This window comes from Excalfactoria chinensis, chromosome Z, assembly GCF_039878825.1.
Source record: "Excalfactoria chinensis isolate bCotChi1 chromosome Z, bCotChi1.hap2, whole genome shotgun sequence".
NCBI classification, from domain to species: domain Eukaryota; kingdom Metazoa; phylum Chordata; class Aves; order Galliformes; family Phasianidae; genus Excalfactoria; species Excalfactoria chinensis.
Window position 1 is genome coordinate 73579026 of NC_092857.1, and position 116355 is coordinate 73695380.

General features: G+C 43.7%; 2 protein-coding genes across 3 annotated transcripts; one reads left to right on the forward strand and one right to left on the reverse strand.

Annotated features, from left to right (window-relative positions):
* Window positions 1–9554: 9554 nt before the first annotated feature.
* Window positions 9555–19870, forward strand: LOX (lysyl oxidase). Of its 2 annotated transcripts, XM_072359922.1 has the most exons (7): window positions 9555–10562; window positions 10692–10800; window positions 11832–11969; window positions 14170–14326; window positions 16608–16703; window positions 16856–16971; window positions 18356–19870. In XM_072359922.1, the coding sequence occupies exons 1-7, from the start codon at window positions 9908–9910 to the stop codon at window positions 18360–18362; spliced, it is 1278 nt and encodes a 425-aa protein (XP_072216023.1). In that variant the 5' UTR covers window positions 9555–9907; the 3' UTR covers window positions 18363–19870. The 2 variants fall into 2 exon arrangements, with proteins under 2 accessions (XP_072216023.1, XP_072216024.1); XM_072359923.1 differs by lacking the exon at window positions 18356–19870 and having other exon boundaries at window positions 16856–16975.
* Window positions 19871–24150: 4280 nt separating this feature from the next.
* SRFBP1 (serum response factor binding protein 1) lies at window positions 24151–110444 on the reverse strand. Its single transcript, XM_072360346.1, has 8 exons — window positions 110277–110444; window positions 57021–57109; window positions 55999–56071; window positions 43393–43464; window positions 29963–30044; window positions 28425–29148; window positions 27970–28007; window positions 24151–27086 (listed from the first exon to the last, which is right to left on the reverse strand). The coding sequence occupies exons 1-8, from the start codon at window positions 110304–110306 to the stop codon at window positions 26899–26901; spliced, it is 1296 nt and encodes a 431-aa protein (XP_072216447.1). The 5' UTR covers window positions 110307–110444; the 3' UTR covers window positions 24151–26898.
* Between the last annotated feature and the right edge of the window lie 5911 nt (window positions 110445–116355).

The window sequence follows — 116355 nt, forward strand, 5'->3', positions numbered from 1 at the left end:
GGGGAGGAGGATGCTCAGTGGGGCAGCACAGGATGCTGAGAGATCGAGACAGGGCTGGATGGGTTGTGTTCACTGTTTGGACACTTCTCCTTAGCTCCCAGCCTCTTTCAGTGCCTAGGAGAGCAACCTGGCCTGCAGATACCAGATACATTTTTCCTGAGGTATTTCATACTATGGCAGAAATCACCAATTGTGATGCAGGACTGAATAAGTGCAGCTCTGTGTTTCCCCATTCCAGGCTTACATTGGAATGCAGATGTTGAATCAGTAAAACAAGACAGAAACTTTAAGAAAGAGCTGTGATAACTTGACCTGAATACATAAATTTTGAGTGGTTTAAAAAAAAAAACAGTTTTTTTTAGGCTGTGTTGTAATATTTCTGCTCTCGCTGTTTAGAGAGCAAAAACCTGTAAAAGGAGGGAAAATGTAACAACCTGTTTGGTCACCCCAGCAGAAGAAGGGCTCACACTGTCATCAGGTGCTCATGTATCAGATATCCTGATCTAGGAAATGATTCTGGGAGTGTGTGGATCCCTGATGGCCCCCAGCTGACACTCAACAATGGCTCTCTTAGCCTGATAGCACTCATGGAATCATAGAATGGCCTGGGTTGCAAAGGCCCACAGTGCTCATCCAATTCCAATGCCCTGCTATGTGCAGGGTTGCCAACCAGCAGACCAGGCTGCCTAGAGCTGCATCCAGCCTGGCCTTGAATGCTTCCAGGGATGGGGCATCAACAGCCTCCTTGGGCAACCTGTTCCAGTGCGTCACCACCCTCTGGGTGAAAAACTTCCTCCTAAACTTCACCCCATCATTTGAAACGAAGGCTGCATGCACAACAGGCATCAGGTCCAACACCATCTCTCTACAACAGTGTGCTCCTTCCTCACTGGTAGCAAACCACTGAAGAATGAGAAAAGCAACTCCAGAAATCAAGATAATGGTAAAGATCCTTCTTAAAAAGAGCTGCAGAGCTGCACAACCCTGCCATTCCCTTGTGGAGCAAGGGAACATTCAAAGGTGTGTGAAGAGAGACAGAGAACAGAATGTTGCTTCAATTTTTTGGTCTTCCATTCACCAGTTTTTATGCTTAAAACACGCTCTTGTGTGTGTGGCAGGTGTGCTGTTCCCTGTGGATGCTGTCTTCAAGATGACTACCTCAACAGAAGAGTTCTGTTCAATACATAAAAGACACAGTTATGTTTTGCTTTGAGGGGAAGGGAAAAAACTGCCTGACTTTGAGATGTGGTATGTTCTCTATCATTTGAAATCTTTAATCCAAGACAGTCTTTCTAAAAAAGCTACCTTAGCTCAGCTACTAATTATAATCATTATGCAGAAATTACTGGGTGAAATTCTATGGCCTGTGTTATACAGATTAGACTATATAGATCATCTTGTCTTTGAAACTCTGCAAATCCAAATTCCGATCCAAATTCTAAGACATATAATCTTCCATATATCTTTCCCTGGAGGTTTCTATAAAAGAATATTTCATTTACTTCCTATCCAACACTGCTCAGTAAAAACACTGCAACTCAGATGACACGCTCCATAAAGTGCAAAGAACAGCAGTGAATGAGTTTTCCATAATGCGCTTTAGAATCTTCCATGATGTAATGCAAACTAAGGTTACTACTTGTTACTAGTGCATCTTTAGGAAATAAAACAGGAGAGTACCAGTGAAAAGACACACGGTAGTGAAGAGAGAATGAGAAAGACAGCACCTTCCTCTTGCTAAGTAGCTCAGATGTTTTATGTCGTGCTCTGCTTCTACTTCCCACCATCGGTACGATTCAAAATGTAATTGCTCCAAGTTCTACAGAGGTAGAGTGGTGCTGGAAATCATTCCAATCTTAATACAAAATATAACACAAAGTGTGAGCTACAATAAAAAAATCTGCTACAATTGAGTGTTGTCCACAAAAATTTAAACAGGAATCCAGACACTCTGAGTCTCCTGTTTATCTGTGGGGGGAACTCCTGCTTCTAGCACCAGACGTTCAGTAAGATTCATCCTCCTGAAGTAGCACCATTTCTCCTTCTACTTGTCCAAACTTCTCCAGGTTCTCTCTTCCTACAGTCTCTTCCATTGATGTGATTCCTAAGGAAGCCCTGCAGGAGTTTCCTATAGACTCTGTCCTTTTTGCCTTGAGAGACCCAGGATGGTAAGATAATTCCACCACATCAAGAAAACCTTTTATTCCTCACTGATTTTCTGGCTTCCTCAATGAAGCTTGATTCGAGTGGAGGAGTCCGATGACCTTCTGTGAGGAAAAGAAGAACATCTAGGGGATGGTATGCCTTCCTACCCTAGGAAAGGTAGAAGGGTAGCTCCCTTCTACAGCTGAGTTCCCCTCCAAAACAGTGTGGATGGGGCCCAGAAATATAAGATTTCCTAAAGTTTAGGACTGTATAATCCTACACAGTATTATGTACCTCGACACAAGAAATGTTGTTAAATGAGAAGTACAGAAGGAAAACAGCACAGTGAAACTATACTGGAAGAAATGTGGTTTCAGCCGTAGATTTACTGTTAGGATAAGTAAGAGGTTTAATTGTTTCCATTTGTTCCATTTTCATGTCCTCATGTCCCATGCCACCACACAGATAATTCATACAAAGCCAGTAACTATGAAACCACAGCCGTAAATTGGTGCCTCCAAAGATACACTTGCTCAAGAGTGAAGAGTGTTGTGCTCTGTTCTCTCTCTCACCCCATCTCCTATCCCCATGTAGACCTTCAGGTTAATACTGTCCCATCACTTGACCTGATTATATCACAGGGGACAATCTAATTCAGGTGAGGAGCTGGTGAAGGGGCTCCAATTATATAAAGGAAAGGAGCTATCAGCTTTCCCACTATAGTATTCAACTGAAATTAGCACGAAAGCATAACTCTCTGAAAATGCGTGTCCTTGGATGGTTTGATTAAATGACGCCACGTGTTGAGATAACTTTAAATACTTCAGACTCACACAAATGCAATGCAGTTTAAACCAATTGCTGTTAGGCTTCAAAACAGGTAAAATGAATCCCACCAAAAAACAATTCGGTATACTATGAGAATTTCTGTGCTTTCTCTCAGAGACTGTTATTCAGTTGGTATCTGCTTCAGTTTGCACACAGTGAAGAGAATACAGCACTTCCCAACTTTTCTACCAACACATTAAAGCTGAAAAAGCACTGTGCGCCTCTTTTCAATGACCTCCCACATCTTTTTACAAGCATTTCCAACTAACTGTGTGAGTGAATGCTTTATTTCTTCAATCATCTCAGCAATGCGAAGACCCAAAGTGAAATCTGATAATTACCTGTGGATGAAAATAGGAATTAGATTAGGAATGTGTTTCAAAAAGGATCTACTATTCCCCTACAGAGCAGAATAGCAAGAGTTCATAATATTGGTATGTGAGACAAAATATTATGATGAGAATTGGACCAAAGGGAAAACCACCGTGCGTGTTTTATTTGAGTCAGGATTGCTGAGTGTCAGCCTTGCTCAATAATACACACAGCTGCATGAGGGCTTTCACGTGTTCTAAATGTAGCATCTGTTCAATACAGCATTCTGTACTCAGCGCTGCTATTCATAATGCAGCAGTAGCCAAAAGTAACAGACAGTCTCAGTGCCCTACTGCGAGCATCACTGAGCACACACATATGACACTGTGGTCCCTGTCCTGGGGAGCTTGCAGTTTGGCTTGAGAAGACACAACAACTTGGTGTTGCTGAAGAGGTGCTTCAGCATATCAGAATATGGACGACAATTTCTCAGTGGGCTTAGTGCTCTCTTGTTTTTACAAGGAAAGTGAACAAATACCCAGCTTTTACCAAGACTCATTAAACTAGACACCATCTGTTTCAATCTTCTTATGGAAGTTATAGCTAGTTATAACTAAGGAAAGAAACACACAGCAAACAAGAATAGTCACTAGTCTCAGTTTAGGCAGACTGGAATATCTATTCCATGGTATGCAAGGTGATTTGTTCTAGGGGTGGAAATGTTCATATTTTGTAACATATCTGATCACTAAATCTGCTCAGAAACTTCTTTTTGAAGATATAAACTACCACACAAGCAAAATAGGGCTAATACATCTTAGTAATATCAAATGTTTGTTTGACACTACCAAGCTAGGAGCTATGACTGAGCTGATAATGTAAGGGCATTTATTTTAGATGCACCTTGCCTCCCACAGTACATACTTACATTTTGACAACTGCAGATGGAGTGGAGTCTGCTACAGGCATCCAGCAGGGATTACCTGCTGATAGATGCCTAAATTATACTGTTTTCCTGTGGGAACTCAGCTACTACAATATATCTCAAAAGCCTTAACCTGCATCTCTATTACAAGAAGACCCTCTGTCAGATAAGTTTCTTCGTGCTGCTGGAAATAGATCTCACTGTGGAGAAGTTGGCCCTTAACACTGGTTTGTTTTCTTCTTTGCCTCTATTTGAATACAACCTGCAAACTAAATTTGTATTCTCCCTGCTGCCTCTAAGAACATTGCATACCATGCCAAGGTAACATTCTCTCTGCTAAAACAAAGGTATATTTCTGTGGTGTATTGGGTAAAAAATCCTCAGTGAAGACGACAGTGGAAGACAATTAATGCATGTCCAGCTTTAACATGATGCTGGACTTCACAAGGGCTTCTCTCCCACTGAACAGCTAATTTGGAACGTCATCCATTCCTCTCTCTTCATGCTTGATGTTCTTGATCACAGAACGGGCTGCTGAATGCCTCAATTTCAGACTCATTGTTTTCTTAAGTTCTTCATAGCTTGGACTTACTACATGTGTTTGTTTTTTTGTTTTTTTCTTAGGGAAAAAGTCCATTGGCAGAGCGGAAGACTCACTCTGTCGCCCTGTAACAAACAAGAAGTGCCTGCATGCAGAACTGTTTAGCCAAACATTTGCTTTTTCTGAATTTAGCTAAGTTTTTCAGTTGTGGATTTCTTGTTTTTTTTCTCCCTCACTGCGTTATAGTAAATGGAGTTACATCATCCACGTCTGAGATAGCAGGCAGTTGTTGAGGACATGGCTTTGCTTATGAAGACCCCTGAGAACTAATCAGGAATATACAGCTTACACATGCACCGCTCAAACCCAGTTTTAGTTTCTAAACCTTGCCAAGATAAACTAACTTGTACCCCTCACTTGTACCTCTGCTTTGGTGGCAGGCACTTTGAGCATCTTGAATTACTATGCCTTTCAATTAATTAACAGGTAATCTCCTGAAAACAGAATGAACACACTTGGCTTTATTACTGATGATAAATCTGGTGTACTGCTGCAATGAATACCTCAAAGACAACCATTAGGGAAGTTTCCATTGCTGATGCTGACATCAGGAAGGAAACAACCTGGTTGGATTTTATGCACTGGAAGTAGATATGTGCAATTCAATGGGTCTACTCAATGTGTAAAAACTGTGATACAAGTTTTGTCATACAAAAAAGATTAACCCAAAGTATTAGAGGCTAGGCAACAATCTGCCGCCTAGTTTGAATTGAGGAGACCACCTACTAGTAAAATTCTGCACTTTCTTCTCATTTGACAAATGGACAAGATCATTAAAGTCAGAAAAATATATGTGTTCCCTTATAAATTCAGGGCAGAAAAAAGGTCTGAAAGTTTACCTTTTCATTTTACTTGTGGTCATAGGAAGCTGCCTGATGAGAGACTTCAAAATCAAACAGCAGCTAAATTTAACTAGAAAATTAGGTTTTGTGAAAAGCAAATTCCCATAGAGTCTTCTCCAAAGCCTACTGATGTCAGGGAAATGGAATGATCCTGGTCTCTAATTAAGCTGGTTTGTTAAAAAAAAAATCTCATCACAAACCTGAATCTTAGTGTCCTAAAGTTTCCAGTTAAGGTCATGTACTACGAAGAATATCTTACCCCAATAACTCAAGCTGTTGAGGGGAACTCTTCACCATTAGTAACTTTCACACAGTGCACTAGCAGTTAAGTTTCTAATTAAAGATACGTGGACCTGCTGACAGATGGGATTAGGGGAAAACCAGTGTTCTGATGTGCAACAAAACTGCCCAGTTTTGAGTTCCTGAACACAAAAGTGAGAAAGTTATAAAACAGGATCAATAAGATCTGCGGAAGAAGATAAGATTGAATAATCTCTTTGCAATCCATTGCTTATGCAGATAGAAAAAAGCCCACAGTAAGTGCTTTGCCTGCTCAAGCATAACTCACAGATGAGTAAATCAAACTTTACTCAAATACAGGAAGCTGAAGGCAGCCACCACTCTTCAAGCCCTTCCTCATAGTAACTCCTCAGCAACCAACCTCTCAGTAACACATAAATACCAGCCTCGAGAAAATGCACTTCATGTATTTTAAGGCTGTCTAGTCTTGTGTTAAGATTTTATTAAAGAATTTGTGTTTCTGGCTTCGTGTATGTGCTTGTAGGTAAGAACCCAATCTTACGTTAGACAAGGACACAAGTCAGTCGATAATCTTTTAGAGATAAAACAAACATAGCAGTGTATTTAAACCACCCCAGACTGCTTTCATCAGCACACCAGACAAAATGAGCATGAGGAACATTAAAGTCTCTTTCTTAGGACATGTGTGAAGGCATGACAAATACAAATGGCTTCGAGGCATTCTTTTTTTCTTTTAAATACAAAACCTTTTCATACTCACAACTGCTGTTCAGTAGCGCTGTGTATGCAAGGAGGGCTCTGGTGTCACCCAATGGATAAAAACTTTTTCCCACTTCTAACCTTTGAGTGCGGAGCGCAACGATTTATGGATGAAGTTTGAATGTAAAACACATAATCGCGTTAGGTTTTAAGGAATTACTTGGGTTTGCATACTAATACCTGCTTCTGTTAGTGTAATTTTCTGAGGAGGGAGAATTAGATTTCACAGGTATAAATGCTCTCTTTATTTCTGTGGGCAGCAGAAATGAAAATCCCCAGGGCAAGATGCACCAAGGCATTCCAGTCACAGTAGCTCAAACAAGCAGGCAGATGCTTACATCATTAAGAGAACTGCAACCCAGCATTAGAACCGGTCTTTGCACAGCAGCTGCTTTAAACTCATGAGAAAACATAGTAGCAGAGCACTTGGCAATTTTTAGGGCATTTTCTAAAGCGATCCCTTTATCTGGCTTGTTTATAAGGATTTTAAAGTCTTATAAAGAGATTCTCACCATGCTACATCTGGTTGCAGCTGCTGCTGGGCTCTACCAAGGTGAAATAGGGACCAAGGTAAAAAAGCAGCTAGGCAACCTGTGGGGAGAGGACAGCTGCTGAATGGCCATGAGCATCTAACAACAAATGAAGGATGAGACTCTTTAGTGCTGGTTGTGATTTATAAAATGCAGATTCCTTAGCAAATGATGGTAGTGCTGTGGAAGAAAATGGCAAACAGAGTGAATGGCTGATAAATGGGCAGGACTACCATCAACTCTGCTGTATCCCTGTATCCAGTTTCATGAAAAATAATTACTTAATCAGGCAAAGAAAAAAAAAAAAAGATGGCTGGAAGAGCACGGCATGGAAACATTTTCTAGTATCACAGACTGGGCAACAACCTGCTGTTTGTAACATCAGTAAGATTTAGAGGAAGATTAGAAAGGCAGAGACCTCATTTCTTCAGCGTTGTATTTTCCCTGTCTTCAACCTTTCCATTTTACTCAGTCTTAGTCACTGACTGTTCCAGGCAGAGCCTTGAACAGAGAAGAATACTATCAAAACCACAACTGGAATGATCTGAGGGGACAAACTGTGATGATTAAGAAAATCCAGCCCCAGCCCCAGTAAGCTGCTCATCTGATCCCAGTATGGACTGTCAGACACATCCCACATGTGGAGAAACACCAGCAGCTGGTTGTGGCAGAGGATCTGCCCCAGGGGTTGCTCCCCACCAGCTGGCCAGCAGTGAGAAGCAACACTCAAGTTTCATGCTGGGGTACTCCAAACAAGCATCATAGAATCACAGAATGGTTTGTGTTGGAAGGGACCTTAAAGCCCATTCAGTTCCAACCCGCACACAGTGGGTTGGTTGCCATCCACCAGATCAGGATGCCCAGGGCCCCATCCAACCTTGGGCACCTCTAGGGATGGAGCATCCACAGCTTCTGTGGGCAGCTGTGCCAGGGCTTCATCACCCTCTGGGTGGAATATTTTCTCCTAGTATCAAACTCAAATCTCCTCTCTTTTAATTTAAAGCCATTACCCCATGTCCTACAACTAACTGGCCTTGCAAAAAGCCTGTCCCTATCCTGCTTATAATCTCTTTTCAAGGACTGGAAGGATGCATTGAGGTCACTCCAAAGCATTCTCCAGGATGAAGAAACCCACCTCTCTCAGTCTTTCCCCACAGGAGAGGGTGCTCAGCTCTCTGATCATCTTTGACCACTGATTTCATAGAGAATCCCACCCTGCTACCTGTTTGACTACAAGGAAGGAGCTGTGCATATGGCTGCCCATTTGCTGGAAGCACCGCATTCCTAGTATCAGCAATGGGGAGCTGCCTGGCCTTATGGACAGTGCCGGCCTGCTGGGATGAGTGCAGTGCCCAGGACGCACCCCATGCTCTTCACGGGCTGTAGAGGGCTACCGGGAAGCCAGGGGCTGCTGCTGCTACTGAGTGGACACATCAGCCCTCACGACCCCTCACCACTGTGATGCAGGGCTGCATCTGGCAGGATTTCAGACACAGCCTGGGAACCATTTCAAGCACCATGCACATAAAACAAACTGCAGCGAGACAGCGTGCAGGAGAGCTGACCCAAGGCGACCACCTGCCCACAGCAGCCTCCCAGCCCGGGGAGCACCGAGCTCTGCCAGGCATTGGGCGTTGTGCGGGGTCACCGCGCGATGTACCTCCGCACGGGCCGGCCCCGCTGCCTCTCCGGGCTCCGCTGCACCGGGGGCTCTGTGCACTGGTTGTCTGCCAGGAGAAATTTCGCTTTTCAATGGGAACCCCCTCGGGAGGAGCGGCTCTTGTCTATTTCTCGCGTGACTCGCACGCAGAAAACCAAGCTCGTAGTGGAAGGTTTGATTGACGAGGGCTTTTTCCTAATTAAGGGGTCGTTACGGGGCGCGGTGGTTCGGCTCCGGGATGGAGGTCCCCGGCTCCGGGATGGAGGTCCCCGGCTCCGGGATGGAGGTCCCCGGCTCCGGGATGGAGGTCCCCAGCCCCGCTCCCCAGCAGCACATTTTCCATAAATATGTTTCCTCTCTCTCTCGCGGCCCCTTCCCCCTCCCGCCGCCCCGCTCCGTCTCCCAGCGCTGATGAGCTAATAGCATTTTTCCTTTGCATACTTTGGCTCTGCCGCACGGCATACTCTGGCGCGCCCCTCGCCTGGCAGCCTACGTGTGTCTGGGCGCGCTCGCCCGCCGCAAGCCCGGCCCGGCCCGGCCCGGCTCCGCCCGGGGCCCCGCGGCCGCCCCTGCCCTGTCTCCCTGCGGCCGCCCCCGCGCGGGCGGGGGGCGGCGGAGGGGAACCGTCCGGGCCGCACGTTTCAGCCGCATTACGTGCACGAATAGCGGGGGCGCAGCCAGCGGGGCTTGTGTAACTTTGCGAGCGTGCCAGCGAGTTTAAAGTCCCTGCTCCGCCGCTGCTCCTCCTTCCTCGCTGCAGACGCCGGAGCTGGACGGCGAGAGGCTGACTGCTCGCTGCTCGCTGCCGCTTCGCACCCTTCGTCTATAAATACCGAGGAGAAGGACAGTCGCTCCCGGGCCGGTTCCCCGCCGTCGGCCCGAGCAGCCCGATGGCACCGCCCGGCTGCCGCCGCGCCTGAGCTCCGCACTTCGCTCCGCTCCGCTCGGCCGCCCCGCGCCCGCCGCCCCCCCCTTCCCCTCCCCCCTTAGTCCCCGTCCTCGCCCGGTTCTCTCCCCACCCGCGGGGCCCGGACAGACGAGACGATGCGCTGCGCTCCGCCGGGGCTGCTGCTCGCCCAGCTGCACGCCTGCATCTTCTGGAGCGGGCTGTGGCCCGCCGGCTGCCAGCCGCCCCCCGCCGCCTGGAGGCAGCGCATCCAGTGGGAGAACAACGGACAGGTGTACAGCCTGCTCAGCCAGGGTGCTCAGTACCAGCCCCCGCGACGCCGGCAGGCGGCCGAGCCGGCGAGCAGCCCCGTGCTGCTGCTCCGCGGGAACGGCTCTGTGCCGCGGACCGCCGCCGCCGCCGCCGCCCGGCCCCAGCCCGAGCCCCAGCCCCAAACCCAGCCCCAGCCCCGGCCACGGGCCCAGCCCGGCGGCAGCCGGGGCTCGGGGGCCCGGCATTGGTTCCAGGCCGGCTATCAGGCTCCCTCCGGCAGCCGCGCCGCCGCCAGCCCATCCGCGGCGGCCCCGCGGTCCGGCGGCCCCGGCGACGAGAGCGAGCGGAGCGCCGGCGGGCTACCCGCGCCCAGCGGTCTGCGGGCCGGGAGGGAGGACATGATGGTGGGCGACGACCCCTACAATGTCCCCTACAAGTACACGGACGATAATCCCTACTACAACTACTACGACACCTACGAGCGGCCGCGCCAGGGCAGCAGGTACCGGCCCGGCTACGGCACCGGCTACTTCCAGTACGGTAAGAACCCGCGCCCCTTCTGCCGCCGCGGGCGGGGGGTCCGGGCCGGGGGAGACGGCGGTCGGCGGGGCTGAGCCGTGAGCCGCGTCCCGGCTGACGGCTGCTCTGTGGTTCTCTGACGAACTGCAGGTCTGCCCGACCTCGTCCCGGACCCCTACTACATCCAGGCGTCCACGTACGTGCAGAGGATGTCCATGTACAACCTGCGCTGCGCCGCCGAGGAGAACTGCCTGGCCAGGTACAGACCGCAATACGGGCGGGGCGGAGCGGACGGGTCACCCGCACGGCTCTGCCATCACACCGAGCTGGGCAGGGCGGGGGCAGCCGCAAACCCCCTCGGGTCCGAAGGCGCGCATCCGCTGCTCCCCTTGCCCAGCCTTGAGCTGCTCTGCTCCTGCAAGCCCATTCCCAACCAGCACCAGCTTCTGCCCAAGTCGGAACGCGCTGACCGTTCCCGTGCCTGTCTATCACGGCTTGTCTTAAGACCGCGTTTTAAGACTAGAATCTCTTCGAAAAGTACCCCCAGGCTCTTTAAGGGTCGCAGATAACAGCTTTGCGGAACGAGCCGGGTCCTCCACACTTGGCAGTGAGGGATTTTCCTGTTTTGTTTGGAGCAAAACCAAGACGGCTGGCTGTAACCGTTTAACTGGCTTCATACCTTCTCATGCAGAACAGATTTATTTATTTAGCAGCATCATTAACTGATGTCAGGCCGTTTCCACGGCCATGCTCTTTCTTCAGTTGCCGAAATAGAAGAACATGGTGTAGTCAGAACTGGTGTTTTTCGTGCACAATTCACAACGAAGACTACTTGAAATGTTCTTGACTAGCAGCTGGTTGCAGTATTCCAATATTAAGAAAAATACAAACGACATATGTCACAGCTGTATAAAATAGGACGAGCACAGGGCATGTGCTCAGTAATTCTTTCTAACAGCGGAAGCAAGCATCTGTTCCGTGACCTTACGCTCACATGGTGTTGTCTCGGTCAGCAACAGTCAGACTGTGCTGTTGGTACCCGGGCACTTCCACAACCAAGCAGTGATTTGATAGAGACAGAGCCAGAGCTGGTGATCAGACCCAGGATTAGGAGCAGGTCTGAATCTTACTCTGTCTGATAGCAGGAGGAACTTCTGAGCACACCGTGTAGAGTTCTTGTGCATGAGCTTAAAGCAGGCTTCCAAGATCTGTGCCATTCAGTTACCTCTGAAACAATCCGAAGTACTTTGAAGTTGATGGCTCTTTTCTTTTTCCCCTGCATTATTATAGTTCAGCTTACCGAGCGGATGTTAGAGACTATGATAACCGAGTGCTCCTGAGATTCCCTCAAAGAGTGAAAAACCAAGGAACTTCAGATTTCCTACCAAGCAGACCTCGTTATTCCTGGGAGTGGCACAGCTGTCACCAGTGAGTGAAGTGCCTCAGTATGGTATCTTCTCATTGTCTTTTTGTGATGTTTGGTAAAACTGGGTTGGAATGAGTGGGAGCTGTGGGAATGCTTTGGCATTTGGTCATTTTGTGGTAGTCACACTTTGTAGAGCCACATGAAAACGAAATGGGTATCAAGCTTGGATATCTGCAAGTATAAAACTCTTAGTATAAATATGTTACAAGTATAAGCCTCAAATCACTTCTGACAGTGGCACCTTCTCCTTTATATATCCATGTTTTTATGTAGGTTACTAGCTAGTTTCAAGTTAAATCAACCATTGAAAATCTGAAATGTGCATTCAGTACCATGTTCCTTCTACTTCTCATTCTAAACATCCACCCATATTCTGTGACCTGAACTTCTTGGGTTAGCTTGGTGAGGAGTGTTCAGGTCGATGGGCAATAGACGAGCTACTGAGCTGAATGACCTCCTTATCAATATCCATGTCACACCTTGATCATCTCAATCTTTCCACAAAGCTGTTTTGCTCTTGAATATCTCTTGTTCCCATTTTAACTCTTTTCTGGCAGGACCAGTTGTAAACTACCAAACCAAGTTTACCTTGCTTCAAGTATAATCCTAAGTTATGGGTGCATCTGTGTTAGCTTAATATTATACCATTAGAAATAATATGTGAAGAGGGCTTGACCTTTAATCCACTGAAGTCAGTGGAATATTTCTCTTAGGTTACAGGGGGATTAACCTCAACTGCCTGTGGTCAGACTTGAATGGAAAAAAAAACCCCACAACTATATTGAAACCAATTCTTTCAAAGACAGACTGATGCCACTGGGTTATAAAGCTTAGAAAAATATTGCAAAAAAGCTAAAACCAAACGAAGAAAACAAAGCAAGCTTCCCTCAGTGCAGTACTTAACCCACAACTGTGGGGAAAAAAAAACAACAACAGACACCAAAATCCCCTCACCTTGGTGATAACTTGGTTGATAAATGGATGAAATGAATGGAGATAACTTGAAATCTTCCACTGGTAGAAAAGCTGTTTCTTACGGTGCCACTGTAGCCTAGATATCATTATCCAGATGCAGAATGTCTCTGATATTAATTCCAAGAAGCAGAAGATACGCTGCCAATGAGAACAAAAGAAGGCATTTCTCATGATCATCTTTTTGACAGTGAAACAAGCCCATTTGGAAATGATCTACCACTACCAGTGACTTTGGCAAGCCACTAGCATTAGTCATCATCTGTGGACTGGTTTTAGTGCTCTTGGTTGTGCATGCTCCGGACTTGTGGGCTTCTTTTCACTTTAACAACGTGTTCGAAACCTTTTTAATGATCTTTTGTTTTTTGTATACCTGATGATCTGGAAGTGTTTGAAAGGAACAGCAGCCAAATGCTGCAGAGACAAAGTGTGGACGGGTACTATGTGTTCAGGTTGCGGCCTTTTATGAACCCTAACCCTAACCCTTCTGTAGCACTGGGTGTTTTGAGTCAGCAGTGTAAGCTAGAGCTCACTACACATGAGAGCAAGAGAAGTGAATCAGTGTGCCACGATGAGAAGCATACACATGGTTTTGGAATAGAGACCACATCAAGTGCAGCCTACAAAGATGTTGGCGTCCTGACTCTTGTTTCTGCTAGCTCTTAATAACTGAGATAGTGAGATCAGTGCACAAATGGTAGTCCCTCTAGGCAGGCTTTGTCTTTTGTTTTTTGCTAATCTTATGAATGGGAGGAGTGTGGGAACAGGAAAGTAAATTCCTGCTTTTTGTTTTTGTAAGAAGTAGGAAACTTCTCTGGTATGTATAGCATGTAAGGTAAGCATTCCTAGCCAGACTCTACCTAAAGGCAGAGTTATGAGATTTATGATTCAAGCATGAGCAACTTAGTACTTGCTATTGTTATTCTGATAATAACGGTTTATCCGTGATATAACTGGAATTGTTGGAAAAACAGCACTGTTAGAACATTTTTCCCTCAATGAGTTGCAACCTGGCTTAAAGGATGTGGCATTCTCATGGTCACTGAAAACGGGAATGACAAAAACAACACTTAACTGAGTGGCTTGTAGCAGGAAAGTATACTGACTCAGGAGTTCCAGTAACGAGAAGGAAATTGCTCAGGTTGAACAGAAGATAATGACATAGCAATATATTAAAACTACATTGACTCAGTCTGATCCATCTTTAACAACTTATCCGTGGTCTAACAGGCATTACCACAGCATGGATGAATTCAGTCACTATGACCTGCTAGATGCAAGCTCGCACAGAAAAGTTGCTGAAGGACACAAAGCAAGTTTCTGCCTTGAAGATACCTCCTGTGATTACGGGTATTACAGACGGTATGCGTGTACAGCACACACACAGGTAAGAATTGGTTCACATACGACAAAGAGTTTTTCCCACCTAATTTATCTTTCCTTCTTTGCCCTCTGTCACCTTGGGCTGTGTCATCTTATGTGTTAGCTGGCTTGGAAATTCTCTACCACTCTGGGGATGATGGCAACTTGGAGTCTAATGGTGTACCCTGTTGCTGCCAAATGTGGGTGTCACTGAAGTGAAGGGACATTACCCTTTTGGTGTTGGTAAAATGTAGGTTAAAACACATGTTATACAAGTCAGTGACAATAAGACTGTTAGAGTCAAGTGGGCAGACCAGCTGACACCAGGACAGTGAGGAGGATGACCAGGAGTGTAGCATGGCAACCATGCTGTGCCACTTGGAAAGCCAGAAATAGTGTCTCACAATAGGTGAGTGGTCCCGGATGGCAATAGGAAACTGCTGATGCTGGCTGATTTTTGCGGTGCAATAGTTGAGGATATCCAGAAGAACTTCTGGACAACAGCTTTAAAACGGAGAGAGGTGCTCTTTTAACATGGGAATGAGTAAATGACAAAACTCCTTGGCGTTGGGAGTTGCAGGGACCAAAAGTATCTATGTAAGTTGATAAAAAAGTTTTAGGCAAAATAATGGAGGGCGTTAAACATGATAATCTGTGTCTCAGGTATTGTTAAATGCCTGCTGGAGGGACTTGAGCTGGGTAAAGGACCCTACAGCTCTCACTTCTTACATTGCCTTTTGCTCAGTCCTGTGCTGCTGACGACTGTCACGGACATGGCATTGAGCTTGACTGACCAGTGGTTTAACTCATTGTGGCCATCCTGTAAATTTGAATCCCTCGTTCTGCAGTTTTTAATTTAGGAGGTAATTATGTTATTACAGAGAAATGACAGCCATACTTGACTGGCTGACAAGGCTGCGTTTGAATGTTAAATATAATGAATGATCTACGCTACACACAGGCTTTGAAGAGGTTTTTTTTCAGTATCTTTTCTCCTTCTGTAGACTATGACATCTAGCTGAGCAATGTGCATATTTTGCAGCTGGAGTATTTGTGTCACTAGAATAATGCCTGTGTCAGCATTTCCACTGGAAGCCTATATTTCAGAGATTTGCAATTGGACTGTAAAATTTTCCTCCAGCCTCAGACTTGGCACATAGATGAGAGAGTCTGAGCTGATCACCAGCTGGGTCAAGAGGGAATTCTTGCAAGGCTTGGATTTTGTGTAGTCTGTGTGTTACTAGGATGTATCAGTTTTCCCTAAGGCAATCTGTATCAGCCGTGGTGAAAGATGCCAAGTTTGAATCGCTGATAAATTCATATGCGGAGATTGCTATTGAAGTTCCTCGACAGCAAAAAAGTTTTCAAAAGAGACATGTCAGGAAGAAAGCATTTTCAGCTCTATGAGAGCTCTTACATCTCTGTCTTGGCCTGAAGATAAGTCCCTCCAGGCTACCCCCCTGCTAAACTAGATGTGAAAGTAGCCTTTTCTGTATCCAGAGGCAGCACTTAGGCACGGTAGCAAAAAGGTGCCTTCTTCCTAAGGGAAGTGACAATTTCCAACACAGGTGAGCAAACTCATCCTCAGGAACCTCAGCAGTGACCTACTTGAGGTTTGTGGATATTTAGGTCCAGGTTTTGGTCAAGGTTGATTTTATTCTTATTTTGTAAATACGTGTGAGTAGTTGCATCAGGGTTATTTGTGTAGAAACAGTAGCGTAACATAAAAGGCAATACAATACAGATAAGACCTTATTTGTATTTGGGCAGGTGTGACTGTTAGGGAACGGTGAGGAGGCAGTGCCAGCATTCTGCCTTGCAGAGGTGGGCAGTGCCATGCAGATCAGTGCCTTCTGCTCAGGACCCCCTGGTGGCCGACCATCCTTGTAGCACCATGGTCGCACTCATTGGAAGCACAGCTAGAGGAAAATGGTAACTGGACATGGCCAAGCACCACTTCACAGAGTGCTTTCCAAAATGAATACTTCCACATCATCGCTGAGTTTAGACAACAGATAAAATGCAGGTGTCTCACAGATCAACACCTACCAACAGTATAGCAGTTTCTTACACAACAGCAGTAGTACAGTGCTCACTATAGAAGTGGCAGGTTAGACTTACGTGTTCTAGGTTAGGTATTCAAATAAAATGCCTGGAAAAGACAAAACTCATTCCCTTTAGTAATTTTAATTTTCCCTGTTGAGACACTGTGATGGTTAAGTGTACTTTGGTCTCAGTGTTACCAATGCATGGAATGTTAGTCCTCCTTAAAGGATTTTTGACACCTCTCTCACTCTGTTTTTAAGGGATTGAGTCCTGGCTGTTACGACACTTACAATGCTGACATAGATTGCCAGTGGATTGATATCACAGATGTGAAACCTGGAAACTACATTCTGAAGGTAAGGACTTAGGGAACTTAGCAGAGTTGCTTCTTTTTTTCTCTCTCTTCTTTCCCCCTCTCCTGCCCCCCTGAAATGCAAATCATATGTGTATGTCCTTCTGAATGTAAAGTTACCAACCAAGATACAACGCTCTACTTTCTTCCCTTAAGGTCAGTGTAAACCCCAGTTATTTGGTACCTGAATCTGATTACTCCAACAACATAGTACGCTGTGATATACGCTATACTGGCCACCATGCATATGCCTCTGGCTGTACAATTTCACCGTAAGTATATTCTCTTTTTGACTGTTTTGTGCTCACAGCACAGAAGTTGACACTCAGATTTATGGAGGTTAGAATCTTCATCGCTTCATGGATCTGGTGTGTTAATTTGAAGTTCAGATGGTGCGTTTCAAAGGTGTGTTTTTTTTGGAGAGAAGGTTCAGAATCATTACTTTGCTGTTGATAACTGCATAACCTGAGAATTCTGACCTGTTGTAAATAAATGATTTGCATTACATAGCATTAGCTTTTAAAGAGATAGTATTTAGGCTTGAAGGCAATCCTAGGAAGTGAGAACTTTGCTTCTGAAGTCTTGTTACTGGGATATGTGACACTTGACGGTAGCTACTACTGCCTGTGCAGTCACTGTGCCTGGTTCAAGTCCTTCTTTGTATTTGCACAGCAGTCCTTCTATGCTCATTCGGTACCCACTCAGAGCATCCAAACAGAGCTGTGGAGCAGTGAAATACCTCTTAAAGCACTTTGTAAAATCCCACACAGCTTTGCGGCTGTGGGTGCAATGACTGTCTTTCCTGGAACAGCCATCCCAGATATGCTGCACTGATGGCTGTTCAAAAGTTTAAACACTGATGCAACTCTGCTGGTATCGTTTTAACTCTGAGAAGGCAAATTCACATTTCATTAGTGTTCTTACTAGTAGATCCGCTGTAGGTTGGTAGCTATGGAAGATGCACACGAAACACAATTGTTCTGTAACACAACAAAGAGCAGTTCCCAGGTGCTGCAGTAGTTTACACGTACACAACATTTATCAGTTGGATTGGCTTGCGTGGCAAAAGAAATGGTGTGCTAACAATGCATAGAGATTCATCTAAGATAAATTCCAGAGCAATAATGAAGAATAAATGGCAGCACAGTTTACCATCAAGGAAACGGCATCAAGGAAAGAAACATAGTGAGAATATTGAACTGTTACCCTTATGAATGTAAGGAAGTGGGTAATGAAGGGAGACTAAAACGAGAAACATTTTTTTCAGCCCAGCAGGGAGATCTGTATTTATAATCACACGTAGGTTAAATGGCCATCAGCCCCATTCTTTCTTTGTTCTCACCGTGTGCTGGTAAGGCTTGCAGGAAACCAGCAGAGCAGGTATCCTACAGGGCAGAGAAATCAATGATGGACCAGTGGAAGGAGCTATTTAAAAGCATTTATGTGTAGCAGAGCTGACTAACGGGTACTTCAGCAAAGGCAGCTTCTTTCTATTCTTTCACATTCAAACAGAAGAGATATTAATGCTTTATTCCTTAACTCAGTAGGTTCCTTGTCTTATCAGTAAATGCAATCAAATAGATGTATGGAAGCATATTTAGCAGATTTTTGGTTTTTTTGGCCACGTGCGTAACGCTGTTTCTTTTCCTCTGACAGATACTGAGAGAGATGCGAGAAAATGGATGAGACGGTGCCAAATGTTTTGACCTGAAGTATCACTATATAAAATTTTCCATAGGATGTAAACAGTATAGAAGTGAAACTACAGAACACAACACACGTACACCCACACACACCACGTGATTTTTGAAGCACGTCGGCTGCTTCTCAGCAAAATCCGGAGCTGGGTTTTAAGCATTTGAATTGGCGTTATGTTTTATGACCATTGAAACGTGTGGATCTGGTGACTGATATTCTAAATTTTGAAAGATTAACTCATTTGCACAAAAAAAAAAACCCAAACCGAACCAAAACAGAAAAAACCAAAACCAAAAAGAAACAAAACCTAAAAAAGAGCATTTTTTGGAGTTCAGGTGATGATAGATAGACTTCAGTCAGAATATTACTGGTGAACGAGTTGAGCATATTCTAAAAGGTAGCGAATCTTTCTGTAAAATGAATTAGGTAAAATGCAATAGGAAGTACTAACGCCAGCATCTCAGAAAGCACCAGGATGAAAAACTGCTTGAGAGTGATTCCTTTGTAACCATTCAAGCAAAACTTGCTGGGACATGTTGATAACGAATGAGAAAAGCGTGTTCAGTTTTCAAGGGATATTAACATATAGCAGAGAAATACATATATCTATATCTATCTGTCAGTTATACCCCTGCAAGGAAAGTTATGTTTACATTTTTAATACGTTAGAAGTTTTACCATTTTCTTAAGTCGAAAGCAGATGGGGTTTTGAAAGAAGCCTTTCATCCATAGGAACGAATTAAAGAACTTATCCACCTTTGTACGTTGAAGAGATCTTTCAAGGTGGGGCTTTTAAAAGACTTCCGCACGCAGAATGTGGATAGAAATGATTACCTGACAAGAAGAGGGCTCAGGGAGATGATGGAGAGTCCCTGGCGTAGTCATCTGTGAGGAACAGTCCATTTGAACAGGTTAGCCATCAGTGCAGGCAGTTAACTAACTCGGATGGCGCCACAAAATAAAAGCAGGTCAGAATCTCTAACGTGGTATTTTCCTTGTGAGAAAGCCTAATGCCTACTTCCCCCTTAAGTACTGCATTTGGCTGTTAAAATTTCTATCTATCTATCTCAGAATTCAACCGTCGAAATTGAAAATACAGAGGGAGAACAAAAGCAAATACATTAAGCATCCTAACTTAGGCTGTCCAGGACCCAAACATTGTTAAGGGGAAAAACTTCCAGCCCACATCAAATTGTTTTTCACTGATCTTCTTACTGGTGCTGGGTACACCACCCCTCCTCCCATCCCCAAATCATTTTGCTTTTGCAGTGCACCCTGCTGTAAGCTACAGTAGCTGTGATTTTGTTTTTAAACTGTGAAATAACGTTAATCACAAGGGGATCTCGTGCTTCCTTTCGGAAGATTTCAGATCATGTAAAATGAAGGATCTACTTTTGAAACCATGACCTGGAAGTACTGATTGGTATTGGTTATGTTTAAGCAGCAGTTCCAAATATCTAACGAAACGTGAAACCTCGGTATCACATATATGTGTATATATATATACATTTATATATATATATATATATATAAAATACATGTGTTGTTCAGTATAGGTGAAGGAGGGAAAAAATCTGAGGAATCTGTAAGGTTTTTGATCACTGCTGAGAATACTTCAGGTAGTATTTGGAAGTATTTTATGCAATAGAATCCTATGAAGTCTATTTGGAAGTTTTATCCATTGTCATGATAACTGTTAAGGATCTTTACTGCATATATTTATTTCAGGACGATGAAGTATTTCCACCTTAATCATGACTAGGTTATGCTTGTACAGCTAGTTGGTATGCTGAAAAAGCATCCAAGAACCAACAGCCCCCTTCTCACTACCCAGTGTTTGAAGCGTGTCCTGAATGCAGTTTAGACTGCAGGTCCCTTTTTGTTGGTTCAGAGATCCATTTTAGCAATCGGTTACCACTGTGGGCCCCAAACAGGAGCGAAATTGGGAAACCAGATTTCTTAGGAAGCCATTTGTTACACGTGTCTGCAAAGCCTGGCTCAAGTTTAGGCTTCTGAAATCTCAGCTCGAAGAGTCTTTAAGAGATGCAATTGCATTCACCTTTCTAGAAACTTAGGTCAGAATTGGGGTGAAAGTCCTGGCAGCAGCTTGTGAAATAGACACACAAGCTACTACTGTAAGGGAAGCTAAGCTGTGGTGGGCACAGTCTGCTTCCTGGTAAGAGGTGGTGTGCTCTTACTTCATGGTGCTTGACACTGAATGTGGGATAAGAGAGTGCTAACTGGACACAGAGCAGCTGAGGAGTCTCTCCCTCAGTTTTCAAGGCAGTACCCTGCTTGCATATCTATATCCAAACTGCTTGCAGAGCTCCACCGAGATCAGCAAGAAGCCAGAGGAGCTTAAGCATCCTGTGTAGGTGGAGCATGTTGTAGTACTGGACTTGGACCTTTCAGTGAGAACGGCCTGGTTCGGAAAGGTGCTGAACACCATAACTGAGTATTGGGGATATTGTGGTTACAGAGATGTAGCTCTTTTCCGTAGCAAAATGTTCTTATTTGTTTTAAAGTGTATGTTAAGGGACGTGACAGTAATGTACAATAGCACAAACGTTGCCTAAGATAACACGAACAATCTATCTAGAAAAGCAAGAGATTTTAGGATTAAAAAAAAATGAAGAAATGTGACTTTAATTTACCCTATTTAACTATAGTTAATCACAATGCAGTAGAAGAGTTGATCATATAGCAAGTGTAGAAGCATTTCTAAATAGGGGAGTGCCAGCCAGTATCTTCAGTATCTTGGCTTTTTGCAGTTTTGACCCAGATATCTTAACTATTTTCATACTGGAATATATTTAAGAAATTACATGCGTTTTCTTTTGTTGTTGTTGTTGAAAACCATTTATAAAAACCAGTTTTGATAACATCTATTTTACAAAGCAGATTCTGTTTCGGAACCCTTTCTAGCAGGTGTTTGAGAAGGAGTCACGCTGGGAGCAATACCAGGCAAACTGCAGTACAAAATCGCTGCCGTTGTAGTCTCAGGTTTTCTTTGAAACATGAGAACGTTGAATACGTGTGTGAAGCAATTGCCTCCCACGTTTCAGGTCTTCAGATAGAAACTGCACATCAGGAAGGCACCGTGTACCAGGCTCACAGCAGAAAGGGTTCGTTAAATGTTTGTTTTTTTTTTTTAAATCCTGAAATATATTCAGTGATTCGAATACTGCTAGACAAAAACGGGACAGAAATGACAGATTGGTCACCATCTGAACCAGCATATTGTGTAGATGTTTTTGTGTTGGTGAAAAGTCTACTCGTTTTCTCTCTGCTCCGAAGTTTACGATGCAGCGTTGAATGGGTGCAAACACCAAACGTACCGTAGTCATTTATGCGTTGTTTGTACTGTACCCATTCAAACCAGCAGGGTGAATGTCATAAATGAGACAACTAAAGGTGGTTTTATCCTGTGTCTCACATTTATGCTGACATGGCATTTTTTCATTTTCTCCAAATCCTAGAAGGTGCTGAAAGGTTTTAACTTGAATTAAAACCAAAGAATATGTTATGGGGAGGTTTCTATTATGCAACTAACTGCTACAGATTCAGTGAAATGCCACTTGTTTTTGCAGCTTTTTTTGAAGTTTTCATTATTTCCTTCACTTTTCTTCCAAGAGTCTTGACTTCGGAAAAACTTTGCATCTTTATCTGATGAGTTCTTATTTATAATATTCAGACACTAGCTTTGTATTCTTTATTGCACTTTCATATTCTTGTGTTACATGCCCGTATTATGGTTGCAAGTTTATGTGAAAATGACTTGAATAAAATTTTTCAAGCGTTTCTACTTGTCTGAGTGTGGCACTTAATACAGGATGTCACCTTAGGCCACATCCAGCTTTGATGAGAAAGCCTCAATCAAAGCTGTGCGTGCCTACATGAACAAGAACATGGGGAAGATGCCATTGCCTGGAGGAAGAGTCATGCCAAGGCAAAACAAGAAAGGAAAAGATGCGATGATGTTGACTACCTCTCGTACTACACAAACGCTTAATAAGTGAAGGCATAATAGGATAAGATGCAGCTCGTTTGGACATAGCCCTTGTTGATGAAGTTTTCCTTTACCAATCAGCTGTCTCTACAGGAGCTCAGAAGCCACTGTCAGAATTTCTGCATCAAAAACTTTACTCACGTGGAAGAAATGTTTCTGCCGTAGAGAGTCAATGCAGTGTGAGACAGTAGACTTAACACACTGAACACTCACTTACTCCAAAAACGTGTAATCCATTATTTGCATTTTCTGGATGCAAATCAGCACCCTGCTGCCTCTGCAATCTGTACGCTAAACTGATGAAATATAATGAATTATGAAGCATCTCTATTCCCTTCACTGAGGGTTTAATGCAGAATACGACAAAAAACATTGAAACGTTCTTTCTAGTGTTCTTGCCTTTGGGCAAATGCAGAGAAAAATGATGAAATATGGAGTTCATAAAGCAAATGCAGAATTATTTAAGACAGAAATGTGGTGTTGTTTCTAAAATGTAGCAAAGTGATTACAGTTAGAGCTAAAATCTTCAAAGCAGAAATTCCTTCAAGTGAATTCCTTCTGCAGAGTGCAGAACTTGGTGTGGATCTGACTCCATGTGAAAATGCAGTCATCGCAATGACACATCCAATTGCTGTGGCTGTCTTGGAAATAAATCTGAGCTTGTTTGAAGTGAAAACACTGTGCACCTAAAAGCACTCTACGAGTGTTTGACTGCACATACACAGAGTGAGCACACCTCTCCTACAGCACGGTAATGGAGTGGAAAGCATGATTCTCCAGGATTCAGTCATAGAGTGAAATATCTTCCCACCTCATTAGAAAAATAAACTGGCAATACTTCATGAGAGGTCACTGACTAAACGATGCTACAAGCCAGGTTAACATCATATACATGTTGCAAATCTTGCCATCATGAAGAAAAAATGTCTTGGGCTTTTATCAACAAGCGTGTTCATCAGGTTTATCAGTTCACAAAGATCACCCAGCTGCATGTAAAAAACATCAAGCCTCAGCCATCAGCACTCGCCTGTACATTGCTCAGCACAATGAGGCTGCGATCCAGGTGAGTCACCAAGCACCAGCTACAAGTGGTAACGGCCTATTAAAATCTGAAGCAACGCCAACAATGTAATCTCCCTCCTCTCATTCATGTTCAGCTTATCTTTATTTATTTATTTTTTTTATTTGGATAGGAGCTCAGAAGTTCAGTCCTGTTTCTGAAGAAGAAAAAGAGATGTTTTGATAAACTAGGTTTGCATCAGGAAGAATTCTATGGGCACAAATTACAGCTGCAAGAATGTAGTAAGAAACTTGCTCAAATGCCAAGACAAACTAACGCTCTTAGATCTCTTAGCACATGCAAAAAAGCACTTTAGAACATATGCTCCTTAAAGACATTTTGTTTCAAACTGTTTGCACTCTTTAACTTCTTAGCCTTCAAAGTGAGTCAACTCTTAAAATACGACGCTCATCTACTCAAAGAAAGATAATCTGTCCATGAAAAACTGCATTAGAACTGATGACAGCAAACAAAAGAAATTCTTTTGGCCCTTTGCTGGAACCAGAGAAGTCACATGTCAAACATTTGTTTGGGAATAGCGTTAAACTAGGATTACTCGTTCATTTATTTAATTTAGGCATTAAGGATCAGCACTTGCATCTGGAAAACCAGAGGACTTTGCATGCGGCAAGTCTTTTTCTACAAAAGATGATCCTTCTCTACGAAAGAACAACAAAAATGTTTTCTCGTGTTCATGTTTTATTGTGATGCTTCTGGCTTTGTGTTTGGCGCCATTCAAGGTGGTACATTAAATATAAGAGCGACAAAAAGCACTGGGAGATGGAAGGATACATGAACTTCCAGTTATCTCAGCATCAGTGCAGTTCAGGAAGATAATACCACACTTACTGACATTTAGTTAAAGTACAGAAAAAAAAGCATGAGTGGCAAAGACATACCCAGATAACAATAATCCAACTGTAATATTTAGCCTACAACAACTGAACAGAGTAAGAGGATGGGCAGAAATACTGGGATTTAAGTACTAAGATACAAAGTCTACAGCAGGGAGCGAGACAGAGTGGTGGACAAACTATGTTAAAAAAAAAATCCCTAAGCTCGTTCCTCCCATTTGGCTGCAACATCATCACAAATAGAATATGCTGAGGAATTACACAGCGACTGCATTTTTACACGTATCCAGTAACTGCTTTAACCAACAGATGGTAGTCAGTAAGTCACTGCTTGACTCACTCCTCTGAGTGTTACCAAATCACAAGGAGTTGATGAAGTTGGCAGGGTCCTCTGGAGGTCACCTGGCTCAACAACCCTGGTTCAAGCAGGGCCACCTAGAGCTGCTTGCAGAGCACCATGTCCAGATGGCTTCTGAGTATCTCTGAGGATGGAGACTCACATCTTCTCTGGGCGATTTGTGCCTGCATTGGACCCTTTTACAGTGACAAAGTTTGTTGTTTCTTCTGTACTGAGTCTGGTTTGATCTTCCCCTCCCAGCAATTACAAACACTGTTAAGATCCTCCAGGCCTTCTGAACTGTCCCAGCTCTCAGCCACTCCTTGTATGTCAGATACTCCATTTCCTTTATTATCTTGGAGACCTTTTGCTGGACTTAGTCCAGTGTGTCCACATTCTTTGTACTGTGAAGTCCACAACTCCCAGGGACTGGACCCACTTCAGGTACAGCCTCACCCGTGCTGAACAGAGAAGAAAGATCACCTTTCCAAACTTGCTGCTCCTCCAAAAAAGGAGTTGGACATCTCTGCCATTAGGATGCATTGCTGGCTCATGGTTTGCTGGTATTCACCAGAAACCCATGTCCTTTCCTGCAAGCAGCTTTCCCTCCCATCTGCATCCAGCACAGTCTACTGTACAGAGCCACTGCTCTCCAGGCGCAGCACTTTCCATTTTCCTTAACTAAGCTTTTTAACTAACTTTCCCTCTGACCACTTCTCTAGCCTGTCCATGTCTGCTTGAATGGCAGCACAACCGTCTGGCTTTTAAGCCACTCCTCCCAGTTCTGTATATGCACTCAGTCCTGTGATCCAGTTTGTTAATGAAGATGTTTAATACTATCGAGCCCAGCACTGAACCACCAGTTACCTCTTCAGTTATGTTGTCTTTCTGCTATTCAAAACCTTTGGAGCTCAGCAGGTCAGCCAGTTCCTGATTCACCTGTCAATTTATGTAGTCCATATTAATGCAAGATACTATGGGAAAGAGCAACAAAAGCTTTATTAAAGTTGAGATAAACAACATCCACTGTTCTTCCCAACATCCCCTCCCCTATCCTATGTGACATTCAAAGGGTTAATAAAAATTCTTTGCTCGCTGTTATGAGCACTTACTAAACCTAACAGGTTGTGGCTTAACACACAGGAAAAGAGATTGCTTTTTCACAGAGTTCGACACATAGGATAGACTTATATATATCTCATAGCAAGATATATCTCATAGCAAGAGATGAGAGGCTGCACAACTTGACGTGGATTTCACAGCAGATAAATCTGCAGAAGAGATATCTACTGAGGTTTATTAAACACTGTAAACTACCACATCACAATAATTCCCTGAGCTACAACACTAGGAGACAGGTGAATCTTAGAATGGCGTACTGCTGCCTGCTCCCACTATCCCCATACATAAAGCATCCCTCCTTTTGACTTGTTTCAACTAAGCTGAGGAAAAAGTCCCTGAAGAGAAATACTAAAATAACTAAAGAATTTTGTCCGACAGTACCTTTTTGTATGCATCCTATTTGCTTAACTATCAACAATTTCAAATAAGAAAGATGACTTCTAATTGTACAAGTGCATGAAAAACAGACCACCCCGATCCAATCTCCAGGGCACGAGTATTAAAGATGCATTTTCAGTAACTCACAGCAGCAATATGGCCAAAGAACAGCAGAGATCACAATTTAACAGGCCAGTATTTTATTGCTTCCCAGAATGTTGACAATATGTGCATCACTAATTGGCTTTCATTGCTACCTGACTCACTCATGGATTTGTAAAGTCTGTGCAAGTTTAAGAGATTTCTTTTCCTGTAGATAACTGTAGATGTTATTTGATAACACAGACCTAGGATTATCACTTCCGTAGTGGTATTCTTACCTACTACCTTAGATCCATCCCCTCAAGCACTTAAAAAGTATATTTGTACAAAAATAAAAATCCAGAGAATCTGTACCACTCCTGTATAGCACAGATGATGTGCTTAAAACCCATTCAGTCATGTTAGGGCTTATCCCATAAACAGTGGCATTATGAAATTGGAATTATCAAGACACACAAACACGGCTTAATGGTCATAAATTCTTGAGAGATGTAAAATGTTGTCTTGGTGAAGATTTCCACATTGTTTTCTGTCCTTATCATCAAGAATTGTCCAAACTCCCATTTTCACCACCTACAAATACATCTTAAGAGGCAAATCTGTAGAAAACCTATTTTAAAATCTCAGTTTATAAACAGTCTAGTCATCAAATTTAATCTTTTTGCCCTGGAATGCTGTAATTTGTGACATTTGTTCCCGACGTCTCCTGCTTGCTTCCCACGAAGGATGAAGAGGCTGCTCCAAAGGTGGGTTCTTACCGTCACGTTTAAGAATGGAAGTTTTAGCAAACGACTGTTTCTTGAGCTGTGGTTCCTTTTTAAGAAGAGCTGTGTAAGAAGCACAACATGGAACTTTAAGTACATCAGGAACCTTCATAAACATACATTAAAACAACCTTAAATTTGTAGACGTTTTCAGTAATTTATTAATTAGCCATGAGGTACGTATCCGTTTGAATGTTCACAGTGGGATCTTCTCATCTTGCAGCCCCATCAACTGTCACTTGGTAAGCTACAGAGCACTCTATGATTGACTGTGACAGATCATTCTGAAACTCCATGCAGACAAATATTCACCACAGTCTTAACTTTTTTCTTCACTGTAAGTCAGCTGGGGACTATGCAACATAATTCAATACGACTGAAAAGACCCCCTTGATTTAACAAACTGCTCTGTGGAATGAGATATGATCTACTACCACAGCTGATACAGTGGTGACCGTGTTGAAAAAGAGTGTTTGTGCAGCTGAGAATTTGCTCAATTAAACAGTCTTGTCATGATTTTTCTATCTGTGGTAATTGCCATGGAAATAAATAAGAGACATTACTTTCAGAGCAACGTACATACAAAGAAATATGGAGAAATGAAATATACTACTCACAAAACATAATATATGCTAAATACTGTAATCTGTTCACCCTCACCTGTGTACAGGTAACATTAGCTGCTCAATGTAAAGACAGACAGAAAAGCATTTTCCTGTATGTATCTGTCTTTATCCATTAACATGCAAAAATAGGAAATAGCAAGCAAAATCCACGGATCAAAGTGAAACCAGAAAACCCGATAATTTTAACAAGTTGTTGAAATACATGCCACAGAACTGAAGCAAACAAACAAAAAAAGAACCTAGCAGTATTACATAGGAGAGGTAAGAAAATCTCAAGTTATCTTTGTTCCTACTGCTGTTCCAGGTAAAGCAATACATACCTGCTGGTCTGTTTGTGAGAGGTTGGTCTCCTGCATTTCTAAAAATGAAAATATAATTTGGTATTAGTCAAGAAATTTCTAAGACGATACGCAAGTGAAGAACTGCCTTCACTAAAACACTTGAGCAATGAATTTTCAAGCGTAACAGGTAAAAATCGCATATAGTTTTTACTCTTTGTTAATAAAGGAATAAAAAAAAGAAGTGCTTCAGACTGATTTAATTTGGATAGAGTACTGGGAATCCTATGCTAGAGATAATGTATCTCCATAATAATGTGACAAATCTCAAGTAGTATCAAGAAAACACAAGGAGACTGCAGAGTGGTTTCCATGAAGGCATCCTGAGCTACGACTGAAATTCTCCTTGTTTGGTAACTGCTACTAAAAATTGCAACAATTGTCATTACTGGAAAGGAGGGAGAGACTGGAGAACAAAGCAAGAGGAAAGGGTTTACCTTCTGTTTTGGGATTTCTGATTGGAGCTAGACAAAGAAGTGCAGAACACCGATTCCAGCTTCCTTGCTTTTCCATGTGGCTTTCCTTCCGTGATCAATTTTTGCACTGTCCCAGATACTGTTCTCTTTTCTTCCTTCAATACGTTTTTCTGAAGTGCATTCTTCTCTTTTACTGAAGAAGGATCATTAACTGCTGCTGTTTTCTTCTTCCTTTTTACTTTGCCGATGAAGAAATCATCATCGCTATCGCTATCAGAATTTGACGTCTGGTTATAAAACCTCTCTTCAGTACTATCATCAAAGTACTCCTCTTCACTACGTTGTTCCAGGTCACTATCATCCCTATTTATTTGTTTCGTTGTAGTTAATTTATTCATGCTCACATTTTCTTTTCTGTTTTTACAGCCAGGGTTCTCTCCTGTCTGAGTGACTGCTTGCATTTCTATCGAATGAGATGAAAACTCTTTTGGGTTTCTCTCAGTTTCCATCATTTCCTGTTCAGGTTCACTCCCACTGTGTTTATCAACTCCTCCTACAGTTTCCATTTTCACACTCATTTTTGTTTTGCCTTCAAATCTTTGCTGCTTTTGAACTAGTTTAGGAACTTGTTCATTCAAATCGCTGTTAGGATTTTGTGCTGGTTTAGGCTGAGCTTCTGACTTCTTTTCTGAAGGATTGGCTTTGGCTGGGTTCCGTCTTGCATCCTTAAAAGCTTTTACAGCAGCTACAAGAGGGGCAGAAGAAAAGCCATTTGTTACTGCTACACTTGAATTAAGTACACAAGCTATTTTAATGAAACAAAACACTTTCTAAGTTAAATTAATTGTGCTGAGTAAACATGTTTTGAATGTCATTACCAACCTTTCACTGAATAGGTGGGGCAAATCATGTCTTACAGTACAGCGTCAACAAGTGAGGAAAACAATCTGAAATCATTACCACCTAGACATGCCATTTTTTGAACCGTGTTTAACTAGGGAAGCTTAAGAAATTGACTTGGAAATCTGGTACAACAAGGGAGAATGGCTTCAAACTAGAAGAGGGGATACTTAGGTTAGATATTAGGGACCCAGAGGGTGGTGAGGCACTGGAACTACTCAGAAAGAAGCTGTGGATGCTTCATTCCTGGAGGTGCCCAAGGAAGATTCAATAGGGCCCAGGGCAGCCCCATCTGCTGGGTGGCAATCTGACCGTGGCAGAGGCTGGGGCTTCAAGATCCCCTCCAACCCAAGCCATTCTTTGATATGACTCCATTGTTCTTTTATCTACCTTTGAAAAGCCAGTTATAATGCTTCTTTTTCCTTTGTATCTGCTCATTGCCAGTTCAGTCTTATTTAATACGCCATATGATGCACTGTCACACATGAACCCATGACTGCAAGCATGTGGTACCTTGTTCACTGCAGCTCGTCAAGCTGGTTACAAGGGCTGGTATACTCTCCCTTCAATAGTGATTGTTCATAAAAGGAATTAACATGAGCAAAGTGACACGTGGACAAGCTACTGACGATGAAACAAGTTAATATACTGTTTCATACCTTTAAGTTCAGTAATTTTGGTTTTCAAAAGGGGGTGCGTTGCAAGTCTTGCAATAGCTCGCTCATTTGCAGTGGACTTCGGCTATAAAAAATAAAATACATAAAATAAGCAGAATAATACTTACAGGATAGGTCTGTAAAGCAAGTTGATGAATCCCTAGAAACAAATGGCAGCTGTTCTGCATGATGGAATAAAGCAGCTTGTAGGATGTACGGTTTGGATAACATTAATGCTGGGAAAATCTCATAACAGATATTGAAGCGTTATATATGAAATGTGATGCAGAGGCAAAGACAAACACCCCCAAATGTAATGTGGTAGGCATAACAGAATTACACAGACTGGTTCGAAGGCCAAATATGATCCTGATGCTTCAATCTAAAGAAAAAAGGGGAGAAGCAGGAATTGCTTTCACTGTTGAATTCATCTGGAACTCAACTCATGAGTTTTATCCCTTTTGGTCTTCTGAGTCTCTCTCATCCTGCTAGGCAGGTGGAGTGGAAGACCGAGCAAGCAGCTGGTGAGTGCCTGGTTGCTGGCTGGGATCAAATCATCACACATACAAACACTGCTATGCTCATCAGCCACACATGTCTGAAGTATCCAATGTCATATACGAGTGTTCATCATAGAATCTTAATAGTTTGTAAGCAGCTTTTCTTCCAGCAGTTATGCCATTTAGTATGAATAGCTCTGTATTCATGGAGTAGAGACTGAGAGACACGCCATGCCAATCACTACAGTAGAAGAGTCATTTTTGGTGCTTGGGGTCTGAAGAAAACTGAGCAGATCCTGAAAGTTGGAATCTTATATCTTCCTGCTAAGTTACTTAATATAACAAAGGCAATACAGCTACAGCAGGTCTACTGCTTCCAAATATGGAAACATTTAATTGCTCTGCAAAACATAAAGCTCGTTCCTGAACCAGTTCTAAGCAACTCTATCTTGCGGCTGTTCTAAGCTTAAAAAATACACTCTTGTTTTGTCTGTTCGGATTTAAATTCCAAGCACAGAGCATCTGTGAATCCAAGTACCTTCCTTACCAAGTCCCTGCTAATATCTTTCCTGTAGACTGCCCACAGCATTATGACAACAGGCCAGAGAAGATGGTTAAGAAGATGAGTTCATTACCAAGGGTCAAAGACTGTGTTGCTTTCAGACTTACTCTCAGAGCTAGAAGAGAACTGTGAGTCTGGGTTTTGATTCCCATGTGACAGTGCTGCATGCTGCCACCAGATTCCTGGGACAGCCAGCTCACATTTCTGGAGATCAAAGAGTATTTTCTTGGGAGATTTTTGTCTGGCTGGAAAATGTATTTCTGAACTTAATTAATACACTTTTTCCCCTCACTGCTTCCTGTGGGTTTTGAGAGAATATACCATGAAGTTCAGAAAGCAGCAGCAGCAGCTTCTGTGCAACATCTGGTGTCCTTTAATTCAAATATTTATAGAAAGGGTTTAAGCATATACATGCCAATGCATATGGAATAACCACATTTTTTCCTTATAGCAAAATACTTCACAAATGCTACTCACACTGCGAGGCAGCAGCCAACAAACATATAATGTGACATTCACATTCTTAAAAAATTCCCATTTTTCTATTTTCTGGCACATCCAATGTTCAATTTATGTTTCCTCAACTATTTTCCAGCATATAAAGCCTTGGCAGAGAAAAAAACACAAAGTACCTACGGTATCTATAGCAAGAACATCCCCACTCCTCACCTCCCCTCACTACGTTTGCTTTTGTAAGTACTTGCTTCCACTGTTTCCTGCTACTTCTTGCATTATTTTGTGCCACTTAATTTCTTTCAGACAACACTTCCCATAGGAATGCCCTGCCTCATTCAATTTGCAACTTATGCACAGCAAAATGAACAAAGCAACTGAGCACTGAATAATCATATGTCCCGTATGCTACCTACACAAGAATCTGAACTCCTCAGATTTGACCTTGGTAAGCAATGCATTATTTATATATATATATATCTAAATGCCTGCTATCGCTACCATGCTAAACTCCATAGGGCTACATAGCAGAATTAACTGCAATGATCTTTGTGTTTTTCAAACCCTAAAATTAAAAAAAAAAAAGAATCCTTGCATAAAGGAGGTGTTCCTCATCCTGAAAGGTAGATGAGGCACAAACCTCAAACAGCAACTTGCCAGTTACAACATAATAAAGTAAGACACGCGTAACTCACACCAACAAACACACAGGGGTACCCCGCACAGGGGAGGCAAACTCTGTAAAGTGTGGCAATGATTAAGGAAAGAATGGACATTAGAAGACCGTTAAAATAAAAACCAGATTTAACACTACAAGGTTTGAAACGTGTTGGACGGAGGTCAGGAAAAGTAAGGAATGACTCTGAGGGCTGGCAAGGTAAAAAGAAGCAGCTGGATGGGAACGTCAGGCTGAATTTGTGTAGGTGGCACCTGTTGCGTACAATGCAGGGAGTGAGAAAGAGAATCCCTTGGTAGAGAAGGGTTTTGCTGCTGTTAAAAGCAATACCTTGCTAGCATGCCTGAGATGTGGCAGACCTTCAAGAAGAATTAAACAGCAGAAATGTAGGATCGACCTGGGGACACGAGGTGCTGACTTCTGATCGTTGCTTCACTGTTATTCCTCATCATGTTCAAAATTCCTTTTGGTTTTACCCTGTGCTACAATTGTAATAAAAAACAGAGAAGAGGGCCGTACTTTTCTTTTAACTGATTTCTGTACAAGAAACTACAGGTAGCTTTAAACAAGATTAATAGTAGAAGACTACTAACTAGAATTTCTACTAGGTCCAAGCACAGTGCTGACAGACAGGCAATGCCTGGCGGCTTTACATCTATCCATGAAAATGGTCTGTCATGATATTCAGATGGAGACAGTCAGAAACCCAATGGATGAGCATGCAGTATACAGTAAACTGCTAAACCTATGACACAAAAAATAACCTTGAAGCATGTCTGACTGAGGTTTATAAAGTAACTGGAAGTGCAGCTTGATCTCAGGAAAAAGAATAAAAGGAGAAGATAATGCTAAACAGGTTAAGCATAAAAAATATCCAAAGTTCTGGGCCAAAATAAGATGTAATTGAAATACCCTTTGTAGCAGCTCAAAACAGGAACTTTCTCCCTCCTAAGAAGAACAGAAAACCTATAACTCCACATACTGCTCTCAGAGCTCTAACAAGTCACAGCTGTCTTTCACAACAGCAGGAGGAGTGTGGTTAATGTAAAGCCACAGGATGGCTGAAGGTGTTAGATCATGGCTGCCATCCAGGTCCATCCCATAACTGGAATAAGATCACTGAGCAAAGTTACCTCCTGACTGAAATGCTGTCAGTTCTCCCTCTTCCTTGATGTCTGTGAGAAATATGATACGTGATTTGTGGCCAATCAACTGAAGATTTCGGCAAGAGAAGCAATGGGATACCACTTGTGGTGGCCGTGTTGTCCCACAGCTTCTGACAGCATGAGTTTGTTGTACCAATCCATTGATAGCAAAATGGATCAGCAAAGGAAGGCAGGAAACACATCTTCATTAGGCGAGGCAAGGCGGGAGTTCAAAAGAGAGCAAACCTCCTGAATACAGAAATAGCAGGGAACAATCACATGCTGTGCACAGGACAGAAACATCAGCATCAAATACTGTGCTGGAAAAACGTAACCAGAAATTGTCAGATTTTATTCAGTTTTTACTTTGTTTCTACTCAATCCAGTCTTCCAAGTAACATCAAAATGATGGTACAGCTCTTCTGAAGTAGAAAAACAAGCTGAACAACAAGAAAGGGGGGAAATTCTTATGGCAATTAGTTCTATATGAATCTCACAAAACTGTACAAGTTTCAAAGCTGTGTTTTTTTTTGTTTTGGTTTTTCAAGATTGGACTCTATACAGATTAGCTGATGAAAATTTTCCACCCGAAGCTGAAGTGTAGGTACTAACAGATCTAAAGCCCCTGCAAAAACCACAGTAAACTAATGTCTTGTAGTGGAACAACAGGACAAAAACTGAACAACCTCTCTTAAAACATCCCTCCTTGATGTCTTGTTTGTTATTCTTTTTACCACTTGTCACAGTTTATATTGGCTAGCATGATTTTCTCTTATTGCTGTAATTTAACCATAAAAATATTTGGAGACTTATTTTTCTTGCAAGAATACTCATGACAACACATGGCACCCTGGACAACCTTTGCTCGTCTGCAAACTACACACACAGTAAAAGTGAGAGTTCTGGAGAACCCAGCTGAACTTGTACTGATGCCAGAGGGACTGACAGCTCATCACCGACATCTATAAATGTTTGAATCCAATTTGGGGAGAAGCATCAAGATCTCCTAACTAGTGTTGAACTGCTGAACTTCTATTTCTGAGTAAGAAGTTATTATTTTCCCCCTAACCTGCTTGTTTAGATTAACCTATTTCCAATTTAGCTTTTCTTTTCCTTCCTGCTAAAAGAAGTACAGAGCATAAACTTGTCTCTATCGTCATTGCATGGAGAAAAATGTAAGTAAGACACAGCAGAAGCTCAAACAAAAGTAGATTCTCAGTTGTTCTTTGCCTGCTTTGTAAGGAGGGTTGGACTCGATGATCTCTGGAGGTCCCTTCCAACCCCTACAGTTCTGTGATTCTGTGACATGCATGTTACAGGAACTACAGTCCAAGCACTGAACAAAGTCTGAAGGCCCTTTAAGAAGCCCAATACAACACTTTGCATGTGTTTTAAGATCAAATTTATGTGGAGTTCAGAAGAGTCAACAGCATTCCTCTGGATTAAGCTGTCACAACTAATTTAGCTAACTGTACGACTTTGAGGTAAATGCCTATTTTTTTTCACACTAGGTCAAAAAGAAATAGTGTTTAATCCCTGCTGTAATGTATGGCAGAGCTTGGAATAAAACCCAGACCTGCCCAAGAACAAATCATGTATTTAACCTACAACTAATTCTTTATAAGAATTCACTACTGAGATTGCTTCAATAAAGACGAGTCAGAACAAGAAATCCAGAATAGAACAGGCCTGGACTCCGAATTATCTCCTCATGGTGAACAGGTGTAGACTCTAGCTATGGGCTGAAACGACAAGGTTGCTAACTCTGATATACCTCTTACAAGGCTAAGAAGAATGTGTGTGTAATCCTATAAATCTGGCCTACCACACAAACAATAAACAAGTTCTTGAAGGAAGAAAAGCCAATTTCTAAAGATAATGAAAGAGTTCACAAAGCTAATACTGCGTCAACTCCTTTCCCCACATCCTCCAATTATGGCAGTCCAATTCACTGTTGGGCAGACTAAGTAGTAATAGATGCCACAGGAGAAGAAAAAGAATCAATGAAGATGATGAACTAAAGTGGAAAGTAAAATATGAAATAGCAAAAAATGTACTTTTCAGGGGGAACAGGAATGGAATGAGTTGTGGATAAGAGGCAGTAGCTGTGAACAATACAAAGGGAAATGTCACTGCTACAACATTCATAATTTAAAGACAATATAACGAAATTCAGAGGAAAGTTCACATACGAATTAATTTGATGATATTGTATACCAGACTTGAAGCCACAAATGATCTTTTCAGAAAGTAATGTATACTGAAAAGCTGAGAAATCATTTGCTTGTAGCTGAGCTTCTAGAACGAGAGTCCAGAGGCTTAAAGCAGACTGTTAACTAATTCTCAACAGAGAGTTAAGCTGTCCAATCATCTCAAAATGAAAGGTGAAACAAGTGACATATATACACATGGCAAGTCCAAAGGCACACAGGGCAGATGGCAGCAAATACACTGGTAAGGCACAGGTATGAGCTCTACACTGTTAGAACTACTTAATGGAAAATGATAACAAATAAAAAAGGCAACGGAGGCACAAATTCAGTTCATTGAAAAAGCAATTAAACATCTGAGATAAACAGACTGATTCCCTAGTGCCAAAATGTAGGTTTTCTATCATTAAATCTACTGAGGGAGTACATGCATTCAGAACTTATTCTATTCATAATCACATATCAGATAACACAGGGAAGCCCTGATACTACCTGAGAATGTCAGCAGATGATGAATATAAAACAAATGCAAATCCTGAACGGTCCTTTCATTCTAGAAGACATTTCACCACATGGCATGCAGAATAATCACTTTCATGCTTGGAGGCTCGACTGTCTTTAAGGTCATTACATTATTGCTACTTTGGCAAAAAAAGTACTTCCCGGCTGTGTAATCACTCAACCCTTTCAATCAGCATGTAATTACTTCTGTTCCAAAACAAATAAAAACTGGGCCAACAGCCCTCAAAGGTAATGCTGTTATACTTCCAGCGAGCTACCCGTTACATCACATTTCCCATACACACTCATAATCTTGAGGAGCAATACACTGTAAACCTACGTTTTCATTTTACCGCACTGAAACTTCTAAATGCAGCTATTTAGCACACATTATTAGTCCCAATAAGCAAGTAGTTTCTTCAAACAGAATTCCAACAGCTCAAGACAATCTTGTTTTTTCCATTTTTGCTGTGCAAGCTCAAAAATTTCAAGAAATAGTGCCTTCAGCTCCTTCCACAGAATTTTCCAGTGTTGCAGACTCATGTTGAGCTGAATGAATCCTCCTATTTCCATAACTTCTCTATTTATTTCTCAAATGTTTACAACTGTCAAGGATTTTCACTTGAAAAATGATCCGAATAGGAAAAAGAGTGGAGAAGTGAAAATGGTTTTGCATTTCACTTCTCTATGATACGCAATCAGAAAAAGATACAGTTGCAGTTATAAAAGTAAAAGCAGTAAAGCATAACAGCTGATGCTTTTCATTTTAAGAAATATCAGAAATGTCATTTTATTCTAACTTTGCCATGCAATTCTGAGTTTCTCTTCAGAGCAAATACACAGAAACAGCTCTTCCATTTGTAATATGTGATTAGCTGTCAGTCTTTAACATAAGCAATTACCATTATTTACATAACACTAAACACATTTTAACACATAAGCAAAAGGAGTAATGGAAGACTGCTCAGTACTGGAGATGCTAACCAACTGGTATTGCAGGCAGCCTGCTTTGCCTTCATTATTCCCTGCACTGAGCTGTTCCCTCCTCAGCCTTCAAGAGGCTTTCCCACCCTATCTCCTCTCATGTCTGAATGTCCCTCAGTTCCTCTGGCACCTTAATCCCTCCTTTCTATACCGCTGTTCCATGCATGCTTTGAGGCTCTGGATCATTGCCTGCCTCCCGGGCATTCCATGCATGCCTGGAAAGTATTTCTGAAAATTATATCATGGAAATTCTGACATCAGTAATTTGACATTCTTTTATTCAGTATCAAACCCACCACGCTTTGAGAACCTCTTGTTACAGTACTTTCTTTCTTTCATTTTCTTCAAGGAAAACATAAAAAACAAGACTAGCTCAAACATTTTCCCCTGCTGTTCCCATTACAGCTCATGCGCCATTAAAAATCTATGCATATAACTTAAATATTCATTTAAAATAAGAACAGAAGTTCAGGGTTGCATGTGCTTTTACATACACTGCGTCATATTCTGGCAATGAAAGAATACAGCTGCATGTATACAAAGCTTCATGCATTGAATCATCGCTATTCTAGGAATATCTGGGCTGAAAAAATCTGCTTCCCCACCCATGTTTCTGTCCATTTATGCTCTTGTAAGTGTGTTCATTGTGACTACGCTACCTGGATATTAAAAACCAAACACTGGTTAGAAAAATGTGAACTGACTGCTGTCCGATTTCTGTTGACAGCAACATGCCCATCCACATTCTGCTCTGACAAGCCAAATGGTTGAAATGAACTAATTCCAGTCAAAAGCAATCGGTTTTGAGACTTAGTCTTTCTTAATGATCAAAGCTTAAGAGATCCTTTGCTCAGTAAAACAAAATTTGACAGAAGGCAGTTTTTTCATTTCAGGAGCGTATGACACCACAATGAGAAACTGCCAAAGCTGCTTTTGTTTCATGACAATACACAACATGAAAAATATTGTTTTGAGAAAGGACAAAACACAGACAGTAACTAACCTGATATCACTGCATGTGCTGCTCTGGCGTTGGATATAGTACCAACTTTGTCTAGTCTATCTCCTTACCTTCAAATGGTGACCCTGCTGCAGCAAGCAGGTGGCAGCCTAGCTTGAATGAAAAGGGGTTAATGGAGGAGACAGAAGTGAAACCAGATTTGGGAAGGAAATGGGCAGAGTGTGGCATAAAGAGCGACTGAATTCTCCCACTGGGCAACTGGGAAGACATTGGCACTGGTTGGGCTAACAGACAGAAGGAGAATTAGTGGAGAAGTCAATGGGAAAGAGTGGAGAAAGATTTGTTAAAAAAAAAACAGACAATTTTGTATTGACAAAACCTTGGCTGCAGCTGGATCAGTAGGTTCTAGACTCCAAAACGGATAAGATTATACAATGCAAAGCATTTCATTTATGTAAAAAAAAACATTTATATACTATAAACCCATTAATATGAAAAATAGTCACATGCATAATTACATAGTTTTATATATATGTAAATTAATGTCTGTCTATACATACATAAGTCATGCTAAACAGCTCATAGTTTAAGAAATTGAATTTGGAAGATGAGAAGCCTTCAGAACAAAAAACAAAACAGTAACAACCAATAACAACTCACACAGAGAAAGTTTTTATGCCTGAATGTGATATTCATCGCTGAATGCAAAACTCTACATCAGTACTGTTAGAAAGACCACAGACATTCCTGTTTGAAGTTAACATCTGGTATTTGACATGGAAAAATCTCAGGAAGCAGTGGTTTCATATATTCAGTGCAACTTCCATTCAACCAGAATCAAAATGCTGGAGACGGAAGGAATTCAGCACTGCAACACTGATTCCCAGCATCACTCCATTTCTACTAAGAAGTGTAAATCAGTGCAACACATTGCCAAAGAACAAATGATGTTGGCAGATGCAGCTATTACATAAAGAAATCAGTAACAGTTATGCAAATCACTGTCTGTACTTCCATACTGAAATAAGAAAGGATCTGCAATATAATGCCTAAGGTGGAGAACAACTACTCTGCATAAACACTGCTGAGGAATGGAACCATCTTCATATGCATGAGGCAATGTGTATTCACGCTAAAGCAAAAATGGGTAACAATGATTTTGGGTTGACCATATCTTTACTTAAAAGCAATAAAAAAAAAAGGAGAGAAGCATTATTGGATAATCATTAAGTCTTTATAAACAGATTAAATCATCATTAGTTTACTCCTAATATAATTACACATTGATTGTCTACACACGATTTCTAATTTCAAGAGTGCTAACAACCAGAATTAAGGGTTTTTTCGTATATATATATATATATGTATATATATGTATATATATATATATATATATATATATTTATATATGTATGTACGTGTGTGTGTACATACATACATACATACATACATATATATACATTTTCCTTTAATATATATATATATAAATATATATATATATATATTAAAGGGAAATGTTCATGGTTCCCTCAAGAACAGCATCTGTTTTCCTACAAGGTTGCCAAAATCAAACCACAGAACAGCTAAGTGCAAGGAATTAATGATAAGTGTATTACGGAAAGCCGATGAACCATCACATCAGTATTACACAAAAGACTGATTCATACAGTAGTCCTTTCTCTATGCTTTATGGATTGCAAGCAAAATATTTTCATAAGCAAAGAATGTTAAAAATCCACCTATGTAATTATCTAGTTATGCTGCTGTTAAAGGCACTAGCACCAGCAACAGAAGTTTTATATCAATAAATCTATCCTAACCAGACTGTTTTTGTAGCTAAAAGAATACTTGGGGGGAGGGGGGTAAGGCAGGGTGGAAAAGAGAGAAAGGAGGGGACTGTGGAAAAATCCCCCAGAGCCCAAATGAAAGACAGCAACTATTCTGTGCTTGATCCAAAGCCTTTGAAGTTAACAGAAAGCCTTCAATTAAACGGCACAGGACTATGCATCAGGCCCTGTCCATGATTTAATGTGTTTCCTCAGATTAAATCCACAGAGAACAGTGACATATTAAAATATATTTTCCATAAGAAAGGATATTTAAAAAAAATGAATAAATTAAAACCAAGATAAAACATGTACAGTTATTAACTCAAATAGAATCCTTTCTGTTTTTCAGTGACAGAAAACACAGATGTGACTGTCCCTCCTTGGATGCAGCTATTTAGTTGAAATTCTACCTGATTTAGAATTGCTGTCTTCCCTTCTTTCTATGTCACAAAGCTGAAAAGTACTAGAACCATCTTTAAAATTTCCTGCTAAGGAAATCTATGTTTTTAAAGGTAAGAGTATTTTTTAGCTTAAATGTTATTGTTGTGCCACCATACCCTACTCATGTCTTGTGATCCAAGATTACCATTTACTGATACAATCTGAGGAACCTCATGCTCCAAGTAAGTACTCAGTGACCGTGCTACTGTAAATTTAATATATCAATTAGGGATATTCAATTTACAGCATTACGATTGCTAAGTTAATACCTCTAATATCATGGCCTTTCATAAAATGCTTTCAACAGACTACATTTTCATAGTAAAATCTACAAAGAATACAAAGCAACACAAGCATTGTGACTACCCTACCCTTACTCTTTTTTGGTTGCTGATGAGACACATGTCAAGGGATGGGACACCAATTCATACAGGCCATGGATATTAAATTCACTCACCTTCAAAATAACATCCCAAAGTTTAACTGTAGCATTACAGCCTTGAAGCATCCACTAAAATATCTACACCAAGACATCATGAACGTCATTCCTGCATAACCATGTTAAGTACAGTACTCTCATCAGGCAACCTAGACTGTCTGAGATCAATATCATACCATATACCATTCTGCTCAGCTGAATTCTGGCACATCTGCCTATGACCATGCATAAGGCACCTATTCTATGAGGGCTGCTCCAAAAGAAATGCCTGCTGTTTTATGGATGTTGGCTCACTACCTCAGAGGCAGATGTTGGTGGTATGGCAGTAGAGGTTGCACCTCCTCACCAGTATTCCATTCCATGTTGTTGCTGTGTGACAGATGGCAGAAGAGAGGCAGTCTGACAGGATCCCAGAACAGTTCAGGGGCACAATAAACCCATTAAAATGCCACACAGATGGAAATCTGTTCAAAAAAATTAGACAGCAGATCTGCCATGTGTTCTTCAATATTAATGACTGGCAAAGGTGTTGGTTGCAGACAGCACAGAACCGCGTACAGCACCTGTGCAAAAGCTCAGTGAAAACCTGGAGAATAAAGGTTCCATTTTCAACAGCTGTGACTAAGCACCAACAATAAAGTCCAACCGCAGTCACATGGCAACATTTAATACAGTCTTTACAGCAGAGTTTACCATCTGTTAATAGCAATAGTGCCAGCTGCAACAGTATTAAAGATGGACGTAAAGAGTTTCAGCGGAGGTGCATGAAGGACAGCTCTGCCACTGCTTCTTCTCTTATATTATTGTGGCAAGCCCTATTTTATAAATGAAACCCAGAAAAACGTCTTCTTAAATAGAAAAGTATGCCTAACTTATTCTGGAAAAAAAAAAAAAAAATGGGGAAAAATAGTAATAGAAAATAAAATCTCAGTGGGCAGAAGGAATTAAACAAATATCTTGACTACACATCCACTACGCAAAACTAATATTCAGCATTCCACAGTGAATTAAAAGCAGATTGCCTTTTATCAGTGAAAACAAACCTATTTGGAAAATGAAAACAGCCACAGGATGTTTTGCTTCAAATATTTCAAAACTCAAGTTAATGAAAAGGTAAACAGTATGGTTGACTTCTTATGTGATCTATGGATACTGATGGAGATAGACTTTCTTTTTCCCCCCAAATATTTTAATAAATAACTGTGGGAAAAGATAAAATTATGCAGTGACATATTAACTTTTATTAAAGCACACAAAAGATACTCCTTTTAGCAGTGGGAATGCTACAGCCAGACAGTGGTTTCAGTGGCTCAGCTACCACTTGTTAAGAGAACTACAACAGCAGGGTTGAACTGTTAGTTTAAATCAGCATCAGAACTCATCCAAACACTTGGCTCTTGTTTGTTTGTTTGTTTTTAATGAGACTCATTCATTATAGACAGTGAGATTAAGTCTTTCGTACCACTGTAAAACCCTACTAGCAGCAGAAAGTGACACAAATAAGAACTTTAAGAAACAAAACAAGTCCCTCAAGACAGCTGTGTTATAAGTTTTCAATGATTATGGCAAAATAAAAGCTAATTTTAATTAAATTTGGAAAATATGCAGTCCGCCATGACTATGAAAACAAGAATCCTATTATCTAGGAGAATATATCCACGGCTAGGAGAATTGCACAGCCTTCTCATATCCTTTGCCATCCCTTGCTTATATTTGAAGAAATTCTATGAAAAGAAATGGATAGATGAAATAAACTGGTAAATTATCAATATTCCCTTCTATTTTCTTGGCAAGTGAAGCAGAACTGTCCTCTTAGACAACACAATTCCAAACATGTAAACCCATAAGCTCCTTCAAAACAATTGAATCAAGTATCTCATTTTGGGGCTTCTATGCTTCTTGAGAATGCAATCAGAACAAGGCTGATGCATTGAACATAAGATAGATAGCAGAAAGGTGTCCACCAATATCTGCCTCTGACGTCAAGGACCAACAATAATAAGATCCAAACTGTAACCTCTCTAGTACACTAACTTCATTTTGCTTCAGTGACATCCTGCTGCATTCTGTACTGATTTGGAGGAAAACCTACCATTAGTTTTACTGATATTTTTGATTCGGAGTTGCTTTGTAAGATCATTTCTGCTGCAAACTGCTTAAGAGGCTACTTTTTTCCTGCTCTTTCCAATGTTTTCACTTCATGCCTTACAGTTATCACTAGTCAGTTAATGTTTAGTCAGTGGACATCAGGAGAAACACTGTGTTGAAAAGGGCTGCATTAAAATTTCACCTTTATTTCAGGCTAATGTTCCTTTCACACAGACAAGCTTCTTGCTGCCTCTCAAATATTTAGAGCCTATTTTCAACTGCTGTTGAAAGCTTAGATTATTTACATTAACAAATCCATGTAAATGTACTAGAAAACATGACCAACCTATTTATAAAGACTATGCCTCCTGGTAGGCAATTCCTGTTGCTAGATATTAGCCCACCAGCCTTAATGAAAAGCCACTTGTGCTAAAATAGCTATACAATTTTTTGCAGACATGTCCTATTGGACTGATGTCTTTAGAAACAGAAGATTTATAGTTAAGGTCCAAAATAACATACATCACACACCATGCAAATGCAGATAATCCCACTCACATACATGCATAAGGTAAATACATCATCATAAGGGGCTCATGTCTTTTCTCACACTCATAGATACAGAGCAACAAAAACAGTCTTACCTTTCTGCAGACACTTTCGAAATTAAGTTCTTTCCTAAGTGCAAGTCTGGTAACTTGGTCTGGCTTTATTTCCTGTGGGTGAAAGACATCTTTATTCTTTTCATGATCAGACTATTATATTCTAAGGCTTATCTTCCTTTTAAGTACTATAAGTTCCTGGCATCGTCCGCTGACTTCTTAAAGGGAGAAGATCAGTTGTTATATATAGAAATTTCTGTTGCTGTTTATGCAAATGTTATGTTTTCTTATTGACATACACAAATACATCGCATTAAGGCCATAAAATTGAAGTTGAAAAGTAAAACAACAACCGAAGAAAACAACAAAGAGCCCCCCTCCTCCCTTTTGTGAAGATAACGAAGATGCAATTTTAAAATACATACTGCATATCAACCGCATTACAAAATGATCTGTTAACCTTATCAGTAAAGTACACTAAGTATTGGCTTTTTCTTCCTAGGTCATTGCATCTAATAAATCATGTAGCACACCAGTTGTTTGCCAGATGGCGACTTTAAAAGCGGTTTAACTACTGTTACTCAGATCCCAAATAACTTCCATGTATCCACAGTTTGGAAAACATTGTACAAAGACAGCTAGTTATTCTGATAGTCGTTGTCTACATCTAGTTTGTATCAGAGCTGCCAGTTTCAACGTGAAGAAAATCATCTGCAATCTGAATTTGTGAAACTCCACAGAAGTATATGCCCTAAGTCAAATCCATAGTAAACTGCAACACTTGTGGTCAATTAAGATATTTGTGTCAATATTTGTTAATGTCAGAAGAGCTTCCTCATGCTGAGATCGAAATGTCTGCGAATTCACCTCCCATAGGTACCCAACCACTTGGCACACAGAACCCAGACTGGAAAAACACCGGTGAATGTAGGAAACAATCTTAGGCTGGCAGATGGACAGACTGGATGACCTAATAGAATCTAGAGATGGAAAAGACCTATGATTCAGTTTTCCATGACTTTCAAAAGTGTTTTACAGATGGTGAAAGTAGGACATGGTGGTTAAGTCTTATAGTCAGAGTTGGCTGGAAGTTGTGAATGAAGAGCTGGAACCCCATACTGGTTCATTAAATCTAGGTGTTTCTTTAAAATAAAGGAGAATCTATATAATAATTTTTATGATCTTCATTCTACCTCCAACCACAAAGGAAAAAATGTGCCTTTTTTTTATTTTTTTTTTTTTTATTTTTTTATTTTTAAAAGGATTTAAATGCAGCATTCTCTTTTAATGGGAAGCAAGATAAGCTTCAGCCATACCTGCAAGTCCATCACCCCAGTCCCACCAGCAACTGTGCACAAGACACATGTATCCTCACTCTCACTGCAGCTGGCTGCTGGAACACATTCTGTCCCTTACTCCAGTGGCTGGAGCACAGAGCTTCAGCTGCTCCCTGCACCAATGGCACAGGTTTGGGGTCCTGCATCCACATCCAGGTCTGACTCCATTTGCTGGCCCTGTATCTACTCATGGCTGTCCCAGCAGTAGCTGTTACTGCTGTGCTTCATGCTGTGCATTCACACGCACTATCCACTTGCACAACAATGTCTACCAGCTATGGCATTGGTGTAATTGGTGCAGGCCATAGGCAGACAGCAGATTCTATCATAAATCTAGGGTTTCATCTCTTTCCTACAAGCGGAAAGGCACTTAGCAAGCAGGGGAGGTGAACCTTTCAATGGTTATTTTTTAATCATCCCTCAAGAGGATGATGGGTAGCCAATGGGTTGATTCCAGACTGTGTTCCACCACACCATCCATCATGAAGCCCCTTAAGAGAGAAGGACCTGTGCAGGGGAGGGATCTGATGGCTGACACACACATCATGAAGCATAGTGGTACTCTCATCCCCCTGCTGCTCAAGCCAAGATAATGACCTCCACATGGGGCAGCAACAACAGGTCCCCTAAGTGAGCCTGTCAGTCAGCTCAACCTTGTTGTGGCTGTGGAAGATGAACAGGACTTGACCTGAGATTAAGCTGAATAAAAATGATGTGAAAAATGACTGAACACAAGGAAAATTGCTGGATGTGACAGATAATGAAAGAAGGTGGCAACATGGTTGATTCTACAGATATTTAAGGGAGAGTTATGTGAAAACCAGATAAACTTCAGAGGAAGAAAAAGTTCTGGGTGTCTCCTGGGGAGGAAATCTTACACTGCTGGTGGTACGTATGGAGATGTACCAGCAATAGCCCATAAAGTCACATCTATCTACAAAGTCACATCAAAACAACCAAATTTGGGTGTGGTACAACAAAACTGGCAACACTGGGAAAAACAAATTACGGGTAGGCAAATACTAGACTGGGATGGAAAAAGGGATAGCCGGAGGCAAGGAAAGGCTGGACTATGAAATGGGCAGATGGGACAATGCAGCACGCAGCCAGGCAGCTGAGCACTGCTGTGGGGCAGCCCTGCTGCTGCACGTCCAGCACTGCAGGCAGCCATTTCACCCTATTGCCTATGGGAATGTAACAAAGGCTGCTCTTCTGCTTTTGGGTTGGTTTGTTTTTTTTTTTGTTTTTCAACAATGTAGTTATTTACATAAACCGGAACTGTCTTATATGGTAAAATAAGACCAGACCGTATGGAAGTCAAGAACAAATGGCATATCAATACTGGTAATAGTTACGCAGGTTACTCTTTATCAAAGTGATAGTGAGAAGGATATATGCTTTAACCTAAAGCAAGTGGAAATGTGACTTATAGAATAGCCAGGGAGGACAGAAAGAAAACTCCAGCCTTGTCATATGAGGCTTTGACACAACTCAGAAATGCAACGTTATTCACACCACATGTGCTCTCAGCTATGCTGTCTAAGGCAACTTCAGATGACTCAGAAGAACAGTTTGCCAGTGGCTTTGCCTGTGAAAACAATTTAGGAGTATCAGTCCTCACACTAATAAAAATTTTACCTATCATCCAGAGACAATTTTGTTTCGACCAGTATTTTCCTTTTACCTTTATCAGTTCAATCATTTTCCTCACCATTTGTTTCAATTTTTCTTAACCATGCAAGCAGTAAGCCTCTCCGTATGAAATCACGCCATATGTACCTTCTTTACAGGACAATTTTGGTGTCTTTTTTCTTTTTTACATTTAAAGAATTTCTCTAAAATAATAAGTAACCGAGTCAGGACATATACAGATTGCTAACGCAACAGCCGTGCCTAATAATCACATATTTCTGATGAAACTTCAACTGTACTTTGTTACTCATCACTGAACTTAGATCTATTGAGACATCATCTTCCTTACCCTTGAATGAGTGTTCGAGGCTACTTTCTCATGAGCAAGTTTCATATGTGTTTCTTTAGCCCTCAGCCTCATTTTGTTGCTTCCTGTAATTTTTCTAAGTTCTTTAGTAAGGATAAAGAGGCAGAAAATAACCACTGCCAAGCAGATCTTCAGACCCTTTTTTGTATAATCTAATGAATACATGGCTTCCAGTCATAAGCAAATTTTTCTCTTTTCAAAGTCTCTGGAAGTTCAGTATTATAGTTAGTATTCAGAGCATAAGTATTCTTTGACTCCTTGTAAAACACAACCACTGTGAAGCATGTGTTTGCTTACATAAAACCAGATAATGCACAACAGAATATCTTCCGAAGAGTAAAAGAAATCCGCTCTGGTTCCCTACAAGGATTACATGCATTTAAAAATACATTTAATCCATGATCTGAGTATGAGTTTGCTTGAACTGTGAAGGCCTACTGTAAAGAAATGCAATGCTGTTATTGGTTACAGCAGATTGATTGTGAAGAAAAAGTGATGCGAGATTAGCAAATTTTACTGAGACCTTACAAGAAAGAAATGGGCAGTTGCAATGACCCAATCATATGTACACATGGAAATATCTACAATATCTCTATATAATTTTCCAGCAGGCAAGAACAAAAGCACTTTCTTTCTGATAGTAGTTACCACCCAACTACAAAGTAGTCATCAAATTACCTCTCGCACGCCCTTTTGAGTAACTACATTAACTACACTTTACTAGTAAGGAATGAAAATTTGCCTTTTTTTCTTTTCTTTTCCTTTCCTTTTTTTGTTCTTATTTTCTTCTTCCGATTTAGGAAAGGGGTAAAATGGGCCACGGTTTCTCTCTTGGCAATATCATACTGGAGAAGGGGACTCTCATTCTGGACAAAGAGCTCGTAGCCTTCCTGACTCCTGGAAATTTAAGCTTTCACTTGGCTTTAGCTTTTTCCTCAGCGGAATCCTGGCAATCCAGGTTACACGCATCTTTATCCATGACATTTAAATTACATAAAATCCTTCCAGAGAAGCATATGGAAATTTGCAACAGATCAGTAACTGTGACTTGGTGTTAGGTAAGCTCACAGCGTGTTATTCACTGTCTGTTCCCAACCACAACTTTTGGAGTCAAACTTTTGACAGCTGAAGACCCACTCTCAGGTAAACTGAGCTTTCTGCTTGGTTCACAGCTACACTTAACTCAGAACACCCACTTGCCTGCTCCAGCTGAAGGACACCGAAGGAATGCCTGAATGATGCAACCACACCATTTGCTTTACTTGATGCTAAGAAACAGACTGGATAATCATTAAAATATTTCTGTCCAAAACTGACAAAAAAAAATTAGGTTGATTTCTACTAGGTGAATCAATACAGTAGCAGCACCCCGGTACTACAAATTCTATTACTAGCAGCCATGAAAAATATCCAGTCCTAATGTCCACGTGTTTCTATTAAAAATACAGCGCAGTTTGAAATGATAATAAATAATAAAATTAATTTTTCTATCAGGAATTCAACCTGGAATTTCACTCTTTCCATTCTAAAAAGGTCTGCCATCATCTTCTATTGCAGCAGACTGCAAACAGACACTTTCCTCACTTCTTTATACACGTGGAAGAAAAAGCATTGTGCTGGAATTACCAAATATTGTTGAGGAGGTACGAGGTTTTCAATCCACAAGTGAGAATCCCACGAGGTATTCTAACAGTCTGATTGGAGGTAGACAGAAACATATGGAGTCTAGGATGGCACTGTCACTATCATACCTGTCACAGGCCCAAATCTGAATATTAAGAAAATTAAGATGGTATTCTGGCTTCTAAGTCTCTTGTGCAGAATAACTGCCCTTCAAAAATATCTACATATCTCATATCATATATGTGGTAAAATATATTTTAAAGCAGTCTTTTGGGAAAAAAAACAGAACAAAACCCATGTCCAATCGCAGATGTGTCAGTTCCACAGCCCACGCAAGCTGTGCCAACTACACATTCATAAAATGATTAAGTAAAGAAAACAAAAGACATGATATGCTCAGTCTACTCACACTACGTTCAAGATCTCTCTGCCTTTCTCCTGGCAACTTGCCTCCTCAACAAGACAACACTAAGGGCTTCCAATGCTTGTGCATGTTCACTCTACAGCCTGCGTCCAGCACTCAGAGCAAATGAGGGTGTCTACTCAGCAGCCCCTGCCACTGTCTGCTCATCTCACTGTCATCACAACCTTGTTCTTAAAATTACAGATGGAGATGGGATGTGCTGCAAGTATTCAGGGCTTATAGAAATACACAGTACACTACTGGTCATTAAGAGAAACTATAAAGGATAATAACAAAACATTATGGGGTGACTGTTTTTTTTAGAGAGTGGATTCTCCATCATTTTCGTTTAGTATAAAGTAATACACTGACAAAGTAAAGACTGAATGTTTGAGGCACGTGTGCACTCAAAGTTCGTACAGACAAGGCAAAGAAACCAGCACAACTGCAATGCATTCCTTTTTATGAACTAAAATGACAGTTCACATGACAGTGAGAGATATACAATAGGAATTTACAGTGAAGTAGCAATGCAATGCATGTTGTACAGACTCCTCATTGCTATATTGCCTTAAGAATATGTACCAATACTGATAGAACAAATGCTGTTGTCATGAAGGATGCAGCATTTTAATAAGATATTCCACCAAATTAAACTTCTGCTCAACTTACAGGCAATGTGGTCTGGTAAAGGCTGAAAGAAAATGGATGCACAGATTGAGTTTTCCACAGAAAGCAAATTTTACTGTAAATACTCGAATCTTAAAGAACAGACAGCTACAAGAAAGCAAAACCACAACAGAAAGAGAATCTCACAGAAGAATGTTTTGTTCAACCAGCATAACCAACAAAGTCTTCCCCCACAGTCTGACTGGGTGACCTGATGCTACATCATCACATACCGAACCCAGAGGTTTCATCCAGTAAAAATGAACACATTTTATCTCTAACTGCAGACAAATTAAACAATTTATAATTTAAATATGCTCCCCTGTGCCATTACGACTGAAGATTGTTATTACGCCCTACAATAATTTCAGTATTTTTCACTTCTCCAACATCCAGATTTCAAACAAAAGGAAAGGAAGAAAAAGATTAAAAGGAAAAGGCTTTACATTTGCTAATTCTCCTGAAGTGCTTACTCAAAGAAACACCACATTTTTCAATATGACTTTGCATTCTTTGCCAATTGCCTTACATTTCTGATTTTTTACACTGAAAGTTATTTTGCCTTTCAAAGTAACAGAATGAAAGAAGTGACCAGAGGAAATGATCAGAATGAAATAGAACCTCCCCAGAAGAACAGCAGCTACTGCAGTCTCTGTTTAGATTAATACATGGCAGTCAGTTTTGATGAGAATTAATTCTCACTAACCTGTTAAAAAACGCACTCCAAAACTATAGTTAATCACTGGGAATGTAAGCATGTATTTCAAGAGGAACTAGCCTAGCAATTGTTCTTTTTGTAATCTATACTGGTGTCAGGTTTTTGCTGGCACCAATTTTAAACATTACTAAATGTCTACAGTATTGCTGTCTCAGTTTAGATCCAAGTGAAATTCAATGTCAACCTGTGAGTTTTTATCTAGGTTCCACACTAAGATTCTTTCAAGCTTTCTGCTCTTAGTGCTATCTAAAAAAATAATGCTACTAAAATTCTCATCAAACCAAACTCATTATTACTGTAAATGGAATTCTGTCCAAATTAATAATTTCCTCTACGTAAATATTCTGCTGTGCTAAATTCTGCTATTTTTTACAAGCTCTCTTAAAAGCAAACTGTGAACCCAAGGGATTGATGCTTAGCTATACAGCTTAATAAGAAAAGAAAACTTACCAACTCCCCAAAACAAGAGTTAACACAGCTAGCTTGTTTAAGCTGCTGTAAAATACCCAAATTTATTTGGCAAGTATAAGCTGCTCTTTTCTGCCACGTTTATAAACTAATTTAATATTTCAAGAGGTATGCGAGTCAAATGCCAGCAATTACATCAGTCTACAGAGATGAACACTGTGAACTCGGCATTTTATTTACTTAATTAGATTAAATGAATTGTTTAATTTTGGAGGTTCCCATTTGATTCAGTAGCCACATTCAGGGAGCAAGTCACTCCATAGCACAAAAAAGGATCAGAAAGTCCGTAATCTTGTGACAGCTTCAAAAGTGGTAGGCATTATGAGAGTAACTACAATGAGAAGGATTCAAAAAAGCCATACAGAAAGGGAAAAAACAAGCTCACCACATTATTCAATACAGAAAACATGATGATGCCAAAATGATCATTATTTGAATATTTTCTCCTTCAACATCTTTTGATTCTGAATGTCAGTGTTCACTTGGACTGGTACAAGCTGTAACTTCACTATGTACTGGAAATTTGTTCCACGCTGCTTTTCTATTATTAAAATAGCAACCACATGCAATTTCAGGGTTAACATACTTCCAAGCAGCCTTGTGTTGGCTGGAACTATCTTCAGTTTTGAATTACTATCCCTGGTATTCACGATTGCTGCCAACAGCACTTGTTGCCAGATGAACTGTTTTTGTAAAAACTGAAGAAAAACAGCAGTGCCTGCCAGAAGGGGACGCTACGTACAGCTAGCTGAAAGATGCCTTCCTTTCAGCTACACCTCTTTGCTCTGCCTGCCTGTAAGAGCAAAAAGCAGCCTGGAAGGATACGCTACAAAGTTCCTGCTGAAGACAGTGGCAGACAGATGGATGCCACTCAGCTCTACCTGCTTTTAAATAGAAATGGAAATTATTAGTGAAGGTAGAAGAGACCAAAGAGGTGTGGACGGAGATGGAAGAGCACAAATACAGAGAACCACGTACACAGCCCTTTTTCATCTACTTCCAGAGGACATGAAAAACATGAGTTCAGGGAACAGATGCAGTAGAGCAAGGAAAGACTTCCTTTTTCCACTCCCTTCCTCTCGGAGCAATACTCCTTCAATCACTTCTTAAAGCGTATAAGAAAGAAAACAAATTACCTTTGACCTTTCCTAGAGAATCTGAAACCTGCACAAGGTAAACCTCCTTTATAAAGAAAACAAAACCCAACAGCATAACAGAATAAGCTAATCATCACGTATTTCCTCAATCCCAGAAATCAAGGAAGAAATTAATAATATTGCAAGCCAATAACCGCATTACACATTCTTATCAGGCCTGTTCACTTCATTGCAGCATCTTTCATTAACGTGACAAATTTGGATAATTCTGCACATGTGCCATGGATGGAGGTGAAAAGAAGAGATCTGGCAACAAAACATTAAAATCAGGATTATTTTATTACCTACAGATTTCTAAATTGGCTGCTAGAAACCCCTGATCAAAAAGTGAGCATACAGTGTACGAAAGAGGTATCTGGCACAAGTACATAAACAGAGCAGACCTCCAACATCAGTCCTTCACCTTGTATCCTGGGGAATCCTATTCCAATTTTATTATATCTTACATAGATACTGAGTCATACCTCTGATCATCCTTCTCACTTTTCTTTGTATTTCTTTTAGTTTAACTTTACCCCCCCCCCCCACAACTGCAGTAGGAAGACTCACACAGTCTATGGGAAAATAACGGATTCAAAAGGAACAGACTGTCTTCTGCCTGAAGACACGAAATAACAATCCATCAACTTCACACAGCTATGTTAACTCCAAAATCCACCTTCTCACTGATAATAGCCAATTCAGACCCCAATGAAAACAAAGCATTAATTCACTACCATGCAATATTCATTCTCATGGAACCCAAAGAACAGCGCTGCTATCTTTCCAACACCATGATAGCTACTCGCACATGTCTGACTTCCACTTACACGTCCAACTTTTCTTTAGGAAAACAAGAATTCTTTTTTTTTTTTTTTAATTTAACAGAGACTTTGGTGTAAGATGGTCAAAGACTATTCAGAAACCTATGACTAGATATTGATTTGGTGGGCAATGTTTACTGCATGTACTGATATCTTAGAACTCCCACCCATTTGCAGGGCATTACTTTCATTTCCTAAATGCACAATTATTCTGCCTTATCCTATTCACCCACACACTCACTAAATCTTTTCCTTAACAGAAGTGCCAATGAGACTGTCCAGCACTGAAGTCATGTTTACATTACTATTGCATTCCCAGAACAGACTTTATGCATATTCTTTGTAAGCAGGAGGCAACCATGGGGGGAAATTACACACAAAAGCAATCAATTAGAATAAAAAATCATAGCAGCTGCAGCCACCATTCTGAACTAATTAGTTTCTCTGTGACTATAAAGAGATTTACGGTTGGCCTCCTGTTTCCCTCTATAGAAATAAGAAATTTCCCTCTAGAGGAAATAAGAATAAACCTTCACTACATTATTTAAGAAGAATTTCTTTTACAGCTGTGAAGAGATGTAATTTCTGTGTCAAAATATCTTCAGAAGCAGAGTCCCAGAAAGGACAGCTGATTAAGGGCACTGAGATTAGTGCCGGACTGAGTTTAGGATCGATCCACCACAATGACTAAACAGACTTACTGTCTCCGGGAGATACTCTTCTTAGCTGCTCTAGAAGAACAGCCTCAAATTTAAGTGAATTATGAAAAAAAAAAACAATGAAAGAAGTATATACTTGGAATATAGATACATGTTTTCAAAACGGGCACAAGAACACGCTGACGCTGCTCCAGTTATTTTGAATAACAGTAACAAGAAGTGTTTTGGTCTGCTGTCACTGCTCAATTTGCAAATAAATCAAGGCATATGGGTTTCATTAATTTGTTTTTGGTACTACTGCAAAGGTTGCATTTTTATCAAAGCAAGCAATAAAAATACTTATGTAGGACTCAGAAAGGAGATGGAGTCTCATCTGCGAGCCATATTGCTAAAAAAGTGAAAATAGCTTATTTTGCATCCTTACCAAAAAAAATCCCAACTACAAAATAGTAAAATTCTTACGCAAGACTTGGTAGGAAAAAGCTTCATCTGCAAGCCATGTTTTTAAGATAGTTGACAGAACTATTTAGAACCTACTTTAATATTTTCCTCACGTTGTCCCAAATCCAACAAAATGCTGTCTTTCTAATCTGTTTTCACTTTGTAACTAAGAACCTAACGTGAACGAGAAAAGGAACACATGATAGCTGCTTCTATTTAAGCATTTTGTCAATGATGGAGGCTTAAAATGAAGCCAGCGTTACATCAACCGTCTTTACGTTTAAGAAGTACAACCTAAACAAGTAGTTGATGTAAAAAAAAATAAATCATTATTTCTGTTATCACAATGAAATGCAAAAGTAGGAATGGCTGTCAGTTGTTTTTTGCATCCCAACTTGAAATTGTGTAGTGCGAGCTTCTTCCCCACGTTTTTCTCTCAATTTTCTTTTAAATAACTCAACATACTATTTTACGCTTGCAACCCAGCAAAAAACAAGAACTAAAAAAAAACAGCTTTCCATATAAAGATTGTTAGGTTTGCTTAGTTAAAATATCTTGACCTCCTGAGAAGGGGGGAAGAGCAGATATTAGTAGACTGACTAGCAGTTCTATTAAACATGAGATTGCTCACCTTCGTATCAACGTGATTGGAATTAATGTACAGGTGTAAACATGAAATACTATAAAGATTAGAATGAGACAGAATTGATGCCTCCGTTTCTGTGATGCTGGCCCCCAGTAGACATTGGTGGGATGGCAGTAGAGGTTGAATCTTCCCACCAGTATTTAATCATATGTTATTGCTGTGAGGCAGATGGCAGCAGAGGGGCAGTGTGGCAAAATGGCATCTGGCATGCAAGAACTGTTAAAGCAAAGGTGTGGAAATGAATGCCTTGTGGAAAAACTGCACCAACTGATATCTGTAAACACTTGCGGAATGTTTATGGAGACCAAGCAGTGGATGCTGGCACAGTGAGGTGGGAGGTGGTGCATTTCAGCACTGGTGACAAGGATGTGAAGGACAAGGCATGTTCCAGATGGTCATTCTTGCTGTCATACCATGAAATGTAAGCCTTAAGCTTAAATATTCAATAGAAGACAGGTTTTCCTTACATAAAACACTACGTAGTCATAGTGCATGGACCATTTCTGCAGGTGGTAACAAAAATAACCTGTTTCTGTACTCTGCAGACACAGACATTTCAAAAGCCCCTCTGACCTGTGTTTATGATGCACACATTGAAACTGCTGGATAATGGATAATGAAACTGCTGTTTGGATAATGGAAGTCTGCTGTAAGTTAAACCTTTGTAGACCAATAATCAATACCTTGTTAACCATTTCTATTCTGTTATTTCCTAAAAAACTGAAAAATACATTATCATGTTATGTAAAGAGTTCTATATACCATCTTAACAGAAACATACAGGTAGCCCAGGAAGGTTGTTCAGTGCATTCCACGTCTGTTTCCTTCCAGAGACATTTCTACACCCAGTATATATACAAAGCAGAGGGCATGGAGGTGTTTTAACTGATGTTGTAAGTTACCTAGAGTTAAGTGGGGTAAACCAAGTCCAACAACTGTTGTTAACTGTAGGAGCACAGGGAAAAAAAGTAGACTGAAAGAAAGCTTCTATCAACTTACGAAACTACTTGAAGGTTATGTGACCAGTACGGTCTTGAGTGCTGGCAGACACTAGGATGTCTGTATGAGCCAGCCCTGGAAGGAAAAGCACCATGTGGACAATGACTACTGTTCTACAGAGCAGCACAATGATAGTGACATATTTTGGATAGCAATCAGCTACTTACTTTAGCAGGGAGGTTGGATTCAAGGACCTTGTGAGGTCCCTTCCAACCCCTGCAGTTCTCTGATGAACATCTCCTTGTCCCCTTTACTGATCTGTGGGAGCACGTGCTGCCTGTCTCTTGAAGATAAAAGTTTCAGAAACTAAAATGAAACTTCAAAGCTGAAAGCCATATTCCAGTATTATGCCATTTAAAGCTATGAGAACTGGTACTGACAAACCATAATCAGTTATACGAAACACTTCTTACTACCTTAATTGGAACAAAAAATTAATTCCTGCACTTAAACTGTCAAAGTACAAACTTCTAGCACTACTTAGTCCAGACGAATTCAAGTTTAGTTTGGCAAGTTTAAGATTCAAACTGTTTAACACCTTGACAGATGCAGCAAACAAAGATGGAAAGATGGAAACACTCTCGATTTTCCAGATGTGTTACAGTAACAGCCAAACTGACTTTGAAAATATTTCAGGTAGGCCTCAGTAATGCAGTCCTAAAAAACAAAGCTTTTAGTGCTTAACTTAAGTATACTTAATATTTAAATATATAAATATGGCAATACCTTCATAGCATGGATTTCTTCTATTAATCTCTCAACTCGTTTTTGGTTCTTTAACTTCGATTCTTCTGAGCCCCTGTAAATGAAGTCTTTGTTAAAAAAAAACTCGAGTTTCATTCACTTTCTTTTTCCAGCATGGTGGTACTAAGTATCACACAATCGTAAGAATGAGCACAATCACATCCCCTTGTTAAATGACCGTTTGGTTGAAGAGTGGTTCAGTAGTACAGTGTTCTCCTCTTTTGAACAGAAAAAAAACCCCACACTGAAGATTTAGCAAAATAATAAAAAAGACAAACATTACTTGATTAGAAGAGAATGACTACAATTCCTACCACCAACACGTAGGAGAAACTCCTGTTTCAAATACAACTACGTCCTAAGACCTGAAACATTTAAATACAGATGCTCTCACTAGACCCATACAATTTGTTCAAAGAATTATATTACATTCAATTTACACTTGGAACACTGTAACAGACTTATCTTTTTTTATCTCCAGTGAGATAATGCAAGTCACTCTGGGACACTTATCTTCAAAAGTATAACCTTGAAAACTTTGCTTTCATAATATTAACCCTAATTATAAAAAAAAACCCAAAACAATAAAAAACAAGTATAATTTGTATAAATATGCATACTAAATAATATTATTTTGTTATACAATTTTGCAGAGAACTGCAGTGAGAAAATTATGGACAATTTATGATCAAGAGCAGAAGAGCCTAAAAGATCAAGTCTGATGGTTTTGGAAATGCTGTAAAAAAGTCCTTTGTGGTGATTAACTTCCAAACACTACCTCCTTTTTAAACATGTTAGCTCAACTGTACTTCATGAAACTACTCTTCTGTTAGTATTTTGAGTCTATCTAAAATAAAAATATGACTAACAGAATATATGTATCAGTGTGCCTTAAGCTTTCTGTGTAATGCATTTTTATCCCTTGTCCCTGTTATTAGGAAGATAATCCAGTTACCATCTCGTTTATTATAACACAAACAAGAGCACTGATGTTTAGAACTGACTTTTTCAATTTCAGTTTCCCGATGTGTCTGGTCAGTCTGCGAATGGTCAGGACTCTGGCTTTCTTCACATCTTTTCTCATCTTCACAACCTGTCAGAAAGAAGGAAGACAAGATGAAGGCTCATCTGTCTCGATGAACTTCCATGTAAAACACATTTGTTACATTAACTTACATTTCAGAAATCAACAAAAACCATTCCTCAAAACAGAGTGCATTCTGCTGCTAAACGAATTCCAGTTCAAAAGAAGTCAGATATCATTAAAAACTGGGCTGCTTTCACAAACATCTGAGGAAGAACAATCTGCAGTCTAAAAAGGCTTCTGAAGTCTAAACAGAAGACAAGACATTCCTAACTAGATATATTTTAATATTATTCTTACAGCCAGACTGAGCTACGGATATGAAAAAATTGCCTTCAGTTTGTTCATTTTTGTCCTGTTAAAATGGTACTTTTCCATTAGTGCATCTTATTTTCATTGTGAAACATTTTAAAAGATCTAAGGAAAGATTCTTAAACTCAACGCTAATTATTGTTAAAAAAATAACCAACCTTAGATACGCAAATTTTTGTATATATCTGATCTTTGTTAAAAACAAACACATACAGAGATATACAAATAGATATTCAAAATCACTATATAGATATTCAATGTGCTACGCTCAGTTTCAACCTCCAACTCTACTCAGTTCAACCTCCAACTCTACTCAGTTCTCTCCACCTCTCAGAATGTTTTTTAATACTAACGAAAACTTGACAGTGATGTTCTGGTCTAACTTCTCTCCCACAATAAGAGAAAAACAACTACAATTGTTAGTAAAAAGGTGGTAAAAAATTAGAAAAATTCCTTGGAATCCTTTGGTTTAAAATTCCATCATGGGAAACTGTACGAAAGAATGCTGTCTTCACAACAAAGCACATTTCAGAGAGATAGATTAATTAACTACTTACAGTACTGCTAATTTAACATTCAAATGTTATTTATTCAAATACATCAGTATTAAGATTTCTTATGTAAATTTACAAAATCTGAAATATTTGAACAAAAACATCATCGTTCCTGACAAAAAAGTCAAATTTATCTTAAGTTCATGCAGTGTTGGAAAGGTTCAAAAGAAGCTGGCACCTCTTTCTCAAGTAAGTTCTTGACCTCAAGCTTGAGACCAAATGTCATTATTTGTTTGAAAAAAATGACATAATTTGCATGCATCTTATTGTATTTGTAGCTATGTTACTTATATAAGTAAGCACTTACGCGTCATATTGTGCTTAGCAGTGATTCTACTGAAGGAAAAATCTGTTGAAACAATTTCTAGGAACAGGACCTTTAAATTGCAGGTCCCTGCTCTTGTCACACTAAAGGAAAAACAAAAAGCAGTGCTTCTGCTTAAAGTAGGAGGGGAATTGTTCTGTGGTAGTTACTTGAAATTGCACAGAGAGAAAAAGGTAAAATGTGTTGTTTGGTGACAGGTGTTGTTGTTTAGCCTTGAGAAGAGAAAACTCCAGTGGAGACATTACTGTAGCATTTCAATACCATAAGGGAAAAATACAAGGAAGATGAGGATGAGCCTTACTATCAGGGTGCGCAGTGAAAGGACAAGTGGTCATGGTTTTAAACTGTAAGAAGGAACACTTAGATTAGATGGTAGGAGGAAATCCCTTTAGCCAGTGAGTGGTGAGTCTGCCAAACGTATGCTAGATAGCTGCACTTCGTAAGTCACCACACACTGACAAATAAATGCTTGACATTTGTCATCTTAGGGTGTAAACATTTTTATTTTATTTTTTTACATTTGATATTGGGGGGTGCAGACAAAGGGATGTTTTCTGGTAGGTGTAGGCCCGTACGTGTTCCCAGGGATGGTTTGCACACGCCTGTGAATGCAAAGGAGGGCACAAGATGCAGTGCGTGCATGGGGGTGTGCAAAGCAGGCAGGGTGGCGCACGGGTGTGAGTGTGCACGTGGAAAGGGGAAGGCTGGGGTTACAGGTTGACCTCTGCTGAGGTGAGTGGGGGCTCACGGTGTTGTTTAGTGGTAGATTTGTTCACACTGAGTGCTACCAGGAAACTCGCACACCCTTTTTGTTCCAGCTGTGCCAGTGCTGAGATCCCTTGCTGCTGGGATGGGGTGTTGGAAGGATGGTGTGCGTGCCGAGCTCCCATCTCTCTTGCAGGAATCAAGTGTAGAGCAAAAGGGATGTTTGGGCCGGGTGACCTCAAGAAGGATGGCTGTTCGGGATGGTGGCAGCTGATGGAAACAGGTGTTCTGAGGACCGTTCAGCTTTTAACAGAAGTCAGGGGTTTTGGAACAAGAACGACTTGGTTCTCGAATGGCTTCAAAAGTGCACAATGAGTACACCTGTCCTGCCGTGCCATCTCTGTTTCTTTTTGTTAAAAGCATTTTCACGACCACATGTTGGGCCTGTTTGCTTGTAGAAGGAAGAATGTTAGGTGCAGTTCTCACCTGGAATGTCAGTGTAATTTGAATCATGAGTGTTAGCACAGTGAGGTGAAGGAGGGCCCCGGAAGCAAACTGCTGTGGGTGCAGCATCCAGCAGTGCAAGTGGCCAACAGCTGGAGACAGCAGCACCTTGAGCAGCACTTTTGAGGGAAATGCTCACTGTGAACGAAGGCCACGAAGAAGAGAGTAGCTTGTGGCTGTGTTCATGGGGTAAGGTTTTCCTTCCTGAGCTGGTATCTCTCAGGTGCTGTGTGAGTCTTCTGCAGTGTGCCTACAGCTGTGTGATGTGCTCTGCAGGAAGTGCTGATGTTGCAAGTGCAGCCTTGTCTTTCATGTCTCATGTCCAGTTACTTGTGTTGTTTGAAGCACCAACTTAGAGGCAGCCTTGATTTCTCCAGCCCCAAGCTTTGTGCCACGAGAGCTCTCCTGCTTCTCGCTGTGATGTGAGACTGAATGGAAGGCCCTGCAGAAGTCTGCGTAAGTTGCTGTTCCTTTCCCCAGCTGTGCTGGGAAAAGCAGGGAATGGGACTGGGGGACATCCTGGTGGTGGGTTCCTGCCTCAGCAGAACTGAATGGCTATTCTGATCCACGTATTTTAACCTGAGTGGATCTGACACTAACAACAGAAGCGAGGGGAAAAAAAAGCAAGTGCCACAATTCGTGGTGCAAGGTGTCCTCAGATCTGCTGCTAATAAGGCTTCCTTTTTGACGGGGAGAGGATTAACAAGGTTATTTTAATGAAAATGATGATGATTCTATGATTCTATGAAAATAGTTCACAATGTGTTTCCTTTTCATTCATCTTTCATACTACCTCTCAAAAAACTGTGGATTCTCAAGTAGTATTTCTTGTTAAAGAGCATACACGTGCACCCTGCGCTTTTGTCTACGCAAAGTATCTTCTCATCATCTCTGTCCATGTTTCTTTTAGACCCTGAAGTGAAGCAGAGTCGAACACAGACTTGAGTGAATATTCATTCAGGAGCAGGGACACGTAATGCTCATCTTAGGTGTTTGGCTGACAAGAAGAGCAGAGAGGTAATTTTCATAGGGTCGTGTGCCCACTTTATTTTATTTTTCATTCATGACCGTAGATGCACAGAGGCGTTACCCAGACAAAGTGAGCATTAGTCGGCTGGACTTGCTAGAAATGACCTAGGCAATGAAAATGGGTTTGAAGCATCCCTAAGAGCCCTGCAAAAGAATGCTGAGAGTGAATATGGCACCCTCCTTTGGAAGCGTCAGGTGTCTGTCAGCTCTTCAGCTGTGCCCAAACACCTCCCAATGTGCTGCCACACCAGGACGTAATTCCAACCCCACACTGAGTTCTGCAATGTTGTGGTGCCATGTTGGAATCAGATGTGACCCCGTGGTCTTGCCTCCCCCCCTTGTGGGGGGTCATGGTGGACCAGGCTGGTGGCTGTTGGTGATGTCATAAGCGGCAGGCATGAGGGGAGGGGCGGTGCGTTCCGTGTTCCTTTGTGGGCGAGTAGGAGTTCGGAGTGGTTGGTTTTCTTGTTGTTCTTGTGCGTTTAGTGCCTTTGTTTGAGTACCATCGTGCGCAGCATCCTGTAGGTAAGCTGAGCCGGCGTGGGATGGACGGGTGGGCAGCGAGGTGTTGAGAAGTGCTGGCTGTCAGCGCTCAAAGCACCATATTGCTTACTCTTGACCGTCAGACATAATCTTCCCCTGGTACACACATTCCAAAGGGGGTGTCCATAAAGGTGGCACCTGTCCCATGCTTCTTCCGTTGTCTTCTTTGCTCAATTATGGAAGCAGAGTAAGGTTGCTGGGTGGACAGGCATCACGTAGCCTGAGACTCAGCATGTCTTGCAGCAAGTGGATGGGACGATTGTGCTGTGTGCGTTATGCCATGGCTGTCTTATTCCTGCTCACTGACCTGCTCTTTCTCTCTCCTCTGCCCACCCTCCGCCCACTGCCTTGGTGCAGCTTTTGCTCTCATAAGATCTGAGCAGAGTGACCAGGAACTGCTGCAGGTAGCCTGAGGTGATCTCGTTGCCAGGTACGTGCCATGTTTTGTCCCACCACGTCGTTTTGCATGCCGTGGGTTTCTTCACTGCCCTCCAGCTCAGCCCTCAGAAGGGTGCTGTCTAATGCCCTGCTATCGCACTGTCAGAGTGCTCTGGGTGATTGCATCTGCTGCTCTGTGCCAGAGTCCCCATCTGCTGGCAGAGGGATAGCAACTTGGTACAATGCTGCCTAATAGGCTGTCACGTTTGAATTTACTGAAGCAAGGGGTAGTTTCTTGAACACTTGACTATTCCGCAGAGTATGCAAGGGTAGTTCTGAAGAAGTCCCTCCATACTGTGCTGGGTGAATAGAGAAAACAGACGTGTGTTTCTGCTCTGTTCCAGCTTGTCACACCTGCTGGGATGGGCAACGCTTGCAGCGAGATCAGATGTGAGCCCGAGGTGGCGGGCACGGAGGTACAGTATGAAGCTCTGGCTTGTCTTTGTTCTCTGTGTTGAGCCAGCAGAGGGAGCCGCAGATGTGCTCTCCTGCAGGAAAGAATGGGCCAAAAAGGGCCTGGCCACCTGTCTGCGCCAGTGCCATCGCTGATGAGTCTGGGTAGAGAGAGATGCATCTTGGCATGGCCTGGCACTGCACGCCAGGAAGAGAAACAACTGTGATGAGAAGTGCAGCTCCTTCTGAAGTGCTCCTGATCAGGACGGAGCGCATTTCCTGCAGCTTTCTCTGCAGATGTGCTCCTCACCTTGAAATCCTCCTGGTTTGTCCTCAGCTCCTGACCACGGCCTGTGCTCTGTTTTGCAGGCTGATAACATGTGGAAGCCGCAGCTGGTGCGTGCGGAGTCATCTTTCAACGTGCCAGCGATTGCGGCAGCCCATGTTATTAAGCGTTACGTCGCCCAGGGGCCGGATGAAGTCTCCCTGGAGGTAAGCAGTTACAGGCGTTCCTTGTTGTCATGCGCGGGAGAGTAGTCTAGGGTGTGAACGGCTCAGGAATATTCACAGACACCTTCAGAATGTCTCGTGAGGTGAAGCTTCGAAGGGTCGGTTCCAGCTTAGACTTGCGCTGGGTCAGGAGGAGTTCAGCCATCTCTCCAGTATGGTTGGATTGGGCATTTGAACCTTGTAATCAAGCAGATCCTGCCCAGTATGGGAGCCTGGTCTCTGAGCAACAGCAGACGGGTGTGTGAAGTGTGCAGATGTGTTCAGGAAGCCCTGCTAACCGATGCCCGTGGTTAAAGTGGAGCTCTTCCATAGCCTTTGGCAGAGAGCCTGCTGATTTTGAGACCTGTTTCCTACTGCACAGCTGTACTGTGTATGTTGTGTGACCCTTGTACCTCCAAGTTCAGTTTTAGAAGGGAAAATGCCTTGGGGCTGCATTGGTGCAATTGCTGTCTAGCTTTAGGATATTCTGTGGCGCAGAAGAAGGCAGTTATTTGAGCTGTGCTTTCCTGCCAGCTGTGCTGAAGCTGGGATTGACGTTTCAATCTCTTGCAGGTGGGAGACTTGGTGTGCATTATTGATATGCCACCAAAGGAGCTGAGCCCCCGGTGGAGAGGCAAGCTTGGCTTTCAGGTAGGCACAGGCTTTCGACTAGAGAGCCCAACTTCAGTAGAGTCAGGAATATCAGCTTGGAGCTGCTCTGCCTGCACAGGATGGCTTCCGGATGCAAACGGTTGCCCTGTGTCGCTGTCAGGGGACATTCCCTTTGGCTCTGGGCTCAGGCTAATGCCCTCCTCTCTTTTTGTTCTTGTTACAGGTTGGGTTTTTCCCTGGTGAGTGCGTGGAGCTCATCAGTGGAAAAGTTCCCGAGTCCCTCATCAATTCATTGCCAAAGCCAGGTACACATGTTACATTTGACAATGCGGGTTAGTAAAATGGGGTCAGAGCATGGCTTTCAGGGGGTTCGTTAATGCCCGCGTTGAGCAAGCTTAGCAACAGGACTGCATTAAGGTCCATGGGAACACGCAGAGATCTGTCCCAATCCCACTGTGTTTATTGTTGGGCTTGGGGAAGTCACAGAATCCTCCTGGAATGGCTTGGGATTGGCAGGGGCCTAAAGGATCATCCTCAGGCTCCATGGCCTCTGCCTCAGTCTGGGTCGGCAGCCGACGCATTTAGCAGGAGTCAAGAGCAGGCTGTCCGGGGCCCCTTCTGACCTGGCCTTGGGCACGTGCAGGGACGGGGAAAATCCGTTCTTGCGTGTCCTGGTTGGGAATGTTCTTCCCGATGTTCCGTGCTCGGTTGAAGGCGTTAAGCTCAGCCTCGTCCAACCGAGCCAAGCCTGAAATGAACTGGTTTCTTTGTTTTGTTTCTTTGCAGTGCCGAAGAAACGGGGCAAGCTCAGCACCTTCCTTCGCTCGGTGGTGAAGGCCCGCCCCAGGAGATCGGAGCAGCCGGAGCCGGCGAAGGAAGGGGTATTTGGGTGTGACCTGGGGGAGCACCTTCTCCGCTCTGGCCGTGATGGTAAGGAACAGCCCATTGCTGAGATCTCCCTCCGCTGGGCATCTAAAGATAAAAGGGAGATCATATCCAACAATTGTTTCAGTCTGAAAACGTAGGAAGCCTTCTGGCCAAACAGAGCATCCTGCATCCTTTTCCTAGCTCTTCTGGTCGTGAGATTGGATTCCTCCATTCCCCAGGGAGCTGTGATGGGACTTGCAGTGTCTGTGATTTTGCCAGAATTACTTTCTCCAGGCTGTTGATAGGTGGTGGCATTTCTGGAAAGCCAAGAACACGTCTCTGTGCAGTTTCCTCACAGCTGTCTCTGCCAGCTTTCTCCTCTAAGGAGGAAGCAAGCGGTAGCCCGGCTGGGCTTACTGGGTGGGATGTGAGAAGAGCAGGGCCTGACCCAGGACTTGAGTCAGAAGCTGAGCTAACCGCTGGCTCTTGTTCTGTAGTCCCCCAGGTCCTGCAGAGCTGCGCTGAGTTCATTGAGCAGCATGGCGTGGTGCAGGGGATCTACCGCCTGTCTGGCGTGGCGTCCAGGATCCAGCGACTACGGTAAGAGTGCTGCGACTGACACAGCTGTCAGCAGGGGCACGTGCCATGCTGCGGGCGTTCAGAGGAACCCCTTCCTTTTCTTGACTTTATTTGGCGTGGATTTGGACTTGGTTTCCTCTTTCTCAAAGCCCTCTGCTCAATCCTGTGTCCTTCTCTGCAGCCATGAATTCGAGTCGGAGCAGGTTCCCGAGCTCAGCGTCCGAGACATTCACAGCGTGAGCTCCCTGTGCAAGATGTACTTCAGGGAGCTCCCAAACCCTCTGCTGACCGAGCAGCTGTATGCCAAGTTCTCGGTAAGCTCAGGGCAATGTCTTGGAAATGACACGTACCTCTTCCCTGGGCGTCCTGGCTGATGGTTGCAGCAGTGTCCCAGCTCCAAGGTCTTATTTCTGTTAGCCCCATGAGGCATGTCTTTGCCACCTCCTGCCTCTGGATGATGCCACTTCTGGTGGTGCCAGGAGGTGCTTACTTAAACCATTCATGACACTTGCGAGAATTCCCTTCCCTTTTCTATTCCCTTCTGGTGTCTGAATCCCTTCCTGCCTTTTTCCAGGACGCTGTTTGCTCAGCTACAGAGGAGGAGCGGCTCCTCAGCATGCAAGATGCCATCCAGCAGCTGCCCGCTCCTCACTACAGGTCAGTGCTGCGCTCGGTCTGCTGAGCTCAGCCCTGCTGCCTTTCAGAGGGTGATGATGAGATTCCAGATGTTGCCTCATGCTGGCAGCATCATGCCTGTGCACGCTGAAGCGGCTGAAGGCTGCGTCGGGTCGGTTGACTGGGTCAGTTCCTTGTCACGGGGGCACGGTTGGTGCAGCCGATGGCTGCGGCTGTGCTGTGCTGGGGCTTGGTGCTGCAGCGTGGTGGCACTTAGTTAAGTTTTACCTACTTCCTATTCGGGGACGGTAGCAATGACAACAACCAGCATGAAGTGAGGTTTGTTTTGTGCACTGCAGCACAGCTTGCTTTTTGGTGCTGAACATCTGCCCCTCTTGTTTTCCAGGACGCTGGAATACCTGATGAGACACTTGGCGTCTCTGGCTGGGAACTGCTCCGTGACCAACATGCATGCTCAGAACTTAGCGATAGTGTGGGCTCCAAACCTCTTAAGGTAAACTTCTTTTTCCGTTTCAACATGATGCTTACTTCTGCTCTCCCCAGCCCCCAAGGCACAATTTCCAGATGACAGTTTCTAGTCACTTGTTTAGCTGGGACTGCTGTGTCCCTGCTTATCCAGGAGAATTTCGTCAGTGGCATCGCTGACTGCCCACTGCGGAAGTCTCCAGAGCCCAACTTGTCAGTTTTTGGCTACAGAAATTCAGACTTGGGGAAATGATCTTGGGGAAATGACTTGTAAGATCTGCCTTTTCTTCAGATCCCCGCAGAGCCAGTCTGCCTGCACCAGCGGAGAAGCTGCATGCACGGAGCTGCAGACACAGTCAGCTGTGGTGGAGTTCCTGATCAGCCACACAGACAGCCTCTTCCACTCCAAATCCACACCAGCCATGGAAGAGGGAGCAGGTGAGCGTCTTCCTCCATTAGCTTGATCTTCATCTGACACCTTGATCCAATCCAGGCCTTCTCCAAGACCTTTGAAAATGCTTTGGCTGTCGAGGAGACAGCAGGCTTCTGGGTTTAGATTAGAATATGGTGCCCCGTTCCTGGATCCCGAGTGTCCAAACCCATAACTTACATGGAGAAAACCATCACAGCTGTTAAGATGTTTTGCAAGCAGGTGAAGCTTGATTGAAATGTGGCAACAAAGCTTTCTGAGTTCCCTGCCCCTTAGTTTTTCTAGGGTTTTTGTTTGCCTGTTTCGATACAGTGAGCGGCTCTTAATTGTGGCTGTGTCCTTTGCCACGAGAACACCTCTGAGCACACAGTTATTTTGAGCTCCTCTTCTTCCAGTGGGTCGGATAAGCAAGTCTGAAAGAAATGCAGAACTGGGATGGCTGTGCTGCTGCTTTCTGATCCTCCCTCTTACCTGTGGTTTTCCCTTGCAGGGCACAGTTCTATGGCTGCGCCCAAGTCTGTGTGGGTGCATCCTCCATCCACAAAGCTGCTCACGGTGCAGGAGGCACAGGCTCAGCGGAGAGGCCAGAGCAGCTCTCCCGCTGTGACACAGTACAGCGATATAGAGATAGAAGTGGAGGAAGGCCCCGCAGCTGTGCCGGGGAACTTCCACACGGTGATTGATTTTCCACCTGAAAGGTAAAGAGGACTTCCCTTTCCAGCCCCTATCATCTTTGGTCGGGTGGGTTTTATTGGTTTATTTTTATCCATTATGTCTGCAAGGACTCAACTAACATACAGTTGCCCAACAGGCTCAGTGGAGCCACACAAGGGTGCCTTTCCTTCCTGGTTGGGCAGGCAGTCACAAGATGCAGAAAGCCACGCTGGCGTCTATCCTGGCCTGTGCTGGCTGTACCTGGAAATATTAGTGTTTTCCAGATTTCAGGGCCACGTGCCTGAAACCAACTGCACCTCTCCTGTAAGCAGAGCTGTTGGTTGGACTTGCTGGCATTAGAAATTAAAGATGGCAGTGAGCTGAGGCCAAGGAGGTATTAGCATTAAGAGTCAGAAATGCTTTTGAGCTTCCCTTATGGCTGCACGGTTCCTCAGAAAGCAGTTACGCCTGCCAGCTCCTGTCCTGTCCGGCTGTGGAGCCTTTGCTCACATGCTCCGCATCTTGCTTGATATCGTTGAGAGGAATCTAGCCAGCAGGACTTGAGGGCTGAGCTGTAGGAATGGAAGCCTCCTCTGCTGTTTGAAACAGAGCGTGTTTCTAAGCTGTGTTTCAGCAGAAAGCAGGCAGTACCAGGAACAGGCAACTGTTGGAAGCGCTCAGTGCAGCTCTTCCCTCACCCTGCACCGTGACTGACAGCATGCTCTGTTTTCTCTCTCCAGAACAAGTTCTCCCAGCAAAAGGAGGGAATCACCAGCTGGCAGTTGGTGTTCTTGCTTTTGCCTGGGCAAACCATCGCCTGTGGCTGAACACCAACTGCAGCACAGTGCCAGGGAGCCCTCAGAAACAGAAGTCATGGTCCTGGCAGGTAAGGGTACAAATCCAGCTTTCAAAACACTGCTTGTCAGCAGCACAGGTAGGATTCATGCTTTCAGTGGGCTTGCACCTCCTTCTGGCATTCAAGCCCGTGCCTGACATCTTTGGTTCACCCCTGTCTTTCCCAAACGAGTCTCTTGTCAACACAAGGGCTGGACCTGCACGAGGATCACTTTCAAGACAGTGACACTGTTGCTAGAAGCCTATTTGCTTCTGCCCACCACCACTACATAGCCAAATGTCAAGAACCTCTTTCATGATTCATCTTGCGAATGTTTGACAGTAACACCTGTCTACACCTTCCTAGGTGAACTGAGCCCCTGTCAACCCCGAGGACCCAGGGCAAGTGACGATGGAGCATCATGTGCTTCCATCAATGGACAGCTGTTAAGAAGCACAAGTCACTGCAGTTCGGAAGACAGCCTTCTACAAGACAGGAACGACAGAGAAAAGGAGGTCATCATTGTTCAAGCCCTGATTCATCCCATCCCTACTGAAGCTGCTGACCTGAGCCTGCAAGACACCACAGGCACCAGCCTGGATTGGGACCCAGTGCAGGGGTCCCAGGACAGCACAATCCCAGCACAGCCCGAGTGCCCTGACAGCAGCACCACCATGCAGGCTCAGGTCAGTATCCGTGAGGAGAAGCCGAGCCTCCTGGAGGTGGGCGTGGATTCAGACCACCAGTGCCAGGGTCCAAGTGCCAGGCTCACCAGCCAGGACTGTGGCCCAGTGCCTTTGCAACACAGCCCAGACCAAGCACAGCCTGAGTGCCCCAAAAGCAACACCTCCAAGCAGGACCAGGTCAGCGTTACTGAGGAGCAGCCGAGCCTCTTGGAGGGGGGTGTAGAATCGGGCCACCAGTCCCAGGCTCCAGGGAACAGCACAAGCTCTGAGCCACTCTCGTGATGACAGGAGAGGACGAGTCCCATCCTTCCTCCATACCTCACACCCCCTCCTTTCTCCTATTGAATAAAGGCATGCTCATGCTCAATCAATGCCTTGACTGCATTCCGAGTCCTCATTCGCAGAGATTGGGATGAGTGCAAGAAACAGCAAGGCAGCTCAGCTTGCAGCGCTCTGGCTGTGGGGTGCGTGCAGCAGAGCTCTGCGTGTGTTCCCATTTTGCCTGGCTTTGGGAGTCCTGCAGCAGGAGCTCTGCTACCGTTTTGTAAGGGAGCAAATAATTTCTAGCATCCTGGATGCTGCTCATGACAACCCCAAGCTTCCTGGCTGCGGCTTTGTGATGCTTTTCAGGGCCTTCTGATGCTCTTGGACGCCATGGCTGCTCCCTAACACCTCTGTCCTCCTGCCATGTCCATTCCTGGCTCCCACCTCTGAGCTGGCTCTGCAGATCATCTCCAGCCCTGCCATCATGGCGCTGCGGCAGGAGGAGCTCACCCTGACCAATGCCAGGCAGTGCTGCCTGCTTCTCTCACTCTCTAGACCAAGTGTAACTACACTGTTGTGGAGACAAATGCTTTCTGTCACATCCTCCATCCCTGCAGACATTTACCTGTAGGCAGCTCTTTCAGAAGAAGAATCAAGCAGCAGAACCTTTTGATCAGCTTCCTCACATGAATGCTACAAAAACAGAAACAACCCACAAGCTCTGGGTCTGCGGGTCTGCACAGGCATGCACTGACTGCGCTTGATGGTACCCCCATCCTTGCTTTCCTTCCCTGCTTCTTGTCTGATGCACTGCCATCTTGTCAAGGAAGACAAGATGAAGGCTCATCTGTCTCGATGAACTTCCATGTAAAACACATTTGTTACATTAACTTACATTTCAGAAATCAACAAAAACCATTCCTCAAAACAGAGTGCATTCTGCTGCTAAACGAATTCCAGTTGAAATATCCAGATATCATTAAAAACTGGGCTGCTTTCACAAACATCTGAGGAAGAACAATCAGCAGTCTAAAAAGGCTTCTGAAGTCTAAACAGCAGACAAGACATTCCTAACTAGATATATTTTAATATTATTCTTACAGCCAGACTGAGCTACGGATATGAAAAAATTGCCTTCAGTTTGTTCATTTTTGTCCTGTTAAAATGGTACTTTTCCATTAGTGCATCTTATTTTCTTTGTGAAACATTTTAAAAGATCAAAGGAAAGATTCTTAAACTCAACGCTAACTATTGTTAAAAAAATAACCAACCTTAGATACGCAAATTTTTGTATATATCTGATCTTTGTTAAAAACAAACACATACAGAGATATACAAATAGATATTCAAAATCACTATATAGATATTCAATGTGCTACGCTCAGTTTCAACCTCCAACTCTACTCAGTTCAACCTCCAACTCTACTCAGTTCTCTCCACCTCTCAGAATGTTTTTTAATACTAACGAAAACTTGACAGTGATGTTCTGGTCTAACTTCTCTCCCACAATAAGAGGAAAACAACTACAATTGTTAGTAAAAAGGTGGTAAAAATAGAAAAATTCCTTGGAATCCTTTGGTTTAAAATTCCATCATGGGAAACTGTAGGAAAGAATGCTGCCTTCACAACAAAGCACATTTCAGAGAGATAGATTAATTAACTACTTACAGTACTGCTAATTTAACATTCAAATGTTATTTATTCAAATACATCAGTATTAAGATTTCTTATGTAAATTTACAAAATCTGAAATATTTGAACAAAAACATCATCGTTCCTGACAAAAAAGTCAAATTTATCTTAAGTTCATGCAGTGTGGGTAAGGTTCAAAAGAAGCTGGCACCTCTTTCTCAAGTAAGTTCTTGACCTCAAGCTTGAGACCAAATGTCATTATTTGTTTGAAAAAAATGACATAATTTGCATGCATCTTATTGTATTTGTAGCTATGTTACTTATATAAGTAAGCACTTACGCGTCATATTGTGCTTATCAGTGATTCTACTGAAGGAAAGATCTGTTGAAACAATTTCTAGGAACAGGACCTTTAAATTGCAGGTCCCTGCTCTTGTCACACTAAAGGAAAAACAAAAAGCAGTGCTTCTGCTAAAAGTAGGAGGGGAATTGTTCTGTGGTAGTTACTTGAAATTGCACAGAGAGAAAAAGGTAAAATGTGTTGTTTGGTGACAGGTGTTGTTGTTTAACCTTGAGAAGAGAAAGCTCCAGTGGAGACATTACTGTAGCATTTCAATACCATAAGGGAAAAATACAAGGAAGATGAGGATGAGGGTGCGCAGTGAAAGGGCAAGTGGTCATGGTTTTAAACTGTAAGAAGGAACACTTAGATTAGATGGTAGGAGGAAATCCCTTTAGCCAGTGAGTGGTGTGTCTGCCAAACGTATGCTAGATAGCTGCACTTTGTAAGTCACCACACAATGACAAATAAATGCTTGACATTTGTCATCTTAGGGTGTAAACATTTTTATTTTATTTTTTTACATTTGATATTGAGGGGTGCACACAAAGGGATGTTTTCTGGTAGGTGTAGGCCCGTACGTGTTCCCAGGGATGGTTTGCACACGCCTGTGAATGCAAAGGAGGGCACAAGATGCAGTGCGTGCATGGGGGTGTGCAAAGCAGGCAGGGTGGCGCACGGGTGTGAGTGTGCACGTGGAAAGGGGAAGGCTGGGGTTACAGGTTGACCTCTGCTGAGGTGAGTGGGGGCTCACGGTGTTGGCTTAGTGGTAGATTTGTTCACACTGAGTGCTAACAGGAAACTTGCACACCCTTTTTGTTCCGGCTGTGCCAGTGCTGAGATCCCTTGCTGCTGGGATGGGGTGTTGGAAGGATGGTGTGCGTGCCGAGCTCCCATCTCTCTTGCAGGAATCAAGTGTAGAGCAAAAGGGATGCTTGGGCCGGGTGACCTCAAGAAGGATGGCTGTTTGGGATGGTGGCAGCTGATGGAAACAGGTGTTCTGAGGACCGTTCAGCTTTTAACAGAAGTCAGGGGTTTTGCAGCAAGAATGACTTGGTTCCTGAATGGCTTCAAAAGTGCACACTAAGTACATCTGTCCTGCCGTGCCATCTCTGTTTCTTTTTGTTAAAAGCATTTTCACGACCACATGTTGGGCCTGTTTGCTTGTAGAAGGAAGAATGTTAGGTGCAGTTCTCACCTGGAATGTCAGTGTAATTTGAATCATGAGTGTTAGCACAGTGAGGTGAAGGAGGGCCCCGGAAGCAAACTGCTGTGGGTGCAGCATCCAGCAGTGCAAGTGGCCAACAGCTGGAGACAGCAGCACCTTGAGCAGCACTCTTGAGGGAAATGCTCACTGTGAACGAAGGCCACGAAGAAGAGAGTAGCTTGTGGCTGTGTTCATGGGGTAAGGTTTTCCTTCCTGAGCTGGTATCTCTCAGGTGCTGTGTGAGTCTTCTGCAGTGTGCCTACAGCTGTGTGATGTGCTCTGCAGGAAGTGCTGATGTTGCAAGTGCAGCCTTGTCTTTCATGTCTCATGTCCAGTTACTTGTGTTGTTTGAAGCACCATCTTAGAGGCAGCCTTGATTTCTCCAGCCCCGAGCTTTGTGCCACGAGAGCTCTCCTGCTTCTCGCTGTGATGTGAGACTGAATGGAAGGCCCTGCAGAAGTCTGCGTAAGTTGCTGTTCCTTTCCCCAGCTGTGCTGGGAAAAGCAGGGAATGGGACTGGGGGACATCCTGGTGGTGGGTTCCTGCCTCAGCAGAACTGAATGACTATTCTGATCCACATATTTTAACCTGAGTGGATCTGACACTAACAACAGAAGCGAGGGAAAAAAAAAGCAAGTGCCACAATTCGTGGTGCAAGGTGTCCTCAGATCTGCTGCTAATAAGGCTTCCTTTTTGATGGGGAGAGGATTAACAAGGTTATTTTAATGAAAATGATGATGATTCTATGATTCTATGAAAATAGTTCACAATGTGTTTCCTTTTCATTCATCTTTCATACTACCTCTCAAAAAACTGCGGATTCTCAAGTAGTATTTCTTGTTAAAGAGAATACACGTGCACCCTGCGCTTTTGTCTACGCAAAGTATCTTCTCATCATCTCTGTCCATGTTTCTTTTAGACCCTGAAGTGGAGCAGAGTCGAACACAGACTTGAGTGAATCTTCATTCAGGAGCAGGGACACGTAATGCTCATCTTAGGTGTTTGGCTGACAAGAAGAGCAGAGAGGTAATTTTCATAGGGTCGTGTGCCCACTTTATTTTATTTTTCATTCATGACCGTAGATGCACAGAGGCGTTACCCAGACAAAGTGAGCATTTGTCGGCTGGACTTGCTAGAAATGACCTAGGCAATGAAAATGGGTTTGAAGCATCCCTAAGATCCCTGCAAAAGAATGCTGAGAGTGAATATGGCACCCTCCTTTGGAAACGTCAGGTGTCTGTCAGCTCTTCAGCTGTGCCCAAACACCTCCCAATGTGCTGCCACACCAGGACGTAATTCCAACCCCACACTGAGTTCTGCAATGTTGTGGTGCCGTGTTGGAATCAGATGTGACCCCGTGGTCTTGCCTCCCCCCCTTGTGGGGGGTCATGGTGGACCAGGCTGGTGGCCGTTGGTGATGTCATAAGCGGCTGGAATGAGGGGCGGGGCGGTGTGTTCTGTGTTCCTTTGTGGGCGAGTAGGAGTTCGGAGTGGTTGGTTTTCTTGTTGTTCTTGTGCGTTTAGTGCCTTTGTTTGAGTACCATCGTGCGCAGCATCCTGTAGGTAAGCTGAGCCGGCGTGGGATGGACGGGTGGGCAGCGAGGTGTTGAGAAGTGCTGGCTGTCAGCGCTCAAAGCACCATATTGCTTACTCTTGACCGTCAGACATAATCTTCCCCTGGTACACACATTCCAAAGGGGGTGTCCATAAAGGTGGCACCTGTCCCATGCTTCTTCCGTTGTCTTCTTTGCTCAATTATGGAAGCAGAGTAAGGTTGCTGGGTGGACAGGCATCACGTAGCCTGAGACTCAGCATGTCTTGCAGCAAGTGGATGGGACAGTTGTGCTGTGTGCGTTATGCCATGGCTGTCTTAGCCCTGCTCACTGACCTGCTCTTTCTCTCTCCTCTGCCCACCCTCCTCCCACTGCCTTGGTGCAGCTTTTGCTCTCATAAGATCTGAGCAGAGTGACCAGGAACTGCTGCAGGTAGCCTGAGGTGATCTCGTTGCCAGGTACGTGCCATCTTTTGTCCCACCACGTCGTTTTGCATGCCGTGGGTTTCTTCACTGCCCTCCAGCTCAGCCCTCAGAAGGGTGCTGTCTAATGCCCTGCTATCGCACTGTCAGAGTGCTCTGGGTGATTGCATCTGCTGCTCTGTGCCAGAGTCCCCATCTGCTGGCAGAGGGATAGCAACTTGGTACAGCGCTGCCTAATAGGCTGTCACGTTTGAATTTACTGAAGCAAGGGGTAGTTTCTTGAACACTTTACTATTCCGCAGAGTATGCAAGGGTAGTTCTGAAGAAGTCCCTCCATACTGTGCTGGGTGAATAGAGAAAACAGACGTGTGTTTCTGCTCTGTTCCAGCTTGTCACACCTGCTGGGATGGGCAACGCTTGCAGCGAGATCAGATGTGAGCCCGAGGTGGCGGGCACGGAGGTACAGTAAGAAGCTCTGGCTTGTCTTTGTTCTCTGTGTTGAGCCAGCAGAGGGAGCCGCAGATGTGCTCTCCTGCAGGAGAGAATGGGCCAAAAAGGGCCTGGCCACCTGTCTGCGCCAGTGCCATTGCTGATGAGTCTGGGTAGAGAGAGATGCATCTTGGCATGGCCTGGCACAGCACGCCAGGAAGAGAAACAACTGTCATGAGATGTGCAGCTCCTTCTGAAGTGCTCCTGATCAGGACGGAGCGCATTTCCTGCAGCTTTCTCTGCAGATGTGCTCCTCACCTTGAAATCCTCCTGGTTTGTCCTCAGCTCCTGACCACGGCCTGTGCTCTGTTTTGCAGGCTGATAACATGTGGAAGCCGCAGCTGGTGCGTGCGGAGTCATCTTTCAACGTGCCAGCGATTGCGGCAGCCCATGTTATTAAGCGTTACGTCGCCCAGGGGCCGGATGAAGTCTCCCTGGAGGTAAGCAGTTACAGGCGTTCCTTGTTGTCATGCACGGGAGAGTAGTCTAGGGTGTGAACGGCTCAGGAATATTCACAGACACCTTCAGAATGTCTCGTGAGGTGAAGCTTCGAAGGTTCGGTTCCAGCTTAGACTTGCGCTGGGTCAGGAGGAGTTCAGCCATCTCTCCAGTATGGTTGGATTGGGCATTTGAACCTTGTAATCAAGCAGATCCTGCCCAGTATGGGAGCCTGGTCTCTGAGCAACAGCAGACGGGTGTGTGAAGTGTGCAGATGTGTTCAGGAAGCCCTGCTAACCGATGCCCGTGGTTAAAATGGAGCTCTTCCATAGCCTTTGGCAGAGAGCCTGCTGATTTTGAGACCTGTTTCCTACTGCACAGCTGTACTGTGTATGTTGTGTGACCCTTGTACCTCCAAGTTCAGTTTTAGAAGGGAAAATGCCTTGGGGCTGCATTGGTGCAATTGCTGTCTAGCTTTAGGATATTCTGTGGCGCAGAAGAAGGCAGTTGTTTGAGCTGTGCTTTCCTGCCAGCTGTGCTGAAGCTGGGATTGACGTTTCAATCTCTTGCAGGTGGGAGACTTGGTGTGCATTATTGATATGCCACCAAAGGAGCTGAGCCCCCGGTGGAGAGGCAAGCTTGGCTTTCAGGTAGGCACATGCTTTCGACTAGAGAGCCCAACTTCAGTAGAGTCAGGAATCTCAGCTTGGAGCTGCTCTGCCTGCACAGGATGGCTTCCGGATGCAAACGGTTGCCCTGTGTCGGTGACAGAGGACTTTCCCTTTGGCTCTGGGCTCAGGCTAATGCCCTCCTCTCTTTTTGTTCTTGTTACAGGTTGGGTTTTTCCCTGGTGAGTGCGTGGAGCTCATCAGTGGAAAAGTTCCCGAGTCCCTCATCAATTCATTGCCAAAGCCAGGTACACATGTTACATTTGACAATGCGGGTTAGTAAAATGGGGTCAGAGCGTGGCTTTCAGGGGGTTTGTTAATGCCCGCGTTGAGCAAGCTTAGCAACAGGACTGCATTAAGGTCCATGGGAACACGCAGAGATCTGTCCCAATCCCACTGTGTTTATTGTTGGGCTTGGGGAAGTCACAGAATCCTCCTGGAATGGCCTGGGATTGGCAGGGGCCTAAAGGATCATCCTCAGGCTCCATGGCCTCTGCCTCAGTCTGGGTCGGCAGCCGACGCATTTAGCAGGAGTCGAGAGTAGGCTGTCCGGGGCCCCTTCTGACCTGGCCTTGGGCACGTGCAGGGACGGGGAAAATCCGTTCTTGCGTGTCCTGGTTGGGAATGTTCTTCCCGATGTTCCGTGCTCGGTCGAAGGCGTTAAGCTCAGCCTCGTCCAACCGAGCCAAGCCTGAAATGAACTGGTTTCTTTGTTTTGTTTCTTTGCAGTGCCGAGGAAACGGGGCAAGCTCAGCACCTTCCTTCGCTCGGTGGTGAAGGCTCGCCCCAGGAGATCGGAGCAGCCGGAGCCGGCGAAGGAAGGGGTGTTTGGGTGTGACCTGGGGGAGCACCTTCTCCGCTCTGGCCGTGATGGTAAGGAACAGCCCATTGCTGAGATCTCCCTCCGCTGGGCATCTAAAGATAAAAGGGAGATCATATCCAACAATTGTTTCAGTCTGAAAACGCAGGAAGCCTTCTGGCCAAACAGAGCACCCTGCATCCTTTTCCTAGCTCTTCTGGTCGTGAGATTGGATTCCTCCATTCCCCAGGGAGCTGTGATGGGACTTGCAGTGTCTGTGGTTTTGCCAGAATTACTTTCTCCAGGCTGTTGCTAGGTGGTGGCATTTCTGGAAAGCCAAGAACACGTCTCTGTGCAGTTTCCTCACAGCTGTCTCTGCCAGCTTTCTCCTCTAAGGAGGAAGCAAGCGGTGGCCCGGCTGGGCTTACTGGGTGGGATGTGAGAAGAGCAGGGCCTGACCCAGGACTTGAGTCAGAAGCTGAGCTAACCGCTGGCTCTTGTTCTGTAGTCCCCCAGGTCCTGCAGAGCTGCGCTGAGTTCATTGAGCAGCATGGCGTGGTGCAGGGGATCTACCGCCTGTCTGGCGTGGCGTCCAGGATCCAGCGACTACGGTAAGAGTGCTGCGACTGACACAGCTGTCAGCAGGGGCACGTGCCATGCTGCGGGCGTTCAGAGGAACCCCTTCCTTTTCTTGACTGTATTCTGTGTGGCTTTGGACTTGGTTTCCTCTTTCTCAAAGCCCTCTGCTCAATCCTGTGTCCTTCTCTGCAGCCATGAATTCGAGTCGGAGCAGGTTCCCGAGCTCAGCGTCCGAGACATTCACAGCGTGAGCTCCCTGTGCAAGATGTACTTCAGGGAGCTCCCAAACCCTCTGCTGACCGACCAGCTGTATGGCAAGTTCTCGGTAAGCTCAGGGCAATGTCTTGGAAATGACACGTACCTCTTCCCTGGGCGTCCTGGCTGATGGTTGCAGCAGTGCCCCAGCTCCGAGGTCTTATTTCTGTTAGCCCCATGAGGCATGTCTTTGTCACCTCCTGCCTCTGGCTGATGCCACTTCTGGTGGTGCCAGGAGGTGCTTACTTAAACCATTCACGATGCTTGCGAGAATTCCCTTCCCTTTGCTATTCGCACCTGGTGTCTGAATCCCTTCCTGCCTTTTTCCAGGACGCTGTTTGCTCAGCTACAGAGGAGGAGCGGCTACTCAGCATGCAAGATGCCATCCAGCAGCTGCCCGCTCCTCACTACAGGTCAGTGCTGCGCTCGGTCTGCTGAGCTCAGCCCTGCTGCCTTTCAGAGGGTGATGATGAGATTCCAGGTGTTGCCTCACGCTGGCAGCATCATGCCTGTGCACGCTGAAGCGGCTGAAGGCTGCGTCGGGTCGATTGATTGGGTCAGTTCCTTGGCACAGAAGCACGGTTGGTGCAGCCGATGGCTGCGGCTGTGCTGTGCTGGGGCTTGGTGCTGCAGCGTGGTGGCAGTGAGAATGTTTTATCTAGTTCATATTCAAGGACGGTAGCAATGACAACAACCAGCATGAAGTGAGGTTTGTTTCGTGCACTGCAGCACAGCTTGCTTTTTGGTGCTGAACATCTGCCCCTCTTGTTTTCCAGGACGCTGGAGTACTTAATGAAACACTTGGCGTCTCTGGCTGGGAACTGCTCCGTGACCAACATGCATGCTCAGAACTTAGCGATAGTGTGGGCTCCAAACCTCTTAAGGTAAACTTCTTTTTCCGTTTCAACATGATGCTTACTTCTGCTCTCCCCAGCCCCCAAGGCACAATTTCTAGATGACAGTTTCTAGTCACTTGTTTAGCTGGGACTGCTGTGTCCCTGCTTATCCAGGAGAATTTCATCAGTGGCATCGCTGATTGCCCACTGCGGAAGTCTCCAGAGCCCAACTTGTCAGTTTTTGGCTACAGAAATTCAGACTTGGGGAAATGATCTTGGGGAAATGACTTGTAAGATCTGCCTTTTCTTCAGATCCCCGCAGAGCCAGTCTGCCTGCACCAGCGGAGAAGCTGCATGCACGGAGCTGCAGACACAGTCAGCTGTGGTGGAGTTCCTTATCACCCACACAGACAGCCTCTTCCCCTCCACATCCACACCAGCCGTGGAAGAGGGAGCAGGTGAGCGTCTTCCTCCATTAGCATGATCTTCATCTGACACCTTGATCCAATCCAGGCCTTCTTCAAGACCTTTGAAAATGCTTTTGCTGTTGAGGAGACAGCAGGCTTCTGGGTTTACATTAGAATATGGTGCCCCGTTCCTGGATCCCGAGTGTCCAAACCCATAACTTACATGGAGAAAACCATCACAGCTGTTAAGATGTTTTGCAAGCAGGTGAAGCTTGATTGAAATGTGGCAACAAAGCTTTCTGAGTTCCCTGCCCCCTAGGTTTTCTAGGGTTTTTGTTTGCCTGTTTTGATGCAGTGAGCTACTCTTAATTGTGGCTGTGTCCTTTGCCACAAGCATACATCTGAGCACACAGTTATTTTGAGCTCCTCTTCTTCCAGTGGGTCGGATAAGCAAGTCTGAGAGAAATGCAGAACTGGGATGGCTGTGCTGCTGCTTTCTGATCCTCCCTCTTACCTGTGGTTTTCCCTTGCAGGGCACAGTTCTATGGCTGCGCCCAAGTCTGTGTGGGTGCATCCTCCATCCACAAAGCTGCTCACGGTGCAGGAGGCACAGGCTCAGCGGAGAGGCCAGAGCAGCTCTCCCGCTGTGACACAGTACAGCGATATAGAGATAGAAGTGGAGGAAGGCCCCGCAGCTGTGCCGGGGAACTTCCACACGGTGATTGATTTTCCACCTGAAAGGTAAAGAGGACTTCCCTTTCCAGCCCCTATCATCTTTGGTCGGGTGGGTTTTATTGGTTTATTTTTATCCATTATGTCTCCAAGGACTCAACTAACATACAGTTGCCCAACAGGCTCAGTGGAGCCACACAAGGGTGCCTTTCCTTCCTGGTTGGGCAGGCAGTCACAAGATGCAGAAAGCCACGCTGGCATCTATCCTGGCCTGTGCTGGCTGTACCTGGAAATATTAGTGTTTTCCAGATTTCAGGGCCACGTGCCTGAAACCAACTGCACCTCTCCTGTAAGCAGAGCTGTTGGTTGGACTTGCTGGCATTAGAAATTAAAGATGGCAGTGAGCTGAGGCCAAGGAGGTATTAGCATTAAGAGTCAGAAATGCTTTTGAGCTTCCCTTATGGGTGCACGGTTCCTCATAAAGCAGTTACGCCTGCCAGCTCCTGTCCTGTCCGGCTGTGGAGCCTTTGCTCACATGCTCCGCATCTTCCTTGATATCGTTGAGAGGAATCTAGCCAGCAGGACTTGAGGGCTGAGCTGTAGGAATGGAAGCGTCCTCTGCTGTTTGAAACAGAGCGTGTTTCTAAGCTGTGTTTCAGCAGAAAGCAGGCAGGGCCAGGAACAGGCAACTGTTGGAAGCGCTCAGTGCAGCTCTTCCCTCACCCTGCACCGTGACTGACAGCATGCTCTGTTTTCTCTCTCCAGACCAAGTTCTCCCAGCAAAAGGAAGGAATCACCAGCTGGCAGTTGGTGTTCCTGCTTTTGCCTGGGCAAACCATCGCCTATGGCTGAACACCAACTGCAGCACAGTGCCAGGGAGCCCTCAGAAACAGAAGTCATGGTCCTGGCAGGTAAGGGTACAAATCCAGCTTTCAAAACACTGCTTGTCAGCAGCACAGGTAGGATTCATGCTTTCAGTGGGCTTGTACCTCCTTCTGGCATTCAAGCCCGTGCCTGACATCTTTGGTTCACCCCTGTCTTTCCCAAACGAGTCTCTTGGCAACACAAGGGCTGGACCTGCACGAGGATCACTTTCAAGACAGTGACACTGTTGCTAGAAGCCTATTTGCTTCTGCCCACCACCACTACATAGCCAAATGTCAAGAACCTCTTTCATGATTCATCTTGCGAATGTTTGACAGTAACACCTGTCTACACCTTCCTAGGTGAACTGAGCCCCTGTCAACCCCGAAGACCCAGGGCAAGTGACGATGGAGCATCATGTGCTTCCATCAATGGACAGCTGTTAAGAAGCACAAGTCACTGCAGTTCGGAAGACAGCCTTCTACAAGACAGGAACGACAGAGAAAAGGAGGTCATCATTGTTGAAGCCCTGATTCATCCCATCCCTACTGAAGCTGCTGACCTGAGCCTGCAAGACACCACAGGCACCAGCCTGGATTGGGACCCAGTGCAGGGGTCCCAGGACAGCACAATCCCAGCACAGCCTGAGTGCCCTGACAGCAGCACCACCATGCAGGCTCAGGTCAGCATCAGTGAGGAGAAGCCGAGCCTCCTGGAGGTGGGCGTGGATTCAGACCACCAGTGCCAGGCTCCAAGTGCCAGGCTCACCAGCCAGGACTGTGGCCCAGTGCCTTTGCAACACAGCCCAGACCAAGCACAGCCTGAGTGCCCCGAAAGCGACACCTCCAACCAGGACCAGGTCAGCGTTACTGAGGAGCAGCCGAGCCTCTTGGAAGGGGGTGTAGAATCGGGCCACCAGTCCCAGGCTCCAGGGAACAGCACAAGCTCTGAGCCACTCTCGTGATGACAGGAGAGGACGAGTCCCATCCTTCCTCCATACCTCACACCCCCTCCTTTCTCCTATTGAATAAAGGCATGCTCATGCTCAATCAATGCCTTGACTGCATTCCGAGTCTTCATTCGCAGAGATTGGGATGAGTGCAAGAAACAGCAAGACAGCTCAGCTTGCAGCTCTCTGGCTGTGGGGTGCATGCAGCAGAGCTCTGCGTGTGTTCCCATTTTGCCTAGCTTTGGGACTCCTGCAGCAGGAGCTCTGCTACCGTTTTGTAAGGGAGCAAATAATTTCTAGCATCCTGGATGCTGCTCATGACAACCCCAAGCTTCCTGGCTGCGGCTTTGTGATGCTTTTCAGGGCCTTCTGACGCTCTTGGACGTCATGGCTGCTCCCTAACACCTCTGTCCTCCTGCCATGTCCATTCCCAGCTCCTACCTCTGAGCTGGCTCTGCAGATCATCTCCAGCCCTGCCATCATGGCGCTGTGGCAGGAGGAGCTCACCCTGACCAATGTCAGGCAGTGCTGCCTGCTTCTCTCACTCTCTAGACCAAGTGTAACTACACTGTTGTGGACACAAATGCTTTCTGTCACATCCTCCATCCCTGCAGACATTTACCTGTAGGCAGCTCTTTCAGAAGAAGAATCAAGCAGCAGAACCTTTTGATCAGCTTCCTCACATGAATGCTACAAAAACAGAAACAACCCACAAGCTCTGGGTCTGCGGGTCTGCACAGGCATGCATTGACTGCGCTTGATGGTACCCCCATCCTTGCTTTCCTTCCCTGCTTCTTGTCTGATGGCACTGCCATCTTGTCAAGGAAGACAAGATGAAGGCTCATCTGTCTCGAGGAACTTCCATGTAAAACACATTTGTTACATTAACTTACATTTCAGAAATCAACAAAAACCATTCCTCAAAACAGAGTGCATTCTGCTGCTAAACGAATTCCAGTTCAAACAAAGTCAGATATCATTAAAAACTGGGCTGCTTTCACAAACATCTGAGGAAGAACAATCAGCAGTCTAAAAAGGCTTCTGAAGTCTAAACAGAAGACAAGACATTCCTAACTAGATATATTTTAATATTATTCTTACAGCCAGACTGAGCTACGGATATGAAAAAATTGCCTTCAGTTTGTTCATTTTTGTCCTGTTAAAATGGTACTTTTCCATTAGTGCATCTTATTTTCATTGTGAAACATTTTAAAAGATCTAAGGAAAGATTCTTAAACTCAACGCTAATTATTGTTAAAAAAATAACCAACCTTAGATACGCAAATTTTTGTATATATCCGATCTTTGTTAAAAACAAACACATACAGAGATATACAAATAGATACTCAAAATCACTATATAGATATTCAGTGTGCTATGCTCTGTTTCAACCTCCAACTCTACTCAGTTCAACCTCCAACTCTACTCAGTTCTCTCCACCTCTCAGAATGTTTTTTAATACTAAGAAAAACTTGACAGTGATGTTCTGGTCTAACTTCTCTCCCACAATAAGAGGAAAACAACTACAATTGTTAGTAAAAAGGTGGTAAAAAATTAGAAAAATTCCTTGGAATCCTTTGGTTTAAAATTCCATCATGGGAAACTGTAGGAAAGAATGGTGTCTTCACAACAAAGCACATTTCAGAGAGATAGATTAATTAGCTACTTAACAGTACTGCTAATTTAACATTCAAATGTTATTTATTCATATACATCAGTATTAAGATTTCTTATGTAAATTTACAAAATCTGAAATATTTGAACAAAAACATCATTGTTCCTGACAAAAAAGTCAAATTTATCTTAAGTTCATGCAGTGTGGGTAAGGTTCAAAAGAAGCTGGCACCTCTTTCTCAAGTAAGTTCTTGACCTCAAGCTTGAGACCAAATGCCATTATTTGTTTGAAAAAAAAGACATAATTTGCATGCATCTTATTATATTGGTAGCTATGTTACTTATATAAGTAAGCACTTAAGCGTCATATTGTGCTTAGCAGTGATTCTACTGAAGGAAAAATCTGTTGAAACAATTTCTAGGAACAGGACCTTTAAATTGCAGGTCCCTGCTCTTGTCACACTAAAGGAAAAACAAAAAGCAGTGCTTCTGCTAAAAGTAGGAGGGGAATTGTTCTGTGGTAGTTACTTGAAATTGCACAGAGAGAAAAAGGTAAAATGTGTTGTTTGGTGACAGGTGTTGTTGTTTAGCCTTGAGAAGAGAAAGCTCCAGACATTACCGTAGCATTTCAATACCATAAGGGAAAAATACAAGGAAGATGAGGATGAGGGTGCGCAGTGAAAGGACAAGTGGTCATGGTTTTAAACTGTAAGAAGGAACACTTAGATTAGATGGTAGGAGGAAATCCCTTTAGCCAGTGAGTGGTGAGTCTGCCAAACGTATGCTAGAAAGCTGCACTTTGTAAGTCACCACACACTGACAAATAAATGCTTGACATTTGTCATCTTAGGGTGTAAACATTTTTATTTTATTTTTTTACATTTGATATTGAGGGGTGCACACAAAGGGATGTTTTCTGGTAGGTGTAGGCCCGTACGTGTTCCCAGGGATGGTTTGCACACGTCTGTGAATGCAAAGGAGGGCACAAGATGCAGTGCGTGCATGGGGGTGTGCAAAGCAGGCAGGGTGGCGCATGGGTGTGTGTGTGCACGTGGAAAGGGGAAGGCTGGGGTTACAGGTTGACCTCTGCTGAGGTGAGTGGGGGCTCACGGTGTTGTTTAGTGGTAGATTTGTTCACACTGAGTGCTAACAGGAAACTCGCACACCCTTTTTGTTCCAGCTGTGCCAGTGCTGTGATCCCTTGCTGCTGGGATGGGGTGTTGGAAGGATGGTGTGCGTGCCGAGCTCCCATCTCTCTTGCAGGAATCAAGTGTAGAGCAAAAGGGATGTTTGGGCCGGGTGACTGCAAGAAGGATGGCTGTTTTGGATGGTGGCAGCTGATGGAAACAGGTGTTCTGAGGACCGTTCAGCTTTTAACAGAAGTCAGGGGTTTTGCAGCAAGAATGACTTGGTTCCTGAATGGCTTCAAAAGTGCACACTAAGTACATCTGTCCTGCCATGCCATCTCTGTTTCTTTTTGTTAAAAGCATTTTCACGACCACATGTTGGGCCTGTTTGCTTGTAGAAGGAAGAATGTTAGGTGCAGTTCTCACCTGGAACGTCAGTGTAATTTGAATCATGAGTGTTAGCACAGTGAGGTGAAGGAGGGCCCCGGAAGCAAACTGCTGTGGGTGCAGCATCCAGCAGTGCAAGTGGCCAACAGCTGGAGACAGCAGCACCTTGAGCAGCACTCTTGAGGGAAATGCTCACTGTGAACAAAGGCCACGAAGAAGAGAGTAGCTTGTGGCTGTGTTCATGGGGTAAGGTTTTCCTTCCTGAGCTGGTATCTCTCAGGTGCTGTGTGAGTCTTCTGCAGTGTGCCTACAGCTGTGTGATGTGCTCTGCAGGAAGTGCTGATGTTGCAAGTGCAGCCTTGTCTTTCATGTCTCATGTCCAGTTACTTGTGTTGTTTGAAGAGCCATCTTAGAGGCAGCCTTGATTTCTCCAGCCCCGAGCTTTGTGCCACGAGAGCTCTCCTGCTTCTCGCTGTGATGTGAGACCGAATGGAAGGCCCTGCAGAAGTCTGCGTAAGTTGCTGTTCCTTTCCCCAGCTGTGCTGGGAAAAGCAGGGAATAAGACTGGGGGACATCCTGGTGGTGGGTTCCTGCCTCAGCAGAACTGAATGGCTATTCTGATCCATATATTTTAACCTGAGTGGATCTGACACTAACAACAGAAGCGAGGGAAAAAAAAAGCAAGTGCCACAATTCGTGGTGCAAGGTGTCCTCAGATCTGCTGCTAATAAGGCTTCCTTTTTGATGGGGAGAGGATTAACAAGGTTATTTTAATGAAAATGATGATGATTCTATGATTCTATGAAAATAGTTCACAATGTGTTTCCTTTTCATTCATCTTTCATACTACCTCTCAAAAAACTGTGGATTCTCAAGTAGTATTTCTTGTTAAAGAGAATACACGTGCACCCTGCGCTTTTGTCTACGCAAAGTATCTTCTCATCATCTCTGTCCATGTTTCTTTTAGACCCTGAAGTGGAGCAGAGTCGAACACAGACTTGAGTGAATATTCATTCAGGAGCAGGGACACGTAATGCTCATCTTAGGTGTTTGGCTGACAAGAAGAGCAGAGAGGTAATTTTCATAGGGTCGTGTGCCCACTTTATTTTATTTTTCATTCATGACCGTAGATGCACAGAGGCGTTACCCAGACAAAGTGAGCATTTGTCGGCTGGACTTGCTAGAAATGACCTAGGCAATGAAAATGGGTTTGAAGCATCCCTAAGAGCCCTGCAAAAGAATGCTGAGAGTGAATCTGGCACTCTCCTTTGGAAACGTCAGGTGTCTGCCAGCTCTTCAGCTGTGCCCAAACACCTCCCATTGCGCTGCCACACCAGGACGTAATTCCAACCCCACAGTGAGTTCTGCAATGTTGTGGTGCCGTGTTGGAATCACATTTGACCACGTGGTCATGCCTCCCCCCCTTGTGGGGAGTCATGGTGGAGCAGGCTGGTGGCCGTTGGTGATGTCATAAGCGGCTGGCATGAGGGGAGGAGCGGTGCGTTCTGTGTTCCTTTGTGGGCGAGTAGGAGTTCGGAGTGGTTGGTTTTCTTGTTGTTCTTGTGCGTTTAGTGCCTTTGTTTGAGTACCATCGTGCGCAGCATCCTGTAGGTAAGCTGAGCCAGCGTGGGATGGACGGGTGGGCAGCGAGGTGTTGAGAAGTGCTGGCTGTCAGCGCTCAAAGCACCATGTTGCTTACTCTTGACCGTCAGACATAATCTTCCCCTGGTACACACATTCCAAAGGGGGTGTCCATAAAGGTGGCACCTGTCCCATGCTTCTTTCGTTGTCTTCTTTGCTCAATTATGGAAGCAGAGTAAGGTTGCTGGGTGGACAGGCATCACGTAGCCTGAGACTCAGCATGTCTTGCAGCAAGTGGATGGGAGGGTTTTGCTGTGTGCGTTATGCCATGGCTGTCTTATTCCTGCTCACTGACCTGCTCTTTCTCTCTCCTCTGCCCACCCTCCGCCCACTGCCTTGGTGCAGCTTTTGCTCTCATAAGATCTGAGCAGAGTGACCAGGAACTGCTGCAGATAGCCTGAGGTGATCTCGTTGCCAGGTACGTGCCATCTTTTGTCCCACCACGTCGTTTTGCATGCCGTGGGTTTCTTCACTGCCCTCCAGCTCAGCCCTCAGAAGGGTGCTGTCTAATGCCCTGCTATCGCACTGTCAGAGTGCTCTGGGTGATTGCATCTGCTGCTCTGTGCCAGAGTCCCCATCTGCTGGCAGAGGGATAGCAACTTGGTACAGCGCTGCCTAATAGGCTGTCACGTTTGAATTTACTGAAGCAAGGGGTAGTTTCTTGAACACTTGACTATTCCGCAGAGTATGCAAGGGTACTTCTGAAGAAGTCCCTCCATACTGTGCTGGGTGAATAGAGAAAACAGACGTGTGTTTCTGCTCTGTTCCAGCTTGTCACACCTGCTGGGATGGGCAACGCTTGCAGCGAGATCAGATGTGAGCCCGAGGTGGCGGGCACGGAGGTACAGTATGAAGCTCTGGCTTGTCTTTGTTCTCTGTGTTGAGCCAGCAGAGGGAGCCGCAGATGTGCTCTCCTGCAGGAAAGAATGGGCCAAAAAGGGCCTGGCCACCTGTCTGCGCCAGTGCCATTGCTGATGAGTCTGGGTAGAGAGAGATGCATCTTGGCATGGCCTGGCACTGCACGCCAGGAAGAGAAACAACTGTGATGAGAAGTGCAGCTCCTTCTGAAGTGCTCCTGATCAGGACGGAGCGCATTTCCTGCAGCTTTCTCTGCAGATGTGCTCCTCACCTTGAAATCCTCCTGGTTTGTCCTCAGCTCCTGACCACGGCCTGTGCTCTGTTTTGCAGGCTGATAACATGTGGAAGCCGCAGCTGGTGCGTGCGGAGTCATCTTTCAACGTGCCAGCGATTGCGGCAGCCCATGTTATTAAGCGTTACGTCGCCCAGGGGCCGGATGAAGTCTCCCTGGAGGTAAGCAGTTACAGGCGTTCCTTGTTGTCATGCACGGGAGAGTAGTCTAGGGTGTGAACGCCTCAGGAATATTCACAGACACCTTCAGAATGTCTCGTGAGGTGAAGCTTCGAAGGTTCGGTTCCAGCTTAGACTTGCGCTGGGTCAGGAGGAGTTCAGCCATCTCTCCAGTATGGTTGGATTGGGCATTTGAACCTTGTAATCAAGCAGATCCTGCCCAGTATGGGAGCCTGGTCTCTGAGCAACAGCAGACGGGTGTGTGAAGTGTGCAGATGTGTTCAGGAAGCCCTGCTAACCGATGCCCGTGGTTAAAGTGGAGCTCTTCCATAGCCTTTGGCAGAGAGCCTGCTGATTTTGAGACCTGTTTCCTACTGCACAGCTGTACTGTGTATGTTGTGTGACCCTTGTACCTCCAAGTTTAGTTTTAGAAAGGAAAATGCCTTGGGGGCTGCATTGGTGCAATTGCTGTCTAGCTTTAGGATATTCTGTGGCGCAGAAGAAGGCAGTTATTTGAGCTGTGCTTTCCTGCCAGCTGTGCTGAAGCTGGGATTGACGTTTCAATCTCTTGCAGGTGGGAGACTTGGTGTGCATTATTGATATGCCACCAAAGGAGCTGAGCCCCCGGTGGAGAGGCAAGCTTGGCTTTCAGGTAGGCACATGCTTTCGACTAGAGAGCCCAACTTCAGTAGAGTCAGGAATATCAGCTTGGAGCTGCTCTGCCTGCACAGGATGGCTTCCGGATGCAAACGGTTGCCCTGTGTCACTGTCAGGGGACATTCCCTTTGGCTCTGGGCTCAGGCTAATGCCCTCCTCTCTTTTTGTTCTTGTTACAGGTTGGGTTTTTCCCTGCTGAGTGCGTGGAGCTCATCAGTGGAAAAGTTCCCGAGTCCCTCATCAATTCATTGCCAAAGCCAGGTACACATGTTACATTTGACAATGCGGGTTAGTAAAATGGGGTCAGAGCGTGGCTTTCAGGGGGTTTGTTAATGCCCGCGTTGAGCAAGCTTAGCAACAGGACTGCATTAAGGTCCATGGGAACACGCAGAGATCTGTCCCAATCCCACTGTGTTTATTGTTGGGCTTGGGGAAGTCACAGAATCCTCCTGGAATGGCTTGGGATTGGAAGGGGTCTAAAGGATCATCCTCAGGCTCCATGGCCTCTGCCTCAGTCTGGGTCAGCAGCCGACGCATTTAGCAGGAGTCAAGAGCAGGCTGTCCGGGGCCCCTTCCGACCTGGCCTTGGGCACGTGCAGGGACGGGGAAAATCCGTTCTTGCGTGTCCTGGTTGGGAATGTTCTTCCCGATGTTCCGTGCTCGGTTGAAGGTGTTAAGCTCAGCCTCGTCCAACCGAGCCAAGCCTGAAATGAACTGGTTTCTTTGTTTCTTTGCAGTGCCGAAGAAACGGGGCAAGCTCAGCACCTTCCTTCGTTCGGTGGTGAAGGCTCGCCCCAGGAGATCGGAGCAGCCGGAGCCGGCGAAGGAAGGGGTGTTTGGGTGTGACCTGGGGGAGCACCTTCTCCGCTCTGGCCGTGATGGTAAGGAACAGCCCATTGCTGAGATCTCCCTCCGCTGGGCATCTAAAGATAAAAGGGAGATCATATCCAACAATTGTTTCAGTCTGAAAACGTAGGAAGCCTTCTGGCCAAACAGAGCACCCTGCATCCTTTTCCTAGCTCTTCTGGTCGTGAGATTGGATTCCTCCATTCCCCAGGGAGCTGTGATGGGACTTGCAGTGTCTGTGGTTTTGCCAGAATTACTTTCTCCAGGCTGTTGCTAGGTGGTGGCATTTCTGGAAAGCCAAGAACACGTCTCTGTGCAGTTTCCTCACAGCTGTCTCTGCCAGCTTTCTCCTCTAAGGAGGAAGCAAGCGGTAGCCCGACTGGGCTTACTGGGTGGGATGTGAGAAGAGCACAGCCTGACCCAGGACTTGAGTCAGAAGCTAAGCTAACCGTTGGCTCTTGTTTTGTAGTCCCCCAGGTCCTGCAGAGCTGCGCTGAGTTCATTGAGCAGCATGGCGTGGTGCAGGGGATCTACCGCCTGTCTGGCGTGGCATCCAGGATCCAGCGACTACGGTAAGAGTGCTGCAACTGACACAGCTGTCATTAGGGGCACGTGCCATGCTGCGGGCATTCAGAGGAACCCCTTCCTTTTCTTGACTTTATTTGGCGTGGATTTGGACTTGGTTTCCTCTTTCTCAAAGCCCTCTGCTCAATCCTGTGTCCTTCTCTGCAGCCATGAATTCGAGTCGGAGCAGGTTCCCGAGCTCAGCGTCCGAGACATTCACAGCGTGAGCTCCCTGTGCAAGATGTACTTCAGGGAGCTCCCAAACCCTCTGCTGACCGAGCAGCTGTATGCCAAGTTCTCGGTAAGCTCAGGGCAATGTCTTGGAAATGACACGTACCTCTTCCCTGGGCGTCCTGGCTGATGGTTGCAGCAGTGCCCCAGCTCCGAGGTCTTATTTCTGTTAGCCCCATGAGGCATGTCTTTGCCACCTCCTGCCTCTGGATGATGCCACTTCTGGTGGTGCCAGGAGGTGCTTACTTAAACCATTCACGATGCTTGCGAGAATTCCCTTCCCTTTGCTATTCCCGCCTGGTGTCTGAATCCCTTCCTGCCTTTTTCCAGGACGCTGTTTGCTCAGCTACAGAGGAGGAGCGGCTCCTCAGCATGCAAGATGCCATCCAGCAGCTGCCCGCTCCTCACTACAGGTCAGTGCTGCACTCGGTCTGCTGAGCTCAGCCCTGCTGCCTTTCAGAGGGCCATGATGCGATTCCAGGTGTTGCCTCACGCTGGCAGCATCATGCCTGTGCACGCTGAAGCGGCTGAAGGCTGCGTCGGGTCAGTTGACTGGGTCAGTTCCTTGGCACGGGGGCACGGTTGGTGCAGCCGATGGCTGCGGCTGTGCTGTGCTGGGGCTTGGTGCTGCAGCGTGGTGGCAGTGGGAATGTTTTATCTACTTCATATTCAGGGACGGTAGCAATGACAACAACCAGCATGAAGTGAGGTTTGTTTCGTGCACTGCAGCACAGCTTGCTTTTTGGTGCTGAACATCTGCCCCTCTTGTTTTCCAGGACGCTGGAGTACCTTATGAGACACTTGGCGTCTCTGGCTGGGAACTGCTCCGTGACCAACATGCACGCTCAGAACTTAGCGATAGTGTGGGCTCCAAACCTCTTAAGGTAAACTTCTTTTTCCGTTTCAACACGATGCTTACTTCTGCTCTCTCCAGCCCCCAAGGCACAATTTCTAGATGACAGTTTCTAGTCACTTGTTTAGCTGGGACTGCTGTGTCCCTGATCATCCAGGAGAATTTCGTCAGTGGCATCGCTGATTGCCCACTGCGGAAGTCTCCAGAGCCCAACTTGTCAGTTTTTGGCTACAGAAATTCAGACTTGGGGAAATGATCTTGGGGAAATGACTTGTAAGATCTGCCTTTTCTTCAGATCCCCGCAGAGCCAGTCTGCCTGCACCAGCGGAGAAGCTGCATGCACGGAGCTGCAGACACAGTCAGCTGTGGTGGAGTTCCTTATCACCCACACAGACAGCCTCTTCCACTCCAAATCCACACCAGCCGTGGAAGAGGGAGCAGGTGAGAGTCTTCCTCCATTAGCTTGATCTTCATCTGGCACCTTGATCCAATCCAGGCCTTCTTCAAGACCTTTGAAAATGCTTTTGCTGTTGAGGAGACAGCAGGCTTCTGGGTTTAGATTAGAATATGGTGCCCCGTTCCTGGATCCCGAGTGTCCAAACCCATAACTTACATGGAGAAAACCGTCACAGCTGTTAAGATGTTTTGCAAGCAGGTGAAGCTTGATTGAAATGTGGCAACAAAGCTTTCTGAGTTCCCTGCCCCTTAGTTTTTCTTGGGTTTTTGTTTGCCTGTTTTGATGCAGTGAGCTGCTCTTAATTATGGCTGTGTCCTTTGCCACGAGCATACCTCTGAGCACACGGTTATTTTGAGCTCCTCTTCTTCCAGTGGCTCTGATAAGCAAGTCTGAGAGAAATGCAGAACTGGGATGGCTGTGCTGCTGCTTTCTGATCCTCCCTCTTACCTGTGGTTTTCCCTTGCAGGGCACAGTTCTATGGCTGCGCCCAAGTCTGTGTGGGTGCATCCTCCATCCACAAAGCTGCTCACGGTGCAGGAGGCACAGGCTCAGCGGAGAGGCCAGAGCAGCTCTCCCGCTGTGACACAGTACAGCGATATAGAGATAGAAGTGGAGGAAGGCCCCGCAGCTGTGCCGGGGAACTTCCACACGGTGATTGATTTTCCACCTGAAAGGTAAAGAGGACTTCCCTTTCCAGCCCCTATCATCTTTGGTCGGGTGGGTTTTATTGGTTTATTTTTATCCATGATGTCTCCAAGGACTCAACTAACACACAGTTGCCCAACAGGCTCAGTGGAGCCACACAAGGGTGCCTTTCCTTCCTGGTTGGGCAGGCAGTCACAAGATGCAGAAAGCCACGCTGGCGTTTATCCTGGCCTGTGCTGGCTGTACCTGGAAATATTAGTGTTTTCCAGATTTCAGGGCCACGTGCCTGAAACCAACTGCACCTCTCCTGTAAGCAGAGCTGTTGGTTGGACTTGCTGGCATTAGAAATTAAAGATGGCAGTGAGCTGAGGCCAAGGAGGTATTAGCAGTAAGAGTCAGAAATGCTTTTGAGCTTCCCTTATGGCTGCACGGTTCCTCAGAAAGCAGTTACGCCTGCCAGCTCCTGTCCTGTCCGGCTGTGGAGCCTTTGCTCACATGCTCCGCATCTTGCTTGATATCGTTGAGAGGAATCTAGCCAGCAGGACTTGAGGGCTGAGCTGTAGGAATGGAAGCGTCCTCTGCTGTTTGAAACAGAGCACGTTTCTAAGCTGTGTTTCAGCAGAAAGCAGGCAGGGCCAGGAACAGGCAACTGTTGGAAGCGCTCAGTGCAGCTCTTCCCTCACCCTGCACCGTGACTGACAGCATGCTCTGTTTTCTCTCTCCAGACCAAGTTCTCCCAGCAAAAGGAGGGAATCACCAGCTGGCAGTTGGTGTTCTTGCTTTTGCCTGGGCAAACCATCGCCTGTGGCTGAACACCAACTGCCGAGCAGTGCCAGGGAGCCCTCAGAAACAGAAGTCATGGTCCTGGCAGGTAAGGGTGCAAATCCAGCTTTCAAAACACTGCTTGTCAGCAGCACAGGTAGGATTCATGCTTTCAGTGGGCCTGCACCTCCTTCTGGCATTCAAGCCCATGCCTGACATCTTTGGTTCACCCCTGTCTTTCCCAAACGAGTCTCTTGTCAACACAAGGGCTGGACCTGCACGAGGATCACTTTCAAGACAGTGACACTGTTGCTAGACGCCTATTTGCTTCTATCCACCACCACTACATAGCCAAATGTCAAGAACCTCTTTCATGATTCATCTTGCGAATGTTTGACAGTAACACCTGTCTACACCTTCCTAGGTGAACTGAGCCCCTGTCAACCCCGAAGACCCAGGGCAAGTGACGATGGAGCATCATGTGCTTCCATCAATGGACAGCTGTTAAGAAGCACAAGTCACTGCAGTTCGGAAGACAGCCTTCTACAAGACAGGAACGACAGAGAAAAGGAGGTCATCATTGTTCAAGCCCTGATTCATCCCATCCCTACTGAAGCTGCTGACCTGAGCCTGCAAGACACCACAGGCACCAGCCTGGATTGGGACCCAGTGCAGGGGTCCCAGGACAGCACAATCCCAGCACAGCCCGAGTGCCCCGACAGCAGCACCACCATGCAGGCTCAGGTCAGTATCAGTGAGGAGAAGCCGAGCCTCCTGGAGGTGGGCGTGGATTCAGACCACCAGTGCCAGGCTCCAAGTGCCAGGCTCACCAGCCAGGACTGTGGCCCAGTACCTTTGCAACACAGCCCAGACCAAGCACAGCCTGAGTGCCCCGAAAGCGACACCTCCAAGCAGGACCAGGTCAGCGTTACTGAGGAGCAGCCGACCCTCTTGGAGGGGGGTGTAGAATCGGGCCACCAGTCCCAGGCTCAAGGGAACAGCACAAGCTCTGAGACACTCTCGTGATGACAGGAGAGGACGAGTCCCATCCTTCCTCCATACCTCACACCCCCTCCTTTCTCCTATTGAATAAAGGCATGCTCATGCTCAATCAATGCCTTGACTGCATTCCGAGTCTTCATTCGCAGAGATTGGGATGAGTGCAAGAAACAGCAAGGCAGCTCAGCTTGCAGCTCTCTGGCTGTGGGGTGCGTGCAGCAGAGTTCTGCGTGTGTTCCCATTTTGCCTGGCTTTGGGACTCCTGCAGCAGGAGCTCTGTTACCGTTTTGTAAGGGAGCAAATAATTTCTAGCATCCTGGATGCTGCTCATGACAACCCCAAGCTTCCTGGCTGCGGCTTTGTGATGCTTTTCAGGGCCTTCTGATGCTCTTGGACGCCGTGGATGCTCCCTAACACCTCTGTACTCCTGCCGTGTCCATTCCTGGCTCCCACCTCTGAGCTGGCTCTGCAGATCATCTCCAGCCCTGCCATCATGGCGCTGCGGCAGGAGGAGCTCACCCTGACCAATGTCAGGCAGTGCTGCCTGCTTCTCTCACTCTCTAGACCAAGTGTAACTACACTGTTGTGGACACAAATGCTTTCTGTCACATCCTCCATCCCTGCAGACATTTACCTGTAGGCAGCTCTTTCAGAAGAAGAATCAAGCAGCAGAACCTTTTGATCAGCTTCCTCACATGAATGCTACAAAAACAGAAACAACCCACAAGCTCTGGGTCTGCGAGTCTGCACAGTCATGCACCAACTGCGCTTGATGGTATCCCCATCCTTGCTTTCCTTCCCTGCTTCTTGTCTGATGGCACTGCTGATCCAGGAACAAGCTGCCCAGCGTGGCAGAGCGTGGTGCAGAGCTGTGCTGGGACCTCCTCCCCTTCCTCTGCTGCAGCTTGGCGTGCAACCTCACCCACTTCTCTGACAGACCTGCTGATCCCACGCGTGCCATCGGGATGCTCTGGCACGGGATGTGCCTCCATACAAAGCTCCTTCCCACCTCCCAAGGGAAAGCAAAGCAACCCAAGCATCACCAACAAACCTTCCCAGCAGACAGCAGGGAATGCAAACAGCTTCTGGCTGCTCTCCTGCACTCCCGTCCTAAGTAAGAGACCCCACAAGGACTAGCTGGGAAATCAGTGCATGACACACATGAGTGTGCACAGGATTGTGCAAAGCAGTGGGGTTCCACGAGTTTGTGTGCGTGCGCGTGTGTGTATTTGTGCATGGGTGCTGTTACAGACGTTTGTGTTCATGTGTGTACAAAGCAGTGGGGTTGCTCTGGTCTGTGCATGTCAGTGGGTATGTGTGCAAGGACGAGCATGCACATATATGTGCGTGCACAGAGGTGTGCAAAGGGTTGGAGCTGCACACAGACATTGTGGTACCGGTGTGTGCGTGCACTTTGGGAGTGAAAGGAAGGGGTTACACGTGTATCTGTGTGTGTGCGCACAGGGCTGCACTAAGGGATGTGGTTGTGTGAGTGTGTGTGAGCACATGGATAGTGCGTGGATGCGGTGGCACCTTTGTGTGCTTGCACAGGGGTGTGCTGAGGAGTTGGGTTGCACACAGGTGATATTGAGGAGAGTTATCTTTTTAAAGAATAATTCCCTGTAATACATCTTCTTGTAAATGGAGGAAAGAAAATAAAAGCACATTTTCTAATTGAACACCTCTTATGTATTTTCAAAAAGATGAAAACTGGGTAGACCATCTCAGAAGGAAGATGGCTGCCTCTTGTTTGCTTTTAAAATCACCATTGGAAGTATCTCCAAGCTACAGACTCATCCGAATTCGAAGAATTCATACAGTGACTTAACATGGTAGTTACTGCATATCCAAATACTAAGTATATTTAACTTTCTCTCCAAAATGTTTTGTAATGTATTTTTATAGAAATATTAATGCAGACACAGCATGTTTCTGGGGCATAAATGAGCCAAGAGCCTGCCTCTCCAACTGCCAGCCAATAAAATCTCTGTAGACATATGACAGCAGGAATGAGGGAAGGTATTCACTCCTTGGCAGGCTAGGCACATCAATTTATGTAATCCACAGTCACTTCTTTCACACGGGACAGTATGCATCAACTCTGTTCTTGGAAGTACTCATGAAGTTCTCAAGAAAGCAGTCAGTTACTTGGAAGAGAATTCAAAAAGGCTTTGCTTCAGATATACAGTGTGCCTGAAACAACGGGTCTTAGACCACCCCTACCAGGACTCACTGAGCCTTCAGCTTCTTGTGTCAAAAAGCGAGGCGGGCAAACTAAACAACACAACAATGAAGAAGAAAATAAGAAGTCACACAAGAACCCCCTTCGCTCCTCAAACAGAAACAAGAGAACAAAAAAACCTGTTGAGGCTTTTAAAAAACTATAATGAACATTTACTCATAAAAAATTATATATGTATATATATTTATACGCATACAAACACATATAGTATTATTTACTATATACATCTAGTAAATAAGTAATAAAGGACAACAAAAAAGAATGAGTCTTTGCACTGAAACTTGCAAAGGTTAAGCTGTCAGACAGGGTCAGACTTACCAACACTTTAGGGCACAAAGACAAGAATTTGTAATACACTTAAAAGGCGACAGTAAACTCAAAAGAATAATTACAGCCTCGGGCAAATCTCAAAGCAGACCTATCAATAGCAATACACTCCAGGATTCCTAAAAATTCAGCATGCTGTTGTAAGTGAAGGTAACCACTTTTCAAGGATTCTTTGCCATACAGTACATGGGATGCTTTTTGTTTTGCAGATAAACATTATCTAAGAGGCAATTGCATTCTGATTATTAAACTGTACGGATAACTGGACATAGTCATCAATAAATATTCTACAAATGTATTACAGATAATTAATAAATTTTTAAATCCAAAAGGAATAACAGCGGAAATTAATTCACTTTCAAAAACAAGCCATACAGTGAAGCACACAAGCCTGGAAGAAAACAAGAATATTTCAGAAGTAAAAACCTTAGCTTAGGAACTGCACCCAAAACTACATCCAATCTACACTGTGCCTTTCTCAGATACCATAAGGGGTATTTCTATTACTACAAATCCTAAACAAAGTTGAAATGCAAAATAAATAAATAGATACCATGTGCGTAACTATTTCACAGAACAGACTTTCAGCACACCAAGAGTTTGCAATATAAAGCAAGTGTTCCCCCAAACATGATGTACATAGGTTGCTCTGAAAGTAATGCCTCCTGTTTGTTTCCATGGAAACTACAAGAGACACAAGGAATACAACGACACACGTAATGAAGACATTACTTTTGAGCAGCCCTCCTACACCTGCCAGGCTCATATCAGCCTTTTTTTTTGCTATAGGCAGAAAGCAGTTTCTTCTGTTTAAAGAGAGTAAGGGAGGCAAAGTAGTCAGGAAATTACTTCCCAGACAAGAACTGTGTAATCTTAGAATCATAAAATGTCTCGAGTTGGAAGGGAGGTTGAAGACATTCAGTTCCAACTCCCCCTGTCATGAAGGGTTTCCACCCACCAGATCAGGATGCCCAGGGCCCACTCAACATGTCCTTCAACACCTCGAGGTATGGGGCACCCACAGCTCTGGACAGCTTGTGCCAGTGACTCACCACTTAACATCCTCTCCTAGCAGTTTACTTTTGCCAAATTAGTGCAATTTATGGTGGTGGATTATAACAGGAATTGTTCTTTTCAGTATAACATATATTGAAGGGATACTGGCCACACAGGCAGGAGCTCCCAGTACTTGTTACTGGTAACAACAGTTACTGGGAAAAGCACAGATTCTTGTGGAGGCTATGTTAAGGCATATGGAAGGCAGGAAGGTGGTACAAGACAGCCTGTAGGGCTTCATTGAGGGCAGACTGTGCCTGACCCATCTGGTGTGTTTCTACATTGGAGCAACAGCATTGGTAGGCAAAGTAACTGATGTCATGCCTTGACTTATACAAAACCTTTGACATTGTCCCACATATACCTTTGTCTCTAAATTGGAGAGAGATTTAGCAGATGGACTACCTGATGGAGAGAGAATAGGCTGTCTCTTCTGTATCGAGATCATACACTTAATGTCCAGACATGATTACAAGAAATGTTCAGTTATACTTTGATTATTCCAATGTAATGTTCTGTAACTCTCATAAAGATCTGAATTCAGTTTGGAATACAAGGTCTACTATGTCTTTTCCTAATAATTGTTTCAGGAAAACTAGATATGTGTGCTGGAAATGCTTTCCTGGTAGAAGCCAAAAGTTCTCTGACATCACTTGATGCCTGAATAAAAAGGGTATTTCTGAGTTTGCTCCCATACTTGAGAATCTTCATGTTCTTGCAAGGCTAGCAGGTGCTATCACAAAACCACATCTGAGAGTGGAATGGTGACAAGAAAAATTCAGTAATCTACCTAGCAAACCCAGTCTCAGAAAGCCTGTTCACATATGCTACCTATAGCTCTAAAAAAAAAATTCATACACATATCATACACATATTCATATACATAAAAGAAACCTTTAAATATGCTCAGAGGAACACAATAACTTCCTGGCTGTACTGCATTGGGACTGAAACCCCGGAAGTTTAAGTACATCTGCTTATGCATGCAAAAGAAAAGAATTCATTAGAAACACAACCAAAAGATTTGTGTGCATTGCTTAAGTTATGCATGAACAAAAGTCCCAAGAAGAAATCCAGCTTAAAACAAACAAACAAAGAAACCCATGTATTTAAGCACATTATTCAGCATCTCTCCAGTACCTAGAAGAAAAACATGGAATGAATATTTCAGTTTTTCATAGAACTTTATTTTCCTATAGGAAAGGGCACACCAGAAGCACTGGTTTCATTTTTGTTACTTGGCAGTCTTCTAACCAAGAAATTTACCATGGCAATGTAGTATTCTAAATGTTAAGTTTTGGTGCTCCTTGGCAACAGTGAGTTCTCAAATTCAAAACACCTGTGGCTGGATCACGTATTAGCCAGAATGAACAACAGTATGTGATCTTTTGAGTGAATAATCTGAGTTTAAAAAAAAAAAAATTGTGTTTGGAACTTCATTACAAATATTTCCCTCTATTGTCTGGAACGTCAGCTTGAAATATCTAATGATTTTTCATAGGAAAAGTTAGCAGTTCCCAAATTTACCTTGTGTTTTTCTTTTTTTTTTTTATTAAAAAAAATAAAAATCCCTGTATTACAGTATGAATTTTATACATGTCAAAATATCTAGAAATAGCCACTACTAGACTTGCTGTAGCTTCACATATTCGCATTATAAAAGCATGAATAAGGAGGTAAAAGCAGCAAGAATAATCCATACGCATCTACATACAATCCACTAAATAGATTCTAACCTTATGAGGAAAGAAAGCAAGTTCAATCTCCAGTCAGATTAGTTTCCTATATTGGTTCCTGTCGCAGTCACATGAATGCTGGTTAGTTCCAGGGCAAAAGAACAAGGTGGGAACATACAGATGGAGACAGGGTGAGTTGCATATCACAGACCAGACTCTGATCAATAAACTATCCTCTTATTTAACGCCAGGATCAGATCCCAGCTGGGTGAGAGCTAAGGAACCAGCTGGCCTTTGCATGCCTTGAGTCACCTTCAGAGAAACGCATGACCTGGGCTTTCTTACATTGTCCATCACACACTCACAGGCCTTCAATACCCTACAGCCACAACAATTGCATGTCAACTGCCATACTGCTTCACTCAGACCATACAATTTCTGCAACTTCTGGTTATTTCTGCAGTGAGACAGTGCTATTGGCCTCCTAACTCACCACAGGGAACCTCAGAGCCAATACAACACTACATTCCTCACCTAACCTGAGGAGAAATAAAACTGTGTATTCTGGAATTAAAATCGTTAGCCTGTTTTCTGAGAAAATCAGATTTGTCATCACCTTGCTTGCCAGTCAGCATTTCCACCCAACAACTTAATAAACAGACACCAACTCTGAGAGATCAGCACAGACTGGAGCTCCTACATGTTTTGTGAAAACTGGTAGCTGAATAAGAGATAAGAACTACAATCCACAAGCCAAGCATGGAAGAGATATAACAGTACAATTCAGATTTTTTTTGATTTGGGCTGCCAATTAACACATGCACACTCATTTACCAGCATGTCTGGTAGGGCGGCATGAGTGTGTAGCTGCAGCTACTGCTGAGTGCTGAACGAGGGGGACTTGAAGGGTAAGTCAAAAGCTGTAGAGAGAGGATGAATGAGGATACTGGTATGAAGTTTTATGGACAACGAGGTGCAGAGCTGGAAGATGTTAGGTTTCACAGTTTCTGCAGCTTAAGCACACAGAATATTTTACATTTACTATGTTATATCGGCTGATCCTTTTAACCTGACAAGTGAAATTTCAAGGGGAATCAAACACTACTTGCTGAAGTAGACAGAAGTAGGAGAAGTTCTTCTGAGTACAGGATGCCACATAAAAAAAAAAGGCATTTTTATATGCAGCTCAGATCAGTCCCACATGCAGGGAAGGCAGGGAATGAGTGGGATGCCTGCAAGAGATTATCATTGAGCAACATCTGGCAAACATCCACATCTTAATAGTAACTAAAAAGGCACCAAGTGTTTTTGTGAAGATGTCATTCAACACAACCACTCGTCTCCTAATGAGACTCACCCACTTAAAACTTTCTTTTCACTGTCACTATACAGTTGTTATGAAAACACAAAGAAATCACACAAGAAAAATGCTTTCAAGTTAATAACGTAAACCCAAGCCATGTTATTGTTTGAACGCAAGTACCAGTGAAGAAATTACCACATTGGACAAATACCTATTAATACATATTAAATCAATTTTCCATTTCTCTGCACCTATGGAAGATAAGAAATAGGTCTGAAATAAATAAGTAAATAAATAAATTAACCTCAACTACTGTTTTTTGTAGCTCATCCATATGTGTAAGAAGACTGGGAAACCAGAAGGTAGGAAGGTTTCTTCAGAGATGTAAAAAATCCATCCGAAAAAGGAGAAGGTCTCACCTACAAGCTCATACTAGTAAAATAAAACTCAAAATATTGCATTTAAGTTAGTTTTGGATAGAAGTAAGCCACAATTCAAGATAAACCCTGTAGCAGGTAAACCAAATCTTCATCACATGAGCAAATATCACCAGTATTACTGCATTTTGGAGACAGGGGAATAGGAAGCACTTGGGGTACTACACAAATCCTGCACGCTGAAGGAATTCCTATTAGGCAAGTGTAGTTTAAATTAACTGTAAGTTTCTCTCCTGTCTCTGACCAATAACCCTGGAAGTTTCTCTCTTCTTGTCTGATACTGGATACTTTAAAATTCAGATGTGAAAGGATCTACATATCTATACAGTCCGTATCTTAGTAAAAATCCAAGTATCATACAGGAGATAAACAGAAAGAAATTGGGAAATGATGTCTAGTTCAGTAAGATGTTTGAGCTCCATCCTCCTACAAAACACTACACACCACAGAAAGTGAGGCCCTACACATACAAATGTAGCTTACTTTTCAGTCTTTTTGGAAGGACAGGAATAACTATTTCTGTTGGGAATGGACAATTAACTTTCTACACCAGTTAGCATTTTTTTACTCCCTCAAAATAGTTAATAAAACTGATCTAACGGTAAGAAATTTTAGTAAACACATATATGTTAGAAAATTATATAACTGAAATGTTTAACTTTGCTTGAAAAAACAAATGAAAGAAAGATCTCACAACCTGTATCGTTCCTGGATGTTTCTTTGTGACAAAACAGAACCTGGGGAAAAGGACAGGTGTAAAAAGTATGATGAATACAAAGCATAAAATACACCTGCCAGAGATTTGGATGACACTGTTTCACAATTACGCCTGTAAGCAATTAGCTCTTTGTCAGGTAGCTTCCAGATTTAAAAAGACTATCCTAGAGTAAGTCGCAATTTCTAACTGCACAGTGAAGCTCTTGCAAAATCTTTGCTCTGACATGACAACCACTCAAATTATCCACCTATTTTAGGCATTGTGTGTGTACTGTTCAGCTATCCATTAAGTCTCTCCAACATCCAGTGCTGGCTCTTTTGAGGCGTTCTTATCAACTGAAGCTTGCTGCTTGCTTCTTCCATCTCCAGACACTCCACACCAAATATACGTTTTCCCCTTCATGAGCTCTCCTGCCCCTCATGCTAATTCTTCCTCTGGCATGCATAACCCAGACACCATTTCCTACAGTTGGAATTCCTGTAGTGTTGTCTCTGTAAAGCTCACTGTAAAGGCTGTTTTATCTCTCTTCCCTTCCATCCTCCTGGTTATTTCTACATCACTTCAAGAGCAAGCAATCACCTTAACTGCCCTCTGCTTTATATTGCTTGGAATTCCTATTTTATCATGCAACTAAATTTAAGTTATGCTATCCCGTTCCTATGTTACTTATTTCCTTTGCAGCAAACCTCTAGAGATTTCGCCTCTGGACGAAATCCCTTATTCATTCCTTTGAACCAGCTGCTACTCAAAACAGTTCTTACTAGCTTCTCATGCAACCAGTACATTCATTAATGCATCAGCATATCTCTGCAAGACCTCAGAAGTTTTCTGAGATGGTTTCATCTAAGTGCAAAGAGACTTTCCAGAAAACATACTACCACAGCAAAAATTCTGACAAGCTGAATACCTCCCGCATTTTGGTGAGTATAGATATAAGGGAAAGTGCTGCCCTAGAGGCTAAAGGATTCAGATGTACACATCCAGAATTTAATGGTAGCTCTATGCCAATTATACACTGCAGGTATGGCTTATGTTAGATCTCATTTCTCGGTCTGCCCATTAGCTTCAAGTAACTTTTTGAAAGGGGTGGATTTTCTCTGAACACTTTCATTCAAGACAAATAAAGGCTATTTCAGTATTCTTAGTCTGAGAAGCTGTAAGAGCCATAGCCACTGAAGAAGTTCTGTTTTCCAATGGTCAGCTTTACGCTGCTGGCTAGTTTTCACTTTCCATTGAAAGTATCAAGGTCAGAAACTAGAAAATTGAGCTACGAACTCATGAGCTGCTGAACAAAAAGAAATGACAAACAGAAATCTATAGCCATTTTAAAAGCATGTTGGGAGGCTTTCATTGGAAACTGTATTATCCTCGTTTTTGAGAGTCAGAAATTAAGCCAAACCAGAAAATGACACTGTTTCTTAAACAGCTTTTCCTGTACCAGCACTTTAATACACAGTAGCCTAATAATAGGAAACATGAAGTCCCTAACATTATATTTCTTGCCCTGAGCTCTTGGCTCCCATTGGAGTACTCCTCACTTCTGCTCCCAAACAGGACAATGCACTGTTGAGATTCTGTTTAATCTGAAAGACCTTCCAACCTAACTTCTCATCCTACCAAACTGCTATCCAATCATAACCTGGCAGCTGCCCAATCCAACTGCCGAGATCCACTTTATATCTGATGTTTGCTAGACTATACATAAACAAGTCTTCCAGCCTGTGAGAAACTAGCTTTCAACACAACTGAATGACTCCAACCAGACTTCCAGATGTTATACTCTAATTAGTGAGTTAGTGGCCCTAGTTTATTTCTGGTCAGTATCAAGCCTACTGATGATTTAAATGGAGGTTCTGTATGAGCTATTACAGAAATACTCTGCTGGACTTAATTTTGGCCTGCATGCTCATTATAGAATGAAGATGAAAAGAATACATGCACTGTAAAAACACGGTAACTGATTTAATTTCTAATTAAATTTTGAAAACATATGCACATTTTATTTGGTATTAAATGCAACTGAGTAAATATTCACCTCTCTGACTTACCTCTGTAAGAGAATAAGTAATGTACTTGCAACTTTTCATGAAAACATAAGTACATTTTAAAATCCTTTTCTTACTGTGATTTAAAGGGCAATTAAATAATCACTTAGTTTAGCAGTCCAACGTTTTTGTGCCAGAAACCCCAACTGAAAAGCTTTTAATTGCACAAGACAAACTGAAAGGAACTGTATCACAGTGATACCAACCGCCAATTCACAATGAATTCACAACTGACTACCAATCTTCTTCTAGCACACTCCCCCCTGCTCTAATAAACTATTGGGCAAAAAAAACCCAGCAGCGTAACATTTCCCTTCCTTTTACCCCATTTCAGCCTTTCTTCTTTTTCAGTTAGCAGAAAGTTTCATGCCTGGCTATGCAGAGGTTGTAAAAAGACATCTGCAATGACAGCAGCAAGCAATTAAGCACATTTACAACAGTAAAAAGCATTTCTAAAACACCATATTTTAAGCATGCATATACACGTATAGATTAAATCTGATAGTATATACTGTGCACTGCAAGTACCTCACAGCTCCTTTCAAAGACGAGTTAAAGCTTCCCATGACTGTGTTTGCATGTTTTTTTCATTACTGTACACTACCACACCACGCAACCACAGATGTTTTATGAGAGCATCTTGCTAGCCTTCGTGGCCTACCACACACACTTTATATAAACCACTTGTGCTATGGAAAAGTTTTCATTTCTGTTCTGAAGTAACGATAGCTTGATAAGGGCTATACACAGTATTGCCAAAAAGCACAGTTTGCCATGTTTAATCGCTTCCGTAATCTGCTGAAAGAAAATCTGTGTCAATGGTTGATCAGAATTTGCTGTTTTTATTAGTGCAACTGATGATGTGGCAACTCTAGAAACTTTAGAAACAGCTGCTGGAACTGTTCCTAGAAAAAATAAAGCCACAGCTCCTCAGAATTCTATCTCACAGAGTATAAGTTTGGAAATTTCATAAGCTTTCAAAAGACCTTTTCCTTAGGACATTTACATGGTCTGTAAAAGAATGTCAGTAATTTAATACTTGAACTGTTTTAAACAGAATTCAAGCCCAACCTAACACAGTTTTTTCTCCTTCAAGGAACCGTTGCACTTAGAATTATTTATTAGTAACAGAAGGAATGCAAGAATTTTTACATGCATTTCCATAGAGCTAAAATATGACTGCTGTCAAGTATTCCAGAGTTTAAAGAGAAAGTACTGTTAGCATTCTAACTTTGAAAAGACTTAAAATTTACAGCAGAAGTAGTAATTTGCCAGCATATTGAGAAATGTGTCGGAACACATTAGCTATTTGGTTTTGAATTGTGTAATTTTATTTGACTTTATTTTTTTTTAAACTCTTGCAGCTTTTTTTATATACCTTCCCAATAATGACATTCTGTTTCAGTGGCATATAAGAGACGGTATGATCATCTTCAATTACATATTTAAGAATATGCATAAGCCTGGAATTAGCAGATCTTGGCCATGACAGAGCTCATCCAACAGCTTCAATTTCAGCCATAGAACACTCCAGGCACCTGTACTTTTCCCCAAAGGATACTAATTGTTTGTATTTAGATCAAGACTAATTTTGAAGTGATCAAACTAAAGCTGACTCAGGTTGCCCAGGAGAGATACTCTGTCTGATACAACCTGGCCATACCTGCATACCATAGCTCCAAACTCTGTCAGAACTGGTGTCCACCATCTGAAGAACAGATTGGGTTTTGTATCACTTACTGGCACTTAGAAGCCAAAAATTACAGAATATGTTCACTGTGAAGGAGTCCAAGACAACTGCTTCTGCTTAAAGAGAGTGGCTTGACCCACATGCTAGACTAAGATGATGCCGGAACAAACAAGACATCCAAGCCAGAGACTAAATATTAAAATGGAACTCATCTGTAGACCTGCAAGAAGAATTTCTTCAGCGTAAATACTCCTGAGTTCCAGTACTTCCTTTGAGGGAGCTCATGTATTTTTTATGTTAATTGTTGGATAAGCAGCCTTTGGAATACAGCCAAGTGCTTTTCCTAAGGCAATACTCTCCCTGGCTAACTTTATGACCAGGCTCCCCTTAACACATACAGTTAACCTTTTTCCTAAGCAGAAGCCTAGCATCTGTTAGTATTTGTGATTAGTGCACTCTGCTGGTGATTGAGATCACAGGATTCCACTCATCTCAGACTGAGGAACAGGATACCACAGAGCAGTCTTCTCAACTACCATAATGTTTTTCTGACGACTAAGCTGTTACACAAAAATGCAGCAGTTTCTTTCTCAGACAGACTCATGCCTTGAAAGAGAGCACGGTATTCTGAATTACGAGCAATAAGCCATCTCATAGGTCGGTCCAATACCAGACAACTAGTCAGATACCGCAGCTCATGCCTCACTTCCCCTTTAGTCAGCTACAAAATCAGCATACGGGAATATTAAGTTGCACTAAAGGAGCTCCTAGATCCACCACATAGCCCAGAGGACAGCACACAAAACGGATCTTTGAGGGCAGCTATTTTATTTCAAAGAGAAGTTTGGATAACCGCATTGGGCTGGCTGCCCAGTATTTTGGACTGCTTTAAATACCATAATGCCTAACAGCACTCAGTCATTGTTATTTTGAAAGTTTCAGTCTAGAATTCTTTTTTATCACTAGTAAGAAGGTCCAGGAATGTACTTTAAAGTATCACAACATTCCTTAGGTAACATTAGCTACTGGGACAAAATAAACTATGAAACTGAATGCTCACATCAGTTTGTTTGACAGAGAAAACTGAATTCTTTTTTAAATAATAATAATAATAAAAAGCTAGAAAGCTGCAGGAAATACAGCCCCTGAAAATTACACTTTGCTTTACTGACTAGAGGGCTGAAACTTGTTTTAAGAGCTCTTTTGCTGTGGGTAAGAGACCACATATTTTAGACCCCTTAAGATACTGCTGTTCCCATTTCCCAAAGATAAATACAGATTTTTTAAAAAGCATAATAGTAAATGGATATGATTCCTCTTTCACACTGGTTTGCAACTACTCTTCAATATACTTATTATCAAGATTAGACAGATCTAAGGGCTCCTCTGGCCCCTAGGGCACTTGGAACCACTTAATAGTCATGTTCCTATAAAGCTAATCAGTACTTTCAGTAAAATAAACACCTGCCAGACAACGCAACTGCACATCATGATGCAATTGTCCTATTCAGTTTGCTAGTCAAATGCTCTCCCAGCTGTTTATTTCACAGAGCTGCCATGACCTAAACGAAGCCACTCCACTGACTGTCTGCAGCCTGCTGCAGTGGAAGGGGCACAGCCCATCCCCTCCCAACCACCGCTCCCCCCAGCCATCCACCCCCAAACCCACGCTGCAGCTCTCTGCTAACTTCACCCAGCAACAGCAGACTACCTCAGCAAGAAAAATGCTCTGCTCAAAGGCAGGAAGGCAGGAGCAGGCAGAGAAGAGGGGAGCAAGTCCTGAAGCAGTGAGTCCAGTTAGAATTGCATAGTTGGGGCACACCACACACACTAAAGATGTCACACCAAACAGCAAAGCAATTCTTCACAAAGAGCCTCAAATTAAAGACTCTCCAGTGTTAAGAGCTGTCCCAGTTACAATAGCCAAAAAGCGTGAAAAATAAACTGTGAAATATCGAATTACTTGTTTCAAATGTTATGTAATGTCAATGGAAACATGCAGAGGTAAATCACACCTGAGTGATGTGGCAGTCACATGCTGAAGACTGCAAGTAAAGAAGAGTTTAAGTAACAGCAAATAAATATCCTGGAGTAGCTTCAAACTACATTTTATCTGGAATGTCTCTGAAGAAATGGTGACTGTTCAATGACAGAACTTCCTTTTCACTTGAGGCACGTTTTAAATTGCCATTTATATATAACAAAGATGACCACTGGCCTGGAGCATCTCTTGTACAAGGAAAGGCCAAGAGACCTGGGGCTGTTCAGCCTGGAGAAATGAAGGCTGAGAGGATGTGATCAGTGCTTATAAATACCTGAAGTGCAGGTGGCAATTCGATGAGGCCAGACTCTCGTCAGTGGTGCATAGAAATTGGTCAAGGAGTAATGGCCAAAAACTGGAACATAGGAATTTCCACACAAACATGTGGAAGAACTTTATCGTGAGTGATAGAGCAGAGGAAGAGGCTGCCAGAGAGGTTGTGGAGTTTCCTTCTACAGAGATATTTAAGACCTGGCTGCATACCCAACTGGGTGACCTGCTGTAGGGATCCTGCATTACCGGGGGGTTGGACTTGATCATCTCTAGAGGTCCCTTCCAGAACCCATGTTTCTGTGATTCTGTATCAGCCTGCTAGACCTACTGCATCAATAACAGAAATACACTATATGCTAAGGACTAGCATGGATAAATAAATATTTCACACTTAATACACCTCACAAAAATAACCCATTTCTGGACTCTGCTTCCTTCCAGCTGTGCTGTGATAAATGATGTAAGAAAAATACAGGTTTAGCACAAATACAGTTTCAGACCTTCAGAAAGCATACTTCAGTCCTTCTTCCTGTGTTACATTTATTTCCTGCAGCTACACTTCAAGCCTCTGACTCTTCTGCACACCAGCTGAAGGCTTAGCCCCCATGCCCAGATTACCTTTTGAACACATAACTTCCAGTCTAGACAAGCCAGAAGTTGACAGTTGTAAACCAAAGAAGTATGAGAACCTGAGTGCTGCAACACAGAACATCACACCTCAAAGTTCTGGGACCCAGAAAACTGCTGAGTGGAATTCAGCACTTAAAGAGTCTGACTGCTAGGTTTCTCCAAGCAGAATCTTTTTAATCTGCACTTCTGTTAGTAAACTGAAAAATCTGTATGCATGCATAATACTGTCAAGATGAACTTTTATATTCACCCTGCCTTTAAGCAAAAAAGGAACGCTTCAAACACAGGATAAGCATTTATCTAGACATCAGCTTTCACTGTTTGAAACAACACAGCTTTAGAAGTCAATTAATGTGACTCACAGGAATAACTCTGAGTTCTGATTTACATATGCTTCACAAAATACAATGGCTTCTTAACATACAACTTGGCCCCTACAGCACTCATGTATAACTATGTTTGAAATGCACTCACACACAGATCATTTACACAAGCTCATGTGATTTCTGAGGCTTCATTCTGCTAAGTAGTTGTAACCAACAGTGAATTCCAAGAAGAGAAAAAAGGAGAGCAGAGCAGTAACTGCATCTGCAGACTGTGACAGCGAAGAAACAAAGAAAGGCACACCTGATGTTTTCCATTCACAAGATTCTGCTTCATAAAGCTGTACACTTCTAACCAACAAAAATAATTCTTCACGTTAAACGTGGTATCTCTCTCCAGGCTTGCCCTGCCCATGGCTGTTGATGATGTGCTGCCACCTAGCACATGCTTCCAGAAAGTTTAGTTCATATGTGTTTTTTAGTACAGCAGGCTATTCTTTGATACCTGAAAACCCTTGAAATGCTCTTTAAAATAAGAAACATACATCACACAGCAATATTTTTTAAAGGATTCCTTCAGTGTGTATGCCTATAAAATTAAAGATGAGGTGAGAATACAGTTATAGCCAAACACAGACAAGCATGGCAGAAGAATCATAGAATTACTCAGGTTGGAAAAGACCTCAAAGATCATCAAGTCCAACCACAGTCTAACCATGGTACTTTAACAACCCTCTGCTAAATCATATCTCTGAGCAAGAGAACAATCATATGCAGTTGATACATAAATGTAACCAAACTCAACTTTTTATCTTCTTCCTAAACAAACAAAAAGAAAGCAAAAAGCAATAAAAAAATTAATGCATTTTCCTCTTCTTTCTCAAGAACTCTAATCTTCACATTTTTACTTTAACTTTCTGTGACCTTTACCCTCCATCATTCCCTACCTCCTACTCGTCTTGGGCACAGACATCAAAATGCAATAGAAAACCAGACATGGGATGTCTGAATCACACAAAAAAAATTCTTTTCTAACCTTTTCTCAGCCCTTATCTTGCAGTCACAGGATTGCACTGCAATTATACAGCAAGCACATTTAATTTGTTGTCATTTGCATTCGCCATTGGATTGGAAGAGCCCAGATCTCCTGTCACCGAATTACACTGACCCTATTCCAACAGTGGCTGCTCATTCCTCTCATACAGAAATAACCCACACGAATAGATCTTACTCACACAGCCTTCACCTATACCAGCACAGTACACAGGAATGCCATATACACTGTGGAAGTTTCTTCTGGGGATCAGTAACTATTCGTTCCTCTAAGCACCAGAAACAAATGTACAAGAGTTAATGAAGACAAGGGTCAACATTATGAATAGTACCAACTGATGTTACCTGGAAAATGCAATTCTTGAGCTATTTGATCTTCCCACAAACAGGTTAACAACAGACTGAATTCTAACATCCTAAAACCTTGTAGGAATCTACATTTCATAGGCAACGTAGTTTCTTCATTAAGAGCAGAGGCCTACCTGTACGAAAATTAATAACTAGTAAACATGACCATGTCTACAAGGGTTTCTAGAGTACTACTGTAAATCCAGATTAAATGAAGCAAACAAGTTCATTAGCCATTTAAGTGGAACTTACATTTCTTTCTGCAGTAGTTGCCATTGTATCTGTTTGATGCAGTCCAACAGGTGCACTGCATAAGGCTGATTTTTACATATTAATATTATCAAGGGATAATATACCAAATTGGAAGCACATGAAAAAGTCATTCAGTTGTAATAGGGTTACTTTATTCACGCTCACAGGCTACCACGCCACCTTCATCTGAGAAAGATACTTCTCAACAGCAAGACAAACTCTCACAACAGCTTCCCATGTAGTCAAACATACAGAGGATTATCCAGGCCAAGAAAACATTATGATTACTTTCTGCAGCAGATGATGCACTAGAGATGCTTTATGAGAAGTTGTGTAAGTGGGAAAGGCAAAAAAAAGGATCTCCATCAGAGAAATGCAGCTCTTACTCTTTGCCAGCTTGAGCTGCTGTCTCTGTTATTGGGATGATGGCAAGGACTTCAATGTGCACTACAGACCGTCTTAAATTGATGTGCTTTATACGCTGCCTAACTTTTTGTCTCTGGAAAGTTCTGATGCAAGCTCACCCCTTCAGGAACCTCTGACAGAACTAACTTTTGCTTTCTCCTTGGTACAGGGTGATGGCTGAGCCGTGAAGAATAAAACCAGCAACAGTGTCTTTACTGAAACCTGCCCATCTTCTCTACACAAACTACTAAACCCGCTTTCCTGCAGAATGGTTTGGCCATTCCTCACTCAACTACTGTTTCTTACTCCAATCCCTCCCATAAGAGCATCTCAGTAACCGATGTCGTTCAGTTTGCACTTCCAAGCCTACCATCAAGCTCCTGGCTTCTGTAAGGAATGCAGTGCTCTACTCTGGGATTTCATTAGCGTGCTTCAATGCGAAGCTGCCTACATTCTGACCTCATTTGGCAGTCACAAGAACCAAAGGCTTGTCATCAGCTAGGGAGCCGCATCCGACCTCACATTAAACTCCACGTTTTCTGAAGAACAGGTTTACCTCCCCCCCTTAAATCCCCGAGTCAGAAATCACCCCTCAGAGCTGTTACATGCTCGGAACATCGGGCTGACGTTCAACAGACCTTCTCTCCCTGCAGGAAAACGGGCCCGGCCCAGGTGGGCCTTACTAAGGTGCGGCGGAACTGCTGGCTGCGACACGCGGTGACGGGCGCACCGCGGCAGCACCTCCCACCCGAGCGGCCAGGCCGGGCCGGGCCTTCCCTTTTCTCCATGGCCCATCTGTGCTCTATCCGTCCCCAGCCCTGCCGCGCCGCGCTCACCTCGTTGTTGAGGTTCAGCACCGGAGCCATGTCGCCTTCCCCACGCCTCCTCACCGGTGTAGAGAAGCAAAACTAAGCGCATGCGCCACTCGATCCGCCGCGGTGCCGCTCTAGGCTGCAGCTCTATGGTTGGAGCCGCTCTAGGCGGCGTCTCGCAGGCCGCGGTTTCCGGTTGTTATCTTCCGGTCGCGCTCTCCGGCCGGGCCTAAAGGGTGGTGCGCATGCGGCGGGTAGGTGCGGCCTAAGGGCCCCATGGAGCGCTGGGTGTTATTTCCAAGCGTGTGAGGTGTTGTATGTGGCCAGTCCTTTATAGCAACCCTCTGGATGTTGGTATAAGTATGATTCCTTGCTTTAATATATAATCTGGAGCAGTAAAGCTGCTCCTCGTGAGCACGCAGAGCGGTGCTGTCTCAGGGCCTCCCTTCACGTACAGTGTGTTCCCACTTGTTTTCCCAGCCCGCTTTTAATCGATCCCAAAAGGCCAGAGGCGGTTCTTTCCCCCTCGGCTCGGTACGATTTCAGCTGTGTTCCTGGTGCTTTACTGACTGCACCTGTTGGGAAATACCCAAGTAACTCATCAGCGCGGCGTCTCTGATAAAGCAGATTTTATTTGCACTTGCGATACAAAAGCTGCAGCCGTTGTATCTGTTAATTGCTTCAGCTACCTAGTAAGCATGCATCAGTATGGAAAGTTCACCTAGAGGACAAATAGAACTATTAGAGTCCCTGGCTTGGTTGGAATTAGCATCCCAGGCAGAATTATTAGTACCGATACAGGACAGGAGATGGCAGCAGAGACCATAAAAGACTCCCCCTGTTAGTTCTAGCTGCTGAAACAGCGTACCATTCCCACGTTCTCCCTGGCTGATCAGTGAGGTTTCTCCAGAGAGCCAAAATACAGCCTGGAATGGCCTTTTCTGGAATTGCTTTTGACACCCTTTGTCCCATAACAGCTGCTTATCCCAGCTGGTCTTAGGTATTGGGTGAAAATCCCTTATGTTTTGCTGGGCAATGGAGTCCACCTGCTCCTCCAGGACACGGGAACACCAAATTCCTTGGGCAAGAGTCATAACCAGCATCCCGCAGCAAGACAAGAGTATTTCAAAGGGATGGAATTCCACAAGCAACGTTTCTACAGCACAAACATTTAACGATCACAAAGACGGTGTCAGTGACTAATAGGGCTATCTGCACAAGGGGCAGGATCCTGCAAGAATCTTTTTTTTTGCAGCACAAGCACTGAGAGATGGCAGCAATCATTACTGCAGTTCCTACGAGTGGCCAGAGGAAAGAAAGAAGAGGAAGAAGATGGAAATCAAAACTATTTGGACATTGGCTCCAAACGCCCTCTTGGGCTCACGAGAGTCTGAATTACTGATCGATTGGTTCCCATAGGATCCCTTGAACCAATGGGCCCCCGTGGGAGCTTCCCCAGGGAGCCTTCCCACCCTAGCCAGCAATCTTACCTGTGAGCTCACATTCCTCAGGGGGACCATACGCTCCTTCATACCCCACACGGGACATCTCTTATGTGAGAAACATGCTTTTGAATTTCAGTGGGTAAAGTGTTTCCTTTACCTTCTGCAGCTAAGAGCTAAGGAGACATCATATTTACTTATGGCAAGTGAATCTGCAATTAACTTTTGGTCTTTTATATTACTTCTTTCCCATTGAGCAAGTACATTAGATAGGAACTGTTGATTGGTTCCCAGTGCTGATGGGGAAGACTGCAGAGGTTTTGCAGTACACATAGATCACATGTTCCTCTGACAACCTACTTTCATTCTTTGTCCTGCATCTCCCTGAAGCTGGGGGAGTCAGCCAGTACTATCCTGGCCTCATTCATTTCCAGGATCAGCATTTTTAGCATCTGGAGAACAAGAGACAGAACTTCCTGGTTCCAGAGGAACCAAGGTTAGAGAAAGAATAACTGGAAAAGCAAATGTCAACAAAAATTCTTCCTGGTCCCAAGTGAACCAAAGTTGGGAGGAGGGTGAAATCCAGAAGGTTAACCTTGTCCATTTTCTCCTGATTGTCTTGAGCCTTCCAGCTATATTTATTAAGAGGCTCTTTGAGTAAGGGACCATGGGGCCCAGTGATGAAAAATATTCCAGGTCCCCAGTAACACTCTGATTCCTTTTCAGTCAACAGGATCTGATCTCCCCCTGTTAGTGGCACTTTCCATGTGTACTCTCTCTCTGATTTCCCTGGGGTGTGACCAAAATCTTCCAGAACAGGGGACCTCCGTGATACTAACGTCAAAGTACCCACCTTCAGTCTCTTCATATGCATGCCCAGTTTATGTCAGAGGGCAGAGAAGGGCTGCCAGGTTATCTGATGTGGTTTTTTTTTGGGTTCTGACATCCTTCAGACTTTCTCCTGGATAAAATTCACTATCTGGAGAACTAGCATTATCCTCCTCCCATTTATCAACTGTTCTCTTAGGGCTTGCTGAAGGAGGACTTTTGAATGTTCTTTTCTGGCTGTTCCCCAAGATATTCTACTTGGTCCTGCTGGTAGGTAACTAATTCTTGCACGGACAGAATAATTTGGGTTTCTGCTGTGTGCTGTTCATTGTTGATCTCTGTGGCAGCAGTAAGAGCAGCTCCAGGAGATGCATGAATGATTTTTCCTTTCCCTCCCTCCCACATACAAGTTTGCTTGTGGAGAGAACTTATGTGATCTGCGATTCCCTCTAAGTTGGACCAATCACTCTGTACCCACTCCATCTCCATGGGGATACTCAACTCAATACTCAACAATTTGCTCCTTACACCCCTGGACGGTATGCACGTATTCTAAAAACCTCAAAAGTGAAGCAATCTCCTCGGGGGGGAGACACATCTAATCAACAAGCCAACAGTTTGTTCCTTACAGCCCCAAAGGGTATGCACGTATTCTCTTATACCAACAAGGCAGTTGCTGCTACCTCCTGGACACATTTGGGCTAAGCTGAGAGAGATACAGGATCTAATAGCCTGGACAAGTATGCAGTAGGTTTTCTTTTGTTTCCCCATTCTTGTGTTAGAACTACTAAAGCAGCTCCTTCACTGACAGTTATAGAAAGGTGAAATGGTTCCTTTAAGGCAGATGGTTCTAACACAGGTGATGTGGTTAAGTCTTATTTCAATACTTATACTAATTCTTTTCCCTCTTTTGTCCATTTTAATATGTCGGCTTCTCCCTCTGATAGTCTGAGTTGTCCTTCACCAGCATGTCCAGCAATGAATTAATGCTGTGCTTTATGTTGGAGGGAAGGATGTGAACCAGCTGGCGCGTGGTAAACACTGGCCCTAAGGTGGCTGCAAAATTCAGGACCATCTGCTTCTGTAGATCGATCTGGTCCAGCTCAGCCATCACAATCTCTGCCAAGAAGCAGCAACACGTTTCTGTCCTGCCTGTCCAACCTAACCAGGTCTCTTGGTTCACATCTCCACATTTCTCAAATACCTCCAGGGATGATGACTCCAATACTTCCATGGGCTTCACTGTTCTTTTTGAGAAGAAATTCACTTCTCTTTTTGAGAAGTTTCTGCTCAAATCCAACCTGAAGCTACTCCATGAACAGACGGTTTACTAGAAACAGTGACTTTTGCAGACATTTAAATTGAACATGCATAACTGAACTTCTGCTTTGTGTGGTGTTTTCTCATGCATTTGTAAATACCTCGGAAGCTCATTTTGAAGTATTAACTGTTTTAAGTTACTTCATCCAAGAGATGGTGCTGTGTTCTATGATACATAAAATGAATGCTATTGCTCCTGTGTGAAAGCAGTGAGGAAGTATAGCTACTCATAGGAGGGTACATATCTTAAGGATTTGTAGTGTATGTTTGATTTCAGATGATGTATAACATCCATTTGAGGCTATTTCTGAGACGCTTTTCATCCTAGCAAGTGGTGGAAGGCATGCTGCACAGGAATGACCCTACTTCCACTCTCAGCCTACTACTTACCTGGGTAAATAGGTGGAAAAATCTCCATAATCTTCTTTCCTTTCCCTTTGTAATGTGGAAAATAGTAAAAAGCTGAGCAGGTGACTGGGTGTATGTACAAAGGAACAAGTCAGTAGGGTTCAGCTGAGCGCGTGAAGGGTGCAAGTATACTAGTGTCAGATTCCACTGAGACACCAAATCTCTAATTCAGGAAGAAAAAGTGTTTTTTTTTAAATTTTCTTACCTTAAACATCCTGTGATAAGGAAACACCAGATGGCTTTTGACTGAAGGACGATGGACAGAAATTATTGCTTGGTGAGCTTCAATCAAGTTTTATAGAGAACTATGAATTCTTCAGCCTAGGTAGTCTAAAATAGTGAAAATTAGGCTGAAGATGGAAGCAAAGATTCGTGTGTGCATCTGGGGAAAATGGTGTCTTGTAGTGCGAAAGAAGTAATGTGAGAATATAAGGACATAAAGGTACTGAAAAGAAAACAGCCTATATTTATACTCAAAATCTTGGGGACTAAAAGAGATGAATCATATATGTATATATACATGTGTTGCTACAGATTGTTGACAGTCCAAGTAATGCTATAAGTGTCTAATATTGCAGATTATCGAATTAATACTGAAAATCCTCATTGATTGAATTAGTTCATTCTCATTTTGTATTGATGTACAAAAAAAACTTGATATAAACACCTTATATAAACACCTTTTATTTGATATAAATGCTTCCACTTGCAGTGTTCCTGTGGATCCAAAAGCTGGCAGTTTGTCATCTTCAAGAAGAAAGAAGGAAAGTTAGTGATGGGCTGTTGGCTTTCTGAGGTCCTCACGGTGAGTAGTATGATGAAGTGGGGGAGGATTTAGGAACTGATTATATCTTTCATCATGGAACTACACCTATGCAGTTATTCTTCTTGGCCTGCTTTATAAGAATACAAAGCAAACAACTAACAGATATATTTGGGATTCAGAAATATTTTGAATGTGGGATTCAGAAAGGTAAAATTATTTTGCCAAGAGGATAAGTATATAAATAATAATAAGTACATGAATAAAATTAAAGTAATACAATATAATATATAATAAAATCCAGACACAGAAGGTCTGAGCCTTTTTTTTTTCCTTCCCAACTGTACTATTCAGTAAGTTTAGAATCTGTTTTGTACTTATACCCTATAGGTGGAGCAGCACTAATGACGATAAGCGATATGCCTGATGTCTACGTGGAAAGGTGCTGGGAAAAAAGCATTTTCAGGTGATTGAAATAATGAATTTAAATTGAATGCCACTGTTGAAAAATATGAAACATTTCCATTCCTTTCATATGAGGCTGGTATGACCTTCATTGTCTGAAATAGCAGGAAATACTGTTTCTCTAGTAACCATACACCACTTTTAGCCTGATAGTTGTTAAGCAGAAAGCTTAGCATGAATAAATACAGATAGTAATTGTCAGGTCACGTTTCAGTGAGAGTTCACGTTAAGCAGTAATCTAAATGTAAGAGCTTATAATGAAATGAAATTCATAATGTAAAGGTCAAATCTGCCTATAAGAGTCTTTCAAGGCAAGCTGTTGGACTGAAAAATTCCAATTTTGTTTTAATAGATGGTAACGTAGTACAACAAAACTAGGACATTTCCTCTGAATGAAACACGTGACACAGATTAGGGCCAGATTCTGCAGAGAAGCTGCATCAGCTTCCATGTAGATGGTCTTTCTAGGCAAGAAAAACTGTCTTTTAAGAATATGAATGCTGCTCTTGGATCCCAACAAAATAATAAGAAAGCATAGATAAATAACTATCTGTTACAACTTTTAGCTTAACACTGCTCACACGCTCTCCTTAAGGGCTGCTGAAGAGCAGGGGTGATTAAAATTCAAGTGTCTAGTGTTGGGAGAAGTGAAATGCTACTTTATGATCATTCTTGACATTCTGCTTGTTTGCAACTTGCCTTCAGCAACTAATGTACTAATTGCTCATGCACTGATGTACAAGCAAGTCAGCAGTGAAACATCAAAACCTAAGAAAGAAGGTGCAAAGCTAAAGGCACAAAATCAATTTGCATGGAAATGTGGCAGATCGTTCGTAGCCAGTATTTCATGTGAATATACAGTGCTGTCCAACCCCGT

What these genes read in the sequence shown, in the direction of transcription:
- LOX (XM_072359922.1), top strand. Translation starts at nt 9,908, where the DNA reads ATGCGCTGCGCTCCGCCGGGGCTGCTGCTCGCCCAGCTGCACGCCTGC. An exon ending in GAGTGGCACAGCTGTCACCA is followed by an intron (nt 11,970 to 14,169) that starts GTGAGTGAAGTG and finishes GTGGTCTAACAG; the next exon opens with GCATTACCACAGCATGGATG. An exon ending in CTGGAAACTACATTCTGAAG is followed by an intron (nt 16,704 to 16,855) that starts GTAAGGACTTAG and finishes TCTTCCCTTAAG; the next exon opens with GTCAGTGTAAACCCCAGTTA.
- SRFBP1 (XM_072360346.1), bottom strand. Translation starts at nt 110,306, where the DNA reads ATGGCTCCGGTGCTGAACCTCAACAACGAG. An exon ending in CAGAAATCCCAAAACAGAAG is followed by an intron (nt 28,008 to 28,424) that starts GTAAACCCTTTC and finishes TTTCATTTTTAG; the next exon opens with AAATGCAGGAGACCAACCTC. An exon ending in TCTCACAAACAGACCAGCAG is followed by an intron (nt 27,087 to 27,969) that starts GTATGTATTGCT and finishes CTTCTTACACAG; the next exon opens with CTCTTCTTAAAAAGGAACCA.